At 37.8% G+C, this 144179-nt stretch overlaps 1 protein-coding gene across 3 annotated transcripts; it reads left to right on the forward strand.

The window, feature by feature from the left end:
* The first annotated feature begins 233 nt into the window (after positions 1 to 233).
* ZNF280D (zinc finger protein 280D) lies at positions 234 to 92183 on the forward strand. Of its 3 annotated transcripts, XM_084876065.1 has the most exons (21): positions 236 to 399; positions 21047 to 21092; positions 24108 to 24254; positions 28193 to 28258; positions 28352 to 28491; positions 42789 to 42906; positions 49173 to 49343; positions 49481 to 49590; positions 54671 to 54894; positions 56065 to 56222; positions 56986 to 57086; positions 58085 to 58231; positions 61237 to 61371; positions 64162 to 64466; positions 65238 to 65378; positions 71343 to 71405; positions 75298 to 75413; positions 75549 to 75585; positions 80180 to 80225; positions 87600 to 87655; positions 90317 to 92183. In XM_084876065.1, the coding sequence occupies exons 3-21, from the start codon at positions 24119 to 24121 to the stop codon at positions 90936 to 90938; spliced, it is 2892 nt and encodes a 963-aa protein (XP_084732191.1). In that variant the 5' UTR covers positions 236 to 399; positions 21047 to 21092; positions 24108 to 24118; the 3' UTR covers positions 90939 to 92183. The 3 variants fall into 3 exon arrangements, with proteins under 3 accessions (XP_084732192.1, XP_084732191.1, XP_084732193.1); XM_084876067.1 differs by lacking the exon at positions 21047 to 21092 and having other exon boundaries at positions 293 to 399; XM_084876066.1 differs by lacking the exons at positions 80180 to 80225; positions 87600 to 87655; positions 90317 to 92183 and adding an exon at positions 76190 to 79094 and having other exon boundaries at positions 234 to 399.
* Positions 92184 to 144179: the final 51996 nt, after the last annotated feature.

Raw genomic sequence — 144179 nt, forward strand, 5'->3', positions numbered from 1 at the left:
CACGTGCCTTCGGATTCCTTGCAGCCCCGGACTTAGGGGTCGCTGCCCCGGGGCGGGTTGGGGAGCAGCCGGGCAGGCAGGGCCTCGCCCCAGGCGGGCGCGTGGCGGGGCGGGCGGGCGGCCTTCGAGGCAGCGGCGCACATGCCAGCCCGCCTCCGGGTCGCCGAGAAGACCGGGAGCCCGGACTCGCCCGGCCGGCCCGGAGCCTACCCATGAGGCACTGCGCGGGCTCCTCGCGAACCCCTCGGCCCCCTCCCCGCGGCTCGGCTGCCCGCTCCGCAATGGGAGCCGCCGCCGTCGCGGCCGTGTAGCCGTTGGCGCTCCTCCTCCTCCTCCTCCTCCTCCTCCTCTGTCTCCTCCTCCTCAGGGCCCCAGTCGGGCCGCTCCGCTCCGCTCACGGTAAGCGCCCCCCGCCCCCGCCCGCCCCGCGCCGCGGCAGAGGCCCTCCCGCGCGGCCGGCGCCGCCTCATTCCGGGGGCGCCGGGCCGGGGGTGTCGAGGCCGGCGCGGGTCGCCGGGAGCAGCCAGGGAGCGGGGACGGGGGCCGGCGGCTGCGCGGCGGCCGGCGGCCCGCCATCTTGCGCCGGCCCTGGCGTGGGAGGTTTCCCAGAGTGGCGCAGCGGCCGAGCCGGGCGCAGGCCGGGACCGCGAAGGCCGCCGCCGCCGCCCAGGCCGCCTCCTGGGCCTCATCCTGCGCCTCCTGCGCCTCCTCCTCCGCCTCCTGCCCCCCCTCCCTTTCCGAGGCCGTTAGCCTTGGCGGCCCTAGCCTGGCGGTGGCTTTCCTCTCCGGAGCCAGGTCCCGTCGTCGTCTCTGCGCATTCGGGCCGGTGTTGGGCGGAGAGCCTGCTCCCCAGGCGGCGGCCTCCCTCGGAGCCTCCTGGGCGTCGGCAGAGACGACGGGCGGTTCGAACTCGCGGGCGTTGGGGAGCCGCGGCCCAGGTCCCCGCCCAGGCGGCAGGCGCGGCCCGCGCACACCCCCCGCCGGCCCCAGGCTGTGCCCTGCCCGTCCCGTCTCATTGTCTCCGGAGGAAGGGCCGCGGGGGGAACGTGCCCTCGGGGACGGTTTTCCGATGAGCCCGCAGGCTGCACCCGCGGAGGCGGAGCGGACGGGCCCGCGCTGAGGTCTTCTCAGGCCCTGGCGATGCCCGGGGCTGCTCCCGACTTGTCCCAAGTCACCCCGCTTTCCAGAGGAACCTGCTGGAGAGGAGACAAGTCTGAGTGAACCCCCTCCGCAAGCACGGCAGACCTTCCCTCCAGGGGTTCTCTCTCTGTGTTGCAAAGATTTAGTGTGGGTTTTTTTTTTTTTTTTTTAATTCTAATTTATAATCTATTTTTGATTTGTTTATGGTTTTCAGGTTTGGTTTGTGTCTTAAGAATTGGACGCCTTTTAGTGCCATTACACAGCATATTGGAAGGAGAGTCCTATCGGACAAAAGCTGCCTCTGGGCATGTCTGCCAGGTGTCTTGCATTGGGGGGGGGGGGGGGGGGAGTTGCTTGCTGTGCCTGCGAAGGCGCAGGTTCTGCTTAGAAAATCAAGGGCTTTGGATGTTTTAAAACATTAATGCAAATAACCTTACACAAGTACCGAACATTTGTATCTGCCATTGACACCCCCTAAGACCTACACCCCCCACCGGGAATGTGCCCGCAACCAATGTACATGCCCTTGGCTGGAATTGAACCTGGGACCCTTAAGTCCGCAGACCGACACTGTCCACTGAGCCAAACCGGTTTCAGCGAGAGTTGTGTTTTTTAAAAATATATTTTTATTGATTGAAGAGAGGAGGGAAGAGGGACAGGGGCAGGGAGAGAGAGAGAAACATCAATGATGAGAGAATCATTGATTGGCCGTCTCCTGCATGTGCCCAGGACTCAAAGCCCAGGACCTTTCCACTGAGCCAAACCAGCTTGGGTGGGAGATCGTTCTTTAATGAGCTCATGCCTGGGAAGTGATAGAGCCAGTTCTAGAACCTTAGGTCTTCTGATTTCTCATTTAGTGTTCAAGTACGTTTTGTCTTTTAAGAGTGAGTAGTGAGAAGAGGCAAGGAGGCTCACCTACACAATTTAGATACTACTCAATTGCCACTTGTTTTACAGTTAAAGAATTAATTTCTGAACCTTGCAACCATTTTGTTTTTAATTTTTCATGTTACCGTATTTTCCCTCCAAACTGAAAAAGTTGAAGGTGGCACATTTGAACACATACCTACTCCAAAGTTTTAATAGTTATTACCATTTGCCACATTTGCTTTATTTACCCATTTCACCATCTTTAGAAAAATCAGCATATATTTAGTGATTTTTTAAAAAAATATATTTTATTGATTTTTTACAGAGAGGAAGGGAGAGGGAGAGAGAGTTAGAAACGTGGATGAGAGAGAAACATCGACCAGCTGCCTCCTGCACACCCCCCACCGGGGATGTGCTCGCAACCAACGTACATGCCCTTGACCGGAATCGAACCCGGGACCCCTCAGTCCGCAGACCGACGCTCCACCACTGAGCCAAACCGGTTTCCGCTAGTGATTTTTAAAGAGAGAGAGAGAGGGAGAGGAATAGATAGGAACATCGATAAGAGAGGAACATCATTGATTAGCTGTCTCCTGCACACCCTCTACGGGGGATGGAGCCCACAACCTGGGCATGTGGCTCCTTTGTGGATGCTCAACCGCTGCACTCACTGGGCTCATTTCACATTCTCTTTGATGAACATTCTCAAAAGTCCATTGCAGATATGACTATTCACACTGAAGTGTAAGGTATGTGTGTCAGTACGTATATTATAAGGTTAGGACAATTTTCTATATAATCACAATGCCACAATCAAAGTTAATTCCTACAATATAGTATATGTAATTCCCCAAATATCCTTTTTAGTTGTTTATCAATATCCAATCATGCATTACATTTATTTGTTTAATTTAGTGTTGTTCTGTCTGTATGTGTGTGTGTGTGTGATGACATAGACCTTTTGAAGAGACTAGGCCAGTGATCTTGTCGCATATCCCACATTCTGTATTTTATTGACAGTTTCCTTTTCTTTGGGTTTACTTTGTACCCTCAATTACCTGTATTCCTTGAATATATCAGGCTTAATATTTTTGGCAGGATTACTTATTTAAGTCATACAGTGTATTCCACATTATACATTATGCAATATTTTTACAAGAATGCAAACCAGCCGAAACCAGTTTGGCTCAATCGATAGAGCGTTGGCTTGGGGACTGAAGGGTCCTGGGTTCGATTCCAGTCAAGGGCATGTACCTTGGTTGCGGGCATATCCCCAGTAGGGGGTGTACAAGAGGCAGCTAATCGATGACTCACTCTCATCCATGTTTCTAACTCTTATCTCCCTTCCTCTCTGTAAAAAATCAATAAAAAATATATTTTTTAAAAAAAGAAAGAGTGCAAACCATGCTGTTTTGCTAAAAGGGCATATGACCATCCTTCATGTGTGTTCTAAAATTTAACTTGATACAATTCAGAAGTGAACAAGTGTTGAACACAGATGTATACAATGGTGACAAGAAGGAAATATGATACAGAAAATTTTTAATTCATTGGATTGATTATTCTAATTGGTGTCTACAAATCTAAAACTGAAAATACCTTGCAATTATGAAACAAAGAAGATGCCTACCCTCCAATAAAATTATGAACCATCAAAGGTTTCAGAACATTCAAATATTTCATTGATGATGTACATGAAAAATGAAGACCCAAAAGGAATGATAAGCTAGGACTTATTAGGGAAGTATTTGATATCTCAAATCAGTATTTACAAGATAAATATGTTCCAGGTTCATATGTGACAATAGATGAAAACTTACTTTTAGTTCTTAGAAGCATATTGTTCACTCATTGATTGTTGAGTTGGGGAAAATTTGTTTTGGATATCTTTTTTTTTTTTTTAATATATATTTTATTGCTTTTTTACAGAGAGGAAGGGAGAGGAGTAGAGAGCTAGAAACATCGATGAGAGAGAGTCATCAATCAGCTGCCTCCTGCACGCCCCCTACTGGGGATGTGCCCGCAACCAATGTACATGCCTTTGACCGGAATCGAACCCGGGACCCTTTAGTCCGCAGGCTGACTATCCACTGAGCCAAACCTATTCGGCTGTTTTGGATATCTTATCTGAAGACTAAGTCTGAGATTTCCCAAATTTCTCTGTCATTAGCGTCTGAAGTGCTGGCTTTCCATCTTTGCCTTGGTCTTTAGGTTCATCTAATAATTGTGAAATGTCTCCTTTGTTAATTTTCTTTTGTCCTATTATGGGTAGAAAAGAAGTTCTGAATTTCTAACTGTATTCAGTGAAAACTAAAAGCAGATGAAGAGGATCAGGATATGCCATCCAATTATGTGTCACTTTGACATAAAGATTAGTTGGAACAGAAGGCAATTGAGAATCAACAGATAAAAAGTTTTCTGCCTCCCATTGTCGGCCTAAAGTAGAGCATAAATTTCCTTTTGTGTCATACCCTTCTCCCCATACCAGGAAGGAAAGAGACACTTATCATTTGAGATGGAGAGTTGATGCTGAGCGAGTTTGCATAAACGGACCTAACTAAAATAACCTTTGTCTTTCATTATATTTCATTACTTTTTTAATATATTTTCTAGTTAGTACTTCCCTTTGATTTGTCTCTCAAAGCTCAAGTCCTCTTTTCTTTAAAATGGTATATAAGCCCCTAAGCCTAACTGCGCTTTGAATTTTACCCCTGTTGAGTGAACTCTCATGCATGTAAACATTAATAAAACTTGTGTGCTTTTTCTCTTTTGTTAGTTCAAGTTGAAGGTCCCCAGCTACCGCAACCTAAAAGGGTAGAAGTAAAGTTTTTCCTCCCAACACAGACCACAAAGATGTCTTCAGTCTTTTATGCCTTTCATTTTTTGAAAGGGGATGCAATATTTTGTGCTAAACAATAAACTGAAAAAAAAGATAAGAAAATGAAGTATAATTTATTAATGATGATTTACTTCACCCGTGGATTATCCTTCTAGGCAACTAAACCGGTCTTCTATTTTCTTACTATGTTAGTTCTATTTTTTTAAAGCATAGTTGGTAATAATTGATGTGCAATGGTGAAATCTAAGTTGATGGAATTAATGAAATATTTCAAGGTGTAGGAAAACTGAAATCACGAAAATCCCATAATGTATCTTAGATTAATAAAAGGATTCTGTAGACTCATTGTTATAGTTATAATTGTGTGAAGTGTGTTTAACATTTAGCATTATATAATTCAATACCTAATATATTAATTTGTTATATTTAAGAGTGAATACTCCTAGTAACTGGGTGAACACCGTAGCAACTGTTTGAACACCCTAGCAACCCCCGCCTGGAACCAGAACCATTACAAGCCTGAGACCCACTGATAAGACACACTGAAGACCCATTGGTGACACCTACAGAGAACAGGAACGCCCAGAAATGGCTATAAAGAAGCAAGGTTGGAGGCATCAACCAGAGACACCCGAAGGCTCCTCCACTGACGGTCGCTCTCCAGCTCCCCCTTCTCCAGCAGAGGTTCAAGGCTCATGGAAAGCTCAATCAAGCTCGGGCAAAGCTTCGGGCAGGAGGAGAAGGGGGAGCAGAGAGTGACCGTCGGTAGAGGAACCTTTGGGCGTCTCTGGTTGATGCCTCCAACCTTGCTGCTGCATTTAAAAAATATATATATTTTATTGATTTTTTTTACAGCGAGGAAGAGAGAGAAATAGAGAGTTAGAAACATCGATGAGAGTATCATCGATCAGCTGCCTCTTGCATACCCCCCACTGGGGATGTGCCTGCAACCAAGGTACATGCCCTGGACCAGAATCGAACCTGGGACCTTTCAGTCAACAGGCTGAAGCTCTATCCACTGAGCCAAACCGGTTTTGGCCAACCTTGGGTTGGGTCTTAAATATTCACTCTTAAAGAGAACAAATTAATATATTAGGTATTGAATTATATAATGCTAAATGTTAAACACACTTCACACAGTTATAACATTCATAGTAATCATAAAATAAAATGAGTTTTCTATTTAAAAGTAATAAATTTTTCCTTGCTTTTGAGGATCTCAGGATAACATTAAAGGTAGTAATAAAATATCAATCTTTACAACTATAACTTCTCAAGAAAGAAAATAAAAAGTAAAAAAATAAAAATACCCTAAAATTGTTCCTATGGACTCTTGACAGTATACTGAAGGTGAATGATTAATTTGGACAATGAGATACAGAAGTCCACCCTTTTCCAACACACACATTAAACCTGTCTGCCTCTCCTGCTGTCAAGATAGGTTTGTCAGCCTTTTGTACTACATCTTGAATGAAAGCAGGTAGTACTTAGAACGTTATTTTTTGAAGTTCCAAATTTTATTTTTTCTTCCCTTTTCAAACTTTACCTTTAGAGATTCTTTATAGTGAAATATGATTGAATTGGAACACTGTAGGATCAGGATGTAATATTTAGGCCTTTTGGTGAACTAGGTTAAACCAAAAATATTTTTTATTTCAATTATTTTGTGAACATTCTGTTTTTCTGATTTAGTACACCATGATAAACAATATGTGATATTTGGAATGATGTTGATTTTGTTTATTTGTGTTTTTAAACACAGTGCCTTATACATAATTAATGCTTGCTTAATAAGTGCTTTTTCTTAGTGTTGTGCTCATCAACTGAATATAACAGTTTAAAATTAGTACTTTATTCTTTAGATTGGTATATTCAAAATTTTGACTAGCTAATACAGCCAATATAGTAATTTAGCCTGCCTTTTAAATAATGGTTTTGACTTAGTTAATCTAGTGTAGCAATTATCTAAGTGTGGTCTGAGGTCCTGAGACACTTTCAAAGGTTCTGTAAGTTTTTCCCTTTACCACCTATTTATCTTGTGAGGCTGCGTTTTCTTCAGTTCAACAGAGCAATATAATGTAACAGATTGAATGCAGAAGCAGATAAGAGAATCCAGCTCTTTTTATTAAGACAGATTTTGCCCTAATTGGTTTGGCTCAGTGGATAGAGCGATAGAGTATCTGCAGACTCAAGAGTTCCAGGTTTGATTCTGGTCAAGGGCATGTACCTTGGTTGGGGGCACATACCCAGTAGGGGGTGTGTAGGAGGTAGCTGATCCGATGTTTCTCTCTCATCGATGTTTCTAACTCTATCCTTCTCCTTTCCTCTTTGTAAAAAGTCAATAAAAAATATATTTTAAAAAAAAGACATGTTAATGAGATTTGTGAAAATGTAAAGCAGTGCCACTTCTCTCAATTTTTTGTTTGGGAAAATATTTTTCCTAAAATATATTAATATGTAATGGTTTTATTATAGTCATTTTAAAGTAAATTCATGTATATTTTTAAAATTTCGTGGATGGGGTTTGTGGACTCAAAGGAAAAGATTTCATCCTTAGAAGTTAATCACACACTTTTATTTGGGGCCAAATTTAATATTTCTTCGGTATGACAACTTCCTGAATGCTTTTCATTTGAGGACTACTAACCAAAGCAAAGATTAGTTTGAAATAATTTGCTCTTAACTTTTTCTTATTTGGTAGGTTTTTCTTATTTGGTAGGTAATTGCTACCTTTGGCAAGTTTGAGATGCAAAACCTTGAGAGGGTTGAAAGGCTTTGAGAGAGGTCTGGGAGTTTTAGGTATGTTCTAATCCCTATTTCCTGCTTTGTTTACTCATTCATTCCTCAGTTGGCTTTTCCTATTCAAGGTATAGATTACCTTTTATCTTTTTTTTTTCGATACTACAGTATTGCCAACTGCTAAAGATCCCTTATAAACAAAATGAAACATAGAGATGGCTTTTTTTTAAGTTACATGGGAAAAATAAATAACAAATCTTCCAACCTTTTTAATAGAAAAATGTAAATAGAAAATTAGCACTACTTTTTGACACTTCATTGTTAGTATTTATGTTCATTTGAGAAGTTATAACACAAGAGATATCTTTCTAATCATTGTGGTATTTTAGAGGTTATAAAGTATATGCACAGTTATCATATTTCATCAAGAGAAATACTTCTTTGAGATGGGTATATCATCATTATCCATCCTTTATTGAGGAAATTGAGTTTCAGAAAAAGTTGATTTTATTTATTGTAATACTTACTGGTGCCAGATGCTGTTATATTCATTTTCTAAGATATGATGCCTTCATCTTCCCTCACTTTAATCTCAGCCTTTTTATTTTGGGATTATATATTCTCTTCTTCTTGGGCTCGATAGTGCAAGACTAGCCTTATCGCCTGGCAGCACCAACCACTGGTGGACACACCAGTTCCTATAGCTTTTGACCTACTCTACCTCACTACATTCTGGAAACCCTCTAAGAGTATAATAGCTCAGCTGTGCATAGATTGGTGACAAGTTATTGAAGAGTTTGGAATTGATACGTGATATAATTGAAAGCATTATTTTTGGAAATTGTTAATTTGGTGGTTCTATATTGCATGGATGAAAGCAGATAAACCTGGATGCTCAGAGACCATGTTAAAAGTGAATCTTATAAAGTAAGTCTATTACAATAGATATGAGTTAAGGGCCGGAACAAGTATTTAGTGAATGGAAAGAGAAGGGTGGTTGTGAGAAATATTTTGAAGGAAGATTCTATAAGACTGGGGAATTGATTAGATATGAGGAACAAAAGAAGGAGACATTGAAGAAAAAAAAAACTCCAAGGACTTAAGGATGACAATTTCACATGTAGAAAAAAGAGAAGTGTAAAAGTAGAACTAATTATTTTTTAAAATCCTCAGCTGAGGATATTTATTGATTTTAGAAAGAGAGGAAGAAAGAGAGAGAGAGAGAGAGAGAGAGAGAGAGAGAGGGATGTGAGAAAGAAACATTGATATGTTGCCTCCGATACACGCCCCAACCAGGATTGCACCCGAAACCTAGATATATACCCTGACCTGGAATCAAACCCACAACCTTTTGGTTTATGGGCTCATGCTCCAACCAGCTGAACCAGTCAGGGCAGAACCAATGTTTTTAAATTGAGATAAGATTCACATAACAAAATTCACCACTTTATAGTGTATAATTCAGTAGCATTTATGAGTTATATTATAGAACTAATTTTGTGGGGGAAGTTATATTCACTTTGTAATTTGAAATAAGTTTATATACCCATATAGCAGTTTTGAACGGTTAAGAGATGAAGGATTGGGAAATAGTTGAGAAGTTAGCGTTAGAGTTTAATATTTGATTATTTTATAGGCCAAATTATGGAATTTATTGTTAGATTTGTCTTTTAGGAAATAATTTTTTAGGGCTGCCGTCTAAACTTTATGGAAAATTGGATTTTACATTATTTAAGGAGGAAGAGAATATGGAGAGTCTAGAGTTTAAAAGGAGGAGGTCGGGTCTTGGCTGGGTTGCTCATCAGTTGGTTGGAATGTCTTCTGGTATACCAAAAGGTTGTAGGGTTGAGGCCCAGTACGGGCACATACCTAGGTCAGGGTATGCATATGGGAAGCAACTGATAGATGTTTCTCTCACTCACTCTCTTCTCTCCTCTCTCTTTTCTCCTCCTCCTCTCTAAGTGTCTCTTTCTCTTTCTCTAAAAATTAATAAAAACATATCCTTTCCTAACTGGTTTGGCTCAGTGGATAGAGCATTGACCTGCGGACTGAAGGATCCCAAGTTTGATTCTGGTCAAGGGCATGTACCTTGGTTGTGGACTCATCCCCAGTAAGGGGTATACAGGAGGCAGCTGATGATGTTTATTTCTCTTTGATGTTTCTAACTCTATCCCTCTCCCTTTCTGAAAAAAAAAATAAAAATAGAAATAAATCAGTAAAATGTATTAAAAAAATCCCTTTATTGGCTTTCCATTGCTATTAGGATAAGGGGCAGAATTCTTTTTTTTTTTTTTTTTTAATATATTTTATTGATTTTTTATAGAGAGGAAGGGAGAGAGATAGAGAGCCAGAAACGTTGATGAGAGAGAAACATTGATCAGCTGCCTTCTGAACACCTCCTACTGGTGATGTGCTTGCAACCAAGGTACATGCCCTTGACCCGAATCGAACCTGGGACCTTCCAGTCTGCAGGCCGACGCTCTACCCATTGAGCCAAACCAGTTTCGGCTAGACCTAATTTTCTTTGTGAGTTTTTAAATTCTATGCCCATAGCCTTCTGCATCACACACCAAAACTCTGATAAGCAGCATTGGGAATAGAGCAGGGGAAGAAATAAGGATTTACACTTTTAAATGTTTATCGAGAGAATATAACCAAATTTAATACATGCATAGGTATGGGAACCCCACATACATGAGAGAGTCAAGAGACCCCGCATGCAGGAGAGGTTGAAAATAGAAAGGGGGACTGAAGTACGTAAGACTTCCTGAGTTAGGGATGAGGTAATAATGCATCTTGGGGGCTTCACAGGATCTTCGCATGATAATGATGAGAAAAAATAGATATTTAGTAAATAGAAAGTTGCCCTGCAAAAGAAGTTATCTCTGATAATCTCTATGGGCAAGGCCCTTAATTCAAGTTCTTCTAGGTAGTTAAAGGGAGGGGCAGAAGTTTCTCTTGAGCTGCAGCTAAAGTTGCCTTTAGCTCAGAACAATCTGCTTATCACAGAGACTGATGTTGGGGCAGCTCATTCTGAACCCCCACAGTTCTCTGGAAATTTCACATTCCAGAAGTTGGGCTGATAGACTGTTCTGTCATTAAACCAGTCTCAGTCTTGAGAAAAGTTCAAACAGTTGTGTTTCATTTCAGGAGGCAGTGATGTCAGTAGGCAAAGATTCATACTCTTAGATACTGTATACACTTTTGTATGATTGAATCATTTTTAATGAACATTTTTACTGGAAAAAACCCCACTAAGAAAAACATCTTTGTTGTAAGGATTAATGTGTATGTTTCTTCTATGTGGAACATATCCAAATTCCCCAACTAGATGTGACTTTTCTTAACCTTCTAAAATAGAGATGCTTAGCCTTTTTGGTTCATAGACCCTGAAAATGTTAAAGTATGCACAAAATTTTGCACATTTCATATTTCTGTGGTTCCCTCAACACCTTGTTAAGAATCTTTGTTATAGAACTGAACAGTTTTATTATTACTCTGCCATGCTCTATTTTGTATATTTATCATAATCTTTCTATTAGTTTCTTGAGGTAGGGACTTTTCATATTCTATCCAGCATTGAGGATTGTGCCTTATGTTGTTAGGCAGTAAATGATTGAGTGTGTTATTTTTAAAGCCTTAATTGTTTATATTTTTATTGTTTTTAGAAAATATGATTGAGCTCACTAATTTGGAGGATTGTTTTGCCTTTAGTAGAGGGGATAAAAACCCCTTTCCTTTATTCTTAGGTTAAGTGCCCAGGATATGCAAATCAACAGAAGAAAAGGTATATAAATTTTATTTAATGTCAATATTTTAATTTTTATGTTCATGGAGGTCTTCATAGAAAAAAAAGTAAGACAAAGAAATAAGTGTAAACACTAAGGCTTATATGTACCATTTTAACGAAGGATGATAATTTTGTGGAAAAGTGTCAGGACAAAGGAAAAGGGGTATGGGTTTGTAAGGAGTGGTAGTTTAAAGGAAGGTAAACATTTAAAGGAAACTCATGGAAGATAAGGGTTTTTTAGTGAGATTTGTTTGTGTAGATCCATTTTGGTGCTCTTTCTGTTTCCCAGTGATAATGGCAGTTTTTCTTTCTGGTATGAGAGAGGGGAAGGGAAAAACCTTCATAATAGGAAAATTCTGTCCTTTTATACAGATAGGAAGAGGGCAGAGAGCTCTGTGTTTTCTGTTTTTAATTGCATTCAGATCAAAACAGTCTTTATGCCAAAGTGACATAATTTGAGGTGGTCTATTCTGATCCCCTTCAGGCTTTAAGGAATTTATCTGAATTTCTAATTTCAGAGAATTAATGTGATAATTCTTTGAGTACCTACATTCAGAGAATGAAGTTTTTTCTCTTAGGTTGGTGGACAAGAGAATTGAGCTTTATTCTTGGGAATAGCCAGGGAAACTTCTTTTAGGACCTAGATTTTTTTCTATCCTAGTTCTGATCTCATTTGTAGGCCACTTTTTTCCAGACTGAGTCCCAACCCTTCTCCTCTGTTTGCCTGTTAAGATTCCTGAATGTATAATCTTTTAAAAAATGACTTTTGAAGTTTTTGGTTTATTTAAAAAAAAAAAACAACTTTATATCCATAGTCTCCCTTATTTAAAAAACAAAACTGCGTAAATCCATATTATTTCTTATTTAAAAAATAAAACAATGTATATACATATTCTCCCTTTTTTAGGTCTCTGTCTTTTTCTTGGAGTGACTATTTTCAGAATGGAGTATTTTTCTTAAGAAAAAATTAGATTCTTTCAGAAATTGAATGAGCTTTGATGAGATATCATCTGAAGTTTCTATGCCCCTCAGTATTTTGTCTGTAGTATTTTAACTGCTAGTGATCTGATGTTTCTAATTGTGCATTTTGTCTGGTTGGAATGTGCCCTTTTCAAGAATATGTCTTTGGTGTTTAACAATTGGACTTATTCTAAAAAACATACTTAGTTTTCTGACATTAGAGCATTCTTTAAAATAAAGGCATAAAGGGAGATACTGATCTACGTAATGTTTGTAAAGAAAAACTTTATTAAAAGTTTATTATAAAATTTCATATTCAAAGACCAGAACTTTTATCAACTATATATGAGTTTAATGCTTACAATTTAAGTTTTCTATTTGTGTGATTTGTCTTATAATGCCAAAGTAGACATCACAATTCTCTACTTTTCAAATCTTGTTACCATTCCTTTTCATAGTAAAATCAATCAGTGATAAATATAAAGTGATATAAAACAAGTTTTTCTGTAAAGTTGTATTTATTGTTGAAAGTATTACAGATATCTCCCCACAACCCCAATTGACTCCCTCCACCCTGCCCCAGTCCCCAGCCCCAGGCCTTCCTCTGGTACTGGTATTGTCTGGCCATGGCTGTGCATGTATGCATATAAGTTCAGTGATTAACTATCATCTCTCCCCCTTCCCTCTGAAATATGTCAGTCTTTTGCATGCTTCAGTGTCTCTGGACCTTATTTTATTCATCAGTTTTTTTTGTTCATTAGATTCCACATATAAGTGAGATCAAGAGATACTTGTCTTTCTCTGACTGGCTTATTTCACTTAGTGCAGTGGTTGGCAAACTCCTTAGTCAACAGAGCCAAATATCAACAGTCCGATTGAAATTTCTTTTGAGAGTCCAAAACTGACTTCTGTGCATGGGCCACGAAGTTTCAATCACACTGTACGTGCGTGCCTGCATGTGGTATTTTGTGGAAGAGCCACACTCAAGAGGCCAAAGAGCCTCATGTGGCTCGCTAGCCGTGGTTTGCCATCCACTGACTTAGCATGATACTCTCCTGGTTCCTCCATGCTGTCTCAAAGGATAAGATATTCTCTTTTTTTTGTAACTGTATAGTATTTCAGTGTGTAAATGTACCAGTTTTGTAATCCATTCATCTACTAATGGGCACTTGGGCTGTTTCTAGATCTTAGCTATTATTGTAAATAACACTGCTATGAATATAGTGGTGCATACATTCTTTCTGATTGGTGTTTCTGGCTTCATATGATTATTTCTAGAAGTGGGATCACTAGATCAAAAGGCAGTTCAATTTTTAATTTTTTGAAGAAACTCCACACTGTTTTCCATAGTGGTTTACCAGTCTGCATTCTCACCAGCAATGTACTAGGGTTCTTTTTCCTTGTCAGCACATGTTGTTTGTTGATTTATTGATGGTAGTCATTCTGACAGTTGTGAAATGATACCTCATTGTCATTTTAATTTGTATCTCTGTGATAATTAGTGACGGTGAGCATTTTTTCATTTGTCTTTTGACCATTTGTATCTCCTCTTCGAGGAAAACTGTTAGGTGCTCTGCCCATTTTTTTATTGGGTTGTGTGTCTTCCTTTCGTTGAGTTGTTTGAGTACTTTATATATTTTGGAAATAACCCCTTATCAGGTGTATCATTTGGCAAATATGTCCTCCCATACAGTGGGTTCCCTTCTTATTTTGGTGCTGGTTTCTTTTGTTGTGCAGTATTTTTAAGATAATGGATATTAAAATTAATTTTCTAGTATCTACTTGAAATAGTTGGAAATTCTTGTGATCACAAAACTAGGGTTGGAAACATTAGAATGTTACTTACAGCTAAGAACTCACTTTGAATCCTTATAGCTCAATTCATTTGGCATTAGAATTCTAAATTATGGACCTGCATTTCAATATCCACTAGTGACAAAAATGAAAGAATTCTTTGTAAAGTGAAACAACATAAAGCTTTAATATTAGTGAAATGATATTGATGCCTGATTTCTTGGGAAATTTGAGAGCGCAAACAAGTAACAGATCAAACTTTTCTGAACAATGTTTAAATTACCCTGTGTCATACAAATCATTCCACTAAAAAAAAAAAACTCTCCTAAGTGTATAAGCAAAGTTGTGAAAGGTTTAATGTTTCTTACATCTGGCATGTTAATCTTAGACTAATTTGAGTTAGTTAAACTTTATTTTTATATGCTATTTTTATTTTGAATATAAAATTTTACTATTTGAAATAATTATATTAATTATCTTAAATTTTTCCTTTTATGTTTAGTTAATCATATCTGGTTTTGGTGTTGCCAGCTTCTTGGATAGGAATGCATCCCCCAATTAAATCACTTTTATCCCGATAAAAAAACAAAGATTGACTTTATAATGTGGTTTCTTGGATTATTTCATTGAATAACTAATTTTTAGAGTTTGAGGAGATGGAGAACTTTTTCCCATTAACTTTTGTATTCTTAATCACCTACTTTATTTTAAAAAAGGATTTTTAAAGAAATTATAATATAGGAATGTATGTAGAATCAAAGTGGCTTATTTCATTTAGTGTAATACTCTCTATTTTTAAAATGATAATGGTATAAACACTTTATCCAGATATTAATTTTTATGCATTTCTGTGTTAGTATTTTTGAATTAGATACTTGTTTTATTTTATGAGGTTAGTAGCACATATATTGTATAATTTAACCATGCTGGTGAATTGTAGGTATGTGTATTATGTTTATGTTCTGTGTGTTTTAACTAGTTAATAAATACTTTTTTAAAAAGCTGAAAATATGGCAAGATAGAGTTGACAGCCACATTGTGGAAAGCATAAAACTAAAATTTCAACATCAGAAATATGACTATAATGAAGATCTTATATAACAAAATGATTTGTAAATACTCAGCTCATAAATTCCATTATATTGTAATAACAAAGTTGTGGTCTGTTCTTAAGAGTTCTTTAAAATAGGATTTAGCTCAAAGTTAAAAATGGTTAAAATCTATTGAATGATTTTTGTGTGCCAGGCACTGAGCTTGTGCTTTATGTATATTACCTCATTAATTTTTCATTATGACTCTGTAATATAAGATATATGTAGCTAAAGCAAGGCACAGAGATGAACTAACTTGCCCAATGTCATACAGGTAATAAGTGATTGAGCCAGAACTTGACATTCATTCTTCAGCAAGTTTTACTGTTTGTGGTTAATAAATGTTTAGAGAATACAGTTTATGGAATACAACCACAGGCCACTATGTTCTGGAAATGTGGGAAATTGGTTGAAACCTTTTTTCTCTCGTGATTACATTGTAAAGCTGTTGACAGATCTGTTTGGTGTTTTTTTAAAAATTAAGAGTTGTTTACTATATAAAAAAAATTAAGTAACAGTTTACAGTGAAGTCTAAAGTATAGAACTGAATTGAACCCTAGAGATCTTTCATTTGAACTAAAAGCTTAGACCCAGAATTGTAAGGTGGCTTGACTAAAGTTGTGGCAGTGTTGGGGCTGTGACTTGTTCTTCTGTCTACTAAACTACTGTTCTTTTTTTATGTTTAGACTCTATAGTTGTGATTTGTGTAATCGCTTAATCTTTTATCAGAGAGTAAATAAGACTATATCTAGTACATGGCACATGCATGCTATAGTGTTTGCTATGTATTAGATCAAATGCATTGCCTTTATTATTTAACACAGTGACGTATCTGGTGATATCTATCGATGTATAAAAGTAAATTTTTCAAGCAACTGAAATTTAGACCCACATTTCCATTAATTTTTTGTTTTGTTAATCCTCATCTGAGGATTGCACCACAGCCCCCTTGGTTTTTATTAGGTCTAGTAATAATTAATGTCGTTTTCTAATACTTTTTAAATCGAATTTATTTAAACAATACAACAAAATTTAATTAACAATATAGTTGCTGTTGTTTTCTACTACTTGTGCCCAGCGCTCAGGAAGCATTTTAATCCCTCTGTTGTAAAATTCTTGTGATTTTGATGCAAAAAATTCGGTCAATGCATTTTTGAGGCATTCTTCATTATTAAATTTTTTTCCAAGAAGAAAGTTTTGCAAAGAACGAAACAAATGGTAATCGGAAGGGGCAATATCAGGAGAATATGCAGGTTGAGGGAGAACTTCCCATTCCAACTGGCGCAGTTTTTCAGCAGTGATTCTTGCAGTATGCGGTCGTGCGTTATCGTGGTGAAGAATTACGCCCTTCCGATTAATCAGCGCGGGTTCTTTTTCCCTTAAAGCTTGGGCTAACCTTTCCAATTGGGCACTATACACTGCACTTGTAATGGTTTGGTTAGGTGGTAAAAGTTCATAATGAAGAATTCCTTTAAAATTCCACCAAACACACATCACTTTTTTCGCATGCAAGTCAGGTTTTGGCGTGGGCTGCGGAGCCTCATTTTTGTCCAACCATTGAGGCCGCCTTTTCAAATTAACATACAGCACCCATTCTTCATCTCCAGTAACAATTTGCTCTAAAAACGGCAAACGGTTTTGACGAGAGAGGAGCGAACTGCAAATGGTGACTCTTTGATTACGGTTGTTGTCGGTCAACTCATGAGGAACCCATTTTCCAAACTTTTGGACTTTGCCAAGTGCACACAATTGATTGGAAAATTGTTTTTTTGTGAACAATTTAAAGTTGTCGCAAGCTCTTGTTGGGTAATTTGAGGATTTTGCACCAAAAGAGCTTGAAGAGCTTCTTGATCAAAATTGGACACACGACCTCGACCACTCTTGTCATCTAACGAAAAATTTCCCTCGCGAAATTTCTCAGACCAACGCTGGCATTTTCTGGCGCTAACTGCATCTTGACCAAGAGCACTACAGATGTTTTTTGCAGCCTCACTTGCTTTTCTTCCTAATTGGAACTCGTAAAGCATGCAGTGCCGAATATGCTCTTCATCCCGCCATCTTCTTAGCCCTAGTTTTGCAACAAAAACCAAACCAAACACAAACTTTTTCAAGCAAGACTTGTTAATTGCACTTCACACGTTCTGTAGATACCACGTGTTTGAAGGTTATGTCAATACAAGTCAATGCCAAGCAAGATTTTAAACGAATGTTTTAAAACGACATTAATTATTACTAGACCCAATAGAGAGAGTCTGCCCTCCCCTGCTGGCCTGGTCACCCTTAACTGCCCTCCCCTGCCAGTCTGGTTGCCCCTAACTGTCTGCCTCTGCAGGCCTGGTCACCCCCAACTGCCCTCCCCTGCTGGCCTGGTCTCCTCCAACTGCCCTCCTCTGCCGGCCTGGTCGCCCACAACTGCCCTGCCCTGCCAGCCATTTATGGCAGCCATCTTCTGTACACATGGGGGCAGGATCTTTGACCACATGGGAGTGGCCATCTTGTGTCTTGGAGTGATGGTTAATTTGCATATTACTTTTTTATTAGATAGGATGTTAAAGCTGAAACAAAAAAATAAAGTATGGACTGTAATTATCTATGTTAACAGGTTTTCTAACTTTATAGTATGTTTGTGAGTGTATAATTTAGGTTTCTAAGTAGCTACTATGGTCCTATAGCTTTGGGAGGAGGTTATCTTAAAAATTATCTCTATAGTCATAGGCAATGATTCATATTTTATTTTTTTTTAACATTTTTTTTTTTAAATATATTTTATTGATTTTGTACAGAGAGGAAGGGAGAGAGATAGAGAGTCAGAAACATCGATGATGAGAGAGAGTCATCGATCAGCTGCCTCTTGCACACCCCCTACTGGGGATATGCCCGCAACCAAGGTACATGCCCTTGACCGGAATCGAACCCGGGACCTTTCAGTCCCCAAGCCGACGCTCTATCCATTGAGCCAAATCGGTCTCGGCCATATTTTATTCATATAGACAACTCATTTATTAAACTAGAGGTCTGGTGCATGAAATACGTGCACAGGCCTGGAGGGTGCGTGTCCTTCAGTCCAGCCTTCACATTGTCCAATCTAGGACATCCCTCTCACAAACCAGGACTGCTGGCTCCCAACTGCTCGCCTGCCAGCCTTCCTGATTGCTCCTGATCGCTACTGCTTGCCAGCCTGATAACCCCTTAACCACTCCCATGCCAGCCTGATTGATATCTAACTGCTCCCCTGCCAGCCTTTTTGCCCTCAGCTTCCCTCCTCTGCCGGCCTCGTCACCCCTAACTGCTCTCCCCTGCAGGGTTGATTGCCCCCAACTGTCCTCCCTTGCAGGCCTGGTGTCTCCCAACTGCCCTCCCCTGCTGGCCATCTTGTGGTGGCCATCTTGTGTCCACATGGGGGCAGGATCTTTGACCACATGGGAGCAGCTATTGTATGTTGGAGTGATGTTCAATCTGCATATTACTCTTTCATTAGATAGGATAGAGGCCTGGTGCATGGGTAGGGACCAGCTGGTTTGCCCTGAAGGGTGTCCCGGATCAGGGAGGGGGTCCCTTTGGGGTGTGGGGCGGCCTGAGTGAGGGGCTGTGGTGGTTTGCAGGCCCTGGTATCTGGAATTTATTTACCTTCTACAATTGAAATTTGTAGCCTGGAGCGGAGCCAAGTCTCCTGCTTGCTCCGTGGCTGCCGCCATTTTAGTTTGGATTTGTTTACCTTCTATAATTGAAACTTTGTTGCCTTGAGTGGAGGCTTAGGCTGGCTAGAGCAGGCAGAAAGCTTTGCTGCTTCCATTGCCTGGGAAACCCAAGCCTCTTTCCTACTTTCTGTGGCTGTAGCCATCTTGGTTGGGTTTATTTGCTCTGATTGGCTGGTGGGTGTGGCTTGTGGATGTAGTAGAGTGATGGTTAGTTTGCATATTACTTTTTTATTAGGTAGGATATTTATAAATGGAATATTTTAGGGTTTTGCTAAATTACATTTATATAGTCATTTAACATAAATCTCTCTCTGTAAAAACTTAATATGCCAATTGTGTCCAAGGGAGTTTGACCAGGGACCAATAGCTCACTATGGCATGCACTGACCACCAGGGGGTGGCACGGAATGAAGGAAAGCCCTGGCCAGCCGCTGGCAGCCAGAAAAGGAAGACCCTGGCCGGCAGCTGAATGGCGCCAATTGGCTTGGATAGCTGGCCAGGCCTAGGGACACTACCTGTGCGTGGATCTCGTACACCGGGCCTCTAATATAATGAATCTCATGGGCTGTGTAATTGTGGCTCTTAAAAATATACTATATTCTTGATAGTAGTAGGTGCTTGATGCTGAGTTAGAATTGTCATGTATTTATCTATAGGACATATATATATTACACTAATTTTAGTTTAGGAACAAACTACAATTATTCAAATAATTGAGTTAAAGAGACTTAAACAGTGAAACCTTGAAACTTGGTGAATTTAGTTAAAAACAAGATTCCACAGAGTCTTTGGTGATAGTAGTTTAACCATTTATAGTAATTACTTATGAAGTTAAAATAGTACTTTTTTCTCTCTGTGGACTATTTCAGTTCAGACCAAATGCCTTGGAAATTAAAAAGCAGGAAAACTTGCCTTTTCAGCCTGAGGATATAAAGCAATATAAAAGTTGAATCAGCTGTGTTTCTCAATATTTTAGAAATCTGCTGTCTAATTTTTGAACTTTTTTACTTTGTAACTAAACCAGTTTTTAAAAAATTGTATATTTTGTAAAATTTATGCTTGTGTGTGAATCTAGAAAACACATTCTTAAAGCAGTTCAAGTGTCATTTTTACTTTTTGCATGTGTCGGGGCCTGGGTTTCACCTCTCCACATCTAGTGGACAGTGAGCTGAGGCCCCAGCGTGGTTCTGGGTCCTGAATCTCATCCATGGCCATGGCCATGGTCAAGATCGCAGGTGATTTTCAACCAACCCAACAAGTCTCTTTTTTTAAGCCCAAAGAATTATAGACATACTAGACTGTAGATTTCTGAAGACATGGACTGTGACATACTCATTTTTATTTTTCCCCCTAGAACTTAGCACATTCTTTGCATACAGAAGGCAATGAATGAGTAGTTATTTTTTGAATAAGTTAATCTATGATAAAATATATCCAACTCATTTTCTTTTTAAGTTCATTGATAAACACCAGAAAAATATAAATTAAAGCATGTTTAAAATTATGTGTTCTTATGGAAATAATTTCAGTTATATCTGAAATAAGAATAGGTAGCAGTTTAAGATTAAGATCACTTAGTATTTGAAAATTCAGACTTAGCCGAAATCGGTTTGGCTCAATGGATAGAGCGTCGGCTTGGGGACTGAAGGGTCCCGAGTTTGATTCCAGTCAAGGGCATGTACCTTGGTTGCGGGCATATCCCATTAGGGGGTGTGCAAGAGGCAGTTGATCGATGACTCTCTCTCTTCGATGTTTCTAACTCTCTATCTCTCTCCCTTTCTCTCTGTACAAAATCAATAAAATATATTAAAAAAAAAAAAAAAGAAAATTCAGACTTACTTAAACAATACATTATGAGGTGATTCCTCATTTTTGCCAAAGGATTCATTTAAAAAATATTCATAATTTAATAATTCAGATTTATTCAAGTAGTAAATGCTTAATGGAATCACCATTTTGCTTACTAAATTAAGATTCATTGAGGAATGAACCAGTTATGTAAATAAGTTACATGTATATGTCAAATATCAAGCTTTAAAATTTAACTTCTTAATAGAAAATGTTAAATATGTGTACATTTAATTTAGTGAGATTCACTCTTATATTAGGTATTTTTATTTTATAGGAAGGAGAACATTATAACTTGTTGGTGCATTGTCTGGAGTCACATGGTAAGTTTGGAGATAAATTAGATCCAAGAATTTCTGAATTTAAAGTTTCATGTTTCAATATTTGGCATTACATAAGATGACTCATAAATAGACTGATAATTGTTAAAGTAACAAATGCTCACATGAAACAAATAATGGAAATTAAAATTGTCTTGACAATTTACAAAAAGTCAACTCTGCAACTTGATTGGCGACAACCCTTTTTAGCCAAAAAGTAATTGTTACTGAATGTTACTGCCATAACTGATACTAGTATACATAGCTTATGTATTAATAACTTTCATTCTGGAGAAAGGATGAGAGGTAAGCATATTTTCTTAAAGATAAAAACAGAATTGTTAAAGTAACAAATGCTCACATAAAACAAATAATGGAAATTAAAAAGTGAATAAAGTAGAAATGAAGTGTTTTCTCATTATGCTCATGATAACTACTATTGTCAGTTTAGTATACATAATTACAGTGTGTTTCTTTTATGCATAGACAAAAATAATTATTTCTAAAAAAATTACAAAGCTATTACGTATCTTAAAAATTTTCCCCTAACAATATATTCTAGGTATACAGTAGTTGCTCCTTATTTGACATTTCATTTTCTGTGGTTTCAGTTACTTGTAATAAACCACAGTCTGAAAATATTAAAACGAAAATCCCAGAAATAATAAGTTTTAAATTTAGTGTCTTTTAGAGTAGCATGATGGAATCTCACTGTCCGAATCCATCTTGACCTGGAAGAATCATCTCTTTGTCCATTGCATCCATTCTGCATAATGCTACCTATCCATTAGTCACTTAGTCACTTACACAGCTGTCTCAGTGATCAGATAAACTGTGGAGATATCAGTGCTTGTGTTCACATAACCCTAATAAGTAGCCTATTGCTCTCACAATGCCTAAGCCATTCACCTCATTTCATCTCCTCAGTAGGCATTGTGGTATCTCCTATCACAGGAAAAGGGGTGAATACAGAACAATATGAAATTTTGAGAGAGAAATACCACATTCACATAACTTTTACTATAACATATTGTATTATTGTCCTATTTTATTGTTGTTAATACCTTACTGTGCTTAATTAATAAATTAGACATTATTATATGGATGTGTAGAAAAAAGACACCTATATAATAATCTATATAATAAAGAGGTAATATGCTAATTGATCCTCTTCCTCATCCTCCTCCAAAATTTGGATGTTAGTACATTTAAAGTTGTCCCAGAGGCTCCTTACACTATCTTCATATTTTTGGATTCTTTTTTCTTTTTGTTTTTCTGGTTGGGTGTTTTTTGTTTCCTTATATATCAGATCTTTGGTTTGATTTTTGGGATACGTTGATCTACAGTTCATTTCAGACAGTGTACGCTTTTCCATTTTTTTGGCATTCTCATTAACGTACTTGAAGGTCTCTTAAGTTTCTTAGTGGTTTTGTTCATCAGGGATATTGGCCTTTAATTCTCTTTCTTTGTAATGTCTTTATCTGGTTTTGTGGAATTATGATAATGCTGGCCTCAGAAAAAGAGGTTGGAGGTTTTCCTTCTTGGATTTATTGGGAATAGTGTGAGGAGGATTGGTGTTAGTTCTTCTTTGAATGTTTGTTACAACTCCCCCGTGAAACCATTTGGACAAGGAAGGGCTTTTGTTTGATGAGAATTTTTTTTATTATTATTATTGCTTCTATATCCTCAGTTGTTATTGGTCTATTCAGGTTTTCTGCTTCTTGATTCAATTTGGGAAGATTGTATTTATTTTAGAAATTTCCATTTCATCCACATTTTCCAGCTTGTCGGCATATAGTTGCTTATAGTATTTGCCTATAATTCTTTGTATTTCTGTGATGTCAGTTACTTCACCACTTCCATTTCAGATTTTACTTCTTTGGGTCCTCTCTTTGTTTCTGGAGGAGACTGGCTAATGGTTGATCAATCTTGTTTATGCTTTTAAAAGAACCCACTTGTGGTTTCAGTATTTTTAAAACTGAGTTAAAAATTTTTGATGATCATATTCTTAATCCTTTATTTTGTTTTCTGAATATTACTTTTTATAACATTCCTTCTTGTCTTAAACGTTTAAATATGCTAATTATATTTTTTCTTATGTTTTTCTTGCTGTCTGCATTGCCTCTTTTTTTAAGGATTCTTTTATCTGTTTTGTTGATTTTGTTCTGAAAACAGGAGGTTTTCCTGAAATTAATGGTGCTTATTGATTATCCATCCATATAAGAGCAAGGCACTAAAATGCTTCCTGGGAATTCTGTTTGGTCAGAACATCTAGGATTGTTATTATTTACTGTATGTTCTTTGGTCTGTATCTTTAGGTGAGAAATTTGCTCTGCATAGAATAAGCCTGAGTTTGTTACCTATTTTTGTTTAGCACCTCATTCCTGCTTTGCTCTATTTATGTCTGGCATTCCTAAGTTTGGTTCAGTTTTTGTAGTATATTTTCCACTTATTGCCTCATTTTTTCAAGTTATAAGCAAAAGTTTATTCAGAAAGTCATAGAGTTAGAAGTGAACTGTAGAAGAAATGGTTTTAGGAAACAAGTTACGAAGGCAAAAGGCCAGTGGAGAGAGAAAGGTAAAGGTTACATGCTTTGTGGGGGAAGGAGAGAAGGATGGGAAAGGTGTATGCATGCTCTTGAAAGAGAGAACCCCACCTATTGCCTCTTATTCTTAGTTTATCTCCTTTTTGTTAATATTTTTTGAGATAATAATTAAGTGAAATAATTTTTGTAGATATATTCTAGCCATACGACTGAAACTCACTTTGATTGTACCTAAGTTTTGATGCAGTAGTCAGCCATTACCTATTTCTGTCTCTATCTACCTATGTATCTACCTAGTTATCTAACATCTAGGAGAATGAGTTCTGAGTTTCTCACTATTGCTACCATGTACTAACTACAAATATCAGTTCAGAAATTGCTACTAGGATTATTAAAGTAGAATTTAAATATACTATGTATAAAAATATGTTTTTCTTTTTGAAAATAAGGTTTGCTTTCCTTTTAAAAATTAGGTAAGTCAAAAATGGCAGAACTGTTTATGGAATGTGAAGAAGAAGAGTTGGAACCCTGGCAGAAGAAAGTAAAAGAGGTTGAGGATGATGATGATGATGAACCGATCTTTGTTGGAGAAATATCAAGTTCAAAACCAGCAATTTCAAGTAAGCATTTACTTTTAGTGAAGCCAAGATTTATAAAATACTGTTTCTAATGGAAAAAATTCACAAACTGGCTTAGTGGTACTTAAGTCCTTGCTTCTCTGTAAAGAGTTGGGAATGAAAGATTAGATGTGAGGTAAGTAAGAATTTTAGAAACAGGGTGGGGATGTTATTGGGTACTTGAGGGAGGAGGTGTAAGAGGTTAAAATAACAGATCTGAGAAAAAGAAATGGACTAAAATTAGCTGGTGATATTGGAGGTCTTTTGTTATTAGAAATCATAATTTTTGTGGAGTTAAATTTTCTATTTATTCTTTTTTTCCACTTAAACTCAGAAGTAGAGGGAAAAAAGGGTTTAGAATACTTTGTTTAAAATGTCAGAATGTACTAAATAAGTTTGTGTTATTCTTAGATAGGGATTCTCAATTCCAGGCAACTGCCTTATTACAATGTTATTCATTCATAGATACAAAATGTATAGGCAGTGAATGGTTACAGTCTCTGGCCTGTATATTAATAGGTGCTTCTGATCACATCTGTTTTCCAGAAACTTGCATTTATATTCATGAAAGAGAAGTGCGCTGTCTACAGCTACTATATTTGGGTGACATAGCAGTTAAAACTTAAATCTTTATGGTTTTTTTTAACAGAATATCTTAATACCTTTGTAGATTCTAAATTTCAGTAAGAGTAATTGGATTTGACCTTGTTATAATGTTAAAGCAAAGAGCAATAACACCTTTAAATATATTCGTTCAAAAATATATAGAAATGTAGAGAAATAATGTATGAATTTTAGATTTTCTTACCAAGACATTGCTTAAAAGTGTGATTAAGAGGCTACTTTAGTCCTGCCCGGTAGCTCAGTGGATTGAGTGATGTCCCATGCATTGAGTGGTCACCGGTTCGATTCCTGGTAAGGGTACAAGTCTGGGTTGTGGGATCGCCAGTAGTGGTGTGCAGGAGGCAGCCCATCCATATTTCTATTCCTATCCCTCCTCCCTTTTTCTGTCTCTAAAATCAGTAAAAATACAGGTATTTTTAAAAAAGAATCCCTTGCTCTTTGTACTTTCTTAAAAAAAGAGGTTACTTTGAAATATTTGGAAAGCTTGATAACTTTCTTCTGTTGCCCCTAAATTTGTAAGGGCACTTTTATTCAGTTTTATCAGAGGCATAATAACTTAAAAATGTAATTCTCAATACCATTTCCTCTGGCAAATTAATAATCTCTCATGGAGGTTCTAATTGGAGTGCCACTTTGATTATAAATTGAATGATACTTGTTGATGATAGAAGAACATCCTAATATATAAAAACCCTCGGTTGTCACCACCAGTAAAGACCAAGGCTTGACCAATCGGACCTGAGGGGGCTGCGAATCGAGGCCAGAGAGAGGCCTGAAGAGAAGCAGGGACTGATCCATTGCCTCCATGGCAACTTTTGATCAGCACTTGCCTCCCTTTTTCTCTCTCAGTCTAGCTAGCAGCCATGCCTCCATTTCTCTCCAGGCCTCCACCTGGGCTGCTGATCAGTCCCGCCTTTCTCATCAGGCCCCATTGATAGGCCAAGAGATGCTGACTGACATAAGAACTGGCCAGTCAGAACCAAATGTGGGTGCTGTGAAAAACCAATGGCTGCCTAGGAGGCGGAATTTCTGATGCTTACTGGCATAGAAACTGACCAATCAGAACAAAATGTGGGTGCTATTGAAAGCCTTTTGCTGCCTAGGAGGCAGAGCTTCTAATGCTGACTAGCATATAAACCAGTCAAAACCCAGTTTGGGTGCTGTGGGAAGCCAGTGGCTGCCTAGGAGACAGAGGTTTTGATGCTGATTGGCATAGAAACCAACCAATCAGAACCAAATTAGTCAGCAGATTAGGGTAGTTGGGGGCAATCAGGTCAGCAGGGAGGGCAATTAGGGGAGATTAGGCAGGCAGGCAGAGGCAGTTAGGGGCAACCAGGTAGCAGGGGAAGGCAGTTAGGGGTGATCAGGCAGGCAGGAAGTGAACAGTTAGGAGCCAGTGGTCCCAGATTGCAAGAGGGATGTTTGATTGCTTGTTTAGGCCCAATCCCACAGGCAGTCCAACATCCCCCAAGGGGTCCCCAATTGCAGAGGGTGCAGGCTGGGCTGAGGGGACCTCCCTCCTTGCACAAATTTCATGCACTGAGCCTCTAGTAATTATATATTCTCTTTAATTTTTGTTTTTAGTAATTGTGATATTTTATACCAGTATATTACCATATTGTAAAATTGTTATTGAACTTCTCTTATTGAAAACATGATAGTTAAGATTCAAGTTGATTTTATACTGATTGTACATGATTTAACAGTGTTCAACTAGAATTCTATATAATAAAAGCCTCATGCTAAGTATCTGATCATCCGTTCAACCAATCAAAGCATAATATGCTAATGATATGCTAGTCGCTCACTGCTCATTATGACGTGCACTGACCACCAGGGGACAGATGCACCAACTGGTAGGTTAGCTTGCTGCTGGGGTCTGGCCAATTGAAAGACTGAGCAAAGATGGGCTAAACATGCCCTAGAGCCATCCGGTGGTCTCTTCCTGGCTGGCCAACTTCCCACATCCCTCCACAACCCCTATAGGTCCCTCCCTAGCCCCAGGCATGCACTGGTGGGGTTCCTTGGCCTGGTCTCCATTCTCTCGCAATCCAGGACCCCTCTGGGAATGTTGGAGAGCCAGTTTCAGCCTGATCTCGAAAGTCAGGCCCAGGGACCCTGCTGGTGCACAGTTTTGTGCACAGGGCCTCTAGTAATGTATATTAGTTTTAAAATGATTACGTCAAAAAATAGAATTTCTTTTCTGAACTGTTAAGATATAGAATTTAAATGATTGTATTGGTTATGTGTAGGCCATAAAACGTTAATTAATAATAGTTCTTCGTTGTTTTGGGTAAATACTTAATCATGAATTTCAGAATGAAAATGGTGTTAACTTATTGGAGCAGAGTTGTTTCTTCAATAAGACATATGTAGGGCTTAGTTATAGAACACTACATTGTCATTATCAGATAATAGGCCTACTTCTGTGTGGCCCCTTTATAGGATTATTTTATGGGATCTGGTTATTTTTTACTATGACAGAAGAAAAGGACATTTTAATGATGTTTTTACCTTTTTCTAACCAACATTTTAGGCAAAACCCACACTTCCAAATTTTAGTTTGATTATTGAGTAACTTAAGAGTTACAGAGTTTATGTGCATGTAAGAATAAGGAGCTTATACTGATCCTGAAAATCATATTAGGCTCACATTGATTTCTGTTTTAGTAGTAGATTTGAAACTCCTTAAGTTATAAGATACTCTGGTAAACTATAGGTTCATTTTATTCTGTAGCCTCTGATAGTTTCCCTTTCAGAAATCAAGAATAATAGTAAGATAATCCAATGAGATCCCTCATAAGATCATGTAAAGGATTTTAGGGATGTGAGTGGCATATGAAACTTGGGCAAGGTTTTGATTTTGAGTAATAGAAACCTTAGTGTATATAGAGCCCTATCATCAAAGTAAGACATATACTTCTATTATAAGTTGTATATGAATGTACTTTTGGAAAAGTTTTACTAATAATGTAGAATGTTTCTTTGCCATGTAAAAGGTTTGACTTATATTTAGTCAGATTTAACAATTTTTCATTTTTGGCCTTTGAATTTTGAGTTATAGTTAAAAAGATTGCTCTAATACTATGCAACAATTAAAGCTTGTAATCTTGTTCCTTTAGTAAAAAAAAAAAAAAATATATATATATATATATATATATATATATACATATATATATGTTTAACTGTATTTTAAAATTAGTGATAACTTATAAACTTCTTCCAGGAATCTAGTTGTTTTCAGTTCATGTTTTATATTATCTTAATATATATTCATCAAACAAATGAATTTTAAAATAAATATAATTTTTTTTTAGATATTTTGAATAGAGTAAACCCTAGCTCATACTCAAGAGGAATAAAGAATGGCGCACTCAGTCGAGGTATAGTATTATTTTTTTAAATTTTAAAGTGAAGTATTTTAATATTGATTATAAAGAAATATATTCAATATATTTTGTAATTTTGAAATACAGGTATTACTGCTGCATTCAAGCCTACAAGTCAACACTGCACGAACCCAATATCAAATCCAGTGGCTGCCTCACCAGTAAATTTTCATCCTGAATCTAGATCTTCAGATAATTCTGTTATTGTTCAGCGTTTGTCTAAACATGTAAGTGTTTCTGAAACTACACAGTCAGCTCAGGCATATCATGGATATTATTTATTAACTAGAGGCCGGATACACAAAATTCATGCATTATGGGAGGGGAGTGTCCCTCAGCCCTCTCCAATCTGAGACCCCTCGGGCAGTCAGACATCCCTCTTATAATCTGGGATTGCTGGCCCCTAACTGCTCCCTTGTCTGCCTGATGGCCCCCAACTGCTCGCCCCTGCTGGCCTGATATCCCACAACTGCTCTTCCCTGCAGGCCTGATTGCCCCCAACTAACCTCCCTTGCAAGCCTGTTCCCTACTAGCTGCCTTCCCCTGCTGGACTGGTCACCCCTAACTTCCCTCCCTTGCTGGCCTGGTCGCCCCCAACTGCCCTCCTCTGTGGCCTGGTTTCCTCAACTGCCCTCCCCTGCAGGCCTGATTGCACACATCTGCCCTTCCCTGTTGGCCATCTTTTTTAAAATTTATTTTTGTTTTTTTAAAATAAATATTTTTTAGATAATTACATTAAGGAACATTTTTTACCTCCATAGCCCCCCTCCATCTGGTTCCCACCCCACCCCATGCCCTTACCTTTCCCACTGTCCTCATCCATAGGTGTATGATTTTTGTCCAGTCTCTTCCTGCACCCCTTTCCCCCTGAGAATTGTCAGTCCACTCCCTTTCTATGCCCCTGTTCTATTTTATTCACCAGTTTATTCTGTTCATCAGATTTTTTTTATACAATTGATTTTTAGATTCACTTGTTGATAGATGTGTATTTGTTGTTCGTAAATTTTTTCGTTTTTCTTCCTCTTCTTACAGAATACCTTTCATCATTTCATATAATAGTAGTTTGGTGGTGATGAACTCCTTTAGTTTTTTCTTATCTGTGAAGCTCTTTATCTGCTCTTCAATTCAGAATGATAGCTTTGCTGGGTAGAGTAATCTTGGTTGTAGGTTCTTTTTTTAAAATTTTTATTTATTTATTTATTTATTTTAATATATTTTATTGATTTTTTACAGATAGGAAGGGAGAGATAGAGAGCTAGAAATGTCAATGAGAGAGAAACATCGACCAGCTGCCTCTTGCACACCCCCTACTGGGGATGTGCCCACAACCAACATACATGCCCTTGACCGGAATCAAACCTGGGACCTTACAGTCCGCAGACCAACACTCTAGCGCTGAGCCAAACCGGTTTCGGCAGTTGTAGGTTCTTGCTGTTCATCACTTTGAATATTTCTTGCCACTCCCTTCTGGCCTGTATAGTTTCTGTTGAGAAATCAGCTGACAGTCGTGTGGGTACTCCCTTGTAGTTAACTAACTGTTTTTCTCTTGCTGCTTTCAAGATTCTCTTTCTCTTTTGCCCTTGGCATTTTAATTATGATGTGTCTCAATGTGGTCCTCTTTGAATTCCTCTTGTTTGGGGTTCTGTGCGCTTCCTGGACTTATAAGTCTATTTCTTTCACCAGGTGGGGAAAGTTTTCTGTCACTATTTCTTTAAATAGGCCTTCAGTATCCTGCTCTCTCTCTTCTGGCACCCAAAAAATCCGGATGTTGGTACGCTGAAAGCCATCCCAGAAGCTCCTTACACTATCCTTACACTTTTGGATTCTTCTCTCTTTCTGCCTCTCTGGTTGGGTGTTTTTTGTTTCCTCATATTCCAGATCTTTGGTTTGACTCTTGGGGTACATTGATCTACAGCAGAGTTTCTGTATATTCTTTATTTCAGACAGTGTATGCTTAATTTCTAACTGGTCCTTTTCCATTTTTTTGGTATTCTCATTAAGGTCCTTGAAGGTCTCTTCAAGTTTCTCAGTGGTTTTTAGAAGATTCTTGAGTAACCTTATAAATGTGATTCTGAACTCTGGGTCATCCAGTAGTTTATTTTCCTCCATCTCTCCCATTTGTGATATGCTTCTGTGTGTCTGCATTTTGGCTGCCTCCCTGTGTTGATGGAATGGCTTTGTGTGGTAGGTGACCTATAGGAGCCAGTAGCTCAGCTTCCCCAATCATCTGAGGTGGTTGCTCTTGGTACGCCCTTTTGTGGGTTGAGTGTAAAGTCTTGGGTGTAGTTAAGCCTTGATTGCTGTTGGTACACTTGGAGGAATTGACCTCCAGGGCAATTGGCTGCAAGGACCTGCTGTGTCTATAATGGAAGAACTGCTGCGCTGGAGACAGGCTTATGGTGCAGGCCTTGTTTTAGTGGGGCTTTGCTGCTCACTGAGTCTGTCTCCTGAATGTGTCATTATGGATGTGAAGAGTTGAAATCTGGTGTCTTACACTGACCACTAGGTACACTGGCTTCTGGATCTCCAACGAGATGCAGTTCAGCTACTGTCCTAGGCCACCCTGCAGGAGCTACAGCGAGAACCACAGTCCTCTCCTTCCTGCTTGGAGCTTGGAAGCTTTGGAGCTTTCTGCACCAGGTTGCAAGTTTGTTAGGTTAAACTGCAATAGAGAAGGCCATTCATATGCAAAAGCCTCTGCTTGGAGCTTGGGTGTGTTCGTAGATTGCGGGAGTGGAGTCTCAGGGCATGACTAGGCTAGGGCATGGCAAACAGTGATGGCTGCCAGTCTGCCATCTCTGCCTCTCCATGACTGCGTCCCCACATCTCGCGCGTGTGCCACAACACAGCAAACAATTACTCTTGCACTCAGCTCTGCAAACAAGCCGCCCTCACTTTCTGAGCCAATGGCAGACAGTCTAGCTTCTCCCCAGAAAATGGATTTCAGAGAGATTGGGAGATTGTCTCTTCAGGTTAAAGAAAGCAGCGCCCTCTGCCAGCTGGGATCCACGCCCACACCTGTACCTCAGTTTTTCAGCACTTGTGCCCTGAATGCTCCTTTCTCTTTCAGTCTAGTTGTAGAGCTTTCTTTCAGCCAGCTTTCCCATGGTTCTGGGTGATAGACGTTATGTTTTTAGTTGTAGTTTTGAAATGGTTGTGCACTGCAGCAGTTTAGGTGTGTTTACCTAAGCCATCATCTTGGATCCTCCTGCAGTATTCTTTTGGTTAGATGCAAATAACATGTCTTGCTTGCACTCAAAGAGAATCATATAGGACATGAATGGGGGGGTCATGGAGGCCACTTTTGAGTCTGTTCACCACACACAGTGAGTTACTTAATCTTGGTTATCTGGCAAACATTTCCACAAAATTGAAAAGGGCATTTGTAACCTAAAGGAAAACAGCTGATAGTATTCCTGTGAAGGGTAAAATTTTAGCTTTCAAGCAAAAGTTAGAATTTTTGAAAACTTGTATCTGCTTGTATCTGCAGCTTCCCAGTAGGTAAAGACTTTAATGACAGGTAGTATTAATAATTAAAAGTTTTTGTTACTATATACTGAACTTTCAAGATTTGGAAAATGTGCATAATTCAAAGAAATCAGTATTTTCCATATAACCAATGCTTGATGTTACAAAATCACGCATGAAAGAAAAATCCTTTCAAAGTGTAAGATAGACTAATAGGTTTTAATGTAACAAAGTACAAAGCTTAGTGATAAGGAGTAAGATTTTGCATTCCAAGAAACCTTTAAGAAAATACCAACTGTTGAGTTTTGGTGTAGTATTAAAGAAGTACATTTACAGTTATCCTAAAGTGCTATTAAAATATTTCCCCTTTCAACTATATATATTTATAAAGCCAGATTTTCTTTATATTTTTCAATCCTGAAACCAAGGAGTTAGAGCAGGGGTCTTCAAACTACAGCCCGCGGGCCACATGCGGCCCGCAGAGGAGTCTGATCCGGCCCACCAGGTTTTTTGGGCAGTGAGCGCAGCCGAGGTGTTACAGTAGGAATTAGTAGTTCATATAGTCTGGCCCTCCAGCCCTCTGAGGGACCGTGATCTGGCCCCCCGTTTAAAAAGTTTGAGGACCCCTGAGTTTTAAAACAAAGTTACCCAAAATATAGAGTCTTTGCTGTAAGTTAAAATCAAATTCACTTTTTTTTTTTTCCATGTTTATAATAAAGTATTTGACATTGGCCTTAGAGACATAGGAAATTTTCCTTATGTTGTTTTGGCAGTAGGGAAACAACTACCAAAGCACCTATACATTTTCTTGCAAATAATAAGGTTTAACACCACAATTGACTCTAAATATTTTTAGTATTAATAGTTTATTTTTTTCTGTATTTCATATCTTATTACTATAAGGTAATCCACTTACCTCTTAGCACTAAAAATAGATATTTTGAGGTTGTATCTTTTATAGAAAAGTTATTAAATTTAGCTTTAACCTACATAAAAATGAAAAGGAAGACTACAGCCGGGACCGGTTTGGCTCAGTGGATAGAGCGTTTGGCTCAGTGGATAGAGCGTTGGCTTGCGGACTGAAAGGTCCCGGGTTTGATTCCAGTCAAGGGCATGTACCTTGGTTGCAGGCACGTCCCCAGTAGGGGATGTGCAAGAGGCAACTGATCGATGATTCTCTCTCATCGATGTTTCTAACTCTCTATCCCTCTCTCTTCCTCTGTGAAAAATCAATAAAATATATTTTAAAAAAAGAAAAAGAAAGAAAGAAAAAGAAAAGGAAGACTACAGCCTTTTAAAACTATGGCTAAATAAGTGCACCTTCCATTTATATCTTGAATATGTTATACAGTATATCATAAAAAATAATAATGTGTTTGGGCAGACACCTCCCACCAACTCCTCCCTCCCCCTTTGCGAATTCTTTTCTGTGGTTTCAGCATTCTGAAGTAATGATTAATAGTGAAATGAGCCCTGAACTAGTATTTAAAAGACTTAGATTGAAGCAAGAGACTTGAATGCTGATTTTGTCTTCCTCTTAACCATTGTCAAATTTCTCTGAGCCTCATTTTCTTTATTTCTAGAATGAGAGATTTTTCCCAGACCACTGACTCTCAATTTTGGCTTCTTAAGTTCTGTAGGCTATAATTGAATGCCACGATAGATGGAAAGCTACCAAAAATATAAAGATTATTTGCTATTAGTTGGAATCACATTAAGTCAGTGGTTTTCTAATGCTTATTGTAAGGTATTTGGCATTTGGAGAATAGAAAACCAAAAAAAAAGAAATTTAGTTATTTAATTCAGTTTGCTAGAAAAATCTTTCCAGCATTGGACTCAGACAGAAAAAAAACAAAATGTGGTGGTACCTTTGGTGTTATAAAAGTTAGAAACTAAAACTTTCTAAATTACGGTGTTTTATATATATGGGCATAGTTTTTAAATCAAAGCACCTCAATTGATGTTTCCCAATCTTGGAGAGTATTTAAATAAGAGATTTTACCAATTGGTCTGGGTGGGTCCCCAAATGATGCATTTTAAACAACTCTCCCAAGTGATTCTAATGTACAGTTAAAGTTAAGAATGACAGATGTATTCTGGAATGAATTGAGAATATACTTTAAGGGAATTTACTCTGAATTTTGGAAACAACTATTGTTAATAAATTATACCTTTTCATTTTATGTTCTGTTTTTGCATATTTACTTTTTTATGGAATATCCCTATACTTTAGCATCTTCTTTAGATAGCAGGGATCTATTATCACCCATATAGTCAGTGTGATATAGCCTAAGGGCATAGGCTTTGCAATAAGAAGTTGGGGCAATATCAGGAACCTTACATAACTGTAGCCAGTCTATACATTTATAGAATAATGTATAATATTGGGTCTTCATTAGTCAAGTACTTGATTTAATTCATACATTCACTGTGAATTGCAAGTGTATTTGAAACATGCATGTACTGTGTAGTGCAAGTACATTTAAATTTGAAAGGTGACTAACCTGAAGCTCAGATGTGACTTGCCCAGGATTTTATAAATAAACTAGAGGCCTGGTGCACAAAATTTGTGTACGGGGGCGGGGAGGTGTCCCTCAGGCTAGCCTGCACTCTTTCCAATCTAGGAGCTCTCAAGGGATGTCTGACAATCCAGGACTGCTGGCTCCTAACTGCTCGCCTGCCTGTCTTCCTACTTGCCCCTAACTGCTTCTGCCTGCCAGCCTGATCACGCCCTAACCACTCCTATGCCAGCCTAATTGGTGCCTAACTGTTCCCCTGCCAGCCAGTTTTCCCCCAACTTCCCTCCTCTGCCGGCCTGGTCACCCCTAACTGCCCTCCCCTGCAAGGTTGATTGCCTCCAACTGCCCTTCCTTGCAGGCCTGGTCCCTCTCAACTGCCCTCCCTTGAGGCCTGGTGTCTCCCAACTGCCCTCCCTTGCTGGCCATCTTGTGGTGGCCATCTTGTGTCCACATGGGGACAGGATCTTTGACCACATAGGGGCAGCTATCTTGATCTTGTGTGTTGGAGTGAAGGTCAATCTGCATATTACTCTTTTATTAGATAGGATAGAGACCTGGTGCACGGGTGGGGACCAGCTGGTTTGGCCTGAAGGGTGTCCTGGATTAGTGTGGGGTTCCAATGGGGCGTGGGGCGGCCTGGGCGAGGGGCTTGTGGTAGTTTGCAGGCCAATCACACCCCCTGGCGCCCCAAGCGTAGGCCCTGGTATCTGGAATTTATTTACCTTCTACAATTGAAACTTTGTAGCCTGGAGCCTAGCCGATCTGTGGCTGCTGCCATTTCTAAAATTGAAACCTGTATACTGGAGTGGAGTCTTGGGCCCGCCAGAGTGTGTGGAAAGCTTGGCTTCCTCTGTTGCGGGGGAAACCCAAGCCTCTCTCCTGGTAGCCACCTTGGTTGAGTTTATTTACATACTCGCTCTGATTGGCTAGTGGGTATGGCTTATGGGCGTGGCTTGTGGGTATAGCAGTGTGATGGTTAATTTGCATATTACTCTTTCTTTCCTTTTTTTTTTAAATTGCTATCTGTGTACATATACCATTGCCTCCCCCTCCCATACATTCTCTTCCTCCCCAGAGTTTTGTGTCCATTGATTGTACTTATATGCATGTATACAAGTACTTCGGTTGACCTCTTATCTACCCCAGATCTCCCTACCCTCCCCGCTGTAATTTGACAGTCTGCTTGTTGCTTTACTGTCTCTATATCTTTTGGTTCATCAGTTTATAATGTTCTTTATTATCCATTAATGAGTGAGGTCATGTGGTGTTTCTCTTTCATTGACGGGCTTATTTCACTGAGCATGATGTTCTCCTATTCCATCCAGGTTGCTGCAAATGATGAGAATTTCTTCTTTTTTATGAGAGCATAATATTCCATTGTGTAGATGTACCATAGTTTTTTGATCCAATCATCTGCTGATGGGCACCTCGGCTGTTTCCAAATTCTAGCTATTGTAAATTGTGCTGCTATGAACATAGGGGTGCATATATCCTTTCTGATTGGTGTTTCTAGTTTCTTGGGATATATTCCTAGGAGTGGGATTACTGGGTCAAATGGGAGTTCCATTTTCAGTTTTTTGAGGAAACTACATACTGTTCTCCACAGTGGTTGCACCAGTCTGCATTCCCACCAGCAGTGCACGAGGGTTCCTTTTTCTCCGCATCCTCACCAACATTTGTCATTTATTGATTTATTAATGATAGTCATTCTGACAGGTGTGAGATGGTACCACATTGTTGTTTTGATTTGCATCTCTCGGATAATTAGTGACTTTGAGCATGTTTTCATGTGCCTCTTGGCCTTCCTTCTGTCTTCTTTTGAGAAGATTCTATTTAGATCCATTGCCCATTTTTTAATTGGTTCATTTATCTTCCTTTTATTAAGTTGTATAAGCGCTCTGTAGATGTTGGAGATTAAACCTTTATCAGTGATAACATTTGCAAATATATTCTGCCATACAGTGGGCTTTCTTGTTGTTTTGTTGATGGTTTCTTTTGCTGTAAAAAAGCTTTTTATTTTGATGTAGTCCCATTTGTTTATTTTCTCTTTAGCTTCCATTGCCCTAGGGGCCGTATCAGTGAAGAAGTTCTTTTGGCATATGTCTGAGATTTTGCTTCCTGTGGATGCCTCTAGTATTTTTATGGTTTCTTGTCTTATGTTTAAGTCCTGTATCCATTTTGAGTTTATTTTTGTGTATGGTGTAAGTTGGTGATCTAGTTTCATTCTTTTGCATGTATCTGTCCAATTTTCCCAACACCATTTATTGAAGAGACTGTCTTGACTCCATTGTATGTTAGTGCCTCCTTTGTCAAATATTAATTGAGCATAGTGATTTGGGTTGTTATCTGGATTCTCTGTTCTATTCCATTGATCTATATGTCTGTTCTTGTGCCAATACCAGGCTGTTTTGAGGACAGTAGCTTTGTAATACAGTTTGAAATCTGGTATTGAGATTCCTCCTACTTTACTCTTCTTTCTCAGGATTGCTGTGACTATTCGGGGTCTTTTATTGTTCCAAATGAACTTTTGGAGAGTTCTTTCTAGGTCAGTGAAATATGCTGTTGTTATTTTAATGGGGAGTGCATTGAACCTATAAATTGCTTTGGGAAGTATGGACATTTTAATGATGTTGATTCTACAATCCATGAACATGGTATGTTCTTCCATCTGTTTACATCTTCCTCCATCTCTTTTTTCAGTGTCGTGTAGTTTTCTGCATATAGGTCTTTTACCTCCTAAATTAAGTTTATTCCTAGGTATCTTAATTTTTTTGGTGCGATGGTAAATGGGATTGCCTTTTTAGTCTCTCTTTCTGCAAGTTCACTATTGGTGTACAGAAATGCCATAGATTTCTTGGCGTTAATTTTGTATCCTGCTACATTGCCAAATTCATTTATTAAGCCTATTAGTTTTTTGATGGAGTCTTTTGGGTTTTTTATGTACAATATCATGTCATCTGCAAATAAGGATAACTTTACTTCTTCTTTTCCAATTTAGATGCCTTTTATTTCCTCTTCTTGTCTAATTGCAATGGCTAGTACTTCCAGTACTATGTCAAACAGGAGTGGTGAGAGTGGGCAACCGTGTCTTGTTCTTGTTCTTAGAGGGAATGGTTTTAGTTTTTTCCCATTGAGTATGATGTTGGCTGTGGGTTTATCATATATAGCTTTTATTATGTTGAGGTATGATCCTTGTACTTCCACCTTGTTGAGAGTTTTTATCAGGAAAGGGTGTTGGATTTTATCAAATGCTTTTTCTGCATCAATTGATATGACTATATGATTTTTATCTCTCAATTTGTTTATGTGATGTATCACGTTTATTGATTTGCGGATATTGTACCATCCTTGCATTCCCTGAATAAATCCTACTTGGTTGTGGTGTATGATCTTTGTGATGTTCTGCTGGAGCCGATTTACTAGAATTTTGTTGAGGATTTTGGCATCTAATTTCATGAGGGATATTTGGCTGTAATTCTCTTTCATTGAGTTGTCTTTATCTGGTTTTGGTATTTGGGTGATGCTGGCTTCATAGAAGGAGTTTGGAAGTGTTTCTTCCTCTTGAATTTTTTGGAATAGTCTGAGGAGAATAGGTTTTAGTTCTTTGAATGTTTGGTAAAACTTTCCTGTGAAACCATCTGGCCTGGGTTTTTGTGTGCTGGAAGTTTTTTGATGACTGTTTCGATTTCTTCCCAAGTCACTGGTTTATTGAGGTTTTTAGAGTCTTCCTGATTGAGTTTTGGAAGGTTGTATTTTTCTAGGAATATGTCCATTTCCTCCAGGTTGTCCATTTTGTTGGAATAGAGTTGTTCGTAGTATTTTGTTACAATCCTTTGTATTTCCGCGGGGTCTGTTATTTCACCTCTTTCGTTTCTGATTTTGTTTATTTGGGTCCTCTCTGTTTGTTTCTTGGTTAGCCTTGCTAGAGGCTCATCAATCTTGTTTATCCTTTCAAAGAACCAGCTCTTGGTTTTGTTGATCTTATGTATTGTTTCTTTGGTCTCTGTGTTTATCTTTGCTCTGATTTTTATTTCCTTCCTTCTGCTTACACTGGGTTTTTCTTGTTGCTCTTTTTCTAACTCTTTGAGTTGTAGAGTTAGATAATTTGTTACCATTTTTTTTCTTGTTTTTTGCAATAGGCTTGTAGGGATATGAACTTCCCTCTCAAAACTGCTTTTGCTGTGTCCCATAGATTTTGGATTGTTGTGTTTTCATTGTCATTTGTTGCCATGATGTTTTTAATTTCTTCCTTCATTTCTCTGGTAACCCAGTCCTTGTTTAATAGCATGCTGTTTAATCTCCATGTGTTTGATTTCTTTGGATTATTTTTATTGTAGTTAATTTCCAGTTTTATGCCACTATGATCTGAAAAGATGCTTGATATGATTTCTGTCTTCTTGAATTTGAGGAGACTATGTCCCAACATGTGGTCTATCTTTGAGAATGTCCCATGTGCACTTGAGAAGAATGTATATTCTGTGGCTTTGGGGTGGAATGTTCTGAAGATGTCAATTAATTCCATCTGGTCTAGTGCATCATTTAGGATTGATATTTCTTTGCTGATTTTTTGTTTAGATGATTTGTCCAAAGGTGACAGGGGGTATTAAAATCTCCTACTATGATTGTATTGCTATTAATTTCTCCCTTAATATCCATCAGCAGTTTTTTTTATATTTTTGGGTGCTCCTGTATTGGGTGCATATATGTTTACCAGGGTTATTTCTTCTTGATGGATTGCTCCCTTTAGTATTATGAAGTGGCCTTCATTATCTCTTGTTATGTCCTTCACTTTGAGGTCTAATTTGTCCAATACAAGTATTGCTACCCCAGCTTTTTTTTTTTTTTTTCTTCATTTCCATTCGCCTGGAAAACCTTTTTCCATCCCTTCACCCTCAGTCTGTGTGCGTCTTTTTTTCTGAAGTGGGTTTCTTGTAGACAACAGATATATGAGTCTTGTTTTCTTATCCAATCTGTTACCCTATGTCTTTTGATTGGAGCACTTAATCCATTTATATTTAGAGTTATTATTGATAGGTACTTATTTGACGCCATTTTTATTCTGTACCCCTGTGTTCCTTCTTTGTTTCCTATTTCTTTATTTTTACAGTAGACCTTTTAGCATTTCTTGCATTGCTGGTTTGTTGGAGATAAATTCCTTTAGTCTTTTTTTGTCTGTGAAGCTCCTGATTTCACCTTCAATTTTGATTGATAGCATTGCTGGGTACAGTATTCTTGGATTCAGACCCTTCCTTTGCATGACTTTGTATATTTCATCCCATTCCCTTCTGGCCTGATGCGTTTCTGTTGAGAAATCAGTTGCTAGTCTGATGGGAGTTCCTTTATATGTAACTTTCTGTCTCTCTCTAACTGCTTTTAAGATTCTTACTTCGTGGTTGGTGTTTACCAATTTAATTATAATGTGTGTTGGCGTCGGTCTTTTGGGATTTTGGGACTCTGCGAGCATCTTGGATTTGTGTGGGTTTTTTCTTCTCTATCAGGAAATTTTTCTGTCGTTATTTCTTGAAATACATTTTCCATGTCTTCCTCAGTTTCATTTCCTTCTGGAACCCTTATTATTCTAATATTGTTTTGTTTTGTATTGTCCCAAAGTTCCCTTAGGCTCTCCTCCTACTTTTTAATTTTTTTTTCTAGAAGCTGCTCTAATTGTTTTTTTTTTTTTTTTAATCTTGTCTTCTAGCTCACTGATGCGGTCCTCTGCTTCTGCTAGTCTGCTCTTGATGCTTTCTATTGAGTTCTTCATAGTAGCAATGTCATTTTTCATTCCTTTTTTTTTTTTTTTTTTACATATATTTTATTGATTTTTCACAGAGAGGAAGGGAGAGAGATAGCTAGAAACGTCGATGAGAGAGAAACATCGACCTGCTGCCTCTTGCACACCCACTACTAGGGATGTGCCCGCAACCAACGTACATGCCCCTGACTGGAATCGAACATAGGACCTTCCAATCCGCAGACCGACGCTCTACCACTGAGCCAAACCGGTTTCGGCTTTCATTCCTTCTTGATACATCTTCATTTCCCCTTGGTTCTTCTTCATTTCCTCTTGGGTCTTACTCATATTGTCAAATTTGTCTTCCATTCTTTTTAGCCATCTTATGATCATTACTCTGAATTCTTGCTCTGATAGGTTGCTTGCCTCTAACTCGTTTACTTCCTTTTCTGGTGATGCCTGCTTTTCTTTCATTTGTGATCTGTTTCTTTGTCTCTACATGGTCTCTCTTTTCAGGATGTCTGGTTATATTGATTTAAAGGCACAAAATACAACACAACCAGGTTGTGATGGTTAATTTACATATTACTCTTTTATTAGGTAGGATGTACAGGTCTTCTTAATCCCAGTCTAATGCCTTACTGTTGAATTTGATATCTTTCCAAACTATTTTCTAAAACGTTAAAATACCCTGTTGCCAAATTATTTTAATCAGTTAATGTTGAATAACATGAACCTGGGCTATGAAATTGTGGTAATTAACCAGAATTGTCCCCTAAGAAAGTGTTATCAGTATTTACTTTATATTTCTTTTAAAGTACTATTTTTTAAAACGCAAGTGAATAGTTTCTATTTTTTGAAGGGCAAATATTTGGAGAAAATATTTATTTTGAATTGAGATTGTGGTTGGTTACAATTAAGTGATATGACTAGCATTATTGATTTTTTAAAATATTATATGGTAAAGCTCAAATGCAGCTATCTTTCTGTTAGGCCTTTAAATACTAAAGGTGGTTTGAGTTACTTCCATACCTGTTTCCATAACTTTTTCTAAAACAATAGCCTTCATTTATTTAGTCACCGATCTGTAATGTGTACAGGCTATGATAAGAAAGACCCATTTCTTTCTCTTAATTACTTTTGGGGTATAATTAACAATATATGAATTTTCGGTGTACAACATAAATATTTGATTACTTGTATATAGTATATTGCAAAATGATATCTGTAGTAAGTCTAGTTAAGTATCACCATATGTATGGAGTTCTTTTAAATAAGAAATTTTAATATCTTAGCAGCTTTCAAATATTCACTATATTATTATTATTGTTATTTTGTTCATCTTCACCTGAGGATAATTTTTCTATTGATTTCCAGAGAGTAGAAATGAAGAAGGAGGCTGAGAGAGAAATGTGGATGTGAGAGAGACACATGAGTTGGTTGCCTCTGGGAGGTGCCCCATCTAGGGCCAGGGAACAAACCTGCAACCAATAAAGGTCCCCTTGGGTGTCAGTCAAACCCGAGACCCTTAGGTGAGCAGACAGACGCTCTACCACTGAGCCACACTGACCAGGGCTATTTTTAACTGTGGTTACAATGCTGTAAATTACATTACTGTGACTTATGGGTGGAATTTTTTACCTTTGGTTGCCTTCACCCATTTGTTTTCATAATTAACAAATCCATGTCAATAGAAAAGTTGGTAGCAAAACAAAATTTTAAAAATATAGTTATTCCTCAATTTATTAGCACAAAACAAAACTTTTACATTTTTCTTTAATGTTTATTTTTGGGGGGAAAGTTTAGAAAGAAGACATATATTTTGAATATTTTTCTTCATATAGTATAGATCCGTGTTCAGCAAACTGCCACTCGAGAGCCACATGCGGCTCTTTGGCCCCTTGAGTGTGGCTCTTCCACAAAATACCATGGCTGGGCGAGTCTGTTTTGAAGACGTGGCGTTAGAAGACGTTTAAGTTTAAAAAATTTGCCTCTCAAAAGAAATTTCAATCATTGTTGTTATATTTGGCTCTGTTGACTAATGAGTTTGCTAACCACTGGTCTAGGCCAAAAGGTACAGAGAAAAACCTTTCAGGCTGCCTTCCAAAATAAGTGCTAAGAGAGGGATAGATGAGGACTTAGCTTTTTTTTTACTTTTCCTTGCATTTACCCGAAGATTTCGCTAAGTTTTGTTACTTGCTTTTTGATGGGAATACTGAATTTTTAGGAGCTTTATAAAGTACAGTAATCTCATTGACTTAAAATGGATTTATATGTTTATTTTACCTTGAAAAAATTATGCTCGATGTCCTGACTGGTTTGGCTCAGTGGATAGAGCGTCAGTTTGTACTGAAAGGACCTCCCTCTCCCCCCATGGGTTCGATTCTGGTCGAGGGCATGCGCCTTGGTTGTAGGCTTTATCCCCAGTAGGGGGTTTGCAGGAGGCAGCTGATCGGTGTTTCTCTGTCATTGATGTTTCTAGCTCCCTATCCCTTTCCCTTCCTATCTATAAAGTCAATAAAAACATATTTTAAAAAAAACAACTTATGCTAGAACTTGTCCCCCTTGTTTTAATTAACTAGTTAGGAATAAGCCAACTCTCAGTTTGCTTTCAACTTTAGAAGATGGTAATTTTGTTAGATGGTAATAATACCTTTGTGTTTTATAAGTTATTAGTAATTGAGTTATCAAAGATGATTATTATAATAGTGCATGCAGTTAAATTTACTTTTATAAAAGTATAAAACAGAATAATTATAACTGTGTTGAATAAATGTAATACTCCTCTTTTGAAATATTTCAACAGAGTTACATAACAAACTCATCACGAGTTGCATCTAATAATTCTACAGAGTTGCTGTTTGACTTGACCCAGGATACAGGATTATCACATTACCAAGGGGGACCGACACTTTCTATAACAGGTTGGTTTTAGTACTTTTTCAACAAATTATAAAAAGAAACTTGGTGAATATGCATATGAAATTGACTTTCTGTTTGAAGTCTTTTTCTTCATGTTTAGTTTTTTATAAAGTAAGGTAGAATAGTGCTAATCTTGAATGCTTTTCTTGGGTCATTTTAGATCTTATTTAATGATAGCATATTTTACTACCTCCTTTTAATTAAGTAGGCTAATTGACTTTGAGATTGTTGTTCACTTGCATTAAACATGCACTGAAAATAATTTCCTTAAGTTAGAGAAGTCCTTTGATAACCTGAATACTCTGTTAAAGGAAGTACTAATTACCTTCTATGATGACGAGTGTAAAAAAGTAATTATAGTTAATGTTTTAATTAGCTTAGTGTCTTTCTACTAATTTAATGATTGACGTGATAAATATGATTATAGAGTGCTGTTATAAAGTGGTTATAATAAATTTGTATATAGTTAGTATTTGTTAATTAGCCTTTGAAGGAGTAATGAAATGTCCCTATTGAAGAAGAGTTAGAGTTCTTCGATGATATATTAACTAGGGGCCTGGTTCATGAAATACCTGCACTGGGTGAGAGGTATCCCTCAATCCAGCCTGCCTCCTCTCACAGACTGGGAGCCCTCAGGGGATTTTCTAAGCCGAAGTCTAGCCTCCCTCTTTGGGAGGTGAGCAGGCTGAACAGGTGAAGGCACCAGCCCCATCACCCTGCTTCCACAGCCACTGCCAGCCACCACAACTGCCAAGGTGTTTTCATTAACACAGACTCCAGTCCCTTCACCATGAAAAAATGACAACTTACTTTAGGCATTTTCAAGATGTGTCTTTCATAGGATATGACATTTCTTTTTTTATTTTTTAAATCCTCAACTGAGGATATGTTTCAATTGATTTTTAGAGAGTATTGAAGAGAGAGAGAGGGAGAGACAGAGAGAAACATCAGTGTGAGAGGGACACTTTTGATTGGTTGCCTCCTACATGAGCCCTCACATGGGCTCTGGCCAGGGAGGAGCCTGCAACCTAGGTACATGCCCTTGATCAGAATCGAACCTGGACCCTGCTGTTGGTAGGCGAGGCTCTATCCACCGAACCAAACTGGCTAGGGCAGGATATGATATTTCTTAGCCCCTCCAACAGCAGACCTTCATTTTTTTTCTCCAGGAGTGTGGAAAAACTGTAGATCACCTTCTTGGATTCTTACTACCCAAGTTCCCAAGAATACCACAAGTTGTTATGTATAGGGAGCTTAGCCAATGAGCGGTCAGAAAAGGTGTTTACGCTCAAACTGTTTTGGCTCAGGTGTTTACGCTCAAACTGTTCAGTCTGCAGGCCAACACTGGATAAAGTGTTGGCCTGCAGACTGAAGGGTGCCAGGTTTGATTCCTATTAAGGGCATGTACCTTGGTTGGGGGCACATCCCTAGTGGGGAGTGTGCAGGAGGTAGTTGATCGATGTTTCTCTCTAATCGGTGTTTCTGACAGTCAATCCCTCTCCCCTCTTCTCTGTAAGAAATCAATAAAATATATATTTTTTAAAAAGAAAAGCTGTTTCCTCTGTAGCCCATGCTCAGAGGATCCCCTGCATTGTGTCCACTGGGCTAGGGGTGTGCCCCGGCTGCCAGGGGGGAGGCCCTGCATTCACTGTATTTTCTGGACTAGGGTATGTGGACCTGGGCCGCTTATTGCTTGCTCTTGGTGCTCCCTGCCGCTTGTCCTGGGACCCAGTCCAGTTGACGGCCCTGGCCACTCGTCCCATGACCTGGGCTGATTGGCACTAGCTCCTGTAGGCCACTGGTGGCCGAGGACGTTCTGGGACCTCAGCCGCTCAGGGCCTAACGCGCCCGCCTACAGACTCGGAGATGCCTGGGTCCTGAGGATATTCCGGGGATCCAGGCTGCTCCATGCCCATGTATGCAAATTAACCTTTCATCTTTGTCAGGTTACTTTGCATAGTCACTCCTGATTGGCTGATGGGCATCGTGGAGATAAGATCAATTTTCATTTTTCTCTTTTATTAGTGTAGATAACAAAAATCTTCATTAACCTATAAAAAAATAGTTTGCTATGAAAGATTTTTATATAATTGAAAATTGCCTGTAATTAAAGCAGTTATGCTTTGTATATTAGCAATTTTGAAATATTTCAAATATTTGACCAAATAAAGATACACAAGATTTTGGGGACTTTTTAAGTTATTTTCTAACAAATCAATGTAGAAAATTTACCAAACATCTCCCAATGTTTTAATAGTAATATTAGTGCCTAAAATGCTTTTCTATTTAGATAATACTTATTTGATACTCACTTCTTTGGGTGTCACTTACTTGTGATACTTGTAGAAATCTAGTTTTTAAAATAGATAGGAACCAGCTTTGGCCCAAAACAGTTAGAGCTTTGTCTCAATATGCTAAGATTGCAGGTTGGATCCCTTGAAAGGGCACATATAAGAAACAACCGATGTATCTATATAAATAAATGGAACAACAAACCTCTCCCTCTCTCTCCCCTTATCTCCCTTCCCCTTCCTCTCTCAAGTCAATCCATAAAAATAAAAAATAGGTAGGAACCAAAAGGAACATGGAAAAAAAAATAGTTGCAAGTCAGGTTTTATAAAACACATGGACTTTATTCATAGGAAAGGTCTGAATTCTTGAAACTTCTTGCAGTAATGACAGTAGCACTTACTCTTTAAGTTTCCTACTATAGAAAGATTTCAGCCTGAGCACTAAGTAGGATGATTTAGAAATGTTAGTCTTGAGATTTTCGTAGTCTTTATCAAGACTTACACTTTAGTTTTCTCATATTAAAATGGAACTCTTGTTTTTCTTATTTAGTGCATTCTCTAGATGTGGAATCAACCATTTGGAGATAAATTTTTAATTCTTTCTCTATTTTAGTCGGGGCTTTTTGAAGTACAAAATAAGTTAAAATGTGAAAATGCATTATGAGCTTTAAAGGACTTGACAACAGATAGTTGCTGTGAATGACAATATGTGCTGTGTGTTCAGTAGCATGATTAACTGACCACTGTTAGGTAGTCACGAATGCTGGAGATTAGATTTGAACTTGATCTTGAATGAGAATAGGATTTTTTACTGGCAGAGAAAGGGCTGTTGAGTATAGGAAACAATATAAACCAAAAACAACAGAGATAAATAGTTAAATGGTCAGAATTTAAAACTCTTAAATGCAGAGGGATTTTATTTCTTATATTAAAAACATTTTTGAAATAAAACAGTTTATTTCTATTGTTCAGCCTGTTATATAATCAGGTGCTTAATCCAAAATACAGTATTCATTGGCTTTTCAAGTAACTTGAGCATCTTATGAGAATGCTACTGTGATTAAAAAATATTTCCCAGGTCCCCATAGTATAGCCATTAGTAATTATGTGCTTTGAAGATGGAAAAAAAATCATTTTTATGTTATCTTGAAGGATGAAACAGAGGAGCCAATTAATATAATGGCTTATTTTTCTGACATGTTTCCCCTTATTAAAAAGCAGATAGGTGAATCTATTAGAATAATTTTTTTTTCTTCTAAAGATCTGAAATATTTTTTAGTAATGATTATATCTATTATTTATTACTGAATGGTTTCTGTGTGACATCTATTGTGTTGAGTACTTTAAATACTCTATCTTATTTTATCTTAAAACAGCTTGCTCTGTAAAACAAGGTGAAATAACAAAAGAGGAAATTGAGGCTTAGAGAAGTTAATTAAATAAGGCAAGAATACATATAGCTAGTCAGTGACAGAGTATGGAATATTTATTCTTTTATTTCCAATTGTAAATCATTATTTTTCTATTATAATTGACATATATTAGTTTCAGGTGTACACCCCAGTGATTAGACATTACATAACTTACTAAGTGATCATCCCAATAAATCTTGCACCAATCTAACACCATACATACTTCTTAGAATATTGGATATATGCTATGCTTTATGTCTTTATGTCTATTCTGTAATAACTAATTTGTATTTTTTAATCCTTTCACCTGTTTCACTCTCATCCCCAACCCCATGACACTGTCAATCATCAAAATGTTCTCTGTATCTGTTCTGCTTGTTCGTTTATCTTGTTTGTTTGTTTTAGAGTCAATTATTGATAAATTTGTACTTATTGCCATTTTATTGTTCATATATTTTATATATTTTTTCTTCCTAAACAAGACCCAAACGTTTCATAGAGTACTAGTTTAATGGTGATAAACTCTTTTAGCTTTTCTTGCCTGGGAAGTTCTTTATCTGTCATTTTATTCTAAAAGAGGGCCTCAGTGCACTTTGAAAGGAACTGTAGGCTGCGAGGCTGTGGTGGGCACAGGAGTGGGTCTTGGCCCATCCTCTGCACCCCCACCTTGCCCTCCTGCCGCAGTCCCCAGTCTCCTCTGTGCTGACAGCTCTAGCCCCGCTCCCACCCACTGACAGTGTGGAGCGATTGAGTGGGTGCAAGTGGAGCTGGCGGCTGCTCTGGTCCTGGCAGTGGGTGTGAGAGGTGGCTGCTGCCCCAATCACCCCTCAGGAACAGTGTTAGGTGGTGAAGCCCTGAGGGCAATTGGGGCCAGCAGCAGCCACTCACACCCACTGAAGGCACCGAGCGATTAGGGCTGGCCCTGGATGCAGGTGTGAGCATCGGTTCTGGGAGTGGGTGCAAGTGGGGCTGCTGTTGGCAGCAAGTGCGAGCACCAAGTGGAACCACGGCATGTGGGAGTAAAGAATTTTCAGTAACCGCCGGAGGCTTGCCCCAATAATAGTGACTGGTGCCCTGCCTTGGTCTGGCGCCCCTGCTCACCTGCTCCACCATCCTTCTGTGGCCAACGCCTGCCATGTTCCATGTTCTGCTGCCTGCTGCCAACACCTGCTGTGTTCTGTGCATGTCCGCTGGTGGTCATCGCTCATCATAGCAACCGGTTGTTTGGATGCTCCACCATTCACCCTATTTTCATATTAGCCTTTTATTATATAGAACTTGAGGCCTGGTGCATGAAAAGTTATGCACTGGAGCGGCAGGGGGGGGTTCCCTCTGCCCGGCCTGCACCCTTTCACAGTCCGGGAGCCCTCAGGTGGGGGAATCCCACTCAGCCTCAGGTCCCTTACCAAGGCCCTCCGAGCAGGGTGTGTAGCTTCAGGTCCCCTATCATGGCCCGCCAGGTGGGGTGCGGGTGCAGCCTCGGGTCTCCCGGTGTGAGGGTGTGACGACCATTTGCATATTAGCTCTTTATTATATAGGATGATAGTTTTGCTTTTCCTTACTTTGAATATTTCTTGACAATCCTTTCTGGCCTGCAAACTTTCTATTGATAAATTATCTAACACAGTCTTATGGGAACAATGCTGGGATATTTCTGATATATTTACTTTATTCTACTTTTAGTGTATAGTTGGGAGCATTAAAATATGATGTGCAGGTTTTGAATTCTTATTACCAAGAACATTTGTATGTTATGTTCAGAACTTTTACGTGGCCTAAATTTTCTCATTTTCTTGATAATGCTCAGAATAAGACTAATAGCTCTTAGATTTAAGGTGATAGTTTTTAAACTAAAATTCTTTTTAGAAATGAAATCTTTGTACAAACATAATTTTATGTAATAGTCTTATTAAAAAAAAAAAAAAAAAGTCAGTTTCCCAGTCAGACGTCCAATTGTCCCTAAGAGGAGCCCATGAAGCTCTGGGAATATAACTTCAAAACTTAACTCCTTTCATTATGAGTCCTTTTGTATGAATGAGTGAATTGTCACTCGAGAAGTTGATTTCACTTTGGAATAAATGGATAACTTGAAACCATGAATAGAATACTTCTTTGTTAGATGGGAAAAGAACTTTTCATTAAACATTTTAAGTTGTTAAATCAAAAGTTTGTAAAGAGTCTCAAATGTTTAGAATAAAAGAAAAAAAATTTAATGTCCTTATCCATTTAAAGGTAATTCATTTGTAAGAATGTAATTGGGAATATTCTCTGTGCTTCAATTTTAATTTTTTTCCTTGATAAATTTTGGTCTGACTTCTTTCAGCGTAGATGTTTATATATTCAAAGTAATATTTTCTTGCATAGAAATATTTTATGAATTGAGTATATATAGACATTTGCATAATTTTTCTGACTTAATCACAACAGTTTCTATAATTTATTGTCATTTTTAATATAATAATTCCTTTATAATAGCTTTACTTTAGCTCCAAAGTATTTTTATTTAATCATAATCAATATTCTAAAGTGTTTAAAAATATTTTTCCACTGTTTAAATTATTGTAGGTGTGAATGAAAGTTCGTTATTACCAAAACGTCCTTGTACTTCTGAAGTAATCAGTGTTAATCCAAAAAAGTCTAAACCCAGTGAATGTGTTTCTGGAGCAAATTCCTTAGCTGTATTTCCTTCAGCTAAGTCTCTTTCAGTGACATCTCCCCAGGCTATGTCATCACAAGGTAAATATGAAATGTGGCATATAAGAAAGAAATATATACATACAATTTAGAAATTATAGTAAATTTACAAACTATTAGTGGTTATTTAAGGTTAAAAAGTGATAAATCTTGAACTATACATTTTGACTTTATTTTAGGTACAAGTAACTCAACAACTCAATCTAAAAATGGAACACCTTTTCCAAGAGCTTGTCCAAAGTGCAATATTCATTTCAATCTTTTGGATCCTTTGAAAAATCACATGAAGGTAAAACTTTTCAAAGTTTGATTTTAAAAAGGTTTGCAAATTTCTAAAAATATTGATTGATTTATAGTAATTAATGGTTCAGTTATTTAGATAAAAAATTCCTATTGATATCTCCATATAACAGAAAATAATGATTATATGAATAATGATTATTTTCATAGATTTTAATATTCCTTCTCAATCATTAAATTTAAAAAATTAAGTTCATATACATCCTAATGCACTAGAGGTCCAGTGCACAAAATCTTGTTCTCTGGGGTTCCTCAGCCCAGCCTGTGCCCTCTCGCAGTCAGTGAGCCCAGGGGGGATGTTTGACTGATGGGTAATAGGCCTAAATCATCAGTCGGACATCCTATTAGCATAGCCCCGGAGACGGGGGAGGCTCCCACCAATGGCACTGTGCTTGCCGGCTGTGAGCCTGGCTTGAGGCTGAGCAGCACTCCCCTTGTGGGAGTGCACTGACCACCAGGGAGCAGCTCGTGCATTCAGTGACTGCTCCCTGATGGTCAGTGCACGTAACAGTGACTGGTGGTTCTACTGTTCGGTCAATTTACATATTAACCTTTTATTATACAGAACTAGAGGCCTGGTGCATGAAATTCGTGCATGGGGGGGGGGGGGGCCTCAACCCAGTCTGCACCCTCTCCAATCTAGGACCCCTTAGGGAGGATGCCAGACTGCTTGTTTTGGCCCCATCCTGGGGACATCCCTCTCACAATCCTGAACCACTGGCTCCCAATTGCTTGTCTGCCTGCCTGATTACCCCTAACTGACTCCCCTGCCAACCTGGTTGCCCTTAACTACCCCCCACTGCTGGCCAGGTCACCCCCAACTGCCCTCTCCCTGTCGCTCTGGTTGCTCATAACTGCTCTCCCCCCTAGCCCCCCTACCCGCCGGCCTAGTTGCCCCTCACTGCCCCTCCTGCCAGCCTAATGTCTCCCAACTGCCCCTCTCCACTGTCGGCCTGGTTGCCCCTAACTTTTCTTCCCACCCTCCTCCAGCTCGGTTGACTCTTACTGCCCCCCCCCCCCCCCCTGCCACCACCAGCCTGGTTGCCCCCAACTGGCCTGGTTGCCCCTAAATGCCCCCTTCTGCCATCTGGGTTGCTCCCAATTACCCCCATTCCCCCTTACCTCCCTGCCGGGTTGGTTGCCCCACACAGCCTGCTTGTTCAGTCGTTTGTTCGTCCCTCACTAACCCCCCCGCTGGCCTGGTCCTACACAGCCATCTTGTGAGAGCATGAGAGTCAGTTTGTATATTAACTCTTTATTATATGCTATGCTTATTGTATTCTAATTTTAAATAAAAATGCATTAATCATATTATTTTATTTACTAGAGTATGCCATGCTTCAAACGTTAAAAGCTGACTTTTTTAATGTTAAACATTTTGTTTCTTCAGTTAATTTTGTGTCTATCCATGCCAGTATGTACATGACACAATGAAAATCAGAGTTATACATTTAATTTTCAACACTCAAACATAAAATTCACATGGTGAAGCATTTCATATAAAATAAATGTTTTAATTCAACCTAGAATATTGTTTGTGTAATTATTATAGAACAGTTTTAGCTTATTATAGGTACAGGAAGCTCTTAAAATATTAGATTTAAAAATTCTGCAAAGTACAGCTGATATATGAGATTTAGATAATACTTCACTTAAAATATTTTATTACATTTTATAGTATTCTGCTCTGTCCTTGTAAAGATAGCCTGTATTCTTCTTCATGCCCAGTATAAATGTCAGGAAGAGTAAAAGGAAAGAAAAGGCAGTGTAGATTATATGAAGAAAAGGAAGGAGAAGTGTGCAATGGTAAAGAAATAACTAAGAGAAAGTTTTTTTTCACTATTTCAGATTTATAAATTTTTACTAAAATTTGTTTTACAAAACAAGTAGAAAAAGGTATTATATTTGTAATAGTAAATTCACTATATTCATGTACAAAACGATTTTAACTGTCAGTACTTCCAGCTCCTAAATTGTAGACCCTGATAACTGTACTTTGTGCTTTGTTCTTATATGAGAACTAGAGGTCTGGTGCACAAAATTCATGCAGTTGCGGGGGCGGGGGGGGGGGCGGTCCATAGTTAAAACTACTAGAAAGAAAATGACAGCTATGCTAGACCAAAAATATTGAACAAATATACTGGACAACACTCCCCCAACAAAAGAGCAAAACAACTTTATGAAATAAATACTTAAAAATATAAATCAAGAAAACTGCATTTAAAATAAAGGAAGACACCAATATAGACATTGAAAAAAACATGTATGCTAAAGAAGAAATTGACCCAAAATTTATACTAATTAGTACCAAGTCATGTTAGTATAAATTTATCAGTCTTTCAAAATAAAAAATCCTTTGAACAGCCAGGGCAAAACATAGAATTATAATATTTATGAGCAGCAAACTCAGTACGGCTTATCCCAGCTTTCTCAACAGCGGCATCAATATTGTAAAACAGGAGTACCACCCACAAGATCTTCAGATTAGGATTCAACTTACTTTCTATCTGGCCAAACTGTTTTTTTTTGATGGTGGTGTTTTTTACAAAAATGGAACACAGTGAACACGAAAGAACTCAAAGAATGCTGTTCCCAGGACCTTCTTCAGGAAATTACTAGAGAATGAACTTCAGCAAAACAAGTAGTTTTAACTCTTTCTTTAAAAACCAATTATTTTATTTATTTTATTTTATTTTACAGTGTCTACCGCTATATTCTGTTCTTTCTACTTTATCTAAGTTGATTTTCAACCTCACTTTCTCTTCTTTTTGTCTTGCCATTTCCTCTTGCCCATGTGATCTTCCAAATAGACACAATTGCTTTATTAAGTTTTTTACAAACTATAGCAAAATTTTTAGCCTGTCAACCATCTTGCATGCATCTGATCCAGTTTTTTGGTTAGAAATTTACATTTTCCTTCTTTTTAATTTAAAATATTTTTGTTTACCAGTAGATATTAAGTTACTATTATTGAACAAATTGAATTTCTTGGGCTAATTGTTTTGTGCAAGGCTCCTATTAAGGAGCATGGGTTTCCAGGCTAATCTCACAGCCTACTACTCTTTGCTGGACAAAAGGCTTTCTGAAAGTGTGTCTTGTGTGTCTGCTTTTATAAGTAGCATTGCTTTTCCTACTTCCCTTTACCAAATGATCTGGGGGACTTCTGCTATCCTCCTTGGGCCAGCACCCACACCCATTTTTGCAAACAAAGGATATAACTTTGGACTTCAAAATGTTTCTTTCACTTTTAGAATGTATATTTTTGCTGAGGCTTTCTAAGATCTTTACTATTAGGCTCTTTGACTGAGTTGATCTACATCCAACTGCATGTCTTCTGTCCGAACTTGGCTGCTTTGAGTAGTGCTTTCAATGTGTAGTCTGTGGAGTTTAGTCTGGCACTTAGTTTCAATGAAAATAAAAAATTTAAAATTTGGTTGCTGTGGCTTTTGGATGAATCCCAGAAGGAGAATGGGGGAATTTAGACTTACCTAGAATAGTCATATGGGGAAGTACTATTTTACTACTAAAAAATGCTGCTACTTTGCTCTGAAAATCCTACCTAAATTTTTTAGTACTAATAAAGTAACAGAACATGATTTATCAATGGACAGGAATAAGTAACAGATGGTGTCTGCTGTTTGTCAAATTACAGTATATTGAAATAAAGTTTTTAATATTGCAGAATGTCTAACCCAGGAAAAGAAGGGATAAACCAGGGGCAACAGTGAAGGGCTAAGGTTTAATAAAGATGACCAATTGATCTTGGAACATAGGTCTGCCATGCATATCCTCCTATAAAACCTTAAATCAAACCTTAAATCAAGACCAGTTTCGGCACAACCTTAACTCTTAAACTATTTTTTTTTGTCCCAGTTTTTCAGTCCATTTTATTCAGTATTTTTCCCCCTCTTTTCGGTGTACTTCGGATTTTGTAGGCTTGGTTTTTGTTGGTCTCTTTTCTCTTTATAGGTTTTAGAACTGACAAGTGGACAAAATAAGTGCAATTGAAGGAAACGTTATAGGTCTGCTTAGGCTCAAAGGCCCAGCTTCTCATGTGACACAGAAAGTTTCACTGATGACCTAACATTTCAATGTGACAGAAGAGGAAGTGGATGTTGTTATCTTAGAAATGGAATAGAATTGCTTTTAGATTTTTAAACTTTCTGATGTTGCTATTAATTTACTAAACACATTTAGGAAGAGTTTAAGTCAGTAGGTTTATGTTTTAAAATAATTACCTGGATGGCTATTAAAAATGCAGATTTTTAGGGCCTACCTCTTGACATTGTGGTTTATTGGTTTGAAGTGGGCCCACGAATTAGCATTTTGACAAGCATCTCTGATTTTCCTAATGTAGGTCTTCCTCTGAGAAAATCTGCTGTAGGAAAATTTTGCACTTAAAAATTATGTAAATAAATGAATGTTATATCTTGCTAAGGAAAAAAAAGCTCATGTATGAAAGTGTTCCATATTAAAATCAGTTTATGTAATATGCTGATTTTACTTATGAGGAATTAAATCTCCCCTTAAAATATTTAACCATTCTATGTATCAAGATGTAACTGTTGGTGTTTTCAAGGCATACTGATACTTCTTTCTTTTTCACCATACATTGTACAGCACTTTTGAGTATGAGAAATTCAGATTAGCTGTGTGCTCAATGTTCCAACCACATATTATGAAGTTTACTATGTCTCTTAATAATTAACATATACATTATGACACATAAAAATTCAATTTTTTTCTAGACTTTTTCTTGACATGGATATGAAATAAATGATTTTTAGTTTAGTTTTAATTAAAGTATTTATTATTAATAATACATCTGAAATGGTTAATTGCATGGAAGACACTTTAGATCAATAGCAAGTCCTGATTTTAAGGTTTTCTTTTTTTGAACTGTTTTAGACTTGTATATGCACCACAAACTTTTGGTGAATATTTTTCTAGCTACATTACCAAGCATTGTTTAACAATGTCTGGCAATGGATTTAAATACAGAAAATTTGGGGGTATTTGTGTTTTTAAAGGGTAAAGGCTTTTTTTTTTTTCCCCCCTCTCTCTTTCAGTACTGTTGTCCAGACATGATAAATAACTTTTTGGGACTGCCTAAAACTGACTTTTCAAGTACAGCAGATAAAGATAACACTATTGATTCAGAGAAAGGAAAATTGATCATGTTAGTTAATGACTTTTATTATGGAAAACATGAAGGAGATGTCCAAGAAGAACAGAAGACTCACACAACCTTTAAATGCTTCAGTTGCTTGAAAATTCTTAAAAATAATATTAGGTATGTAAATATTTACTTTATTTCTATTTGAAAATTGGAATGCTGCAGATAAAATTTTTGTCTGTGCCATTCTAGATATTTAACACTTTCTACGAAGAACAAAGGCAGATAGATAAATTTTTAATTGCTTAAAGTTATAAGGTAAAATTTTAATGGCTCGTTTTCTCTATGTGTAAATATTTAGCCAAGTCTAGGATTAAAACCATAGACGGATAAAAAGATTTTTCAAGGAGTATCATAACCTATTTTAAAGAGAAGTAGTGTTGTGAATAAGTGAAAAAGAGATAAATGTTATGATCTTCAAGAAGATTGCTCTCCATATTGATGACATTATTTGTTTTAAGATTACTTCCTTTAGGGACTCAAAGTGAATAATTGTTAATAGTTGCTCCAGCCTAAAACTTGTTATTTTAATTGAATAACTAAGCTATAGCAAAAAGTTTCAGTAAGCTCTTTTATCGATAAATAGGTATTCCCTTTTATACTGCACCCTCTGTTGTTGAAGGTCATAGTTCCTACTCATAAGAAGCCTTTTAGAGAAGTTGACATAGCAGATGTAAAACTAAAAAACGGACTTTGCCTACAAAGCACAGTCTACATGTTAACATGAATAGTCTGTGCTAACAGTAAACCAGTATCATTAAATAAAACAAAAAGTTTTTATAATTGTAGGCATTAAAATTGCTAGTACATACATTTAAAAACTAAGACACAAGTAAAAATACCAGTAATTTGTCTTTTAAGCAACTGGAATCTATTGTATATATCTTCTTGGCTTTAAAGGATTACTCTCCTACCTGAGTAGCTGCTTTTGGTGTGTTTCCTTCCTTTCAGTATTTTATTGAAAAATGTCAATAGTATTTCATCTGTGAAAAAGAAGCCTGCTGTTTCACCTTAAAAAACATTTTAATAATCTGAAATTATTAAATTACAGCAAGTTAGTGATATTTCAGATTAATTATATTAATGAATTTTTAAAACAAAGATTAAAAATGTTTATGTAATCACTTAATGAAAGTGATTATTTAAAGTGAATACTTTTCTAGAGGAATTTAAGGCTTTTGGGAATTTATTTTATGTAATATTTGTATATTCTAAGATTCAGATAATTATTTGTGAGATTTTTGTTTTTAAATCTGAATTTTTGCACCTGTTGACAATCATTTATAGGTTTATGAACCACATGAAACACCATTTGGAACTTGAGAAGCAGAGCAGTGAAAGCTGGGAAAACCACACCACCTGCCAGCACTGCTACCGTCAGTTTCCCACACCATTTCAACTGCAATGTCACATTGAAAGTACACACACCCCCCATGAATTTTCTAGTAAGTTACAGTTTCATTTTAAGTACTGAATATTACTGATTTTGTCAATATTAATTCTAAGAAAACCTTAAACTTGTTAGAACAATAAGAATAAGACTGGAATTTGAGGGTAAAATGGAAAAAGTTACATTTTGATTATTAAAAACTTTTAAATAAAATTACAAAAATTAAAGTCACTCTTGTAAATAATTAAGGAAAATAACCTGCACATTATAAGTGGGGGGCTAAGTTAGAAGCCTTAGATCATAGTTTTCAAATATGAAATTAATGCCCTTTACTTCAACTTGAGTAAGAAAAGGAACTAATAGTGGTAGTTAACAATCATAGATTTTGGAACTAGACCACTTGAGTTCAAATCCTAGATCTTCCTCTTAATACAGCTATCTGATCTCAGGCAAGCTATTCCTAATATTTGAGTAATGGTAATAATAGAAATACCTGTTTCATAATGTTGTTGTGGGAATTAAGTGAATTAATGTAAGTACAGTGCCTTAGAACATAGCTAACTGTAAAACTCACTGTTCACCACCACCACCAAGTTTGCTGTTGTTACTGTTATATAGATGCATAAAATGAATTTTATATCTATCTATCTTGTTTGCCTCAAAAGGATAATTTATTTTAAAAATTAAAAAATAAAATAATTTGAAGTATAATTGACATACATTTGATTAGTTTTAGGTGTTCAAATAATGATTTGATGTGTGTGTGTATTTATATATCTTGAAATGATGTAATGTCTTTCCCCCACCCCCACTTTTAGCCATTTGCAAAATCTGTGAATTATCATTTGAAACAGAGCATATTCTTTTACAACATATGAAGGACAATCATAAACCCGGTGAAATGCCATATATTTGCCAGGTATACACATATTTTATTGTGTACTTAGTGTTTGTTTGTTTTGTTTGTTTTCTGTTATTTTGGTTACAAGATTTAAACCTGTTAGGCCAGGAATCAGCAAGTCTTTTACTGTAAGGGACAAATAGTAAATGTTTAGGCTTTAAAGGTCATACAGTCTCTGTTGCAACTAATCAACTCTGCCACTATAGCACAAAGACAGCCACAGAAAATAAGTGAATGAATGTGCACACAAGTTTGAATTTATGCACACAAATTTGAATTTCATATAATTTTCTTGTGTCATGAAATACATTTTTTTATTTTCTAACCATTTAGATAAAATTTGCTGTTAAAATTTCTCTTGTAAATGATTTATTAGTAGAAAGTCCTATGACATAATTCATGTATTGTGTATAGGGTCAGTAGAGATTAGGAATTGGCCCACAAGCCATTGTTTACTCATTCCTATACTGGAAAAGAGAAGCTCTGAGGGGGAAAAGACAAACTATGAACTTATCTTACTATATAGGGAAGAATATAGTTATACAAGGGAAATATGAAATTATTTTAGATATAGAGCGTACTACAAAATTCTCTGGGCCTAGTATTTTTCCAGAATTTGAAGGAATAGGAAAGCATGATAAAAATAAATTGCCATTGCCATAGCCTGGAGGTAATTTATAATCTCAAGGAAGATGTTGTTTTACATAGAAGAAAAAACTTTATAGGACAAGAAGTATCAGCTTGCAAAAAGTCAGAATAGGGGGCGATTCTGACTTTTTGCATCTAATGAAAAGAAGGAACTCTAATTATATTTTGGGAAATATGCCTAAACTTGGAAAGATAACTTTTCTGTCTCAAAGATCATCTTCTAGTGCTTGCATTAATGGGATTCTTGGTTGTGTAGATATCAGAGCTAAATTAGTTGTACATAATGTTCTTCCAAATAAATGACTTACTGCTATAATTGTATATCAAGTACATTTTCAAGTTAAGTTTAACATTCTTTTTATTTGTAGGTTTGCAATTATAGATCGTCATCATTTTCTGATGTAGAAACTCATTTTAGATCATCCCATGAAAACACTAAGAACTTGCTATGCCCATTTTGCCTCAAAGTTATTAAAATTGCCACACCCTATATGCATCATTATATGAAGCATCAGGTGAGAGGACCAGTTCTTATTTGTTCATGTTGTTTTAGCTAAAAGATAGATTATGACTTAGAACCATAAGATTTGTTCTACAAGGGAAGTAAAATTGTTCCAAATGACACTGTTAATTTGCATTTTATGCTAAATTACTTGTGAAACTTCCACTTTACCTTGCTTCCTTTCTGGTGATGTGGCTCATAAATGAAAATTCTGAAAGATAGCTAGAAATAGAAAACCTAAGGATTGAAGGAAAAAAGAAGATGAGTGGAATATCCAGAAGATCAAATATCTCAGGATCTGAGAGTGTTTATGGGATTTTGAAGGTATTATAGATAACAGGAACATGGGAAAAGATGAAGTTGAACTGAGAAAGAAAAGATTGGGGACTCATAATCTTATTTTCCTCTTTTTCTTGCTACTTTATTGCTCCTTTCTAGCCCCCTTATTCTGAAAAAACATGTTATCATTGACCAGCAGTGGTCTTTTATAGCTGCCGGTGACAAAGGAAATAGTAATGACACTTTTTGCTGGATATATGAGCACTGCCAAAGAACTGCATTTAGGTCATAATTTGTTTTGTGGGTGACTTCTGCCAATTCTGCTATGTAATTTTTGAGACCCAGGATTAGTGCTTATACCACTATATTAAATTCTGATTTTTTGCTTACTGGTTCTTTTCCATGAAGCAATTAAACCATCCTTTGTTTGAGCTGAAAACTTTGATGCGACACAATCTGTTTTTTATGTATCTGATCATGTAACCTTGACACCTCACTACTCATGGTGCTCATCATATTTTTAAAAAATATGTTTTATTGATTTTTTTACAGAGAGAAAGGGAGAGGGATAGAGAGCTAGAAACATCGATGAGAGAGAAACATTGATCAGCTGCCTCCTGCACACCTCCTAGTGGAGATGTGCTGCAATCAAGGTACATGCCCTTGACTAGAATTGAACCCGGGACCTTTCAGACCAAAGGCTGACACTATCCACTGAGCCAAACTGGTTAGGGCCATATTTTTTATTATTGATTAAATTGACATGGCAGTTTATTTATCATTGCTTGCTCACTTTGCTTTCCATTTCTATCATTAGATAATCATAAAGTTGACTTATGGTTTTTAATTGGGACAAATTATAAAATAATTTCCAAATGAATTTGGAATTACCTATGTTGTGACTGGGATGCTACCCATCCTTGAGAAGTTCTGTCAAGATTTTTTGTTCTAGGTTTTCTTAACAGTGTTCCATTATGTGTTAGTAGATGTTTTCCCCCAAATTGTTACTGGTAAATAAATTTGGTAAATGCCTGGATTTATAAAATTAAACAGTTTTGTCTGTTTCTTAAAATAGGACTTCTCAGGTTTTAATGTTAAAACATTATAATATCTAAGTAAGGGATATAAGTATGTATTATCACCTCTCCTTCCTCTTCCCCACCAACTTATTTGACCACAGAATCTTTTCAGAATGTCTGTTAACTTTTATTGAGGACAGAGTTTGGGAAACTCTACTTCTGGTACTCTTTCTAATGTTTGGCCTTTAATTTTGAAAGAGAAAGTGAGATATGAGATAGTAGTTCTATTTTATTATGGGGCTTTTTATGTAATTTTTCCTATATGTTTTACTAAACTCCAGAGTAAAATTTTGATGTGGAAGAATGATAATTATGAAATAAATGAGTGGGCCTACTTTGTGGTCTCTGTGATTTATAATCAGTTTTTGTACCCTAAGTTTTATGTCTTAATTTGCTTTGGGTACCCAAGGTTTTGTTTGTTTGTTTTGTTTGTTTGTTTATATCTTAGGAGGTAGATAGCTAGCAGTAGAGAGGGGGAAATCTATTAAGAAGGATAACCAGGCATTCTTCAAGGTATTTACAAATTATATAATTATTTACTAAAGATTGGAAAACCTTAGCTGAGCAGGATTATAAATTTATAATTGATGACACATTTTTAGTGTGATATTAAACAATAAGAATTGTTGAGACCGTGGTTCATTTTATTGTCTTTAAAGATTTTGGTTGTAAATTTTCTTTAAGAGGTTCTATTATTAAGTTCTGGGTGATTTTATTTATTTTATTTATTTATTTATTTAATATATATTTTATTGATTTTTCACGGAGAGGGAGAGAGAGGGATAGAGAGTTAGAAACATCGATGAGAGAGAATCATCGATCAGCTGCCTCTTGCACACCCCCTACTGGGGATGTGCCCGCAACCAAGGTACATGCCCTTAACCGGAATCGAACCCGGGACCTTTCAGTCCGCAGGCCGACGCTCTATCCACTGAGCCAAACCGGTCCCGGCAAGTTCTGGGTGATTTTAGAGCTGACAACCCAGTTTGTATGACTTAAAATAGTGAAAGTGATTTTGGATGTGTTAAATATACTCATTAGATCTTTAATAAAAATAATAAGCAGTTAAAACAATATGCAATCATTTATGGCAGAAGCGGCTTTTTTATATGCATTATCTTACTTAATCCTTACACTTATTCTATGTATATTAATGTTTCTTATAGATAAGTTTTAGAGAAAATAACTTGTCCTATGTCACACTACCTAATAAAAAGTAGAGTTAAAATTTGACTTCAGAGCCCAACCTTTTGTTGCTTTCACACAGAGTCAGATTTTACACTGGTATTAATATATAAGGGCAAAAAATACTTATAGTCAGAATTACCCTCAAATCCCTCAAGTTTCTCAAATAATATAGTATGTGTCTAAATACTTTAAAATTACAATAATGGAACATTAATACCATTATTTAGATACCTTCCATTAGAACTATTGATACAACTCTTATGTTCAACTTTTGTACAGTAACAGACATTTTTGAAACCTAAATACTAATGTAAAGAATATTTTAAAAATTGAAATAATACTTCACTAATATTTATGAGAGATACAAGATATTATTTTTTAAATTATTTAGGTATCATTAATGTTAAATAAGAACAGTTTTAGGACCCAGGATTTGTGATTGCTGAAATTATTTTTCCTATTTTCTAAACAGAAAAAAGGAATACATCGTTGTACAAAATGCAGACTGCAATTTTTGACCTGCAAAGAGAAAATGGATCACAAGACTCAGCATCACCGAACATTTATAAAACCTAAAGAGCTAGAAGGGCTACCTCCTGGAACAAAAGTGAGTGTAACTATGTTGTATTTTAACATATGTTATGTTAATAAAATTAATTCCTGTCTGGTTTTAACTACTAAATATAATACTTTAAAAAATGGTTTCTGATTTTTATGAAGACTCCAATGTCAAATTTTAGAATTCTTTTTTATTTTTTTTATTTTATTTTTTAATTTTAGCATTCTTATGTTTTGAAAAAAACCTAACCATTGTTTTTTTCAGTAGTTGGTGTGTGCTATGATAGAATGGTATTCCTTTGTAAAAAGTGCAATTAGATATTGTGTTTCCTGGGTCAGTGGTTTGTGTCAATAGCCTATTTTTGAGCTATTCCTGTGGGTTTTACTTGCTAAACTATTTGAGATCAGGAATCATGATTTATTTATCTTTGTGTCCTCAGCATCTAGTATAGTGCTTTGAATATAGGGTCTTAGATGTTTATTGAAGTTGTTATTACTGAGTCCACTCTCAGAGAAACAAGTTCTGCTGCTGGATAGCATTGTGTTTTAAGTGAGCAAACACATGTCTGACTACATACTGATGATTGTATTTTACCTTTCCCTTTTTGCCTTATATTCCTGTTTTTTTCTGACTTCTTTATATACAGTCAGCTCTTGAATATTTGCTCCAGTGGAGGGAATCAGAGGCATGGATAATCCAAAGTGAAATAATCCCCAAAACATTTATATTTGGCTTTGGGTACTTACCTTTGAATGTGGGTATGTCTGTTATTTGAATTAACTAAACAATATAAAGCCATGCTCTGAAGACCTAGAGCAAGAGAAGCTATCCAGCATCCTTCCCTGCAATCCATTCATTCCATGCTGGGACTAGACATGCATAACACGAATGTAAGCAGTGCAGTCCTCTCTCATATTTTCCCATATTAATGATAATAGCAATAATATTATTAATAACTATACTAAATGTTTTTCTCGCACCTTAGAATTAGGCTTTCAGTATGCTTTTTCATATTCTTTTATTTAATTCATACAGCAATCTGGTGTGATAAACGAGGCAGGTATTGTTCCATAGTATATAAGTAAAGAAAGCTTAGAGACAATAAGTTACTTATTCTAGTGTAATGCCCAAGTGTCATAAACCCCAAAGACTACCAGGGAGCCGAATCTGATGCAATTGCAGAAAGCCTGTATTTATTTCGGACTAGTCCGAGCCCAGTCTCACCTACACCAACAAGGGCATGGGCGAGAAAGAGGAAGAACTTAACATATCAATGGGTTTTATAGGGAGGGTGGTGCCACTACCTTGGCTGACCTGATTGGTTAGGTTCCAGGGGTCCTCAAACTTTTTAAAGTGGGGGCCAGATCACGGTCCCTCAGAGAGCTGGAGGGCCGGACTATATGAACTACTAATTCCTACTGTAACACCTCGGCTGCGCTCACTGCCCAAAAAACCTGGCGGGCAGGATCAGACTCCTCTGCAGGCCACATGTGGCCCGCGGGCCATAGTTCGAAGACCCCTGGAGGCCTAGGGTCCAGTTACCTGGAGCTGGACCCGCCCCACCCTGCCCTCTCGCCCCGCCTGCCCTCTCACCCCGCCCTGCCCTCTCATTCCCCCCTTGTCTTGAGACTTAACAGGCCCAATCATGGGACCGTTTGCACTTCTGAAGGGTGCATAAAGTTCCTCCTTCCCGGTGCCCTGATCTGACATTTTGGGGGAGTCCACGAGATGTGTCCAGTGGAGACATAAGACTACACAGCAGGGTCAGGAGTGTCCAGGGCAGAAGTGAGTCTCCCCCCCCCCCCCCCCCCCCCCCGAATATGTAATGCCCAAGTGTCATAAACCCCAAAGACTATCAGGGAGCCGAATCAGATGCAATTGCAGAAAGCCTGTATTTATTTCGGACTAGTCCGAGCCCAGTCTCACCTACACCAACAAGGGCATGGGCGAGAAAGAGGAAGAACTTAACATATCAATGGGTTTTATAGGGAGGGTGGTGCCGCTACCTTGGCTGACCTGATTGGTTGGGTTAGGCCTAGGGTCCAGTTACCTGGAGCTGGACCCGCCCCACCCTGCCCTCTCACCCCACCTGCCCTCTCGCCCCGCCTGCCCTCTTACCCCGCCCTGCCCCCTCACCCCGCCCTGCCCTCTCACTAGGCTACATGGCTACAAAGGAGTTATGAGACTACTCAAAATATATACATGGAGGGGAGACTAGTCATATGATTAATGAGAATGTTGGTAGGCATTTGTGTTTTCCATTGTCAGCTTAACTAATATAATTTTTGAATACTATATCATAAGCTTTATATTAGTTCTCTTTAAGGAAATTCTAAATTTTATTACACTCTCCATGAAGTATATATACTGAATTGATATAGGCTCCCCTCTTCCCACCCCTCCCCCCAACACACACATAACCTTTGTAAACATAAATCCTGCTAAATGAGCCCCTGGAAAGAGATCACATTTACTGTGGGTAATGCAGGCCTTTCTAGAGTTATTTTTCAGGTTTTAAGATTTAAATTTTGACCTCTATATTAATTTTTTAAATTATATCAGAGCATAAAAATAGCTATGGAATGTGCTCTTTAATGTCCATATAATTCCCAATTATTCATTAATAACAACATTTCACTGATCAATATAAAAATATAAGTAAATTAATATCAAATTTTAATTTCATTTAAATATTTAAAATAATTGGAAGACTTATCCAATTATAGTTTATTCTTAACTCTTTTAAAAATACTTGATATTTAATTTTTTGTTACATGATGATATTTTAATACTTATGCAAGGGTTAATTATCTACAGTAAATATCTCTGTTTTTGTAGGTTACTATTCGAGCTTCAGTTGGACCTCTTCAATCAGGATCTTCAACTGTACCTTCCATTAGTACAAATACTATCCTTCAGGCCTCACCTCCAAGAACGAAATGTGTAACTGCTAAAAATTCCACAAAATCTAACACAAGTAAACTTACTACAACTAAACCTAATGCAAGTAAACCTACTACAAGTAAGCCTAATGGAAGTAAATCTAAATTCAAATCAAAAGTCTCTACTATGCAAAAAAAACAAAGCACTTTGGCTAGTAGCAACAGAAAAAGTAAAGTCAATACAGCATTGAGGAACTTAAGGTAATCTTTTATTCCTAATATATAATACTAATTTAATCTTAAATAAAAGAATAAAACCTTTATTTAGTCTAAATGTACACAACTCTCAACTTTCATAAGCTATTACTTATGGCATAAAGATCAAGCAAATAATAAAAGTTTGTCTTTTTTAACAACTGTTGTTGAACAGTACTTTCCTATATTTTTCCTGTAATATTCAGGAAATATTGGTGGTATTATATGTTGTACTTCTATCTCAGCGTTTTTCAACCTCTGTTCCGCGGCACACTAGTGTGCCGCGAGATGTTGCCTGGTGTGCCGTAGGTGCAGACAAGACAAGAATTTTATAATTTTTCACTATTTTGTTTACTTAATATTTCATAATAAAGTAATTATAAAATACTTTCTTTGTGTTTATTTGATTCCTATTCAAGAGAATTACTTTATATATAGTCAATTTAGGCACAGAGTTAAATTTTTTAACATTTTCTAATGGTGGTGTGCCTCATGATTTTTTTCATGAAACAAGTGTGCCTTTCCCCAAAAAAGGTTGAAAAACACTGTTCTATCTTATGACATTTGAAGTGGTTAATTTCTTTTATTCCAGGGGTAAGCTTTAACTGATGTTACACCTATCCTAGCTGTTCCATAGAAAATGTTCAAGTTATGAGTCTGTGTTTAAATATCTTCATTTAAACAGCATGGTTTTAATTAACAGAACATTATTAAAGCTCTCCCTTATTATTTTTGTTTTAAAATATATTGTTACCATTTTCTTTATATCTCCATAAGGTATCGTCTAGGAATTCATCGGTGCATTGAGTGTTGTTCCGAAATAAAAGATTTTTCAAATCACTTTCCTACATATGTCCACTGTAGTTTTTGCAGATACAACACTAGCTGTAGCAAAGCCTATGTGAATCATATGATGAGGTAAGATGAGTTAAACATCTGTAATTATCAGTTGAATTATATTGTAATATAGCAGGTTTGGTTTTTGAAAACAGTTATTCTATTAGAAGCCAATTTTTCCCTTCAAGGAGTTAAAAACTTTTAGCAATAGAGAATTTCTAGGATAATGCTTTTTACTGTTTTCCAGCATAGTAACTCATAAAATTACTGTAACTAAAATTGTAAGAACATTTACACTAAAGAAATTATATAGGTCTATTAGAGAAATAGATTTCCTATGGGAATCTCTTTTTCCTATAGGACTTTCAAAATGGTTATTTTTAAAAATAAAAATGTAAATGTTTCAAATATATTTACCAAACAAATGCATGTAATCTCATGAGTGCTATTCTCTTCAGAGCAGTCACTTTGAGAGACTCCGGGATTTTCACTGGTGCTAAGAACTTGATTGAATCTGTTTCTCTCTCATCCCTCTGTCCACCTATCTGTCAAGCTATCTATCCTTGCATTCAGTCAGTAAAATGAGAGACTATTCCAGCATTTTTCAACCGCTGTTCCGCGGCACACTAGTGTGCCGCAAGATGTTGCCTGGTGTGCCGTAGGTGCAGACAAGACAAGAATTTTATAATTTTTCACTATTTTGTTTACTTAATATTTCATAATAAAGTAATTATAAAATACTTCCTTTGTGTTTATTTGATTCCTATTCAAGAGAATTACTTTATATATAGTCAATATAGGCACAGAGTTAAATTTTTTAACATTTTCTAATGGTGGTGTGCCTCGTGATTTTTTTCATGAAACAAGTGTGCCTTTGCCCAAAAAAGGTTGAAAAACACTGGACTATTCTAGTTATAATGCCATTGTTGGAATTTTTTCATTAATTCACTCAACTTACTAGATTATTTGAGTACCTAATACATATGTACACTAAACAGAGAAAGCCTCACAGATCATATTCATTTGTATTTTATTAGTAGAATCATCTTTTAGGATGGATTTTATTTGTTAAAAATAGTAAAAAATTGTTCAGATTTAAACTAGTTTGATTGTTTCTTTTTTTAAAAAGCCAGAATTAAAATATAATGAAAGTGATTTTCTCATAGATCATAACATGACTGTTATGTTACTTTCTGGTAATTATCAGCTGCTCCTCTAAATTCTCTCACCTTTCTTGATTGCTTCCACACCTTTCTCAAAGTCTCCTACCTCCCAACCCCCCTTGATTAGCCTAACCTTATGATGCCTTATTTTTTTGTGCCATCACTTTACATCAACTTTTAAGTTGTTATATATCCTTTTTACCTGTGTCATTATAATCTCATCATATATATGTTTATTTCTTTTTAATTCCTGTTTCCCTTTCACTCTCAGGGCTTTGACTCCTCTTTCCAAAGCCCAGCAGCATCCTCTTAACTTTGTAGTCAACCGCACCCTCAGGGTGATCTGTTTTGATTGTTGCTTTGTTTTTGTTCTAGAATTCTTTTTGGAAAATGTTTTTATTGATTTTAGAAAGAGACGAAGGGAGAGGGAGAGGAAAACATCAAATGCCTCCTGCATACCCTTTACTGGGAGTCGAGCCTGAAACCCAGGCATGTAACCTGACTGGGAATCCAGCCGGTGACCTCTTGGTCTACCAGCTGAGCCACTCCAGCTGAGCTGTTCTAGAATTCTTTACCTAACCTGTTTGGGACTACCAGCGGGGCTCTTGTACAATTCCTTACCTAACTCGTTTATATCTGAACAATTTTTTTCCGGTTATCTTCATCCAGACATTGATCTTAGAAATAGAGAGGTTCTACTTCTACAAAGATAACCCTGTCTCTTGTGGTTCTTCCACCACCTTATTCAGTTAACTTGCTACTTTATCTCTTCTTTTAACCAGGTTCCTTCTGTTTACACACATTTTTTTTTTTAATCTTCACTGGAGGATATTTTTCTTTTGATTTTCAGAAAGAGTGGAAGAGAGAGGAAAAGACAGAAATATTGAGTGAGAGAAACACATTGATTATTTGACTCATGCATGTGCCCTAAACAGGGGCGGGGAGTAGCTTGAAACCATGGTACATGCCCTTGACCAGAGTCGAACCCAGAACCAAGGACCCTTAGGTTTGCAGACTGACACTCTGTCCCTAAACCAAACTGGCTAGGGCTACACACATTTTGAGGTGTTTTTTTATTTTTTTGTTTTTTAAGATGAGGGAGATTAGTCTCTACTGCTTACTTTCCTTATTTCTTGTCCTTCTCTCACTGTTTCACATTTGTACAAAGTGTTTGCTATTAGCTTATTATTTCTTTACCCTTAAATTTGAGTGTCATCCCCTGCTAACTAACCATGCCCTTTAAAGATTATGTCATGTACTTATGCACCACATTTATTCACTTTTTAAAATTCTTACTCCATGACTTCAGAGTTTTTGCCATTGTTGTCATTCACTTTTGAAACTATCCTCCTCAGCTTCTGTTAAACTGTTACCACTCTTTTTCTTCTTCCTTTTTGGCTGTTCCTCTATTTCATTGCCTTTTCTTCCTTCAACATTTCTTGCCTCTTTACATTTCCTTTGTTGATAACCACTGTTGCTTTTACCTTTCGACTTTAAATTTTTCCCCCTTTAATGCTTAATTTTCCAGAGATCAACTGTATATTTTAAATTATTTTTATAGATATTTTTCCTTTGAAAATATCACTGGCATCTAAAAAGAACAAAATTAAGCCAAACATTATATAATCTGCAGAAATCATACATCTACCATCCAGATCACTCTTTCAGGGCATCATCTGTATGACTGGAAGACCAGCTGGAAATAATTCACTGTCCCAAGTTTCTTAAGCTCATGAATTCTCTTGATTTACCACTTTGCATGGCTTTCTGAACACCCACCTCCTGCATTTTGCCACTCTGCCTCCCAACTATTGCAGTGGTCTGCACCTATATTACATTTCCTCTAAACCAGGCCCCAGGCATTCTTTCTCTCAGTATACTTCTGAGTGAAGCCTCTTATTCTGTGACAAATATGCTGCTGCCCAAAATGGGGCTTTAAATCTGCCCTTAATTTACAGGGGGTCAAATTGGGAAATCTTGTGTAATTCACCCTTCCAACTCTCACTTATAGCTTCCCACTTGTCCTGTACAACCTCCAAATCCATTCTGTTCCAAAACATTTTTAATGAGCCCAACTCCCATACCCTTTTCCCAATTCCTCAGTGAACCCCAACCCTGCATTTCATTGTCATCACACATGCTAAGCCCTTATTCATTGTTAGCTTCATATGAACTGAAAGCTTCCATTGCCACTCTTAGGGTATGGCAGATCCCTTTTCCTTTTTCTTTACTTCACTAGTGCTCTTGCCTCAATGCCTTGAGTATTTCCCATTGAATGGCCCATCGGTACCATTGCAAATTTTGGATTATTGTTATAACCTTGAGTTCTGTAGGTACAGAGTTACATTTTCTCCAGAGGATGAGTACATTTAATTCATATTCATACCACCTCTGTACTCTCAATTGGTCTTTTTCCCACTAGTCTTAAATCTGTCCCAGTCATTCTTTCTGTATAGACTCCCATCCCCCTAAGTTGACTACTCGTTTCCATAGTAAAGTTTCTTTACTCATTTTTGATAGTGGCTTTTCCTTTTTTTGTTAGTTTCTGGAATGTCTCTGTCCTTCTTTTCAGTTAACCTTTGAGGTATTTGGTCACCATAACCACTCACAGGGATCATTCCTACCTTTGAATTGTGGACCATTCATTGATTCTGCCTTTTATTACATTTGTTGGTCTCTATATTAATCTCCTTGAAAGACAGGGCTGTTTGTGTTTACCATGTCATCTCCAACATTACAAATAGCAATTGATAGTTATTATTTGTTATAATTATAAAAGGCTCTAAAGAGGATATTCAAAAATAGTGATGCAATTGGAGCATTTTTGGAATAAGACTCTTTCAATGTAGATCATCATTAAACATGTAATTTTTAAGTAACTTTTTTTAAGTGGGTCATTGAGTGTGGTGGTTTTATTGCACCTTACTTACTTATAGCTTTTAGATAGCAATGGGAGTTTCCTAGAATAATCCAAACAAATTGCTGTATGTTGGAATTTCCGTCAACGTGATGCATAAGAAGGCTTTTTCTCTACATATAATAAAGTTAACAGACATAAGTACTGTATTTTAATATCTCTTTTTCTAGTAGAGTTTACTGTTTGCTAAGAGGTATGACAGACTTGTGGAGAAGAATCAGACAAATCTGTATTTTAATCTAAGCTTCACAATTTATTAATTTTTGTTGTGACTTTGGGCAAGTTAATTAACCTGACTCCCAGTTTTATTTTCTTCAAATGAAAGTTACTTTGATTATTTAAGGATATGTAAAATTAAAGTGCTTAATGATGATATGATTTGCTCTTACGCAGCTTTCAAGTAATTATAGCTATTGTTCTTTTCTAAGTTGTCAATATTAAGCTGTTGTGGATAAAGTCCTTGCCATTGATTTTCATAATTTATTAGGAGAGATACACTATTTACCTAGCTTAATATGATAAACAGATTACCATGAGAACACAGAGGAGGTAAGAACAAATTCTTTATAGAAGAAATAAGGGAAGGTGTCCTATAGTTGATATTTCACTTAGGCTTTGACGAGTGATTTAAAAAATTACCAAAGAAAAGGGATGTTGGTAAAATCATATTATTCCTGCCGAAACCGGTTTGGCTCAGTGGTAGAGCATCGGTCTGCGGACTGAAAGGTCCCAGGTTCGATTCTGGTCAAGGGCATGTACCTTGGTTGCGGGTACATCCCCAGTAGGGGGTGTGCAAGAGGCAGCTGATCAATGATTCTCTCTCATCGATGTTTCTAACTCTCTATTCCTCTCTCTTCCACTCTGTAAAAAATCAATAAAATATATTTTTTAAAAAGTCATATTATTCCTATACAATAAACAAGACAGAATACTGAAATTTTATAAGATATGCTTGAGTTTAATGTATATTTTGTATAGATTTATTGGTTCTAAATAATTATCATTAGAAGGACAGTTAAGTAATTGTTATAGCTGGTTGCCTATGTACAATTCCCAGGTAATGCTGATTTAAATCCACTTTTAGTTATATTATGTTAAACGAATCCTGTCTTTTCTAGTACAGGGAAGCTTTCCTTACCATCTTGAAAAGGGTATATAGTGTGGCTCAGTGGTCGTGTGTCAACCTATGAGCCAGGAGGTCACAGTTGGATTCCCGGTCAGGGCACATGCCTAGGTTTTGGCTGAAGCCCCAAAAGTGGGCATGCAAGTGGCAGCTGTTCAGTGATTCTTCCTACCTCACTCTGAAATGAATAAAAACATATAAAAGGGTAGATGAAAGCAATATTTGGTTACAAAGGTTGTTTAGTGGTTTTCTTTTCTATGCTTAGTGAAAGCATTATTTTAATAGTTTTGCTTAAAATTTTTTTTTAAACCCCTGCTTGTAACTGCAAAGAACTCTATAAATGTTTGATTTTATAAATGGTAAACAGTGGCATTTAGCTTGAGTATTGTTTACTTGCAAGAAGATCATTTAGAGTCTACCCCCTTTCCCAACATAAGTATGTTAAGATTGGAAAACAATTTTAAAAATAATGATTATTCTTGAGAACTGTTCACATTAGAGTAAAAACATTAGCAAAAAATTAAAATTGCTTTCAACTCTTTAACAGATAAAAAATTAATTTGTGCTTTACTTTTTTAAAAACTTGAATATTTACTTTTGTGTATGATGAGGGGTACTGATCATATGAGCAAATACATAGAGAAATTTGTGTCATTAGAAAATAAGTAGGTAAAATGGAATGTAAGATAAAATGTGGAATTACACAGGGATGACAAACATTATTTTATTTATACCATGATCTTTTACTCAAAACTAGGAATTTAAATATAGACTTGAAATACAGATATAAATTAATGTGACTATTATAGAATAAAATAAATAAAATCTTTTTGTCTTTCCAGCTTTCACAGTAACCGCCCAAGTAAAAGATTTTGTATTTTTAAGAAGCTTTCAGGAAATCTCAGGTAACTAGTTGATTTTTAAAAATTCTTTCTATTGAAAAATTTTATGACTTAAATTTTTAATATAATATCTTCAGTGAGATATAATCCACATATCACGCAATTCACACACTTAAATTGTACAATTAATAGTTTTTTAATATATTCACTGAGTTGTGCAGCCATTGCCACAGTTAATATTAATACATTTTTATCACTCCAAACAACAACTCTGTACTCATTAAGGTTATCCCCATTTCCTTCCAATTCCACCAATCCCTAAGTAACCTCTAATCTTCTGTCTATTTGTATAGATTTGCCTCTTCTGGACTTCAGATAAATGGAATGGTACATTATGTGATATTTTGTGATTGGCTTCCATTTAGTGTATTTTACATGTTCATCTGTATATATCAGTACTTCATTTTTTATTGGTCAGTAGTATTCTATTGTATGATATACCATAGTTTGTTTATTCATTTAGGTTGTTTTAACTTTGAACTCATTATAAATAACTAGAGGCCCGATGCACGAAATTCGTGCAAGGGGCTGGGTCCCTACCTTGCCCTGGCCCCTGCCCGCCATCATGGCTTCGTCCAGAAGGACGTCCGGTCTAATTAGCATATTATGCTTTTATTATTATAGATGCTGCTATGAACATTTGTGAAAAAGTTTTTGTTTGGGCATGGTTTTTTTCATTTCTCTTTAGTATATATCGGGGATTGGAATTGCTGGGTTATATGGTAACTGTTGAGTCTTTGAGGATCTGCCAGATTGTTTTACAAAGTACCTCAACTATTTTATATTCCCACTAGCAGCATATGAAGGTTCCAGTTTATCCACATCTTTGCCTACATTTGTTATTATCTCTTTTTTACTATAGCTATCTAGTGGGTGTAAGGTGGTAACTTGTTCTGGTTAATTATCTTTTTTTTTTTTTAACCTGATGTTGGGATGTCCAATTTGGAAATCTAAATGACTTTTACTGTCCTTAGACTAGAGGTATGAATAGCCTATATTCTTTTGCTAAATTTGTTTCAGTGATAACAAATGGTGCAAAGATGAAGTTAAATAGAGAACAAAAATTTAAAATTGAATTATTTTCTCTGTGCTTCACTCCATCTCTCCCTACCTCCCTTTTTGCTTAATTTTTCTTTAAATCATCTTTCATCATCTGATATACTTTGTGCTTTACCTTTTTAATTTTCTGTGTCTTATTACTCAAATCCTGTGGTTTAGATTTTTAAATTAGTATACTAATTTAAACCATATGTTGATTAGTGTACTCAGCACATATTTGTTGAATAAATTAAAGTATAGGTTGAAAATGATTTATATGTATAATAGCTCCCATCTACGATGTTGGACCAGTAGTTTACAGGGAAATGAAATTTGATTCAGTTTAAAAGTATTTTAGTGCTAATTTTAAAACATTAATTGAGTTCAATGAAATAGATTAAGCTATATTAGATGTTGCCTTTACTAAAAATTTTTATAAGAATTAAAAGAGTTTTGCATTCAAAAGATGAGATTTTAGTTTTATTCTTTTCTCACTATTGTCAAGCTTAATTGTGTGTTCTGTTTTTAAGTGAACTATATTATTTTAAAAATCTGAATTTTTTCCCCGTCTACTTAAATAGGAATCAAATTGAAAATAAATCAATTCCTATAAATAGAATATAGCATACTTACAGTTACATAGAACAATGTTTTTTATAATTATTCCTTTATTAGAGTGTAATATTTGTTCTTTATCTCTATGTATTTATCATGTACATAATATACAGTTCCTGTAAAGATGAAAGTAATGAAGTCTTAGAACTAGTCTGCAGGGGATATACAGTTTATCAGATAGGAGATATAGGTGAATATAAATAACTAATAATGCAAGGAAGATTTTAATAAGTGCAATAAAGGCTATGTTTTTCGAAGGGGGGAGAGATTATATGAAATTATCTGGATAGGTGTTAATTATACTTTGCTTTAAAAGATGAATATTATTTATACTGGTAGAAGAGATACAGTGGCATTGAAATTGGAAGGAATAGCATGAATAAAAGTGCAAAAATGAAAAAGTAGAAGACTTGTAGATGCAATACCTAGTAGCAAATGAATGGTTCTAGTAGCAAATTGTGTGTTCTGTTTTTAAGTGAACTATATTATTTAAAAATCTGAATTTCCCCCCCCCCCTACTTAAATAGGAATCAAATTGAAAATAAGTCAATTCCTATGAATGGGGAATATAGCATACTTATAAATCTTAACTTCCCTTAAGCTTTTAAGTTTAGCTTAAAAACATTGCATTTAGAAGTCAAGTACATTTTAATAATAACTTTTTAGAGGGCCTTTAATGTTTGGTAAGATTCATTTAAGTAGAACAGACTAAGATTTTTATTTTATATATATAATATATATATATATATATATATATATATATATATATATATATATATATATTATTGATTTTTTTACAGAGAGGAAGGGAAAGGGATAGAGAGCTAGAAACATCGATGAGAGAGAAACATCAATCAGCTGCCTCCTGCACATGTCCCACTGGGGATGTGCTCGCAACCAATGTATGTGCCCGCAACCAGCGTACATGCCCTTGACTGGAATCGAACCTGGGACCCTTAAGTCTTACAGGCCTACGCTCTATCCACGAGCTAAACTGGTTAGGGCCAAACTAAGTTTTTTAAACAGTCCCATTTGCAACTCCAGTTCCTTTAAACAATTTAACATCATTTATACATTTAATATATTTTCTTTTCTTTTAAACAGCACTTCACATGCTTGACTCACAAGCTCCCCAGTTCTTAACTCTTAAAATATAATAAATTAAACATATTGTGAATTTTTAAGTTTTTGGAAACATTTACATACTTTTGCAGGCTTAATAATATTTAAAAATACCTTTCAACTAAAAATCAAAAGTTTAAACATATTTTTAGTGAGAATCTTAAGGGCACTGTCACATACTGAAATATACCAATTATGTTTAAATATTTCAAATAGCAAATGCTACATAGTTTATTCTAATGAGTCTAAAAACTGTTCCTGAATACAACAGAAAGTATTGAAGATTGTGGAAATTGTTTCTTAGGCTTTTTGAAAATTCATAATCATTACATATTTCATTTAAGAACTAGGGCATTCGGTGTTTGGTAAGGAAACGAGTAGTTCAGGCCCCAGCAAGTGGTCCAGTTCACAGTGCAAGGATCATTGGGAACTCAAGCTTTGGACTTCAGTAGTGAAATAACTAATTCACTTTAATTAATTAATTGAGTGTTAAGTGAGAATAATATAATATGTATTGTGATAAGAATAAAAATAATACATGGAAAAACCTTTATCACATAGTATGCAATCGATACAGCTACAACATGATGTATATGTTTAAAACCTTAAATCTCTCTTCTAATTTTTTTCTCACCTAAATAAAACACTAGATTATAGCTTTGTTAGGGCACAGACTGTATTTTTTTCACTTATATTCACAATACAGTACATTATGTGTACAGACAGCCTTAATAAATATACTGTATTGAATGAACGATTACTATACCCTTGCATTGCAGATGGTGGAGGTACAGGTGGATTGTGACTTGTTGCAGTGACACAAGTTGTTAGTGGAACCAACACTGGGTTTTAGATTTCTTAACTTCTAGCTTTTTTTTTTTTTTTAGCTTCTAGCTTTTAGCAACTGGTCTGTAAATAAATAATAGCATAATTTGGATATGGCTAAGCCATTTTCTAGAGAATTATTTTTGTTATACCAAGTTTATATAACATAAAACCAACAGTTTGACACAAAAAGCCAATTATGAAAAATAATCATTGAACTTATTTATGGATTTTCATAAAATATTTTTTTAAAAAAACTTTTTCTTTTATATTATTTGCTTTTTTTTTATTTTAGGAACATTACTGTGGTGTGCCTTGATTGTGATTTCCTAGCTGATTTTTCTGGATTAGATAATATGGCTGTACACTTGAGTAAGCAGGAAACTCATACTTGCCAAGTTGTAGGGAAAGGTATGTATATAGACAATTGTGTTACTTTGGATTTTCGATATTTTTTTCACTATTTTTGGTCAGCCACAATATAGTAGGTTCTTTCTCATCATATTTCATCAGTATTAAATAGAAAACTTTTTTTTCTAATTTCAGTTCCTGCTTGTATCCCAACTTCTGAACATATTTCTAAGTAAGTTTAATTTTTATTTAGTTCCTTTTACTTTGATAGATTTTAGCATTATTGCATTTTTAAATGTATAATTAATAGAAATGAAAAATATTAAAGTATTTTGTGTTTTTTTTTGTTCTTTTTAAAGCTGCTTGTTGAAATAGGTTCCTGCTCTATGGAGCTCGTGACCTGGTGCGAGACAAGTTGGAATTTCCTAAGTTCAAAGTTCTGAGATGTTTTCTTACACAAAGGCAGTTAAGCAGCCAAGTTCATGACACTAGTTCTCATTATTCAGCTTTTTTCAGCTTCAAATGAGACTAGGTTCTTTATTCCACCTTATCTTTGTGTCAGGTTGACATATCTTAACATATGTTGTTTTCTCCAGTTGGCTCTTTCCAAAATAACTTTTGTTGCTACAGTCATTTCTTACTTTGCTTAAAATAATTTATGTTTTTCTCTGTTGTACTTGCCTTCAGAATAATACATTTCAAATGATATGGCTGTTTGTCTTTTTGTCTATTTTGTCTGCTTTCTTAATTTCTTATAGGCCTTAAGTGTTTAGGCCCGATGATTGTCTTTTTCCTCTTTCGTTGTCTGTCATTGTGCTATTTTTCTTATTTTTCAGATGCAGAAGCAGCCCAGAGATTTCAAAAAATGTCCAGGGTACACCTGGACAGTGTCCCCCTTCGATGGACACAACTGGTGCCTATTCTCTCTTTCCAAGGAATGGGAATAATTTTACAGTGGGACCTGCTCTAGGTTGTGGTCTCAAGAAATCAGGTCTTGAGGAGACTTCCTTACTTCAAGACTGGCCTCCCTTAAGGTTGATGCTAATTTACCCAGAAATGGCCTCAAAGCCCACCAAATTGAGCACAAATTTCCTCTGGGTTCTTTGGCTCTTGATGTTAAGCTGGTGGGTTACTTCTGGCCAAGAATAGCCCATCAAATCAATGCTTAAGTCCAAGTTGAAGCTTAGTCATTTTGGCTACTGCCCTTTAATCTTCCTCTTGCATGAATGCAGTCCAAGGAGTATAAAAGCTTTGGTTGTTAGGAATCCATAGTTATTTTCATGTCCTTGGAGCAACAGGTTCTACAGTTATGTTTCAGAATTGCAGTTACATTTATTGTTATTTAAAATATATTACCCAGTTCAAGCTCTATAGTTTTCAACAATACTCAGATTTTTTATTTTGAATAAGTTAATTTAATTTTAATTGTTTGTTTTTTCTCCAAATTTACTGATATTACGATGTTTATTTTTATACTTTTTACTATTCTTTAAATCTGTTTAGTGTTTGCTCTGTTTTTTCAAGACTTGCAAGAGATTCCCTATAATTCTCTACAGATTCTTTATGGCTGTCTTACTTAGAGCTTTTTAATTTGGATGTTATTTATACTATTAGATATTACTATATTTTCTCTTATTTTGGGATTATTATTAATATTAATGATTATGGGTTCTCAGCTGTAAAGAATTGCCAAAACCTCTTATAGATATTAAAACAAGTTTTAAAGTTACATATTTGTCTAGCTTGTACAATACATAGTATCTAATTTATCATTAAGGAACTTTTTTTGGGGGGTAAAAGGTATCATTAAAAAATATGGGGGTGCCCCAGCCGGTTAGCTAAGTTAGTTGGAGTGTCTTCCTCGCCAAAACCAGTTTGACTCAGTGGATTCGGCCTGCGGACTTAAAGGTCCCAGGTTCGATTCCAGTCAGGGGCATGTACCTTGGTTGTGGGCATATTCCCAGTAGGGGGTGTGCAGGAGGCAGCTAATCTATGTTTCTCTCTCATCGATGTTTCTAACTATCTCTCTCCCTCTCTGTAAAAAATCAATAAAATATATGTATGTGCAGCCCAGTAAATGTTTAACTCAGTTACACTTTCCACATATCTATTAACACCTCTCAGAACAAATTATTAGAAATGGTGCACTAGATTTTTACTATTGATATTATTTATTAGTATGTTGATTAGTATCTTAAATTTAATCCTGAATGTTACTAGTAAGTGTAGGGTATTAAGAATTGGTTGTCTTTACTACTGGCTAGTTGTACAACCTCTTTCCAGCTTTTTTTATAGTATGCTTACAAATATTCTTAAATTGAAGATTAAATTTTGAAAATCAGCATTGAAATTTTTGGCTTTTAAATATTATTGGAAAGAAAGAGTGTGGCCTGGCTGAAATGAATCAACATTTTCTCCCTTTTAGCTCCTTTCCTCATCCAATGGTATGTTTATGGTGTGAATGAAATTACAAAAGAACATACTAATGTAACTGACCAAAAATATTCATTTTACATCTAACTTTGGGTCATCTGACCTTCAGAATAATGCAAATAGGGACATTTATTTCATTTTCAACTTCAGAGGGAAGAGATTGTTCTTGAGAAATAAATCAGATTTATTTCAGCAGGTTTATATACAGAAGAAAAATCAAGTATTTGCAATCATGTTCTTTAATTATTTGTTGTTGAAATTGATCACCAGTCAGTCCTGTTTTCTTTACATTGAAGTCTTAAATAGTGTTTGTTGAAATGCTACCCAACACTTTTCTATAAAAAATTATGACAACATTCACAGGTAAAAAGTGTAATTATGTAATGGCAGATTCTTAGCTCAGAACTTTGAGCTTAGCAAATTTCACTGTCTTCTACCAAGCAATTGAATATCTCAAATGATGACTATTTCAGCAGGTATCTTTAATGAATAAAAATTATAGGTAAAAACTTTTTTTCTTTTAAAAATATGTTAATAATGTATTCATAGTACATTATAATTTGTTAAGTATGCTTTCATATTACAATAATGTATACATTTTAGTGATGAAGGTGATAATTCAATGAAATTTTAGATAGTGTACATTTAAATATTTTTAGATCTTTTTTTTTTTAATGTTTTTACTGGTTATTATAATTCTATTCATTAAACAGAATACTAACATGGTTAAAACCCAAACAGAATTGACATCCCAATTTTGATAAACGTCTTAAGTCTAGTTATTTTAATAATTTATTTTGTTCTCATTTATCAGTTTCTTAGCCAGTAAAATGGAGAGTAACAAAAAAACTGTTACCAACCTCCATTGCAGAGATGATAAGTACTCAATATCACCAGTTGAAATGCAGTAATATTAACACATGCTTAATAAGTAGCTTTCATTTTAATTGCTGTATAACATCAATTTATTAGGATTGCCATATGTGTAAATGGTTATCATGATAATGTTTAAGAATGTAAGTTCTTTGATAATATTTTCAATAGGCTGAAAAGAAAAAGGCTTTTATAAAATACTCTTAAATTGCTTTGTGACCAATTTGTTTCAGTTTTTCAAACTAAGTTTAAGATTATTAAATGCTTAGAAACAAAAAATCAATTGTAATTTACAAGTTTATTTCAAAACTTCATTAACCCAATACCTACTTGTTTCATCAGACTAATTTTTATGTTTTCTTACTGTTTTATACATGTTAATCTTAAAACTTATTTGTCCATATATAAAATCATTAAAGCAGTGAAATTTTACTGTATATTTGATGTTATTTTTTAATAAATATTATATTGTTCACAATTAAATACTTGAGAGAATTACAAATCTTTAACCCGAAAATGATTGACATTTGTGCATTTTTCTCACTTTTTGTGCAAATTTTATTTATTTACATTTGTTTAATAACTTAGTTCTAGTTATTTTAATACACTACCAATATAGTTCTCATTCACAAAAGGACTTGCTCTATTTTAAATTATTTGCAATTTTATGTAATAACTAAAACATAGGTAAGTAATTGTGCACAGTTAAATTATCAAAATATAGCATTGTATAGACCTAATTTTTAAAATTTGCCCTAAGAGAATGGATAAAGAAAAAGGGTTTTTACCAATTCTATATTTTAATTACTAATTATGAGAGTAGCTTTTAGCATGGTTGATACAGATGTCTTCATTTGTGTTCATAAAATTTAGGTTAGTATAGCTATTGCTAATGTAATAAGTGTAACTATTAAACCTTCATAAAGTTATAAAATACCCTGTTAATGGCATTTCAGATCAGGTAGGTCTCCTAATTATGCAGATTTTATTATATATAATATCAGCAAGTGATAGTCATCAACAGTTTCTGAAATAAAAATATTTTGGAAAAGTTAGTTTTTATATTGAATTGATTATTTTAAAAGTTTCATAGGTGGCATATGCCTTTGTTAACATAAGAAGTTACAATTACTATAGTTTTAGAAATCAAGAAGTTTAAAAAAAAGTTACAGTTAATATTTGGACTATGCTTATAAAGGTTTTTAAGAGAATATATCCTCCAAAATTCTAATTTTCTGTGATTTTTATCACCTCTAGGTAAGTTAATTGTTACAGATACTGAAATTGCATTATTATTGAATTTCACCATAGATAATATATATTTTCTCACATTTTAAGTCTTATAATAATAGTCAATATTAATGCATATCACATAACCATATAGCCTACTTTTAGTTTTTAAAGAATAAATCTTTTTTGAAACTGTTTTACTAATGTATTATGCCATTTATTTTAAATTGTACTGTTTTATCGGTTTCCATTGTAATTATAAAAAAATCAATACTTATTTTGTTTTCAAGATTAAAAAATGAAGCTCCCATTAAGGAACAAAAACCTGTGTCTGAGGTAAATTTTGTCTTATTTTATACTTTAAAGATTTATACATTAGAAAGCATTATTGGTGTGGTTTTTCAGAAAAAGGTTTAATTCAACAGGCTTACATTGATAACAATTGTTGGCATGTTATCAGGAAAAAATTGAGATTTAAAAGAAATTTTCATTAGATATAAAAATATCTCATCTTAAGTAAAATTGTAAGATGGTTTTGTTTTGACAAAGACATATATTTCACTTGCTTGTTTAATTCAACTAGTGAGTGATGAAAATAAATTTATGATTTTAAAATTCTGAAATCCATAAAACCTCAAACATTTGGTACATTGGAAAATTAATCTTTCCAGATGATATAACTATTTATTTTTTTACTTAGACTGTTAAAAATATAACTTAATTTTTTAAGTGAAAATATTTTGGATATGTGGTAACTATGTTTTAGATATCTTAAACAGGCACTGTGAAAATAATACTCAGGGTTATCATATAAATGTTACTTACTGGGCAGTTTAATAAATGAGAAATTTCTAAAGTTAAAAATAATTTTGCTCAAGTGCTTGCTTTCTTGATGTTAATTTTTTTAAATGTTACTTAATATTATTTGTGTTGTTTTTGCTGAGTATAATGAAATGAGGCAGGTTTAGCATTTATCTTTTGCATAGCATTATGTCTTATACAGAGTAAGTAAAATCAAGGCAAAAGTAGCAGCCTTCTTCCAAGTAGCTTTTATACCAAACAACTTCTTTTCTTTTGTATGAAAGGTTTTTAACTACAAATAAATTTCTTTAATAAATGTAGGATATTTTGGTTATCTGTTTATTCTTGAGTAGTTTCAGTAGTTTGTGGTTTTTAAGGAATTGAACATTTAATCTGAGATGTTGAATTTATGTGTATAGAGTTGTTTGTAGTATTCCCTTATTCTTTTAAATGTCTGTGGGTTCTGCAGTGTTTAATCCTCTTTTATTCCTGTTATTGGTAGTTTCTGTGTGTTTTATCCCTATTATTCTCATGTATGTATATCACCTAAAGACAGAAGACAATATTACTGTTTTTGCTTTAGTCAGTTACTTAGTAATTAAAAACTTTAAAAAATAGTATTGCTTTTACCTTCGAGTCTACTATTTCCAGTAGACTTCATACCTTTTCGGAGCTCTTTTTTTCCTGTTTAGTATCATATTCCTTTGGCCTAAAGAACTTTCTTTGCTATATTTTTCATTACATATCTACTGATAAGTAATTCTATTAAAAATTTTTCCCATTTTTTTTTAAAAGATATTTTTTGTCAGTATAGAGGGCTGACAGTTTTCTTTCAGCAGTTTAAAGAAGGCATTGTATTGTCTCTTGGCTTGCATATGATCTGTTGAAATGTCTTACTGTAATTTTTATCTTTTGTTTTTATGTATGTATGTAATATGTCATTTTTCTTTGGTTGCCCTTAAGATTTTATCTTTAGTCTTCATTATTTTGAACATGATTTGACAGTTTGGTTTGTTCATTTTTTTATTTATATGTTTATCTGTTTTTGTATTTTTGTATTTTTTTGCATTTATATTGACTGGTGTTATCTAAGTTGTTTTGTATCTTCAATTTCTGGGGGTGCGGGTTCACATGTGTTGTATCATTTCATGTTAGTCCCTGTTCTTAAATGCCTGTTCTGGTTTCTACACCACATCCCCCAATACACATTGTATTTCAATTTGGGTAATTTCTATCTATTGACTTATTGGTTTATTTTTAAGTTGTATCCGGTCTAATGATGAGACCATCAAAGGCATTTTTCATCTGTCATTATGGATTGTTTTTTTGTTTGTTTTTTTTCTAGCATTTGCATTGATTCTTATAGTTTCTGACCCTCTGCTAAAATTCCCATTCTAGACATATATGTTGTCCTTTTTCTACCAAAACATTTAACATAATAATAGTAATTAAAAATTTCCATCCCATAATTCCAAGTTCTGGGTCATATGTCAGTCTGGTTCTGCCAATTGCTTTGTCTCCTGTGAGTGTATCCCCAGCCCCTGCCCCACCTTGCTTTTCTGTGTATTGTATAATGTTTGTTTGAAAGCAAGACATTATTTGTAGGACTCAGATAAAAGTATATCTGAAAGTGGGCATACCTTTTCTTACGTTGGGTCATTAGTATGGGACTTGGGTCCATGTAAGAGTGATTGGACCTGGATTTTTATCTTCTCCATTCATTTGAACAGGTATTTCTTTCAAGTATACATGTGAATTGGATAGTCCCTTAAATAGATCTAGGTGGTTAAGTATGCATGTTGGAAAACTTTAATTAATATTCTAGATTTTTATCACATGCATTGTAGTGGAATCGATGTTGTCCTACCCCAGTAATATTTACTGTTACTACTATGTAATTTGTATAGCTTTCCATTTCCTCTTTAAAAATTAATTCCTTTCATATGCTAGATAGTATTTGGTGCTTTTTAGCTCTTTATATATATTAAAGAATGAAACAATAAAAGGTTCATAGAAAACCCTATGGTTTGGGATGGAGGCAGGGCTGTTTTGCTTTGCCATACAGGTTGTACACTCAGAACTCCAGAAGGCATTATCTTAGTACTCTAAAATATTATTGATATTTACTGTATTAAAAATTATAATTGTGAAGTCTTAAAATGTTGATATTTTACTGCCTATGGGTTCTTCTAAGATTTTTATGGTTTCCCATCTTAGGTTTAAGTCCTTTATCCATTTCAAGTTTGTTTTTGTGTATGGTATAAGTTGGTGAGCTAGTTTCATTTTTTTGCATGTATCTGTTCAATTTTCCCAACACAATTTATTGAAGAGACTGTCTTAATTTCAGCGTATGCTCTTGCTTCCTTTGTCAAATATTAATTGGGCATAATGGCTTGTGTCATTTTCTGGGTTCTCTGTTCTGTTCTTTTGGTCCATATGTCTGTTCTTATGCCAGTACCAGGCAGTTTTGAGAACAGTGGTTTTGTAATATAGCTGATGTCTGGTATTATGATCCCTCCAACTGTGTTCTTTCTCAAGATTGCTGCAGTTATTTGGGGTCTTTTTTATTTCATATGAATTCTTGGAGAGTTTGTTTTAGGTCTGAAATGTGTCATTGGTATTTTAATGGGATTACATTAAATCTATAGATGGCTGTGGGTAGTGTGGATATTTTAATGATGTTGATTCTACCAATCCATGAACATGGTATGTTCTTCCATTTGTTTATGTCTTCTTCTGTTTCTTTTCTCAACATCCTGTAGTTTTCTGAGTACAGGCCTTTTATCTCTTTAGTTAAGTTTATTCCATTTTTTGGTGCAATGGTGAATGGGATTGTTTTGTTTTGTTTTTTTATTTCTCTTTCTGTGAGTTAATTATTGCTATATAAAAAAGCCATAGCTCTGGGTGTTAATTTTGTATCCTGCTACATTGCCAAAGTCTAGTAGTTTTTTGATGGAATCTTTTGGGTTTTCTAAGTGCAATATCATGTCATCTGTGAAGAATGACAGTTTTACTACTACTTTTCCAATTTGGATGCTTTTTATTTCTTCTTGTCTGATCGCTATGTCTAGCACTTCCAATACTATTTTGAACAGGAGTGGTGGAAGTGAGCATCCATGTCTTGTTCCTGTTCTTAGGGGAAATGCTTTTAGTTTTTGCCCATTGAGTATGATGTTGGCTGTATGTTTGTCATATAAGGCTTTTATTATGTTGAGATATGACTCCTTTATTCCCACTTTACTGAGTATTTTTACCAAGAAAGGATGTTGGATTTTGTCAGATGCTTTTTCTGCATCAATTTGTATGAATATGTGATTGTTGTCTCTCAGTTTATGTGATGTATCGCATTTATTGATTTGTGGGTATTATACCAGCCTTGCATCCTGGAATAAATGTCACTTGGTCATGGTGTATGATCTTTTTAATGTAATGCTGGATCTGATTTGCTAAAATTTTGTTGAGGATTTTGGCATCTATGTTCATCAAGGATATTGGCTTGAAATTCTCTTTTTTTGTGGTGTCTTTATCTGGTTTTGTGATTGGGGTAATGCCTGCTTCATAGAAAGTGCTTGAAAGTGTTCTTTCCTTTTGAATTGTTTGGAATAGTCTGAAGATGATAGGTTTTAGTTCTTTGAATGTCAATAAAACTCCCCCGAAGTTAACATAAATACCATACTTTTTCTGAAAAATAGCTGTTTCCCAAAATAAACTTAAAAGAATGACATTGTTTTTCACTTTTGCATATCTCTTTAATGTCTAGTTTAGTAGAAGAAAACTGAATTCTCATGTGTCTGCATTCAGTCTGTTGTAATATATTATTTTGGTTGAAATTTTATAAAGAATATCAGACTTATCTAGTACTTTAAAAATCTTTCCGATAATTCTGATTATTCTCCTTTAATATTACATCAAAAATAGACAAGTAGAGCCTAGCCAATTTGGCTCAGTGGATAGAGCGTTGGCCTGTGAGCTGAAAGTCCCAGGTTCGATTCTGGTCAAGGGCACATGCCTGGGTTGCAATCTCGATCCCCAGTAGGGAGCATGCAGGAGGCAGCCCATTAATGATTCTCTCTCATCACTAATGTTTCTATCTCTCTCTCCATCTCCCTTTCTCTCTGAAAGCAATAAATATATATATATATTTTTAAAAAGTAGACTAGAAGTTTTTTTAAATATGTATTTCAATGTGTAATCAACTCCATTTAACTACATTTTTTTGTACTTCGTTACATTAAAGTCTATTATTCTGTCTTAAACTTTGATTGAATATTTGATCCATGGTTGATTTTATGTCAGGCATTGCTATTGTATAATATTGGATCACTGAGTTACTTAAATCTTCCAAACATTAACATGTTTCATTATATAATATCAATTATCACGTACATTAAGATTATTATGAATATCATCAGTGGTGAATACAAATTTTCCTAAAATTTAATTTTTACTTGAATTTTATTATTAACAACAAATAATATCAGTTGTTTTCTTTAGCATGGCAGGTTTAATTTGTCAATTTTCAAGAAAATGTCTACTGAACAGCCAAGTTTAAATATCCATAGTTTTACAGTCATTCTTGCCCATACTTTGCCAGTTATTCTTTAAAATAAAAACAATGTTAAATGGAAAAAATATGCTAGGTTTTGCCTACAGTTTATCACTGACTGAAGTATTTTCAATATGCAGTACTTTATGCATACATTCTACTTTATCACAATATTAAAAAGACATGCTAAAGGATTGAAATATAATAAAATCATATAACATAATAAAATTTACTGCTGGTGTGTGTTGGTAAAAAAAACAATGATTGCCAGTATAATTTTGACTTAATGCCATTCCTTTGATTTGTGTTAAGATGCCAGCATTTTTACCCTCCACTGCTTTTGTTTTAACCTCATGTGCCTTGGGTGTATTGGAGGCCCTAGGTGTCTGTGAACCACACTCAAGAACTGCTTACATGGTTTTATATTTGTAAGGTCACCTCCTGGATTGCAGTACAATCTGCACAGTCTGCATGGGAATTATTTAAACTTAAACATATAAAATCGGGTGCTCTGCTGGCTGGTTTGTTGGTGGAGAGTATGGTTTCAAAACCATTATGGGAAATCTTTTCTTTGGCGCTGCTAATTTTCTCCGAAGAGGAAATCTTCTACGTTCTAGTTGGGAATGGTAGGATGAAGAGTGATTCCTCTGGCTCCTGGGACTATGGATTCCTTTACTCAGTTTATGGACTTTTATTAATTTTTAAATTTTATTTCTGTTTCTCATGACTGCCCTTCGTTGTTGATGGAGTTTGATCACAAGTTTACATTGTGTCCATTTCAGAGTTAACCTTGAGCCACTGTGTAAGGATAGGTATCTGTTGTCTGAGTTAATTGAAAAAGCATTTAGATTTCTCAGCAGTCCTTGTGCTTCATTTTTACCTTTTCTGTACTGAATATTGTACTGAATTCCTTCAAATACCAGGTTTCTTAGGTTGCCTGGATAAATTGATTCTCTTCTTACCCTTCCCACTCAGATGTTGTGTTGTAACTTCCTCCACACTATGAAGTCAGTTTCCAGTCCTTCAGCCATTTTTCATTTAAAAATTTGTTGAAATCTCTTTGACAATAAGTTTACTTTGGTGTTTTCTTGGTCTTTATGAGTGAAAATGGTTTCTTTCTTTGCCCTCACTGTAGCAAGGTTTTGGAAAAGTGAGGAAATCAGTGTATGTGATTAATATACCATTATCACAGGCTTGTTTTAGTCATTATACTGGCTAAGAGCTAGATCTGGATTTTCATCTGTATCACTTATTGTGGTATTGCTTTAGTTCTCTACTTAACCTGTGAAGTCTTATTTTCATTTGTAAAAATAGAATTTATGGCATCTAATATGAGAATTAAATGAGATAGTGAATATAAAGTTCTTAACATACTACATGCATTATATGTGCTTATTAATTGATAATTCATAAACTGTTTTTGCTGGCCTCTTGCAAACTGAGGTTTTATTATATTCCTTCCTCTCCATAAAAGATTGGAAATAATCAAAATATTGAATTTGTCTATCATTTATTATTACTTAGTTTGACAATGGAAGGGTTACTGTGACTCATATGAAATGATAATTTTCACAAATGTTTGTATTTAAGTGTCTATACTTAATATGTTTATATAAGAAATAGTATGAATACAACTTGTTCAAATATAAGTTGTCTAAAATTGTAACTAGTTTTCTATTCCAGTAAAATGAATTGAAAGTTGAAAATTCATGTATAACTTTAGACTTACCTCAAATTTAATTATAGTATGATTTTTCTTAGGTGTCTGCAGTGGGTTGGTTTCAGGACCTCACTCCCATCCCCAAGGATACCAAAGTCCATGGATGTTCAAATCCCTTATATAAAACAGTATAAAATATTGCATACAGTTGGCTTTCCACATCCCTGGATTCCCAACTGCAGATTGAAAATACTGTTTTTAATCCAAAGTCGGTTGAATCCACCGAAACGAAACTAAGGAATTTAGAGTGCCGACTATATATTTATTGAAGAAAAATATGCATTTAAATGAACCTGCACAGTTTAAACCCGTGTTGTTCAAGGAACTGTGATTGTAATTATGGTCCATATTTGAAACAGAATCTAAGGAAACCAGGTATTCTTATAACTGGATAACTGTTTCATGACTTTGATTCAGAAACTTGTGGTACAAAGAATTTTGTATAGGTTTCTTTAAAAAGAATTTTAAAAATTATACTTTTGATAATGAGAATTATTCTAGTTTGTATTTTTAATTAAAAATTATTTTTCTAGTTCCTTGATATATAAGACTGCACACTTAAATTTCTTTTATCCAGAAAGGTTAGTATAATAAAAGTAGTTTAAGCTGATCCATGATGATAAATTATTATTTATCATTTCAGGAAATTGTAAGACCTAATATGGCTAAAGGAGAAACAGAAACATCAAATTCTGAAAGGTAAATATAAGGAAAAACTGAATCTCTAATCCAAGTATGTGTATAAAATGACACTTGAGTTGTATTATTGTAGTTAAATAAAGGAGTATTTAAATACTTGTATATGTTATTGATTTTAATAATGACAATGAAAATGAATTTTTGAAATTTTAATATAGCAAAATTATATTACAGATCCCTAATTTTGAAATACTCTTATACATGTAGAGTATAAAATTGTTTTAAAAGTTTTGAAGTACTAACTAGTAAGTAAAATTTAACAGATTTTTATTGCCAGTATTAAATGAAAACAGTTACAATTAGCTACAAGTTACAACATGGGAATAATTATCACAAATAGGTAATTTTTAAATCTCTTCTTTTTTAAGCATTTTCAAAAAGTTTAAAGCTACTTATTTATGTGGTGGCATCTCAAAATTTAGAAATTGGTTTTTAATAATTTAATGCTCAGATAGAACACTAAAAAACACAAGACACTAAAAAACTCACAATCTTTGAGTAAAATAATTCCAACTTTCTAATGAGAACTCTTTCCAGATAAAGATAATTTTATTTTACCTTTAAATTAAATAATTTCTCCATTTTTATCTTTATATCTTACAGTGGGTTGCTTGTTAATCTCATGAGATTAATCTATTGCTCTTAAAAAAAATTATGGAATAAGGTTTTATGAAAGGTCTTAACTTAGCATTTTTCATAGAATCCTGGAGGGGAGGGAGAAGAGTTTACTAAAATTCAACTAGAGAGAAAAAGCAGACTAGTCACTTCTGAATTATTTAACATTTTTGTAAGTTGTAGTTAGTCCAAAAAGAGCTGAACAAAAATAATAATTATCCCACTCTAAATGAGGAAAAGTAATTTTTTCAGGTGATGTGATTGGCCTATAAGAGAAAAAAAAGTGAGCTAACATTCTTTTCTATATACCAATAACGTCTTTTTTATATACCAGTTACAAAATATAATGGACAAAAGAGTAAATTCACAATATCAACAAAAATGAGAAATATGTGAAATCTAAAAAAAAACCAAAAATTTACTGAGATAGAAAATAATGTATTAATAACTTGCATGGTATGCCATTTGCAAATTAAGTTGTGGGTTTAATGAACACTTAGTTGAAAATTCCAATAATGTTTGGTTTGGAAACTAACAAAGTTTAAGGTTCTGATTTCTCTATTAATAACACAATTTATATAATTATTACCCTATTGTTAGATATTAAGGTTGTTTGCGTAGTCACTATTACAACATTATTTTAATGGACATCCTTGTACAAATATCCTTTACACTTTTAAATGATTAGATTTAGAATAGCAGTATAATGAAGGCAGTTTGCTCTATTAAATAACAAAGCACATTGTCAAATGTATAATTGTTAAGACTATGTTGTATTGGCTCAAGAATGGTGTAAAGACAGATCAGCACAAAATGCCTTGCAGAGAAATAACCTTCCTGTATAATAAAGAGGTAATATGCAAATTGATCATCACACCCTTGCACAAGATGGCTGCCTCCTGTGGTCACAAGATGGCCCCCCATGTGGTCACAAGATGGCCACCCCATGTTATCACAAGATGGCCACCACAAGATGGCCAGCAGGATAGGGCAGTTAGGGGTGACCAGGCCAGCAGGGGAGGGCAATTGGGGGCAATCAGGCTGGCAGGGGAGAGCAGTTGTGGGTAATCGGGCTGGCAGAGGAGCAGCTAGGCATCGATCAGGCTGGCAGGGAAGTGGTTAGGGGATGATCAGGCTGGCAGGCAGAAGCGATTAGGGGCAATCAAGCAGGCATGCGGTTGGGAGCCAGCAGTCCTGGGTTGTGAGAGGGTACAGGCTGGGCTGAGGGACCATCCCCCCCCCCCCCCAACCCTAGTGCCCGAATTTTGTGCAGCAGGCCTCTAATATAAATATAATTTAGTTAATAATAAATATTTGTTACCATTGGTTTGATATTTGTCATTTCATTAGGGAAAAGTCTAAATTCTGGGTAGATTAATATAAGAAATAAGACTTGTGTTATCATAAATTAATTTTCACTAAAGTAAGCATTGTTACATCTAGATAAGGGGCTAGAGATCCTCATAGAAGTCTTTTGTTTCTAATGTTTTATTATTTACTAGATAATTTCTATTAACATATACGGGTAAGAGTAAACACATAGACACACACTCAAACATGCATATACAAACATGCACACACATCTATGAATGTATGCATGTATATTTACATATACTTTTCAGGAATATTTTTGTGTTTTCTTTAATTAGGTTGTTAAAAATTAGGAAAATATTTGTGAATGCTTATCAGATTTTGCATAGGGAAAGTCTGTAACCATAAGAGGACATATAAGTCATAAAAGAAAAATAGTTATTTTTACATACTGTATTTATTTCTTATTTAAAGTACTCTTAGAAATTAATAACAAAGCATAAATTTTAACTAAAAACAGGCAAGTTTCTGGAGTTTTTTATTCTTGCCTCAGAAAATGGTCATGTCCTAAATTGTAATATGGCAAGAACTGTGAACCTGTTTGTTTTTCCTCTCCTTTTTGGTGTGCAAGTGGGCCTTGGCTTTTTTTTTTAAATTAGAGCATGTCTTTATTTTGATAATGTTAAAAATATTGTATTATAAAGCAATAGATAATAAATGGCCTTATCTTTTCAGTAAACATGACAAAGCTTCTTCAGAGGAAAAAAGTGGATGTGATGCAAATGCATGTGAAGGCTCATCAGCAACAAAAAATGAAGAAAGCATAATAGTTCCAGATAAGGAAAACGATACCTGCCTTGAAGACAAGGAAACTGGCTCAAAGAATATCTTCAGTTATGTTTCAAATACTGGTAAAGATAAAGTGGAAAAGGAAAAACAAATAGAACACATAGATCAGGAAACAGAGTTGAAGATGTGCCAAAGTTCAGAAAACATAATTTCATGTGATCAGATTAAAGATGAAAGCTCCAATGAAACTAGGTTTTCTTCAAAGAATATTAAGGATTTGCGGTTAGCATCTGGTGATGTGAGCATTGATCAGTTTTTGAGAAAAAGAGATGAACCTGAATCTGTTAGTTCTGATGTTAGTGAGCAAGGCAGTGTTCATCTGGAACCTTTGACTCCGTCAGAGGTGCTTGAGTATGAAGCCACAGAAATTCTTCAGAAAGGTAATGGTGATCCTTCGGCCAAGTCTGATGAAGTAGTGTCTGATCAAAAAGATGATGTTCCTGGAGAAAATAGCCCTAGCACAACAGAGACAACAGTAGACCTGGCAGATGAAAAGGAAAGAAGTTGAAATTATTTGTCAGTCTCAGTTTTAGTGTATCAATGGTACAGGCATTCAGATCAGTACTAGCAGGTGAGCTCAGTAGAGTTCAGAAATAGAAAAATGTGAGGCAGTCATTCATTTTATTTGTATGTTCAACCTAGGTTATTACAGAAATCAGTTCAATAATAGCATGATTAGTTTGAGTTGCCAAGAGGTTTTAAAACATAAATAGAAAAGCTTCATTTAACAGTTCTCAAGGAAATGGAACTTGGTTGCCAGTATGAATTTATTATTAGAATATTATTTATGTTTATAAAGCAGTGAAACTTCCATCAATCCTAAGCTAAAAATCTTTATTACCTTTATATTCTTCTCAATTAACTTCAAAGAATAAATTTGGAAACCATATATCTTTTGGGAATTTTAAACTAATGACTAATTGGCATTGTTAATAAAGCTTTATTTGGAGTATGATGCTGGTAAATGCATAGAGTGTGAAATTAATGAATCTATTGAGAATTTTGATACACTTAAACAATTTTGGATTTAATATAACATTCCAGACTGTCAGAAGCATGTAAACAGAATATTTGAATCTGTGAACCTCCATACATGTATTAGTCTGCCAGGCTGTAAGCTTACCTTAATTAAACTTTCAGTGAAAGTGAAATTATTAAAACATAAATTTATATTTGTATTTTTGTCAATGTGAGCTGTGCAGAAATCCCTTGATGTTGCTAGTTGTATAAAGTTGAAACCCATTATTAAAACTCCTGTAGTTATTATGCTTTTAACGTTGTTTTACTGATCTTTAGAAATAGACCCATAAAAATGGTCTGGAAACCAAACCAAAGTATGGAATAATGTAGATATTGTAAAGCAGTCAACTGAAAACATGTCCTGGCATGAATCCAGCCGTGTTTAAGTGACATTTTCTTTCATTGTAAAATAGAAACTTCAAATGGGACCTAAAGCAGTGATGTAAAAAATTGTTTTGGGATATTTAGTCTAATTTATCCATAAGATGGCTGCTAAGTTGATTCCTCAGTTGTTTTTAATCATCTAGAAAATAATAGATTTAGAAATGAGTAAATGAATAACTGTAGTTTGCTTTGAAGTACTAATAAACTTTTATTTAAAATGTTACATTTTTATTTCTTAAAATGTGCTTTGAATCCTTAAATTTTGTTTCACTGAATATTAAATGTTTTAAATGTCTGTTAAAATCTGCTGTATATAGTAGTTTTTAAGTAAATATTTCCAATAAAAATATGAACCTGAATAATTTTATTTCTCAGAAAACTACTTGAATAAGTTTACCTTTGGCGCCTTTAGAAACTATATTTGTTTAAGGAATTTTCGTGTTAGTGGTAGGATTTTATTCTGTATTTTTAATTGGTGTATTATATATCATAAATTAATACTTAAAGTACAGGGGAAAATACTGCTAATATTTATAGAGAATGGACTTGTTTGCTGAATCCTTTCACTTCAAGAGATATATTATTTAATATTGTAGTTTTCTATCTGCTCAGTACATTAAAGAGGCTAAATGGCAAAATATATTAACGTATTTTCTTGAATATTTGGGAGATAGGAGTATAAATATTTTCACTTTTTCAGCACCTAAGCAAAAATAGGGAAGAAAGAATCCATTAACTCACCCTTAACCTTGTTGAAACATACATCTATATAGCAGAAAAGATTAGGGGAGTAATTTAAATCTTAGAAGACCAGGGAGTAGATAAAAGTTTACTTAAGGACCACTTTCTGAATGTCATTAAGTTAGTTGCCAAGCCTATTCTTGAACCTTGTACCAAAATAAGTCCAAATGACATATAATCCCTTTTGAGCTTTGGGGTTGTTCTTTTTCTGCCTCTGTAAGAATAGTGGTATTCAAAATAGGTGATCAGTAAACTGACTTTTAGAGAAAAAGCAAGTGAGGAGAGAAAGAGAAACATTGATGTGAGAGTGAGACTGACTGCCCCCTGTACCCCCCTATTTAGCTCAGGCAACGTGTTGGAAATCGAATGGGCAACCAGCCAGCCAGAACCTAAACATTTCCTTTAAAAGAATTGTTCAGATATGAGTTAGCTTGTTTTTGTTATAAGTAGAAGATGAGGAAATCAACTATGTGGGCAGTTAATTTGCTTAAGATTACAAAGCCACAATTGAACTCAATTTGATTTGATTCTAAAGTTGTTTTCTACCTTACTTATAGTTCTTATCATTGATACTGAATACTGCTTATTAAAATAAATATATTTTGCCGAAACTGGTTTGGCTCAGTGGATAAAGCATCAGTCTGCGGACTGAAAGGTCCCAGGTTCGATTCTGGACAAGGGCATGCACATTGGTTGTGGGCACATCCCCAGTAGGGGGTGTGCAGAAGGCAGCTGGTCGATGTTTCTCTCTCATCAATGTTTCTAGCTTTCTATCCCTCTCCCTTCCTCTCTGTTAAAAATCAATAAAATATATATTTCTTTAATTATTAAAAAATTTTGGCAAATAACATTCCCATTGATGGTACAATTATAGTTGGTTTTATTATTTATACAGTTATATGTATATGTAACTTCTTAACCGTCCTAAAGAAAAGGACCTCTCGATCTTTTATAAGCAGGAATTAAGGAATTTTATCTCAAGAGGAGGGATTAGATAATCATTTTGTTACTAGGAAATACAGCATGCAATTTAAAGATATACTTTATAGCCCTGGCCAGTGTGGCACAGAGAAAGATGTGTCTTCTGACCCATTTCCCTTTTCACCCACTTTTCAAATCAGGCAACCGCCAATCTGTTCTTATATCCAGGAGCTCAGGAATTTTTTTTTTAGATTCCATATATAAGTGAGGTCATATGGTATTTATATTTTCTCTGCCTTATTTCACTTAGCATAGTACCCTCACGGTTATGCATTTAGCAAATGACAAGATTTCACTTTTGTTTTTTGAAAAGTTTATTTTTTAATTAAGATATTATATGTGTACATATCTCACCATTAAGATTTCACTTTTTAATGGATGAATAATATTTTAGTGTGTTGTGTATGTGTGTGTATCACATTTTCTTTAGGTGTCCATCCATCAATGGACACAGATTTTTCTATACCTTGGTTATTGTAAATATGCTATAATGAACATGGGTGCATATATCTTTTTAACTTTTAGTGTTTCCAGATAAACATCCAGAATATGAATTGTTGGATCATATGATAGTTCTATTTTTTTTTTTTTACATCCTCACCAAAGATTTAGGGTTTTTTGGGTTTTTTGTTTTGTTTTGTTGTTCTTGTTTTTTAAAAAGAGGAAGAAGGAGAGAGAAACATCGATTGGTTGCCTCCATTATGTGACCCTAAAAGGGATCAAACCCACATCCTTTTTAGGTACATGAGACTACACTCCAACCAACTGAGACACCTGGTCAGGGCTGGTAGATCTGTTTTTAATTTCTTCAGGAACCTCTATACTGTTTTCCATAGTAGCAGCACTAACGTACATTCCCAGCAATAGAGCATACAGGTTCCCTTTTCTCCATATTTTTACCAATATCTGTCATTTATTTTTTATAATTGCCATTCTAACAGGTGTGAGGTGATATTGTGGTTTTAATTTGCATTTCCATGATAATCAGTGATGTTGAATATCTTTTCATGTGCCCATTGGCTATTTGCATATCTTCTTTGGAAAAATCTCTTTTTTAAATTTTTTTTTTAATTAAGTCGTTATATGTGTATATATCTTACCATTGCCCCCTCCACCCCACTCCCATACATGCCCTCACCTTCCAAAGTTTTGCATCCTTTGGTTATTATATGCATGCATAAAAGTCCTTCAGTTGATCTCTTATCTACCTCACCTCTCCCTAACCTTCCCGCTATAATTTGAGTCTGTTTGATGCTTTACTGCCTCTGTATCTGTCTTTTTGTTCATCAGTTTATAATGTTTTTTTATTATCCACAAATGAGTGAAATCATGTATTTTTCTTTCATTGACTGGCTTATTTCACTTAGCATGATGTTCTCCAGTTCCATCCAGGTTGCTACAAATGATGAGAATTCCTTCTTTTTTATGGCCACATAGTATTCCATTGTGTATCAGGGGTCTTCAAACTACGGCCCGCGGGCCACATGCGGCCCGCAGAGGAGTCTGATCCGGCCCACCAGGTTTTTGGGCAGTGAGCGCAGCCAAGGTGTTACAGTAGGAATTAGTAGTTCATATAGTCCAGCCCTCCAGCTCTCTGAGGGACCATGATCTGGCCCCCACTTTAAAAAGTTTGAGGACCCCTGGTGTAGATGTACCATAGTTTTTTGATCCAATCATCTGACGGGCACCTAGGCTGTTTCCAAATTCTAGCTATTGTAGATTGTGCTGCTATGAACATAGGGGTGCATATATCCTTTCTGATTGGTGTTTCTAGTTTCTTGGGATATATTCCTAGGAGTGGGATTACTGGGTCAAATGGGAGTTCCATTTTCAGATTTTTGTGGAAACTCCATACTGTTCAAAGTGGCTGCACCGGTCTGCATTCCCACCAGCAGTGCACGAAGGTTCCTTTTTCTCCGCATCCTCACCAACATTTGTCATTTATTGATTTATTAATGATAGCCATTCTGACAGGTGTGAGATGTTACCGCATTGTTGTTTTGATTTGCATCTCTCGGATAATTAGTGACGTTGAGCATGTTTTCATGTGTCTCTTAGCCTTCCTTCTGTCTTCTTTTGAAAATATTCTATTTAGGTCCATTGCCCATTTCTTTTATTGGATCATTTATCTTCCTTTTATTAAGTTGTACAAGCTGCCTATAGATTTTGGAGATTAAACCTTTATCAGTGAAAATATTTGCAAATATGTTCTCCCATGCAGTGGGCTTTCTTGTTGTTATTTCTTGTTGGATTTCTCCCTTTAGTATTATGAAGTGGCCTTCCTTATCTCTTGTTATATCCTTCATTTTGAGATCTAATTTGTCGGATATAAAGTATTGCTGCCCCAGCTTTTTTTTCATTTCCATTCTCCTGGAAGACCTTTTTCCATTCCTTCCCCCTCAGTCTGTGTGTGTCTTTTTTTTCTGAGGTGGGTTTCTTGTAGGCAGCAGATATATGGGTCTTATTTCTTATCTAAGCCATTACCATGTCTTTTGGTTGGGGCATTTTATCCATTTACATTCAAAGTTATTATTGATAGGTACTTATTTGTCACCATTTTTATTCTTTACCCTAGTATTCCTTCTTTGCTTCCCATTTCTTCTTTCTTTTTTTTTTTTTTTTCAGCAGACCCTTTAGCATTTCTTGCTGATTTTGTGGTAATAAATTCCCTTAGTCCTTTTTTGTCTGTGAAGCTCCTGATTTCACCTTCAATTTTGATTGATAGCCTTGATGTGTACAGTATTCTTGGATTCAGACCCTTCTTTTGCATGACTTTGTATATTTCATTCCATTCCCTTCTGACCTGATGATTTTCTGTTGAGAAACCAGTTACTAGTCTGATGGGGGTTCCTTTGTATGTAACTTTCTGTCTCTCTCTGGCCACTTTTAAGATTCTTACTTTGTCATTGGTATTTGTCAGTTTAATTATAATATGCCTTGGCATTGGTCTTTTGAGTTCATTTTGCTTGGGACTCTGTGAGCTTCTTGGATTTGTGTGGGGGGTTTTCTTCCCTATATCAGGGAAGTTTTGTGTCATTATTTCTTCAAACAGGTTTTCCCTTCCTTTCTGTTTTCTCTTCTTCTGGAACCCCTATTATGTGGATGTTTTTGTTTTGTTTTGTTTTGTTTTTGTGTTGTTCCAAAGTTCCCTTAGGCTCTCCTTTTGCTTTTTAATTTTTTTTTCTAGAAGCTGCTCTAATTGGGAATTTTCCCCCATCTTTTAGCTTGATGTGCCCTCTACTTCTTCTAGTCTTCTCTTTATGCTTTCTATTGAGTTCTTTATGGCAGCGATGTCATTTTTCATTTCTTCTTGGTTCTTACTCATATGTCGAATTTGTCTTCCATTCTTTTCAGCCACCTTGTGTCCATTTCTCTGAATTCTTTCTCTGATAGGTTGTTTGCCTCTATTTCGTTTACTTCCTTTTCTCTTGATGCCTGCTTTTCTTTTATATGCGGGCTGTTTCTTTGTCTCCCCAAGGTCTTTCTTCTCCAGATGTCTGGTTATGTAGTTCTCTCTCTCCTTATCCCAGGCAAAATCTTTCCATCCTTGGGGATGGAAATCTCTCAAATCTTCCCCATTATTTCAGAAGGTGGCTGCCGACAGGAAGGCAGACTGCAAGATAGTGTGAGTGAGAAAACAAAGGGAGAGTGTGGTTGCACAGGGAGTGTTTGTTGGTCAGTTAAGGAACAGCTATACTGCAGGAGACTAGTGGACTGTTGAATGTGGTTCCCCTGTCCAGGCAGCCTCCACTACTCTGAGTTCCCTCCTGAAGCGACTGGCTCAGATTCGCGCCATCTTGTAGGAAAAGTTTATGTTATCGGGAGCCAGAAAAGCCCAGGGAATCTACAACTACGACACCCAGCTGCGAACCTGAGAACACCAGTTACCAAGTGGTGTAAGCAGCAGATTCAGAGGAGCTCTACACTCCACCACAGAAAGGTCAGATTTCACCTGGTGAGGTCTGTAGTCCCTGCGGGAGAGAGAAACGCGCATATGGGAGCTGTTGACCGGGGAAAGTCTGCACCTAGAAAAAATCGGTTGCTGTTGAGGTTGGTGTGATCATGAATGTGGAAGGGGGTCCACAGAGCTGCTAACATAAGGGAACTCTAAAAAGCAACCCATTTTAGCCAAAGCCGGATAGAGCAGTGGATAGAGCATTGGTCTGCAGACTAAAAGGTCCCAGGTTTGATTCCGGTCAAGGGCATGTACATTGGTTGCGGACACATCCCCGGTAGGGGGTGTGCAAGAGGCAGCTGGTCGATGTTTCTCTCTCATCGACATTTCTAGCTCTCTATCTCTCTCCCTTCCTCTCTGTAAAAAATCAATAAAATATATATATTTTTTAAAAACAAAAAACAACATTTTGATCTGGGTGCAAAAAGACAGCCTAAATTTTTTAAAAGTGTGCCAGCTACTTAGACCCAAGTGTGTGAACACCAGGGCTTGCACGCAGCCCTGGTGTTCACACACTTAACTCTGGCTCTTTTTTTTTCTCCTCTTTAAATCCTTGCTTCTGATTACTAAACCTAGCACATAGGGTCACCCAATTGGGGACACTCTAAGAGACTGCAAGGGAAAGTTGTTTTTCTGGAACCTGGGAATCAGAGCTGGGAATAACCACCATCAGAGAACTAGCTCTGGGGCAATCCACTTCCCCGAACTGGTATCAAATCTTCCTCTTTTTTTCAATTGAATTTATTGGGGTGACATTGATTCAAAAAATCATATAGGTTTCAAGTATACAACTCAACAAAACATTATCCGCATACTGCATCTTGCGTCCGTTGCCCCAAGCAAAGTCTTTTTTCGTCCCCATCTCCCTTCCTTACCCCCTCCCTCCCCCCCCCCCCCCCACTTTTACCCACCTTCAACTATCCCTGGACCTATCCTTTCCCTTTGGCTATCACCACCTATTGTCTGTGTCTATGTGCTATACACTTAAGTGGCCAGATTATTATGATCTCTGAGTGCATAATAATATGGCCACTCAGTATACTTCTTTTGAGTACCTCATTTACTTGATATCAATGATTCTATACATCATGCACCTGATCAGTTTTTCCCTTTGCACTGGCTGATAGAAAGCTCAGGGCAAATAGGTGGTTGATCTCTAGCAAAAGTCTAGAATACTTTTGGAACCCATTTGAGATACAAATACACTGAATAGCCAGATTATTATGCGTTCAAAGATCATCATAATCTGGCCACTCGGATACATATACACACACATACATATATCTTAATACTTTCACCTTCTTTCATCCAGTCTCCCAGTCTTCTGACAGCCATGAGTCTATTTCATGTATCCACGTTTCTGTTTCTATTTTGTTCACCAGTTTATTTAGTTCATTAGATTCCACATATAAGTGAGATCATGTGGTATTTGTCTTTCTCTGACTGGCTTATTTTGCTTAGCATAATACTCTCCAGGTTTATCCGTGCTATTGCAAAAAGTAAGATTTCTTTCTTTTTTATGGCTGAGTAGTATTCCATTATGTAAGTGTACCATAGCTTTTTTATCCACTCATCTACTGATGGGCACTTGGAGTGGCCAAATTTTGGCTATTGTAAATAATGCTGCAATGAACTTAGGGGTGCATATGTTCTTTTAAATTAGTGTTTTGGTTTCTTCAGGAATATTCCCAGAAGTGGAATTACTGAGTCAATAGGCAGTTCCATTTTTTATTTTTGAGGTAATGCCATGTTTTCCATAGTGGCTGCACCAGTGTGCATTGCTACCAACTGCACTAGGGTTCCCTTTTCTCCACATTCTTGCAGCACTTGTTTGTTGATTTATTGCTGATAACTTAATTGGAATGTTTGAGAGTTATTGTGATTGTCTTTTGCTTTTGACTTAGATTTCTTTATATATTTCAGATATTAATTTCTTATCAGATACATGGTTTGCAAATACCTTCTCCCATTCAGTAGGTTGCCTTTTCATTTTGGTGATGGTTTCCTTTGCCGTACATTTGATGTAGTACCACTTCTTAATATTAGTTCTTTTTGCCTCTGCTTTTGGTTTCAAATAGTAAAAAAAATAATCACCAAAGTCAATATCAAGATCTTACCATTTATGTGTTCTTCTAGGAGTTTTATGGTTTCAGGTCTTATATTCAAGTCTTTAACCCATCTTCAGTTTATTTTTGTGTATGATGTAAGATTATGGTCCAATTTCATTATTTTGCATGTGGCTAATTTTTTTCAAAACCATTTATTGAAGAGACTATCATTTCCTATTGTATATTCTTGGCTCCTTTGACATAAACTAATCATGTGTGCATAGGTTTATTTTTTTGTCTCTATTCTGTTCCATTGATCAGTTTTTATGCTGATGCCATACAGTTGTGTGTTTTTGTTTTTTTCATTTGAAATATATATATTTCTCTTTCTTTTTTAATTATCACCCCAAAGAGGTAGACCCCACCCACCCATCCGGAGCTTCTCAATGGATTGCCCCAAATAGGTAAGCGAGAGCCAGGAAAGGCCTGCAGACCCCAGTGCAGGTGCCACAATGTGTGTCATAGTGACTGGTCAATCCATTGTTCCAGTCTCTTGGTTTTTATATATATACTAGAGGCCCAATGCATGAAATTCGTGCATAGGGGTGTGTCCCCCTCAGCCCAGCCCCGCCTGCACCCTCTCCAATCTGGGACCCCTCAAGGGATGTCCGACTGCCCATTTAGTCTCGATCCCTACCAGAACATCCCTCTCACAATCCAGGACTGCTGGCTCTCAACTGCTCGCCTGCCTGCCTGCCTGAATGCTCCTAATTGCTTCTTGCCTGCCAGCCAGGCTGCCCCCTAACCACTCCCCTGCCAGCCTGATTGATGTCTAATTGTTCCCCTGCCAGCCTGATTGCACCTAACTGCCCTCCCCTGCAGGCCTGGTTACCCCCAACTTCCCTCCCTTGCAGTCCTGGTCCTTCACAGCTGCCCTCCCCTGCTGGCCTGGTCCCTCCCAACTTCTCTCCCCTGCTGGCCTGGGTTACCCCTAACTGCCCTCCCTTTCAGGTATGGTTCCTCCCAATAGCCCTCCCCTGCTGGCCATGTTGTGGTGGCCATCTTGTGTCCATATGGGAGCAGCCATCTTGTGTGTGGAAGTGATGGTCAATTTGCATATTACTCTTATTAGATAGGAGACAGATACTTTGCAAAGAACACAAGTTATTAGATCAAATATGCTCAAATATGTTTTTTAAAAAAGTTTGTTTTTATTCATATGATACCAATCACATTTGTAAAGCACTGGCTGTGTTAGATACAGAATTGAACCTGACTAAATTGAAAATAAAGCACATTACAATGCAGTTATCTATGTGGCTATCATTTACAGCCCTGGCTTTACTGAAATAATCATTAGACTAGTAAACAAACCTCAACAAAACCAGTGCACTACTTTATGTTAGTAGATGCATTAGCTTTATTGTAGCTGGTGGGCAAAGATAATTTGATGAAATTCTTGGAGGATGACACATTTCACAGTGAAATGTTCCCCTATCCTTTGCTTCATCTGGTATATGTAGGAACAATTAGCAGCTAATGTGGCCTCAATCAAATGATTCTATGGTTTTCATATATAACTACCAAAAATAATCATCTTGGGGTAGAGTTTTGGTCATTAAATTTTAAAAAAAATGTAATTCTTTATGCTACAAGAAGCTTTTGACAATGTTCTTCAGTATGAAGTATATGGGAAATCTCTGTACTTTGCCTTCAATTATGCTATGAATCTAAAACTGCTATTAAAAGTACACTCTTAAAATAAAAAAGACAGCTAAAGAGCACTCCTTCCTTAGTGACATTCATTTCTTACAACCCATTGCCTGCAATTCAGTCAAGTGGCCATACATAGTTGCATCTACAAAGCTGCATCAGGGGTCAGGAAATGTAATTTTAATCTCAGCACTATGTGCATCCCAGAAAGAGAAGAGAAATTGCTGGGATAATTAATAGTCTTCTAAACCAGCTAACAACTTTGGTCAAGTGATATATATTGTATTAGGTCTAGTAATAATTAATGTCGTTTTCTAATACTTTTTTAAATCGAATTTATTTAAACAATACAAAATTTAATCAACAATATAGTTGCCGTTGTTTTCTACTACTTGTACCCAACGCTCAGGAAGCATTTTAATCCCTCTGTTGTAAAATTCTTGTGATTTTGATGCAAAAAATTCGGTCAATGCATTTTTGAGGCATTCATTATTAAATTTTTTTCCAAGAAGAAAGTTTTGCAAAGAACGAAACAAATGGTAATCGGAAGGGGCAATATCAGGAGAATATGCAGGTTGAGGGAGAACTTCCCATTCCAACTGGCGCAGTTTTTCAGCAGTGATTCTTGCAGTATGCGGTCGTGCGTTATCGTGGTGAAGAATTACGCCCTTCCGATTAATCAGCGCGGGTTCTTTTTCTCTTAAAGCTTGGGCTAACCTTTCCAATTGGGCACTATACACTGCACTTGTAATGGTTTGGTTAGATGGTAAAAGTTCATAATGAAGAATTCCTTTAAAATTCCACCAAACACACAACATCACTTTTTTCGAATGCAAGTCAGGTTTTGGCGTGGGCTGCGGAGCCTCATTTTTGTCCAACCATTGAGGCCGCCTTTTCAAATTAACATACAGCACCCATTCTTCATCTCCGGTAACAATTTGCTCTAAAAACGGCAAACGGTTTTGACGAGAGAGGAGCGAACTGCAAATTGTGACTCTTTGATTACGGTTGTTGTCGGTCAACTCACGAGGAACCCATTTTCCAAACTTTTGGACTTTGCCAAGTGCACGCAATTGATTGGAAAATTGTTTTTTGTGAACAATTTAAAGTTGTCGCAAGCTCTCGTTGGGTAATTTGAGGATTTTGCACCAAAAGAGCTTGAAGAGCTTCTTGATCAAAATTGGACACACGGCCTCGACCACTCTTGTCATCTAACAAAAAATTTCCCTCGCGAAATTTCTCAAACCAACGCTGGCATTTTCTGGCGCTAACTGCATCTTGACCAAGAGTGACCAGGCCTGCAGGGGAGGGCAGTTAGGGGCAATCAGGCAGTCAGGGGAGCAGTTAGGCATCAATCAGGCTGTCAGGGGAATGGTTAGGGGGTGATCAGGCTGGCAGGCAGAAGTGGTTAAGGGCAATCAGGAAGGCAGGCAGGTGAACAGTTGGGAGCCAGCAGTCCTGGATTGTGAGAGCGATGTCCTACTACCCATTTCAGCTCAATCCCAGTAGGATCGGGTCTAAATGGGCAGTCAGACATCCCTTGAGGGGTTCCAGATTGTAGAGGGTGCAGGCTGGGCTGAGGGACAACCCCTTTCCCCCCAACCAGTTTACAAATTTCATGCACTGGACCTGTATGTATGTATGTATGTATGTATGTATGTATGTATTCCGATTGATTTCAGAGAGGAAGGGAGAGGGAGAAAGAGAAACATTAATGTTGAAAGAGAATCATTGTTCAGCAGCTTCTTGCACGCCCCACAATGGGGATCGAGCCCATTACCCGGGCATGTGCCTCTGACTGGAATCTAACTTGGGACCCTTTAGTCTGCTGGCCAACACACTATCTACTGAGCCAAACCAGCTAGGGTCATCAATTGACTTTATCTTTACTTCCTCCACACAAAAGAGACTGCTTGGGTATAGCAGAGGTGCTAAGAAGAATGAATAAGTGAGAAAATGAAAGCTAAAGTTTTTACAATATAATATTGGAATCTAATTATTTTCACCTCATATATATTACTGTTTTATACCTCATACTTAATTTATTTTAATGAACAGGTTATTGTTTGGAAGAATTTCAAAGAAATATTTTTTCAGATATTGGGAAACAAAAGATCTTTATAATATTCACAACCTATTTACTATTTGCCAAGCATCATACCAGGTATTGTATGTCTATTATCTCTCACAATTTTATGAGGAAGTATGACTATTATAATTACTTAGAGATGAGCAAAGTAAGGCTTAGGTTCTCAGAACAGCTGAAGCTGAGGTCCCAAATGAACGCGTGTGTTTTTTATATAGGCAGTTGAAATCAAAATCTAAACTGACAAACATTTGGTCCTATTAGGAAAAACATGTCATAGATATTAAGAGTTTATTGACAGAGAAAACAATGACTAAAAATATGATACATTAATTATGCCAAGGAATCTAAAGCCAATTGAGTGTCTGAAATTAGTTAAAATTATTGAAGTGGAATGAGCCTAAAATTACATATTAGTCCAATGGAAAGGTTATATTGAAGACAACTGGTAAGGCCCCAGAATTGCGAGAGTCTTTATAAAGAAGCAACACTCAGAATGTAGATATTTGAAAAATAGGTTAGGCACACTGTGACACATTTCAGCAGGGAACAGGGAAAGAAATTCAATGCTTGTTGCTCAATAACTTATTGATTCCATCAAACTGTGCCTTTGCTCTTCTGTAAACAAAACTACAAGACAATACAACCTAAACTAATAATACAGAGCATGTAAAATGAAAATTGAAAGCCTGCTTTCTCCCTACACCCTTTCCAAATCCTAATTCATACAATTAATCACTGTTAATATTTGACAGAAACACCACATGACCTCACTCATTTATGGATAATAAAGAACATTATAAGCTGATGAACAAAAAGATAGATACAGAGACAGTAAAGCAACAAACAGACTATCAAATTACAGCGGGGAGGGGAGGGAGATATGGGGGAGATAAGAGATCAACCGAAGGACTTGTATGCATGCATATAAACAAAACCAATCGATGAAAAACTTCGGGGAGGGAGGGCATGTATGGGAGTGGGGGGGGGGGGGAGGACAATGGTAAGATATGTACACATATAATACCTTAATTAAAAAAGGAAAACATTGTGAGGCAAAACCAAAAAAAAAATTTGACATGTATGCTCCCAGGCTGTATGTATGCATATATATATATACATATATACATATATATATATATATATATATATATATATATATATACACACACACACACACAAACACAGACACACACACAGAGATTTACTCATACTTTCACCCATACTTTTCTTTTAGTCAAACAGAATCACACTATATGCATTGTTCTGCAGTCAACTATAATAAAATGCAACTTGTTAAGTAAACCACCATTTTAAAATGAAATTAAAATGTCACCTTATAATGCAGGTAAGTTTCTGCCTCTCTATTTGCTTTACTAGTCTAATTGTCTATTTCAATGCCTATACTATACTGTTTTAGTTACAGAAGATGGATAAGATTGATATCTGAAGGCAATGGTTTTTCACAATATTTTGACTATTCTCTATATTTCAGATATTCTTAGAGATTTTTCTTTTCCATCTGAACTTTTCCATAAGCCCTTTTTCATATGAACAAATTTATCTACTTCCATGAATAACCCTTCTGGTTTGGATTATATTTCAGGTATTAACTTGGGAAAGATTGAAATTTTTTTGAAACATTAACTCTCCCCATTCATGATAGATATGGTATATTTATTCAAGCTTTGTTTTATGTCTTTCAGTAAGATTACAGAATTCTTTATCATATGTTTGCTTAAAATTTACTCTTTTTTATGCTATACTAATGGGAAAATTCCATTTCTATTTCTAATGAGTTAGAAAAGCTATTGGTATTTGTATATTCATCTTGTATCCAGCCATTTTAATAAAATTTCTCAGTAGTTCTTGGAATTTTTCACTGGCCTTTCTATTTTTTTCACTGAGATATCCGGTATTTTTCTCCTTTCCCAATATTTTCTTATTGCATGCCCTATAATGTGCCAAACAAGGTCAGACCATGTAGTATTCACTTGCCACTTGGAGGAAAAGGCTACTCACTATTTCTGTGTTGAGGAATTTCTTGCCCAGTAAATCAGGTAAGGCCTGGCTCTTACTATCTGAGTGGAAAAAGCCAAATATTTGCCTTCCTACCCCCTTGAGGTAGGATGTGGGCACTTGAAATAGACTTGCTAATCAAGTGCAAGAGAACTCGGAGATAATGAAGCAAAAATGCAGAACCAATTAAAAATTTAACTTTTCACAATGGCACAATATTTACCCTCACGGGCTAACAGTGTCCGTGACACCATCCATAACTGGATTTAAGAAACGTCAATGCAAGCAGTGACTCCATTAACTTACCATAAGATTTTTGAGGTCCATCCACATTGTGGCATGTATTTCATTCCTTTTATTGTGAATAATATTTCATTGTAACGTATATGCAATAACTTTTTTATCCATTCATCTATCAGTGGAAACTTGAGTTCTTTCCATCATTCACTTGCTTCTATAAACATGAATGTACATGTTGAAGTATATGTTGTCAATTATGGGGGGATATACATCCAGGAATGGAATTGTGGGATTATATGGTAATTCTGTTTTTAACTTTTTCGGGAGCCACCAAACTGTTTTCCACAGTAACTGGACTACTTACTGCCAGTAAGTGCAAGGTTTCCAATTTCTCAGCATCCTCACCAGCACTTGTTATAGTGCATCATTATTGTTGTTGTTGTTGTTGCCATGCTAGTGGGTGTGAAATGGTACCTCATTGTGGTTTTAATTTGTATTTCCTTAATGACTAAAAATACTGAGCATCTCTTCATGTGCTCCTTGGCCATTTGTACATCTTCTTTGGAGAAGTGTTAGTATAAGTTTTTGCCATTTAAAAAATAAGGTTGTTGGTTTTTTTGTTGTGGTTGAGTTGTAAGAGCTCATTATATACCCTGGATACTAGTCCCTTGTCAGATATGCCATTTACAAACATTCTTTCCTATTATGGTTATTGTCTTTTCACCTTTTGATTATGCCCTTTGGTACACAAAGTTTTTCATGTTAATGAAGTCTACTTGATCTGTCTTTTTGTTGTTATTGTTGCTTGTGATTTTGATGTAATATCTAATAATCTATTGCCAAAGCCAAGGTTATGAAAATTTACTACTATGTTTTCTTCTAAGATTTTTTTGGTTTAGCTCCTATATTTAGCTAATTAATAAATTTTTAGTTAATATTTATAAATGGTATGAAGTAGGGGGTCAAACTTCATTCTTTTGCGTGTGATATCAAGTTGTCCCAATATCATTTGTTGAAGAGACATTTCTTTTCCCATTGGATGGTCTTGGCATCCTTGTCAAAACTCAATTAGTTAATGACTTCAAAGGTATAGGGAACAAAAGAAAAAATAGGACTACAGCAAAAATTTAAAATTATGTTCATCAAAAGAAGCTAATAACACAGTAAAAAGGCAATCCATAGAGTGGAAGAAAATATTTGCAAGTCATATATCTGAAAAGTGGTGAATATTAAGAATATGTAATTAAAGAACTTGTATAACTCAATAGCAAGTAACCCAAAGGCAAAGGGCTTGAATAAACATTTTTCAAAAGAAGGTAAAAAAGGCCAAGAAGTACATGAAAAGATGTACACTATCATTAATCATAGATGTGCAACACAAAATCACAATGAAGTACCACCTGACATCCATTAGGATACATACTGTAAAAAACAAAACAGAAAATAATAAATGTTGACAAGGATGTGGAAAAATTGGAACCCTTATGCACTCCTGGTGGGAATATAAAATGGTGCAGCCACTGTGGAAAATGGTGCTTCCTGAAAAATTAAAAATAGAATTATCATATGATCCAATGATTCCATGTCTGGCAGTATACCCAATATAATTAAAATCAGGGCCTTAAAAAGATATCTGTACACACATTCTCATATCAGCATTAATCACAACAGCCCAAATGTGGAAGCAACTGAATAAATGAATGGCCCTAGCCAATTTGGCTCAGTGGATAAAGCATCAGCTCATGGACTGAAGGGTACTGGGCTCAATTCAGCTTCAGGGTACCTACCTTGGTTGCAGGTTTGATCGCTGGCCCTGGTCAGGGCCTGTGCAGGAAGCATCCAATCAATGTGTCTCTTTCACATCAATGTTTTCTTCTCTCTGTCTTTTGTCCTCCCTTCTACTCTCTCTAAAAATCAATGAAAAAATATACTCATGTGAGGATTTTAAAAAAGTTAAAATACATGAATGAATAAGCAAAATATGATACAGTAAGTCCTCACTTTGTATTGATAGGTTCTGTGACTGTAAGTGAAATGATGTGTTACAAAACCAATTTTACCAGAGGCTAATTAATATAAATGAGAATTAAGCTCCTATGACATCTCATCATTATATGAAACTAGAGGTCCTTACACAAAATTCATGCACCAGGGAGGGGGTTTCCCTCAGCCCAGCCTGCACCCTCTCCAATCCAGTACCCCTTGGATCGGGCCTAAACCAGAAGTCGGACATCCCTCTTATAATCCTGGACAACTGGCTCCTAATCATTCACCTGCCTGCCTTCCTGGTCACCCCTAACTCCCCCCCCCCCTGCTGGCCTGATTGCCCATAACTGCCCCCCTCTGCTAGCCTGGTCACCCCTCACTGACCCCCTGCCAGCCTAATCACCCCCAACTTCCCCTCCTGCCAGCCTCATTGCCCCACGCAGCCTGCTTTTTTAGTCATTTGGTCGTTCCTCACTAACCCCCCTGCCAGCCTGATCATAGGCAGCCATCTTGTGAGGACGTGAGGGTATATTTGCATATTACCTCTTTATTATATAGGATGATGTTGAATGAGATGTTATTTGAGGAACTGCTGTATATACATGTTATATGATATCATCCACCTTTATAAAGGAATGAAACTCTTACCCATTCTACATGAATGAATCTTGAGGACACTATGCTAAGTAAATTATGCCAGCCTTAAAATGACATATACTGTGTGATTTCACTTATATGAGGCACTTAGAGTAGTGAAAATAATAAAGACAGAAAGTAAAAAGGTGATTGCTAGAATCTAGGGAGAAGTGATAATGAAGAGTTATTGTTTAATGGGTTTAGAGTTTCAACTTTGTAAGATGAGGAATGTATGTAACATTACTGATCTTAAAATGGTAAGAATAGCCTTGGCTAGTGTGGCTCAGTGGTAGAGCATCAGCTCATGCACTGAAAGATGGCAGGTTTGATTCCTGATCAAGGGCATGTATCTGGGTTGCAACCAATTGATGTGTCTCTCTCACATCAATGTTTCTCTCTTTCCTTCTCTTTCTCCTTCCCCCTCCCTCCTTTCCATTCTCTCTAAAAATCAATGGAAAAAGTATATCATTAGCTGAGGATTTAAAAAATTTTAAGGATGGTAAATTTTGTTATGTGTACTTGGCTATAATTTTTGTCAGTACAGTAGTTACCTTTGGAAAAGTAGGAAGGGATTTGGTGGGAAATGGGCATACCCATTTACTGTTATTTTACCCCAGTAGTATAATTTTTATGAAATTTGGAGAGTTAGGCAAAATCATAAATTTAAGCTGTTGTATAAATTAATAAAAAGAGACTTGGAGATCTTTGATAATATTCTCAAAATTAGTTAATTCATATGGAATAGGAAAATAGAATTAAGAATTCAGGTGGTCTGCAGAAACTGGTTTGGCTCAGTGAATAGAGCGTCAGCCTGAGGACTGGAAGGTCCCAGGTTCTATTCCGGTCAAGGGCATGTACTTTGGTTGTGGGCACATCCCCAGTAGGGGGTGTGAAAGAGGCAGCTGATTGATGATTCTCTCTCATCAATGTTTCTAACTCTCTATCCCTCTCTCTTCCGCTCTTAAAAAATAAATAAAATATATTTTTTTAAAAATAGAATTCAGGTCGTCTAAGTCTGTTCTGAGGTTGTTTTCTGTCCAGCTACATCTGAGTTTGGCTTGAATATAACCTCAAAGAAGTAAAAAATCAGCTATTGATTGAGATAAGAATACATCACTGGCCATTCTCATCTCTTCATTTATCATTTCCAGTTGCTGTGACAAAGATGCTTCATTAAATGGAGAATAGGAAACAGAATTCACACTCAATTGCTTGCCTTTGGTGCCTAAATGTACTAACAGAGGATAAGCAGATTTAATTCTGTATTTTGAATTTTGAAGCTGTAGAATAAAACATCTCAAATTCATTGTTGATTATGTTTAGATGTTAAGTTGATTCTTGCTGCCAAATGACAAAATAGTGATGATCACTGAATTTGCATCAATGCAGTTTTTGTGCTTACTTATTCATGAGTGCTGCACTGATTCTCCCCAACTCATAAAAGGTTTATAAGACTTCAAGAGGGAACATACTGAAAAGTTTTTAAATATTTAGTAATTATGGCAAATATGGCAAGTTTTCAAATTATGCTGGAAAATTAAAGTCATCTTTCTTATTCAGTGCAACAGACCTGCATTAGAATTTTGAAGTAGTTCATTGCTTAAAAGAGTTCAAAATCCCTGTTCACATGTTTAGAATCCCCTTCTCTTGTATGGGGATATGGAAAAAATTGAATATATTTCTAGATCTACCTAAACCAAACCTTTGATAGAGTCTCATTTCTCATCCCAAACTAACATATTTATCCATTCTCTAATCTACTTATTGTGATAAGCACTTGACCATTGAGATGGCTGTTAACTCCTTGAAGACAGTTGCAGGTTTTAACTTCATTCTTCCTCAGACCCAGAGCTGTGGTTCTCAATCTAGGCTGCAGGTAAGAACCAATGGTGAAAGTTAATTTTACATGTCATTCTAACTGGATCATGGTGCCCAGATGCTTTATTAAACATTATTTCTGGCAGTGTCTGTGAGGATGTTTCTAGTTGAGATGATATTTTGATCAGTAGATTGAGTAACACAGATTGTTCTCCCCAATGTGGATGGGCCTCATCCAACCTGTTAAAGGCCTGAATACAATAAAAGGCCAAGAAATAAATCATTCTCTCTGCCTATCTCAGAATTTGTACATCCGTCATCTCTTTCCTTCATACTTGGACTCAGACTAGAACTAACACCATTGGCTCTCCTGGTTTTTTAGGCCTGTGGAAAACACAAAAGAGAGGTTTAGAAGATATGAATGGTATAATTAACAGGTCAAACGGATACCTCAAAACAGTTGTACAAGGAAGGAATAGAAGAGCATCATTATTTGAAGAGAAAATTGCTACAAGTCTTCTGGAATGAGAGAGACTTCATAGAGGCAGTGGTAGGGGCCGGGTGGGGGGGCGGAAAAAAAGACACAATTTCGGATTGAAGGTATACCAAGTCCCCTCCTGGATAAATTGAATGAGATGCAGAAGTAAATACATTATCATCAAAGTAAAGAATTCAGAAAGAAAAATTTAGAAGACACCAAAGAGTAGAAGACAGTACATTTATAATGGGAAAAGTTCAACTGACTGACTGCAGACTCGTTATGTTGACTATCATAAGATGATAGAATAATTTTAAATATTGAGGAAAAACAACTCTCAGTCTATAAATCTCTACCCAGATGAATTGTCTTCAAGATTAAGGTAAATAAAATCCCTTCTAATTAAGCAAAGATTACATTTATAACAAGTCACTGAATTTTTATAAAAGTATGTATTTTAGAAAATTTAAACCAGAGTAAGAGATAGGCTTTAAGAATAATATGTGCAAACAATGTGAATAAATCAAAATTAATGTCCAGTTATATAAAAATAAAAATAAAGGGGAGAACTGGAAGAAATAAGGTGAAACTAAGAAACTGGATGAGCATGGAAGAGGTGGTGTGGGCTTGTACATCAGAGTCCTTACCTTTTCAAGAGGAAGAGAGATTGACTAATTTTATATTTTCAGTCAAGTACAATCAGAAACTTGCAAATCAGTAAAGAAAAAAGTGAGTAAAGAAAACTCAACTAAATAAATAAATTAGCAAGCAAAATAGGAGGAAGAACAAATAAAACACAGAAAGTAGAAAACAATACAATATGGTTGAAATGAATCCAAGTATATGAGTAATCATGATATATGAAATAGATTAAACTATTTTTTTTAAATACAGGATTGTCAAACAGAGTTTCAAAATACCAACCAGCTATATGTTGTATTTAAAGAACTCATCTGAAATATATGACACTGAAGGATGAGGACTTGAGGGTGTTATTACTATGACCCTATTTGTACCAAGGCTGGAGGCCATGGAAAACTCAACTCTACTCTTACAATCTGCTAGATCTGTAGACAAATAATGATTCATGTTTACTGACTCTGTTATTGTAAAAAAAAAATTTGTTCTCCAGTCTTCCAAGTTTAACATATTATTTCAAAGATAAACATTATTAATTCTCCAGTATTTGAAGAAATGACTGCGGACAAAGGGTGCCTTTTGGGTTTTCACGTGCCAATCTGGAAAAGGTGCCAAGATTCATTTACTACTTTCACCCTTCTGCAGTCTAATTAAAATGTGCAAGCTCATTCTAGCTCAGTCCTAATGAACTAGAGCTGCAGTGCAATCAGAAATCACTGCTGTACTAAGCATAATTACCAATCCCTCCTCGGAGGAGACCATAGAGCTACAAAAAGATTTTATGTTAGCAGTCTTAAACAGGGTAACTAAAGATGGTACTGACCATTCAATCACTGATGATAAAATATTAAAATGTTCCTGGTATCCTATATTATTATACTTTTATAGTTGTTATTTTGATCTAATATAAATATAATATTTAGTATTAGATATTAAATAGTGTATTTGAAAGACTGATATTTTGCTTTGGGTTTATTAAAATACTAAACTAAGCAATTACTTATCATCTTTCTCTTGATAAGATGCAGATAGAAGACAGATGCACACTTATTTCTCGGGGCAAGATTGTGAATGCTATCCACACTTAAAAACAGTATTACATATGAGTAGAAAATATGAATGGTACAAAATGCAATCCATAAGTAAAGTTCAATAGGTAAAGTGCGAGTGCTCCACGTTGGGCTGCCAGTTTTAAGTGTGTGTCTCCCTCGCCTCCCGCGTGGGGTTCAGGGTTCAGGTTCAGGGTTTGGGCTCTGGAGGAGGCCGCACACAAATGAGAGACTAGACAAGAAAATATTAATTTGGGAATTGGGGGCCAGGTGGGAGCCCAAGAGACTATGCTTTGCTCTGGCTTTGCCTTCCTTTTATTCAGGTCTGGGGTACACCGTAGCCCTTAGGCAGGCAATTCCAGTAACAGCTCTATGATAGCCCAGCAGCGAGGATTTACATAAGACTAAAGAGTCTTATCTAATTCAGCTCCCTTTGTCTCAACTAGACAGCAGGTGCTTGGCTCTGACCCTTGCCAGAGCCTCAAGGTTGACCAGCCTTCCGGACTCCTTGTCCACCTTTCTGGCAGTGAAGGCGATGGGCAGCTTCCAACTGTATAGGAATTTGGTATATGACAAGGTGGCATTAGTGGGGAAAAGACAGATTCAAATAAATAATGTTTAAACAACTTATACCAAAATAAATTCTTCTTCACAAAGGAAAATTTGATATTAAAAATTATTCCTTAAAGTAATAGAAGAAAACATAGATTATTATGTACATAATCTTGGAGTAGGGATGGCCTTTCTTAGTGTGGTATAAAATCAAAATTACATAAAGAAAAAGAATAAGTAAATTTGACTACATAAAAATTAGTAACATTTCCATGAAAACTATATATAGTAAAGTTAAAAACAACATACTGGCAAAAACATTTGACTATAAACTACAAAGTGCTGTATTAAAATCTACATTGGGTTTCTATAATTCACTAGGAAAAGATGCACACCACCAATAGAATATGGCAAATATATAAAAGATGTAAAAATAAATGCTCATCCAGCACATGGTTTAAAATATAAAAGTAGCATAAGCAATGGGATACTATTTCTACTTATAATTTTAAAAAATATTTTATGTCATATTTCAGAGAGGAAGGAAGAGAGAAAGCAATGATGAGAGAGAATCATTGATAATGCTGCCTCCTCATGCCTCACACTGGGGATCGAGCTCACAGCCTGGACATGTGCCCTGGCCGGGAACATGGAAACAATTCAATTTCCCTTCAACAGGTGAATGAATAAATCTATTATGGTATATCCAAACAATGGAATACTCTCAGCTATAAAAAGAACTGAACTTTGATACATGCAACAATATGGATAAATCTCAATATAATTAGCTGAGTCAAAGAAGTCAAATATAAAAACTCACGTAATTTGCAGTTACAAAAAAGAGATTAGATGGCCTCACAATTGCATTTTGAGGCTTATCAGAGTATATGCTTTATGTGTGTGCAGTGTATTGCATGTAAAACACTATAAAAATAACCATTCCCTCTGTATTCCTGCACCTTCGATTTAGAGTCTGACCTTTGGAGTTGGAAGGCCTGGAATGGAGTCTCCTTTTATCATGTATTTGCTGTGTGACTTTAGGGAAGTTACAATCAGTTTTCATCATCGATAAAATGGATGTAACAAAGTGCCTATTTCAAAATATTGTTCGGAGGATTGAATCTGTAATAATGCAGCACTTGACTCACTGCCTATATACAGCTAAGTGCTAAAAAAAAAAAAAAAAAAAAAAAAATGCTCTCTGCGCCCAGCCTGGTGTGTTCAGTGGTTGGAGCATCAGCCTGCATACAAGGGTGTCTCAGGTTCGATTCCTCATCAAGGGCACATACCTGAGTTGTGGTTTGCTCCCCACCCCCAGCTGGAGTGCATGCAGGAGGCAACTAATGAATGTGTCTCTCTCATATCGATGTTTCTCTCCACCTTTCTCCCCCTTTCTATACTCTCTCTCTCTGAAAAGCAATGGAATAAATACTAGTATCCTCTGGTAAGGATGAACAATAATAAAAATTGCTCATTGCTATTATCAGTAATACCACATAGTGACTAAGAGACAGGGAGCGAATATATCTTATCCATCCTTGAATTTTCACAGTTGGACCAAGCACACTTTCAATCTTTAGTAAATTTATCAGATGAGATGGCTTACTATTGTAATACACAGAAGTGCCTTTATCATTCCTCAGCACTTGACCATTTGGGCCATTTCCAGGTGGTTGTTTTTTTTATTTATTTAAAAATATGCACAGTAATGACATATTGGCACAGTAATCACACAGACCCTCCCCAACTTCCATTTCAATTAGGGAGGGAATGCACTCTCAGGAATAATATTATCACAGCAAAGGACGTGATTAGAATATTGGATTGTAATCACTTATTTTGTTTACAACGTTTTCCCATCCTCTGTCATCTGGTAGCATCATCCTTTGAACAATAATAAAAAGCTTCCTTTGGAGAACGCATAAGGAGGAGAAGGAGAGCCTGGGGGGGCATGGCTATTCATGGTGTCCACCTTCACTGGTGAGTCTCTCATTGACCTGTATTCCTCTGGGCACTGACTGATTTGTTGGTGGGAGGGCATGTGATTTGAGTTGGTCCAATAGGTGCCCAAATGGGAGCAAGAAAGATAGTCCTCTCTTTCTTTTGAATCTTGAGATATACAATACAGGCCTTAGATGGTCAACAGCTCAATCTTTAATAACGTTAGCGATTCTAATGATTTGAAGTTATAGAAGAATAAATTTTTTACTCAAGTAAGGAAGTCTTGACCAATATGACTAGTTTTATAATTTCCCCCTAAACTTCTGGTGACACTCCTTGTAGTGTCATCAGAAATATATGAGTAGAACTACATTCCCATTGTCCACACTACAAAAAAAGAAAGGAGCCGAAACCGGTTTGCCTCAGTGGATAGAGCGTTGGCCTGCGGACTGAAAGGTCCCAGGTTCGATTCTGGTCAAGGGCATGTACCTTGGTTGCGGGCACATCCCCAGTAGGAGGTGTGCAAGAGATAACTGATCGATGTTTCTCTCTCATCGATGTTTCTAACTCTATCCCTCTCCCTTCCTCTCTGTGAAAAATCAATAAAATATATTTATAAAATAAAATAAAATAAAAATAAAATATATTTATTAAAAAAAAAAAAGAAATAGGCCAATATCCCTGATGAGATACTAAATCCCTGAACAAAATATTAGCAAATTAGATTCAGCAACACATTAAAAAGATCAAACATCATGATCAAATGGGATTTATCCCAGGGGTGCAAGGTCAGTACAATATCCTATACCACATGAACAAAATGAAAGATAAAAACCACATGATCCTATTAGTAGGTCATTTTTTATCAAAAACTATTTGATAAAATCCAGCACATATTCATGATAAAAAAAAATCTCAGCAAAGTGGGAATTGAAGAAACACATCTCAATCTAAGAAAGGCCATATGTGACAAACCCACAGCCAAATCATACTCAAAGAAAAACTACAAGTGTTTCCCATCAGATTGGGAATAAGACAGACATAGTACTGGAAATCCTAGCCACAGTAATCAGACAACAGGAAGAAATAAAAGGCATTCAAATCAGAAAGGAAGAAGTAAAACTGTCATTATTAGCAAACTAGTGGCCCAGTGCATGAAAACTCATGTCCTGGAGGGGGCATCCCTCAGCCCGGCTTGCCCCCTTCACAGTTCAGAAGCTCTCAGGGGTGGGAGTTGACCTGGCGATCAGGGAAAGGCGATGCCCCCATCGTACCTCTGCTGCTGCCACTGCCGGCAGCGCAAGCCTTGGCTAGCCCTGGTTACCTGAGCCTCAGGTGGCTCTGGGCAGCTGGGCAGCCACCATCCGAGGATTGCCTGCACCTCATGCTGGCCCTGGGTAGCTGGGGGACTAAGGAGACTGAGGGACTCTGGAGATAGGCAGCAGGACTGAGGGGACTGGGCACTGCCATATTGTGGCTGTGGGCACCACCATCTTTAAGCACATGGCAGTCAGTTAATATATTTCCTCCTTATTGGTTGTGGGTGCTGCCATCTTTGAGAGTGGGGCAGTCAATTAGCATAATCCCTCCTTATTAGCTGTGGGAGCCACCAGCTTTGTGATAGGGTGAGGGTCAATTAGCACATTCCCTCTTTATTAGATAGGATGACATGATACTGTATGTAGAGAACGCTAACCCTAAAGATTCCACCAAAAAATGACTAGGACTGATAAATGAATTTAGTAAACTAGCAGGATACAAAATCAATATCCAGAAATCAGTTGCATTTTGATACATCAATAATGAACTATATGAAAGGGAACTAAGAAAATAATCTCATTCATAATTGTTTCGAAAAGAATAAAAAGCCTAAGAATAAATTTAACCAAGTATGTAAAAGACTTATATTTGGAAATTGCAAGACACTGAAAGAAACCAAAGAGGATACAAATAAGTGGAAGCATATACCATGTTCATGGATAGGAAGGATTAACATCATTAAAATGTCCATACTACCCAAAGTAATCTACAGATTCAATGCAATTCCTATCAAGATATTAATGGTGCATTGTCCGTAACTAGAACAATTATTCCAAAAATTTATATGGAGCCACAAAAGACCTTGAAGAGCCTCAGCAATCTTTAGAAAGAACAAAGTAGAAGGAATCCCAAATGAGACTACATCAAACTAAAATCTTCTGCACAGCGAAGGAAACCATCAACAAAATGAAAAGACAATCCACTGAATGGGAGAACATACTTGCTAATGATACATCTGATAAGGAATTAATACCCAAAATTTATAAAGAACTTACACAACTCAACACCAAAACAAACAAAATTCCAATTAAAAAATGGACAAAAACACTTCTTCAAACAAGACATACAGATGGCCAATAGACATATGAATATGTCACAAATTATCAGAGAAATTGCAAACTAAAACCACAATGAGATATCACCCCACTCCTGGCATAATAAATCAACAAACAACAAGTGTTGGCAGGGACGTGGAGACATTGGAATGTAGATTGGTGCAGCCACTGTGGAAACCAATAGGGAGTTACCTCAAAAATATTAAGTGGAACTGACTTATCACCTAGAGATCCACTTTTGGGAATTTATTCAAAGAAACCCAAAACACTAATTTGAAAGAATATATGCATCCGTATGTTCATAGCAGCATTATTTACAATAGCCAAGATGTCCATCCATAGATGAGTGGATCAAAAAGCTGTGGTACCTTTACCCAATGGGATGCTACTTGGCCATAATAAAGAAGGAAATGTTTCCCTCTGTGGCAGCATGGATTGACCTGGAGAGGATTATGCTAAGTGCAACAAGCCAGTCAGAGAAAGACAAGTACCATACGATTTCATTCATATGTGAAATCTAAGGAACGAAATGAACTAACAAGCAAAATAGAGACAGATTATAGATACAGAGCAAGCTGATAGCTGTCAGGGTCGGGGGTGGGGGTGTTAGGGCACCTAGGCGAGAGGGGATAGAGGAATTGAGGGGGGGAAAAGAGAAAAAAACTCATAGACACAGACAACAGTGTGGAAAGTGCTGTGGGGAAATGGTGATGGCGGAGCCTTGAGGTAGTGAACACACAATACAGTGCTCAGATGATATGTTGTGGAATTGTGCACTGGAAACCTGTATAATTTTGTTAGCCAGTGTCACCAAATAAATTTAATTTAAAAATATCATTGAGCCAAAACCGGTTTGGCTCAATGGATAGAGCGTTGGCTTGTGGACTGAAAGGTCCCAGGTTCGATTCCGGTCAAGGGCATGTACCTTGGTTGCGGGCACATCCCCAGTAGGGGGTGTGCAAGAGGCAGCTGATTGATGATTCTCTCTCATCAATGTTTCTAACTCTCTATCCCTCTCTCTTCCTCTCTGTAAAAAATCAATAAAATATATATTTAAAAAAATATATCATTGAGTCTTCAGTATGAATTTTCTATTTTAAGATACAATGGAGGGTTATAGTTGTATACATACATTGTCAGTCACACAAATCCCCAATCATAAAGCTATTTCTTAGTGAAAATACTCAGGCTGTGTTAACATTTCTAGTATCTTACTGTGTAGCAATGGCCCAACTTCTCCTTTTCCAGTACTCCCTGATGGCTTCCTTGTAGAACAACAAAAAGATGGTAGATTTAAAAGCAGCGCCCTTCACTTTATAACAAGTAGCTCTCTTGTTCTGTTCTTATCCAGCTAAAGACACTTGATGCCTACAGTATAGTCAAGTAAATGACAAAAAATTCAATGGTTTGTAATTAGTGTGTAACAACTTTGATTTGTTTTTCTACCAATGTAGAAAGGCTTCTCCAAATATATATTTTTTAATATTCACACGATATTCTATTTTCTTGTTTCCACCATTTACTTAGAATTTTGAGACTAATGTTTACGTCATTTTTTCCATGCCATTTTTTCCACTCAGTATGACCTCTCATTGCCTGTGTTTTTGCATCAAAAAGCATCTGTTCAAACTCCCGTTGATAATTGAAAATCCTGGTGGCGTTCTTTCTCCACTTGTTAGTATCTCTCTCACTAACTTCTCTCTGTTAAAAAGAGGTAATGACAAGTTGGCTGTTATATGCTTTATGTGAGCTATGAATGGAAAAGATTGTTAAAAGGCTACATGAAATATAATTTCAAAAGTAGAAACTATCATACATGAAAAGCAAGAATATTGCTAAAATTGTACTATATCCTCTTGTAAATAAACAGGACAGACGAGGCAGAGTTTCTAGCTTTGCTGACACTAACAGCAGCGAAGCCAGGAGAAGGACCGGTGCTTCAGAAATAATATCCTCGGGGGCCTCCTGTATGCTGGGTTGCAAGTGATTGACACTCAAGTTACAGAGTCACTTGGCCTTATCTGCATAATATCAGCCCATGAAACATCTAATAACAGTATAATTATACAACCTTTTCACCTTTTCAAATGCAGCTTCCATTACAGATAAGAAAAATGACAAATCTACATATTTTTCTTCTATGAAATTTGCATAAAGCTGAAGAGTTGTATCTGCCATGACTTAATATTTATGATGAGAGAATAAAATGTTTCATTAGGAGCATGACTGGTTGCAGTTTTACTAGTACTGATTCACTTTTCTTTTGTACTAGTATATCCTTGTCATACCTCATTTAGCCTTTGTAATTTTTCACTTCATTTTAAACTACACATCAAATTAGTGATTTTGAGATCAGTTACTTTCCTCCTCTGAAAAATGAAATGAGTAGAATAGGTTTTTATATTCAAACTAGAGACCCAGTGCATGACATTCATGCACTCCGTGGGGTTGTGTGTGGAGGGGTGCCTCAGCCCAGCCTACGCCCTTTAGTAGTCCGGGAGCCTCAGGGATGTCCACCTGACAGCTTAGGCCTGCTCCTAAGCCCCAGTTGGACATCCTTAGTGATGCCATGGAGGCGGGAGAGGATCCCACCACTGCTGCTGCGCTCACCAGCTGTCAACCTAGCTTGTGGCTGAGCGGTGTTCCCCTGTGGGAGTGCAGTGACCACCAGGGGAAAGCTCCTGCATTGAGCATCTGCCCCCTGGTCGTCAGTGTGCATCATAGCGACCGGTCATTCTGTCATTCGGTCGATTTGCATATTACCCTTTTATTATATAGGATGATTCTTTAAATTGAACTCTAATGTATAAAAAATATGATACTAGAGCAGTTATGGCTGAGGCTGGAGTAGGGAGGCATTTCTCTCCCAGGGAGAACCCTGAGTCTCCTTCCCCTCCACCCTGCAAGACCTCTAAGAAATCTAATAAAAACAAAACAAAATACCAGAACTAGGAAGTGAGGTCACATGATAAATGATCAATATTGTAATCCAAGAATAAAATCTTAGTAATTCTATATAATAAAAGCCTAATATGCAAATTGTCCCCTCAGCAGTCATTTGAGACCAGGAGTTTGACCACTCACTATGATGTGCACTGACCGCCAGGGGGCAGCACAGAACATGGCAGGCCTCGGTGAAGTACTGCTTCACAAAATTTGGCTATGGACATTACACCTGCAATCTTTTCTTTTAAAGTTCACAAGAACCTAGTGTAGTCAATATGATTATCCTATTTTACAGACACGAAGAGAAAGGAGTTTGATTCCCTGTGGTCAAGTTTCCTTGTCAGATTCAGCCAGCTCTGAGACCAGGCCTTTACTCACCAGGCGCATAATTGCTCTCTTACTGGGAAAGAAAAGTTCAGTTTAGGTGAGTCAAGATAGAGAATTCAAATGGGAAGAGTGGTCTGTTCAACATTGTTAAAGATACTATAAAGTTTCAACATATTGCATAATTTCCCAAATATTCCAGAGGCATGTCTTAAGATCTAAAAAAGCAAAAACACTCCATTCTTCAAGTGAAAAAATTGCAAGAGTATTTTTTTAAACAGAAAAGTTTTTTTTTTTTAAATGTTTTTATTGATTTATCTAGAGAGAGAAGAAGGGAGAAGAAAGAGAGAGAGAAAGATCAATTGGTTGCTTCCTGCTGGCCCCCTACTGCGGATAGAGCCCACAACCCAGGCAAGTAACCAGCGATCTCTTGGCGCATGGATCAGTGCTCAAGCAGCTGAGCTGCACCAGCCAAGGTTGCAAATAGTATTCTTAAAATGCAGAATCATTAATGGAATTAGATACACTCAGCTCCCTAAGTAGGGAGTACTATGTCCAACAGCCTCGAGATGTTGAGGAAATCAAATATTATAATATTAAACTAGAGGCCTGGTGCACAAATTCGTGCACCGGTGGGGTTCCTTGGCCTGGCCTGTGCCCTCTCACAATCCGGGACCCTTTAGGGCACATGTGTCAAACACAAGGCCCGAGGGCCAAATCCAGCCCGCCAGGCCTTGCAATGTGGCCCGCACCGCACTGTCATCACTGCACTCCGCTGTCAGTTTATGACATTGTCAGTTTATGACTGTTCAGTAAACCATTCGGCCCAAGATTTAGGCTGGATTTTAGATTTTGGCCCCTTCTCTGATTGAGTTCGACACCCCTACTTTAGGGGATGTTGGAGAGCTGGTTTCAGCTCGATCACCATAGACCAGGCTCAGGGATCCCACCTGTGCATGAATCCTCACACCAGGCCTCTAGTATGCATAGAAGGTCTTTGGTTAATCTCTTCCCGCCCTCCCCCCTCTCTCCTTCCCTCTGAGATACATCAGTCTGTTCCATGTTTCCACGCCTGTGTTATCTGCTCCTGCGTTGAGTGTCTGCCCCCCTGGTGGTCAGTACGCATCCTAGCTACTGGTTGGCTGTTAAAAATATAGATGTGATTTAGAGATGTACAAAGAAAGCTCTCAGAGAGGAAGCCTTTAGCAGATTTATACTATGTCTAGATTTTGCTTTTCTATTTTCATATTATACAAAGCTGTTGAAAATCAAGAAAGATTACCTGTTTACAAGGTGAAGGAATAAAAGCAATCAATTACACTACATCAGACGTATCATTTGCGGGGAGAGGGAGATGATAACTGATAGGAGTGATGAGTTGTTTAATTCAAATTCCAACAATGGCGAGAGGGCACAGGCCATGCCAAGTTTCATTCATTCATGATTCATTCTTCAGCATTCATTCTTGCCTTCCAATGCCAGGTCCTGGCCCATGTAAGGGAAACAAGGAGTAGGACATGGCCTGTCTCCCAGGGAACCTGCACCCAGTGAGGTTGATCAGCAGAAGCTAACTGCAGGGAAGTGAAGAGCTTTGTGGAAGCAGGATGAGCAAAGGGCTGGGGGAGCCAGAAGAGGGAGGAAGGCATCTTGCAACAATAACCTGGGGAAAGCACCCCAGGGCCAGAGGCCAACCTCAGTCCCCGGAATGGCTGCCAACGCAGCAGCTGCAGAGCCACAGTTATACCATCGAAGCAACAGTCAGAGAGCGAGATGAAGCCTGGACAGGCAGTGCCAGTGTTGTGGTTAACAGGTGTTGAAGCAAGTATGAAGAAAATGTAAGATAAACCACAGCCGGGCTTTGAGGGGTAAGCTCTCTACTGAATACACAAAGAAATGACATAGGCAGGCAATGTCGGTATTTCAGAAGAGTTTAAACTCATCTTCAAATGGTCAGGATCCCAAGACTTTTCCTATGGTTTTTCTAAGCCTTGGTGGTTGCCTGGGTTACAGCTGATTTAGAAAGGATGGAAGTGTGGAGAGTCAAATGTTTGGAAGTGAAATGCGAGCCTCTGTAAGAAAGTGGCTGGAGTTTGGAACTTTCATGATTGCTAATTCCTCACGCTCTTTTCTTCTTCCCTTTAGAGTTGCAATGCACCATCCATCTATTCATTCATCAAACATGTATGGTGTGCCTACTGTGGACTAAACATTGAGGATACTAGGTGGTCAAATGCCATCACTGCTTTCTGGGAATTCAATCTTACTGGAAGGCAACATTAAACAATCCTAATATCAGGCAATAAATGTAAAACGTACGCTGGGAAGCACAGAGGAGGAACTGAGTGGTCTACCAGACAAAGATGTCACAGTGAACAACACCTCCAAGCTTGGTTCTAAAAGACGGGCAGTTTCCGAAGGCAAAAGGCATACAAAGGCACAGAATTGCACGAAATGCCCAAGAAAGGTGACTAGTGTTAGGGAAAGATTTGAGTGGCAGGAGATGAGCTGGAAAGGCTGGGACTACTACCTAGAAAAGAGAAAATCAATTGCATTAAGAACTTTTGTCCCACGGAACTTCTGGGTTCAGAGCCAATGTAGTTGCCTCTAGGTAACCTTGGCTTCCTCCTGTTGTCCTCGAGCCTGGCCACTTCCAGGACAAAGTTTTCAAGCAGGTGAGGTACAGAATGTCCCTCTGTTTCCCCTCAGTTTTATTGAGAAACAATTGACATACAATGCTGTGTACGTGTAAGGTGTACAACATGAGGGTTTGATTTATAAACATTGTGAAAATGATAACCACAATAGGTTTTAGTTAACATCCTTCATTTCCTACAGATACAATAAAAAGACATGAAAGTTCTCCTTGTAATGAGAACTCATAGGATCTACTCTCCTAACAAGTTTGTTTATTTATTTATTTATTTATTTTTATGTCATACAGTAGTGTTAATTATAGTCACCTATCCAGTACTTTTCACTGGAAGCTTATTCCTTTTAATCTCCTTCCTTCAATTTACCCTTCCCTCACTTTTACCTCTGCTAACCACAAATCTGATGTCTTTTTTTTTTTTAAGAGTTTGTGGAGTCGGGTTTTTGTTATTTTTTGTTTTGTTTTGTCTTAAATTCTACATGTAAGTGCTGTCATACAGAAGGTGTCTTTCTCTGTCTGACTTTTCACTTAGCATAATTCCCTCAAGGCCCATCCATGTGGTCACAAATAGATGGACACCTAGGTTGTTTCCAGGCCTTGGCTATTGTAAACAATGCTGCTATTATCATGAGGGCGACAATATCTTTTTGAGGTAATGTTTCCATTTCTTTTTTTTTTTTTTTAAATATCTTATTTTTATTTATTTTTGTTAAACCTCACCCAAGGATATTTTTCCATTGAGTTTCAGAGAGTGAAAGGGAGGAGGAGACAGAGAGTAACATCGATGTGAGAGATCCATCGGTTGGTTGCCTCCTGCACATGCCCCAACAGGGCCAGGAACCTGAAACCAAGGTGCATACCTTTAGCCAGAATTGAACCAGGGACCCTTCGGTCTGAGACCAATGCTCTGTCCATGGAGCCAAACCAGTTAGGGCTGTTTTCACTTCTTTTGGGTATATTCTTAGCAGTGGAATTGCTGGATCATGTGGCAGTTATATATATATATATATATATATTTTTTTTTTTTTTTGAGGAAACTTCATACTGTTTTCCATAGTGGTTGCACTAATTTATATTCCCACCCAGGTTCCCTTTTCCTTATCTCCTCATCAGTATTTGTTACCTCTTGTCTTCTTGATGGTGGTCATTTTAATCTCTGTCTCCCTTCTACTTCCCCTCCATCCTTCCCCCAAATAGCCTCTGTCTCCATATTTCTTCCTACCTTCCTTTATCTTGGCAATGAACCAGGGTCCGTCAGCAAGAGACTCCCTTCTTCATGGTGTGTCCCCAGGCTCGAATGAATCTGAAGACATTAAAACACATAGTAGGTTCGCTGTGCTACTTCTTAACACAACATGACTGACTCTTGGCAGAAGTGATCAAGGTTTTATACAAACTGATTTTTGGATCTGGCAAGTACGCAATATATGTATTGTGTATGTATTTGTGGAGGTGTCAGAGGAGGAGGGGAGCAGACACTTTGGGGGCTGCCGAAGTCGTCACCGGCATCCATGCCGCCCTGAGGGCGAGGAGCTGGCCACACCCAACCCTGTCATTGTATCGGCTGGTGCCGCTGCCCTGGTACCGGTAATCTGGTGTGGGCAGCTCTGCTTGATTGGATCTTCAGTATACACGATGTTCAATATACAAAACAGGGATACTTATTACCCGTTAAAGATGTATTATAGCAAATTATTTACACTGGCAAACCCACTGCCACTACAGAGTTCACTCTTTTTTTTTTTTTTTTTTTTTTAAATATATTTTATTGATTCTTTACAGAGAGGAAGGGAGAGAGATAGAGAGCTAGAAACATCGATGAGAGAGAAACATCGACCAGCTGCCTCCTGCACACCCCCTACTGGGGATGTGCCCGCAACCAAGGTACATGCCCTTGACCGGAATCGAACCCGGGACTGCAGATCCAGGCTCTACAGCTGAGCCAAACCGGTTTCAGCCAGAGTTCACTCTTAAAGTCCCACTGTATCTGAGGGCTTCCTCCCTTGAGAACAATGGGTGGTTTCAGGGGATGCTTTGAACAGATTAAAGAGAGAAAAGACAAAGTCACAAGGCCGTGAATTACGGGGTGGTTTTGTTGCCAGAACTGAAGAATGGCCTACACACAGAGGAATCATATTCTAGGAAATGGAAGATGCCTCCTGGACCCGAGGCCCTGTCTTTCACTCACACCGCCTTGGAGGCGATGCGGGTTCCTGGCGTGTCCTCGTGTTCTCTGTGGAGGTTCTAGAAGACGTGGGGATGAAGAGAGTGTTTGCATTATCAGCATGGCGAGGGGAAGGCGAGTTTTTCAGTGCACGCAAACGCCTGCTTTGTGGCAGTGAAGGAAGAGCCGTTCGCCTCGCCGTGTGGGTAGTCTAAGCCTTGCAGAGTCTCCGGAGAGGGGGGAAGGAAGAGATGATACTAATAAGCTATGATCTTGCAGATGCAGAATGCTGGGCCAAGAATTCACTATAAAAGGCTTTGCCAACGAGGGATTAGGACTGGCACTCACATCAAAATGCGAGCGCTTCTGTTTTTCTCGTCCTGTTTTTCCCCACAGCCTCTCCCCTCCCACAAAGACACAGAGGCCTGCGGCGCTCGGCACTTTTTCCCTGACTCCGCTGAGGGTCTTTAGCTTCATGAGCAAAGGGAAATGGAGGTTTTCTTTGAAGCCAACGTCTCAAACAGGCCAGCTGGGAGCTGCCCTGCGCCTCCGGGGAAAGGTAGAAGCAGGAGCACGCTCCCAGGGCCCTCGAGGGGACACTGTCCCAGAGCAGGGGCGGCTGTACGGCCTCCCGGCTAGGCTCTCCCTGCGAGGGGAGATGGAACGCTGCTCGCTGCCAGCTGGGATGTGCTACCTCCACGCAGGCAGGGGAGATCCTTGGTGGAGGCCGGTGCAGCGGAGTCTGGAGCATTCTGAGCATCGTCTCTCCTCCTGAGCCGCACTCCCCCTGCACCTTGGGGAAAGGAAAACCCGAACGGAGGGGCCGCAGTAGCTCCTCCATCTGCAGGCAGAGGCCTGTGCAGAGCTGCTCGGGGCTCAACGAGCGGCGGGAGGGTCGTTGGAGCAAGAGCACAGCGTGTGTTTGCCGTGTTCCCGAACGGAGGTGAAATCTGGCCCCCGGTCCCCCAGGTCTCACTAATTCAGTAATGAACGGAGACAGCTTGATAGGCGATATTTCCACCCAATTCCCAGGCTGTTCTGCTCCGGGAAGATCTCTCCTAAGTTGGAAAAATGAAGTAAATGTAATGGGCCCCCACTCAAAAAAATTGACAAATCTCATTGTAAAATCATCTATAAATGAATGGAGCCCGTGATGCCTTAAAATACCCCCCCCCCTTCCTAAAGTTGAATATATTCAGGAGTCTCGTTGTGGAGAAAACACGGTGGGTTTATTGAATACCCCACAGGATAAGGTACTTTCCGCGCCTGCCTTATCTTATATGCGATTTTTTCCGTTTAATCTGGGTTGTATGTATGCTGTGGCAGCTTCAAAACATCTGGGCACAGCGATTTTTTCCCCCCTGCACCTGCAAGAGTAAGTACACACATAAACAAAAAAGAAATTAAATCTTCCGCAGAGCTGGGGAGGAAAAAAAAAAAAAAGAACCCAGCCAGCCATGAAGCTCAGGGGAGCCGTGTGACAAGAGCTGAGCTGTAAACAAGCTTGAGAGGGATTTAATTCTTATGACAAGTGCCCGTGGTGGCATCTCACACGGACGCGGCATATGCACACATTTCAGAGGGAGCCACGCAGGATTTGATGCAAATGGGGGGGAGGGGAGAAGAGGAAAAGCTCTCGGCGCATCCCCTTCTCCCGGTCTATAAATAGCCACGCAAATCAGGATGAGCTGGTGTTGTAATTATCTTGATTTTCAGAATTTTTTTTTGCCACTCAGAAGGGATTTTTTTTAAAGTCTCCTCCCTGCTCTTTATAATTATAGCTGCTGTGCCAACCTCTGCCAAGGGCTGGGGGCTGCCTTGTGATGTTCGCCAGGTGGCTGCTCTGCAGCAGAGAAAATCACCAAGTTCCTTGGTGGGTCCGGTTTTGTCACTTAGGATCCGGCTCAAAACTTCCAAGGGCAGCCATTCATCATCTGGTGACAGCCTCTCCTTACTGTGCTTGTAACTTGTAGACACGGGCGCTGTGGGCACCCCACCCCCCTGTGCCTCCACCACCACCGTCCCCCTGCACGGGCGTAAATGGCGAGGCTGAGGCTCACGAGGAGCTGTGTCTCATTCTGCGTGGAATCGCACACACCCATGTCAGGAAAGGGGTGGAAACCACATCTCGTGACAGCCCAGAAGCCAGGCGCCTCCCAAAGCTGAAATGCTATGTTTGCTGAGCCTGTTCTCTTGTGTGTTCAAGAACTGGAGTGCAGGGCGGGGAAGGAGAATGGGGAGTGATTCTTCAGATCAGACCCATGAGACTGTACTGAGCCGTGCATTGCCGTCGATGCCCTGGCCGCGCCTTAGGAACTGTGGGCGGCTCCTGCCATGTGCTGTATGAACTGTAGCATTGGAATACGGTTGCTGCGCTTAGATATTTCTTTAACACCGGGGACCATTTGCTTTTTAACACCTGGTACCATTTGGGTTGTCTTAAGGAGACGTTTTTGTTTTGTATAGACAAAAAATTTGGCACTTAACCATCATTCCTTTTTATTTTATTTATTTTTTACACCAGTTGAAGCCGTTTTGGACAATGTTTCTTCTTGTTGGTGAGATCCCTGGAGAATAATCATCAGGCTTTGCGATGGTTCCGGGGTGTCCTGCGTGTCCGGCACCGTTAGCTCTGGTGGTCGGTTGGAAGTACGAGGCTGTGTGTGGCAGTGGGGGTGTGGCCTCCACAGACTTCTGCTTGGTGGAACGACATTCATGCTGACAGGAGGATCCTGTGTTTATGCAGTTCTGTGACACCTCTGTGTACAGTTAGCACTGTAATGAGAGATGAAGAGTCTGAACTAGAAGGTAGGTGTAAGCTGTTACTAGGCCCTTTGCAAAGGGCCTAAATAGTGTTCCTATAGAATCAGCACTTGCCACTAGCATATAAGCTATATTAATTATGCCAATTACATAAAACTGCTCAAACACAGTGATGTATATATAGCGGTATAAGATCTTGGGGGGATTCTCCAGACTCTGCTGCACCAGCCTACACATTGTGCCTTTTATCTGTGCCTGGGAAAGCCATTTTAGTGGGCGGCTGCCATGCGAGGCTCAGTTTGCTGTGCACGTGAAGGATGCACGCGTGGTACCGTATGCAGATATGGTTCCTGGTTGCATATGGCAATGAGATGTTTATTACAGTTAAAAAGACATCTGCTGTGTAGAGTTGAAATAAATTTTGCATCCTCTTTAAGAAAGCAATGTGACAAAACAGGCAGGTGGATGGGAAACCCTGCTCGCTGCCCACCTAATATCTCTCTCCCACATCAAGACCAGGCGAACCGTGGTGGGCAGGCTAACCCCAGCCTGCTGCCCGTGCTGATGAACAACGTGCTCCTGGAGCACAGCCTCCCCATGTGCTCACTGCCGATGGGTGCTCTCCTGCTACAAGGGCAGTTCTGCCTAATGAGATGCAAGAGAAGGGAAAGTCAGTAAGGCCTTCAGGGAAGCTAGATTATAAGGGGAAAGCTCCCTGAATCTCTTTCCAAAAAGGCATCTATCTACCTTTGCGGTATAGACCTCCCTAAATATACTGTGTTTCCCCGAAAATAAGACATCCTCCGAAAATAAGACCTACTTACAGGTTTCCTTCTGCGTGAAATATAAGGCATCCCACCCCCAAAATAAGGCCCCCCCCCCAGGCTAAACATGAGAGATTTGGTCCACTGATTCTGAAAGAAATGGAGTCACAAGAAATTCACCAGGAAATTCAGGAATTGGATTGTTATGATGATGTTCCAGAAGATGATGACATGATGGTCATTGAATAAATGAGTAAATTCTTGATACTGTAGGATTCACAGTTTGTCTGGTTTGTGTTGACAACTACCGTACTACCATACCATATACAGGTAATAAATTTCCTTTAATTTTCATTTAACAATAAATGTGTACCGTTTTCTTCTTCATGGAAAAATAAGACATAACCTGAAAATAAGACCTAGCGCATCTTTGGGAGCAAAAATTAATATAAGACACTGTCTTATTTTCGGGGAAACAGGGTGGTAGCCAGTCCAGTGGTCAGTAGCAGCATTCCTGATGACAGCGACGCTCTGACTTAGCAGCTCAGAGCCACTGAATTCAGGCTGTGAGAGGAGCAGGAACCTGGTGGAATACTCCCCAGTTCTGTATTTGAAGACTTTCCCTTTATCCCGTGTATAAGGAGGTAAACACCACCACTGAGTGATGCCCACAGCTCTCCCTGCAGCACTTCCTCCCTTCCCCTGCCCTCCTCTGTCTTCTCTCTGCCGTGGCCTTGGTTTCCATGCTTGGCATTGCGGGGAACGGGGCAGTGAGAGAGGAAGCAAGCAGAGGGGCTGAGAGCTCTCAGAACAATTGGAGCAGTTTCTCTCTCCCCTTCATTCCCTCCCCACCACCCCTATCCTCATCATACCCTGGTCAAACTACACCCTTTAATGATTTGTCTCAAAATGTGGTCATGGCAGTAACAAAATCAGTCCCTGCCATAAGGTAGCTTCAATGAAGCCACTAGTGCCCCCCACCTCCCACCCCACAGTCCCCTCTGCTTCCTTCACTGGCCTCAGTGAAGATTCTAGAAGAAAACTTTAAGTGGACATTGAAATTCCTAATCTTTTCTCATAAAATCCAAGCAAAATCCAAGGAGATTATGCAGCCCAAGTTTTTGTGGATGATAACTTGTCTGATATGTTCCTCACCATCCTAAAAGGTCTGCAATCAAATGTGACCTCACCTTGTGCAAGACCCATGTTGAGTTTTGAAACACAAAGATGATGAAGTTCTGGACTTGAATTTCTTAAGTATTTACTAATAGGAATTTTCTTCATTTTTAAATTTAAAATAACCTTTAAGAAGAGTATAATGTGGCCATTTGCATGAATACTTTTATCTCATAGATATCATCAGGAAAGCATAAAAACACTTTTATTATTAGTATTCATTTTAAACATTATTCAGTCTACTGATACTATCTTGGTTTGGTTGTAAATGGTCTATAGTTGATTTAATTCTTCATGGTTTTGTCTACAAGTTAATTCCTGCCCGAGGGTGTAAAAAACGTTTGCTGGTGACTCTACAGCACTTTTGAGAGAATGAGTGGAGGAAAGAGCTATGCTCCCAAGTTTTACAGAACCACATGTCATCTCTGTTTTGCCCTCAATTGCTATGACATCACGGTCTACTTCTTTACTGCTTCTGATTCAGTATTCCTTATTTCTAAAATTAGCTTCATAATATTTAATGTAAATACAACTGCCTGGAATAAGGCTAGATATAGATATATAGATATTGGTATATATATATATATATATATATATATATATATATATACACACACGTACACACACATATGTATACACACAGCCATATATATATATATATATAGTACATACTCAATAAATAGACTTTGGTAGCTAAAGCTATTATCAGTAGAAGTCTAAAATGTTTTTAATTCAGTCAAACAAATGGATACACTCACACTTATTCTATTCTTGTAAAGGGTTTTTAGTGAGTGAATTGAACTTGCATTGAATTGCCTACATCATTTCTGCTACCCTAGATTGTGTTTCTCCACTCCTTACAGGTGACCTCCAGGGGAGAAAAGTAGTGACATGTTGGTTTGTAGAACACCAGTTTAACTGGCCAAACTGACATAGAGTGGGTTTCAGATATATATAAGGAATTCAGTGGTTTTAAGGATTACTAGTATTTCCATTTGTTTCCTTTGCAACAGGGAAGAAAAACTTGCTCCCCTCCCCCCAATTTTTTTCCTTCATTCTAGTAATCAGGGGAAATGCATTTTTAAATTAGGTCCAATAATAAATAGGTTCAGAAATGTTTAAAATCAATACCAAATGTTACATTTCCCACAACAAACTCACACCGGAAAATAATTAGATTCTGTACCAAGCCCCCGATGCTGAATCTTACTTCATTGATTCCTATCCTCTGTGGGGAGGCAGACCCACCGTTATTGCCTGAAGATTGTTTTATGGATTTTGGTTTCTTAATTCCCTTGAGAGAGTTCAAATCGCCACAGCTGCTGGGCTTATCAAAGTGTAGCTACAGACATCTGTACGGTGTTTCCTAGTGTTCCTTATATTCCCTGTGTTTATTTAAATGTGATGTGACTGACCCTAAGCCCAATCAGTTTAACTTGACGGTGAGAGTTTATTGGGGATGCTGGAGGTGGGATGAGAGTGAGTTTCATGATGAAAATTTAAACAGAGGTAAAAAACTGTCTTTGGGAAGACCCTTTGTCTATGAAAATGAAGAAACAGACACAAGAAAAATTATACCCACAAAGGCTTCCCAGGTAAGAAAGAACTTCATAATAAGAATGGAAGAAGTATGGAAAACAGGGATAAGTCTGAGAAATAGATAGACCATCCTTGGTTTCACCTTTCTGGAACTATAATACTTGCATGTGGCAAGAATTGTGCATTTCTAGAATGTTTGTGAGATTTGCTTGTATAACAGTCTGGGATGGAGGGTTCCAATTCCTTTTATAGACAGGTGAATTGTTTCATTTTTCTTATTTCATTAGTAACTTTGGTCTATTCACATTTTAGATTTCATATTGCATCATTTTTTACCTTTGTATACTTTGATAGATACTTATCCCTTTTGTATATAATTTAAAATTTCTAATTTCTTTCTGTGTTTAATTTCTTTTCAGTTTCTCTCTCTTTTTTTTCCTTTTATCATTCTTGTCAGAAGCTTGTCTATTTTATTTGTTTATTTTTAAATCCAGTCCTTTAACTAATTTTTTCTATTTTTTGCTGTTGCTGTTGTTCAGTATGTTATTGACTTCTCATCTTATATTTATTATTTTCTTGCTACATATTTGTTTGGGCTTTCACTATGGTTCATTTTCCAACTTCCTGATGAAGTAAAGAACTTAAATCATTCTGGTTATTGATAAATATGTTTATCAAATCTATAAGTTTACTTCTACATAGTGATTTAGTATGTCCTACAAATTTGACCTGTATATTTTTAATACCATTTAATTTTGTTTTCTCTTTAAAAGACCAAAAGATTATAGGTACATTTTTCTTAGTTTCTAGATGTATATATCTTAAAGTTTCTTTTCTTGTTACTGATTTCTTACTTTATTATTGCATATGGTCAGGTAATACTACATCATTTGTTTCTTTGGGATTTATTGTGGCTTAAGCCACATCTGTTACATAGTTGATTTGAATAAATATTTCATATGTGCTTGAAAAAGTAGTGTATTCTCTCTCAGTGATGATAGATGCATGACACATAAGGTGTCTATACTCAAATAGAGTGTAGGTGGGTAGATAGACTCAAGTTCTTAATTTGGTTACGTAAATCTTTGTATTTGGTTTTTAAGATTCTGAACAAAAGTTGGCCACATGGACATAAAAACCTCCTAATTGCCCTAGCTGGTTTGGCTCAGTGGATAGAGCATTGGCCTGTGGACTGAAGTGCCCCAGGTTCTATTCTGACCAAGGGCACGTGCCTGGGTTGCAGGCTTGATCTCCACTAGGGGGCGTGCAGGAGGCCGCTGATCAATGATTCTCTCTCATCATTGATGTTTCTATCTCTCTATCCCTCTCCCTTCCTCTGTGAAATCAACAACAAAAATATTTTTTTTTTTAAATCTTAATTCAGGGTTGAGCGAGTGATATTACACTAATGACTTATTCTTATGGAGGTAAAACATTGCAGTTGTAAGAAGAGTGGAAGTAGAGAAGGAAGAAAACAAATGAGGTTCTCACAGTGGAAGGAGAATTAAGGAAGGCTGCTCCCATTTAGGCCCTGGGGTTAGCGTTCAGTCTGGAGAAAAGTAATGTGCGTATGTGTAGGAGAGCATGGGTGTGTGCTCCTTTCACTTGGGAACCCAACTGCTTTGTTTGGGGACATCTTGTATGGCAGGGAAAGACAGAGAATTCTTTGCTGTTGCCTGCAAACTGCTGCTTCCGACACAACAAGAAAGCCCTCTGCTGTGCTGCACAGGGAAAGGTAATCACATCGGGATCACTCTCCCCCGCCCCATCATTCTTGCTTTGTATGAACGAAACTCAAATTTGGCAGCAATGTAGATGGAGGTTACACATTAATGGGGTCATTCGGCTTGAGACCAGTGTTTTTCAATGCACGTGAGCTCCCCTGGGGCTCAGAGATATTTTGGGAAGTGGACGTTGTAAAAGCCTGGACAAGAGCGGGGGAAGAACTGAAGCCATTGTATTTGAGGCATCAAGTGTTGATATGCCTTAATTTGTTCTCATAATATGGTTTGACATACTGGTTTTTTTTTGTTGTTTTGTGTGTGTGTGTGTGTGTGTGTGTGTGTGTGTGTGTGTATGTGCATTATCATTTTATGTGTTCTTAGAAAAAGATAACATATGTAACATGCATATAACTCTTCACATTGCCTTCAGCTATACCTTAGCATAAAGGAAATCATAGTAAAATAATTGGCAGAAAGCCATCAGCTTTGTTAACCTGCTTCATCCATTCAACAATAGAGCATTGATATAGTATAATAGTCAATAAAAATATTCCACAGACAGAAGGAATGAGTGCATTTGAAAATTTTAGATATTCACACACTAGCTTGTCTGATCAGACCCAATTTACTTAGCAGGAAGTATCCAAATATTTAAGTATGCAAATGTATGAAACCAAATGAGACATCATTTAATTCCTTTATTGTCTTATAGTGAAAGACAGCAAATGAGCAAGCTGATGGCTTTATGCCAATGATTTTACTATGATTTCTTTTATGCTAAGGTATAGCTGAAGGCAAGCCCTCAAATTCTAGCATGAGCATACAGCAGCAATAACATGAATATTTTAGGGGTTATACAATTCTTTTCATGGGTTATGGTTGGAAATAAAAAAGTTGCAAGTGCTTTGGCAAATATGCCAACAACTGGGACTAAATGTAAGTGTGTGTGAAGGGCCTCAGTCCCAGAATTGCTTCTAAAAGACTCCAAGCCAAGGGTCCAAGGCCCTTCACATTGGGATCATCTTTCTTCCTACCTTTCTAGATTAATCTTTTATCACTCCTACTTCAACTCCACACCTCCCTCCAGTCTCACAGGCTTACTTGAACAGGACAAGCATTTTCATCATTCAAGAACTATAGCCCAAGGACTGTCTTCAAATACTATGGCCAGCTTGGCTGGTGTGGCTCAGTGGAACCATGGAACCATGAACCTGGAGGTCACCGTTCTATTCCCAGTCAGGGCACATGCTTGGGTTGGGAGCTCAATCCCCAGTAGATGGCGTGCAGGAGGCAGCTGATCAGTGATTCTCTCTCATCGTTGATGTTTCTATCTCTCTCTCCTTCTCCCTTCCTCTCTCTGAAATAAATAAAAACATACTTTAAAAAATATTATAGCCAACAAACCTCCAGTACTATGGCAACAGCACAGAAACTCGGACTGAGCAGCTGAGCTAGAGAGAGCAGTGGCTGACGGGCTCAGGTCGTGACCCCAGCCTGACAGCAACAATTCCTTTACTCTTTTCTGCCAGTCTTCTTAACCCAGCATCAAGAAGGGTTCATGAACCTGGAGAAGGAGCTATGCATAAATTAATCAAGAGTCCAGAGACCGAAACATAATTTTGAAAGGCATTTTGGGGAGTCAGAGAAGACTTACTTAGCAAGAGGAACTAAGTTCTCCTTGTCTCAGGACCCCTTGCTTATTATTAACACAATTTGTCCTAAGGCAAGGTGGAGATATACACATCAAAGGGTAGGGCTTGTATACCCAATCCATTGTCAGACTGGAAGAATGGCCTTTGGCTGTTCAGGTGTTTGGCCAGTAGGAGGCAATAACATGTAAACTAAGATGCCTTTACCTGTCCGGCAGCAAGCAATCATTGAATGCATCCTTTTCAGGTTTGGAGAAATGCCCTCAGCCATTCCAGATGATTCTGCCCTGTTGACATGCTGGAAGTGGCTTTGGGCACTTTTCCACCATACTGAACTGCTCCTGCCTCTAACAGGCTGTTTCTATTGGTCAGACCGTGACCTCAACAGGCACCACATCAAACCCCCTCCCTTCGGCACAGCACAAAGCCTCGACTCAGTGACAGCTCGTTGGGAACATCCATCCACATGGAAGTGAGACATTATTAACCTTGAGGAAAACTAGCCAGATAGAGTCTTTAGCCTATTTGTCTGAGGCAGTGGTCGGCAAACTGAGGCTCGAGAGCCACATGCGGCTCTCTGGCCCCTTGAGTTTTTAGCAAAGACCAGCTTAGGAGTACCCTAATTAAGTTAATAACAATGTACCTACCTATATAGTTTAAGTTTGAAAAATTTGGCTCTCAAATTTCAATCGTCGTATTGTTGATATTTTTTGGCTCTGTTGTCTGAGTTTGCTGATCACTGGTTTAAGGGAGTTTCCCCCATCCAGGAAAAAAAAAAAAAAAAAGGTACAGGAGTTCTGTGTTTAAGGCACATCAAGAATTAATGAACCTCATTCCCTCTTTCTTACCCGAGGCACATCGCTGCTTACAATCACAAAGTGCTGGCCTAGGCAGCGGTTCCAGAACCTGGGGCCTCAGCACTACATTCTAAAGACTCATCCTCATAATAAATTACTGTTTTAATGGTCGTCCTGGTAACATATGGTGAATGGAAAACACTTTCTGTAGATTAAGCAACATAGTTCCCATTAACGGTTTACTCTACTTGAGACTTTAAAGAAATTTAACTAACTGCTCATTTGGTGCAGTTTCTGCTGAATTATTTAAAGCACCTCTTTACTGCTTCAACTTGGCATTTGCATGAGAAAAAGTACAAGGCCAAATGAGATTCCTCTGTTGCCTCAAATGCTAAAAAAAAATAAATACAAGCTGAATCCCAACCATGAATACATTTCTCTGTTTATGCTTTAACCTTCCTCTTATCTGAAACCCAGGCTAAATAATTCAATAAACAATGCCCACGTTTGCAGAAGGACACAGCCTGGTTAGCACGCCATGAAGGTAATGAAACATGAAAGTCTTATGAATGGCTTTGGGACGTGCTGGAGACACGTGGTTCCGAGTTCTACATTTAGGTAGAAAAGTCCACATTTAATTTGGCTAAAACAAGCTCCACCATCTCCAGAACTACACGATTTAAAATGGACAGGTAAGTACTGACACTCAGAGGAAACCAGAAATGAACACTATTGGCTCCTTTGGCTGATTTGAATTTTACTTACTGGGATAAGAAATCACAAGAGAAAATCAGATGCAAGACGTATAACGTTTGCTGACCATGTTCTATTTGCTTATTTTTGCAAAGCTGAGTGTTTCTCTCGCTCTCCCTCCTCTCCTGCCCTCCCCATTACATGAAGCTTAGCTATTGACGTGAAGCCTGCATCAGATGACTTTTGCAAAGCAGACCCAGTCTGCTCTCTATTCCTCATACACACTTCTGGCTCCCAAGAACCCTTCCTACAGGCCATTTCTTCCTGGAATGTCTGCTTCTTGCTGCCTCAGGTCCCTCCCCCTCTGTCCGAAGCTCTGTGCTTAGGAAGCTCTACCGTCAAGGAGTCTCCAGGCAGCCCCTCCCGTCCCAGGCATTCTGACCGCTCCACTATGGTTGTGCCTTGCATCCTCACACATGTCATCTCTCCTAAAACATTTGCAAATATGGTTTTGAGTTGCTTTTGTGTTGCCACCCGTTTTCACTTGGATATAGCTGACTTGTACAGTGTCTTCCGCACAGCTACCACTCCGTAAATGTTATTCCTGGACCACTGGAAGCTTAGCATATCAAATTGAAACGCAGTGCCACCTACTGGTAAAAATGCCACAATACTCTCACTAATGTTACATTCTACCTACTGAATATATACATTCAATACATGTACTAGTATGCACACATACTAGTTTGATTAAAGAAGAAGAAATATATCAAATCAATACTTTAGTAAGATGTATGTTCTCAAAAGAGAAATGATCCCCATTTGGGTCCTCTAAATCGGTGGTTCTCAACCTTCCTAATGCCGCGACCCTTTAATACAGTTCCTCATGTTGTGGTGACCCCCAACGATAAAATTATTTTCATTGCTACTTCATAACTGTAATTTTGCTACTGTTAATGAATCGTAATGTAAATATCTGTGTTTTCCAATGGTCTTAGGAGACCCTGCTAGCGGTTCTCAACCTGAGGGTAGCGACACTGCTCTAAATGAAACCATCATCTCCAAAACACGGCGTGTGAATTGTAGGCTATGTCCTCGGGGTGTTTCGCAACCTCTCCTTTCTATTTATTGAAATAAATCACATATGAAATAAGGAACTAAGACAACCTATGATAAAATGTCTGCTGTCATTACGTTTCGATGGGAAGGGCGATGATTAATGAGGAGGACTAGTTTTTGCGTTTGTTTTTATCCCATGAACTCAGTCCTCCCATCCAATGAGCCGTCTCTCCGGTTCTGACAATATCTCGAAGTCATGAGTCTCTGAGTGAGTGTGATTGCTCAGCACAAAGGAGAGGGATGTAGAAAAGAGCAGATAAAAAATATTGACTCCCCGTTTATCAGGCTAACAAGTTAGCCTATTACATAATTGCTCACACCCTTTAATAGCTCCAATCTTCCTGCCCCCTGTAAAGCCAAGCACATCACAGGCGAATCAGCTGCACAGGAGTGGGCCTGCAAACGAAGAGAGAACTTTTCTTTGCTCGCACAGAGGCTGATTGAGATAGCGTGGGATCATTAGTGGCCTAGCAGATGCCCCATCGATAACCCGGAGACAGCGCTGCGCTGTGCAGAGAGCCTTTCCTTTCCTACAGAGAGGTGGACTCGGAGCTTGTCACTGATTTCCGCACCCTCTTAATCTTCCTGTTTATTCTTTGCTTCATTAAAGTCAATCTCCACAGGGCAGACTGTCATCCGAGCTCAGCCGGTCCTGCTGCCCGCGCTCTCCAGAGAGCATCCTTCATCCTGATAAACGGGCTGTGAGCCGAGCACGTGACCGGGCTCCTTAAGGTAAATGGATTACAGAGAGCTGCTCCTTCCACACGCGAGCGACAGCCTGTGATAAGCAGGAGCCTTGGCGTGGCATCTCGGCGGAGACAATGCTTTTTCTGAGAGACGGGGTTCCACGTTTACGGTTTCGGGATGAGATAGAGGATATTTATTCCTATCGCGGTGTCATCCGACACCGTAAAGGCTGCATTCGCTCGTGCCACTCATCTGCCAAGTGTCTTCCTCGGGACTCGGGACCAGTTACAGGATGTGCTCTGTGTGCCTGGCTCTGTGCGGGGCACTGCAGATGCACAGACCCACACAGGCAGGTAGGACGGGGGCAGGCAGGATGCACAGTGAAGCTCTGTGGAAAGCTAGGGCGCATGCCACCAGACAACAGCAGCCTGTGCACTGCGTGTCCGTCTGTTGGACTTCCAGACCGTGTCATCCCAGAGCGATTATTAGATCAGGATGAAAAAGCAATGCGAGGGCCCAAGACTGGATTCTGGGCAGCCCTGTTCCCACCCTGCCTCTCGTTGGCTGGTAAGGCAGCAGGCCGCCCCCTGAGGTGGCATGGCTTTCCTGCCCGGTAAACCAGGCGTGGGCCAGAGTCTGGAGAAGGAACCACTCCCCTCGCAGGTAGGGGCTTAGCGGCATCTCGAGTTCCTGAGCTGAGGGCAGGTGCTCCTGTGGCCACCTGCTGAGCGTCAGAGTCACTCCCCAATTCCTGGATGATGGGAGTGAGAACACCCCATGGGTTGTAGCAAGGCCAGATGTATGGGCAGTCCTATAAGAAGCTGGAAACATCACCCAGCCGGCCTAGCTCAGTGGTTGAACTGAGGTCACAGTTCCATTCCCAGCCAGGGCACATGCCCAGGTTGCTGACTTGATACCCAGTAGGGGGCATACAGGAGGCAGCCAATCAATAATTCTCTCTCATCATTGATGCTTCTATCACTTTCTCTCCTTTCCTCTCTGAAATCAATAGTGTGTGTGTGTGTGTGTGTGTTTTAAGTTGGAAGCTTCCATCCTGGATGATCAGGGTGAGGTCTGTGTGGAAAGTGTTACTGTGAAGGCCACTCCTTCCTGACTGAGAAGAACGATGAGGTCAGAGGAGACTCCCAGCCGCCTCGCCCAGTTTTCCCCAGGTCAGCGTCACAGAAATCCATGAAGAGTCCTGAGAGTTGGCCCTCCTCCATGATTGCGGCTTCTGCCTGGGAGGCTTGAGGGTCAGGGGACAAGACAGCCAAGAAGCTTGTGTTACATTCTGCCAGAGGCTGCTCAGGGCTCCGGCCCCGCCTCTAGTTCACTCAGCGGGCATAGCAGCAGGCAGTGCTGCTGGCAGGGCACTGACGGCAGGGGCTGCCAACGGGCCAACCTCCCCCCATCTTCCCCCTCCCCTCCCGAAGCTTAGTTCCCCTGAACACTCTTCCAGTCAGCCCAGGCCTTTACTGCAGCACATGCGCCTCTCCCCCCGAGCTCCCCTTACAAACACTATCAGCATTTTATTACACTCAGTCTCAGAATCCAGTTGTTCCTGGGATGCTGTGTTACACCACAGGGTCACATTTGTGTCTTTCACTTCTTTGAAACGAGACACTCTGTACCAGACTTGCAACAGGTGTCCAATCCTTCATCTCACTCAAGAATCAGAAAAGAAGATGCTTTGTAGAAACCTTCCCACTGTCACCGAACAGGAAACCATTTGTATATAGAATTGCTGCTTTATCCGTGCCACAGGGTCTGAGGAGACCTCCCCGTCTCTGGGCGGGTGCTGTGGAGGAGGCAGAAGGTCCAGGAGATGGGCCCGCGCTCAGGGACTGTCAGGGAGGCAGGGAAACAGGCCATGTGCCCCAGGCACCCAGGGTGGGAACCCACAAGGAATGGAAATTAAACCTGAGGGGGCTCAGGGGGGGGGGTAAGGGTCAGATGAGAGCAGGAGGATGTTGTGTGGAGGGGGTGGCACCGGAGCCTGATCTGGAAGGACTTGCTATGTGGGAGTGGGAAGAGTACTCGAGTGTGGATGCAGTTTGGCCTTCACCAAGCCCTGTGTCCAGCCCACACCCAGCCCCCAGGGCGGCTGGGAGACCGTGGAGAGCCTCTGTGGGTTTGCTGAAAGAACACCTTCCGTCCGCCAGAGTCAGAGCTCTTCTCCGGGCCGTCCCCAGCTCCCCCCACACAAAGTGCTGTTTTATACTCTTTTTTCTTCGTTTCCATCGTCTCCTCTCTCTGTTCCCCTCCCCCAGGTAAGGCTTTGGGCTTCCACTTGCCTTTGGCAGCAGACGTCTGAGATGGGGTCCTGACCCCATCCTCTCAGCCCCAGCCGCAGCCGCAGTCCCAGTCCAGCAGGCCAGGGCTCCCCTGTGCCCCAGCTCCTCACGTGGGCTGCATTTATGGGCCTGTCTGGGGCCTGGCGCTGATGGGCTGAAATGGGGGAAGAGGAGGAGGGGCAGCACAGGGTGCTCTCTCGGTCCTGCCTGCACTCTGCCTCCGGGGTGCACTCTGCATGGAGTGAAGCCGGGCTGGCTGGGACTGCACAGGCGAGGAGCTGGAGCCCCCTCAGGCCTCTCTGCTTAGGCTCCTTGCCCCCTCACTCCTCCTTCCGGTTGGCTCCCCCCTGCACGGAAGGGTCCTCCTCTGCCCACGCCAGGACACTCCGGGCACCCTCCCTGTCCCGGCCTGGAGCCTGGGCCTGGCCCGCTCCCTCACAGGCACGGCAGCTCCAGCCTGTGGTCGCTTCTGCTCACTTTCACCCACACTGGGCATCCCCAGCGGCCAGCCTTCTCCACCCTCCACTCCGCCTGCTTTCTTCTGTCTCCCTTTCCTCATTCCCTTTGGGTTTAGGGGCAGAGGGAAAGCAGCTTGGGGAGGGGGCGGGGGGGGAGTACAGTGAGATGCTGGATATGGCCTTTCCTCTTAACTCAGTTTACAGGCTGCCCCCCACACTTTTCTCTCCATTCTTTCCTCTCGTTAGCTTCCTGCCCTCAATGTAGCTGGAAACCGGCAGCAGCCACACGGAGAGGCGTCTGAGAGCAGCCCTGAGGGAGAGGAGCCAGGGTCTGGAGCAGCAGGTGAGGTGTCCCTGCCTCTGAGGCTCGAGGCTCCTGTCTGCGGGCCCTGCGGCTCCTTCTCCCCTCCCCGGACAAGGCAAACGCAGGTCGCTGTTGCTTTGGAGTTGTGTTAGCCTTTTCACCTTTCGTTTTAAGTCCCTTTATCCCAAAAGCAAACATTGGAATGTGGCAGAAGCACACGATCCGGTTCTAATCCTCAGGTAGAAACGCAGTTTCCCACGGTTCAGTGTCAGCCTGTGTGAGGCCGGCAGGGAGACAGGGCCGGCCCAGGCGCTTCCCAGCCACCTCCTGTCACCGGGGAGCCGCGGTCCCCCTGTCCGTCCCCCGCAGCCACCGGCAGTGCCGATGTGAGCCCAACGGAGCTCACACTGCAGTCCCTGAACTTCCAGGGACTTCCAGACCCTGGCTTAGGGTTTCTGTGGATTTGCACCAAAGGGAAAGGCTGGAGGGGTGGGTGGCCTCTGGGTTGTGACCGGCCCCAGGAGCCTGGTATTGGACAGCGTAGGCAGCCACCTCCACGCTGGGCCTGCTGGGACAGCCGCTCCGGGAACCTGCGGGCACAGAGCAGCCAGCCCAGGCCGGTCTGGGGGGCGGGGAGGTCCCCGCATCAGGCTCCCACCAGGCTGGCCTCCACTCCCACGGCCCAGCCAGCCCACCGGCGGCTGCTCAGTGTCTCAGATCCGTTCTCAGGGAGCCATTCACTGGCCCCCAAAATGACAAAAATGAAGACATGAAATTCTGTCTCCTCAGAACTCGTTTAACACCAGGAGAAACGGAAACTGGACTCAAAATAGTTCTGATGTTTTAAATTGTCCCGTGGAAGCCCTTGCACGTATGATAGTGTATCCTTCTCCATTTACCAAGGGAATGTTCCAGAATCCCAGAAGCCAGAGCCCCCTGAGCGGGAGAGCTGTCCCTCAGACTGAGCCCTGGCTCCCTCTAGCGTCCCCGGAGCAGCCTTCCGTTCAGACAGAGCCCGCCCAGGACTCAGGAGCTCTGTTTACAGGAAATGGGGACCCAAAGCCCAGTTCAACCAGCTTCTCCCCTCAACCCTCCTTGTGGGCGCGGCCACGAGCATCTCCTCCCGCGGGGAGCTCCCGTGCCATTCCCTGTTGCTCATCACTACTGACCTATCACACTCGCTGCACAGGATAACTGTTCTGAGTGTCTGCGACTTTACATTCGGAATTCAGAAAATTAGAGTCAGTAGGAAAGCAAATACAGCTTCCGACTTTCACAGATTAGGAAGCAAATTTGTAGCATTGCTGCTTTATCCATGCCACGGTGTTTAATGAAACTTTTACATCACTGGGCAGGGTGCTGTGAGAAGACAGATGTCCAAGATGTGGCCCCCCCCCACACACACACACACACACTCAAGGTTAAAAACATATTTTCTCTTTATACTTTATATATTAATTATCTATTATCTATTAATTCTCACCAGAGTACAGTTATTGGGTTTAGAGAGAAGAAGAGAGCGTTAGAGAAAGAGAAAGGAAGCGAGAGAGAAAGAAACATTGATGTGAGAGAGAAACATGGATTAATTGCCTCCTTATACACTCCAACCAAGGATTGATCCCACAACCTAGGTATGTGCCCTGACTAGGAATTGAACCTGAAACTTTTTTGGTGTATGGAATTATGCTCCAAGCAACCAAGCCACCTAGCTGGGATAAGGTAATACTTACATTTTAATACATGTTAGAAACAAAGAATTTGATTTCCCTAGTGTTCCCATCTGGGCTCCCCAAAAGCTGGCCCACAGCAGAGATAAGCATGCAGAGCGTGCATTAGGAAGTACCCTCAGTGGAAGGGAAGGGGTCAGGACTTGGGTAGAGGGGAAAGCTGAGCTCAATGCAGTCTCATCAAAGTTCTGGGAGTTCTTCTAAAAAGCTGGGATGGCCGTTTAGAGTTGGCCCCTCTTGCAGTGAGGCAGCTAGGCTCTCACACTCCCACATCAACCAGAGATTGGATGCAAACTAATCCTGGGTGAGACAGATTGCCCTGTAGCCACGGGCAAGTTCTGGAGAGGGCTGAGATCTAAGGACTGTCCACTGACAGCACTCGCAGCAGAAAAAGGAAATAAGTACTTAGACCTGAAGACAGACCTGGGAAAAACGGCATACCTAGTGTTTTCATGTTAGGTAATGCTTTTTGGTTGCTAGCATGATTCCAGGTATCTATTGAGGGGCAGTTGGATAAGAGTCTTCATTGAGTTGGCTTTACCACTGAGGAATCTTTTCCTGTCAATGCTGTGCTTCTGAAGCACTTTTTCTGTTCTGGCCGTGATATGTGCTCCCATGCAGATAGGAGTGTTGTCTTTTGATGTTATCATCATTCTTATTTAACATTTTGGGAAGCAGTCAGGATGCACCAGGCCCCTGGGATTGTGTCTTAGCCATCTGCAGTGGCCAGCCGGGCTGATTAGCAAGATAAGATTCCACTCTCATTAATTTTGTAGACTCATCTGAATCCAAGTCCCAGGAGTTTTCCTTAAAATAAACAAACAACACAAAATAAATCCCCAGCCTACACAATGTTGGAGGAGCTAATTATTCAGGCTTCCCATCATAGTTTTGTGTATGTAAGGATTGCAGATCGGGGCCTTGAGTAAGCATAATTGAGAATTAATGTGTCCTGTGGCTCCGAGATGGGAAATAAAACTGAGCTGGCCCGCAGGAGGGGGGGAAATGATTCTTATTGTGCAAACGAGGCACTAAGAACCCATAATTATGGGCTTTTTTTGCTCAGATCTAGCCAATGGACAAAAACAAAAGGGCCTTCTTTCTACTATGGTTTTTCACCCTGGCAAACTTAGTCTCTGAAATAAGACTACATGAGGCCTTAACTTGTTTATCTCTGCAGAACATGTGAACATGAAAGAGCATTGAAGTTATACTTAGTAAATTCTACCTATGTCTAAGCAAACATTAAGCAAATAATAGTGGCTCATTCGGGATAGCCTGCTTGTCTGGAATTCTAATGTGCTTGGGAC

This window comes from Pipistrellus hanaki (assembly GCF_964339955.1).
Source record: "Pipistrellus hanaki genome assembly, chromosome: 1".
Lineage (NCBI taxonomy): Eukaryota > Metazoa > Chordata > Mammalia > Chiroptera > Vespertilionidae > Pipistrellus > Pipistrellus hanaki.

Bases quoted from the DNA above. Each gene is read 5' to 3' on its own strand.
- ZNF280D (XM_084876065.1), top strand. From the start codon at position 24,119: ATGGCAGAACTGTTTATGGAATGTGAAGAAGAAGAGTTGGAACCCTGG. The intron at 24,255-28,192 runs GTAAGCATTTAC...ATTTTTTTTTAG, and splicing joins TTCAAAACCAGCAATTTCAA to ATATTTTGAATAGAGTAAAC. The intron at 28,259-28,351 runs GTATAGTATTAT...TTTGAAATACAG, and splicing joins GAATGGCGCACTCAGTCGAG to GTATTACTGCTGCATTCAAG.